We start from the raw sequence: 144,179 nt of genomic DNA on the forward strand, positions 1-144,179 counted from the left end.
CAGATAAAAGGAAAAAAAGATCTGCTACTTGGTGGAAGGGTGCATCTTCTGAACACTATTTTGTTAAAAAGAAAAGCTTCTCCCGGGTGGTGGCACAGGTTCCTCAGGCTGATGTGCCTCTGGTTGCTGCCTCTGTTCCTCAAGAATGTGTGGATGCTTGCACCCCGACTAATCGTTTGAAAAATGTTGGATCTTCTTCTTCAATGGATGACCCTCCCGCGTCCCAGATTGTTGTTGGATCTTCTGTTGTCCCTACCTCTGTTGTTCCTGCCTCTCTGCATGTTGGCTATGTTCCTCCTGATGATGGGAGGTCCTCTATTCTGGATCCATCCTCTTGGCAAAAGGCTACTGCTAGGGTTGAGGAGGGATGGATTACTGTTAAAAGTAAAAAATTGAAATTGTCCCAGTCCTCTTTTGATATGACCCTTCGATCCCACAAGGGTAGGACAAATTCTTGATCCTTCTTGGTTGGGTTAGGGCTGCTGGTTTTTTGCAACCTGTTGATGTTTGGTGGGGGTATTTGTTGTTCCCCTTCTTTTGATTGGTTGTGTCAAGTCTCTATTGTGTTCTGTTTCTTTGAGTGGACTTTCAAGTTTATCTTTCGGTTCGGGTTACAGGTCCTTCTAAAACCTGTCTTGTAAAGGGTTTCTGGTCCCTTAAAAACTTGTTTTTCCTTAATCAAAAACATTCACCAAACTATCAATTAGACCATGACTATTAGTAACCACTTGAAAAGTTATTAACTACTCAAAGCTAACAAGGATCTAAAAAATAAGTCAATTGCACAAGTACAAACAAAACACAAGTTTGAATTATGCTAACTACACTATGAATCATGTTGATGGTTCTTTTATAATCTAAAACAAAATAGCCCCAACATCAATAGGTCATTGTAGTAATTGGATGATGACAAACTCCCATGTAGTTAACATTATCCTAATATTTCCACATATTTTGTCAATGTTTTCATCTTCATACACCAAACATTTGCCATTACAAGTTAGTCTTGCAAATGGGGGAGAGGACCTAGTAGTTGAGCATCTTAACTTCACACTTTTCAAAATCCTATGTGGAAATTTCAAATCATTCCCAATTTTTTACAACAACTTACTTGGAAAGTCCCCTACTTATAATTAAGGTTTTAAGGTCACATCCTCAAATATGATACCACATCAACATGTTGTTTGCCAAGGTGTCCAAAAAGGCCCCAAAAAAGTGAGACCGACACTTGTGCATTAAATTGTGTTTATTGGTGTGTTGATGTGGTATCACATGATTTGTTGCTTTTTAGATCTTAGGAATACATTTCATTCAATTATGGGCATTCATCATCAACACTAACAACTTTAAAATCACAAATATTGGTACAATATTGTCAAAAAATATTGGGCATAAAATCAACAAGTGCTATAACAACTATTGGAATATGCTCAGTTGTTAGGTCCTTTCCCCTATGTCATCTAAGAACAGGACGCTCAAATAATAGCACATAAACTAATAAAAAAACCAATAAAAAATCTAGCTCTCTTATACAATAGGGTAACGAACAAATTACAAATAGATTAAAAGTTGTTGAAAATCATCTCTATTTTCTAGTCAAAAAGAAAATTTTACAAACATTATTAATTGTCAAATACATTTACATCAATTAACATTAATCATAGCATTACTTTCCAAATGATATATTTACACCTTGCCTAGCTATGAGGTTAATAAGTGGAAGCATCATGTTACCCATAATCATGTGAATGGCTACAGATCCATAATAAACTAACATTTATAACAAAAAAAAAGGTTTACTTGAATTGGCCTCATGTTCAAGTTAGTCTAAGCACAAAAGCCACGCTTTGGAAATCAACTCTAGGCTTCTTGTAATTGTGTTTAGCTTGTTACATTGACCCATAACTAAAGCCATTCTTAAGCTCTACACAATTCTCTTATAGAAAGTCGTGTCATTATGGGACTCTAATTATTTCCTACCTTATAAGAGATCCAAATATTGGAGTCTATGATCTAACCTCTCCAAAAACATGTGTAAAATAATCCTTAAGGGGCAAACCTAATCCAAGATGTGTGTTGTCCATGGAGAGCATGCCATGTTTAGAAGCCACTCATGTCTTTTAAACTTACTTTGTTTTTTATTAAGGAAAAACAAGTTTTTAAGGGACCAGAAACCCTTTACAAGACAGGTTTTAGAAGGACCTGTAACCCGAACCGAAAGATAAACTTGAAAGTCCACTCAAAGAAACAGAACACAATAGAGAATCGACACAGCCAATCAAAAGAAGGGGAACAAGAAATACCCCAACCAAACACCAACAGGCTGCAAAAAACCAGCAGCCCTAACCCAACCAGGAAGGATCAAGAATTTGTCCTACCCTTGTGGGATCGAAGGGTCATATCAAAAGAGGACTGGGACAATTTCAATTTTTTACTTTTAACTGTAATCCATCCCTCCTCAACCCTAGCAGCAGCCTTTTGCCAAGAGGATGGATCCAAAATAGAGGACCTCCCATCATCAGGAGGAACAGAGGCAGCATCCAGAGAGGCAGGAACAGCAGAGGTAGGGACAGCAAAAGATCCAGCAGCAATCTGAGACAATTTCGATTTTTTACTTTGTTAGTCATCATCATTCTTGCTTTTAAATGTTCTTTTTAAATATGGTATCTAGTTGTTACTAAGAGATGGGATTAGAAAGTGAATTTTGGCTTTGATTCTACTAGTGATGTTTCTTTGTCCCAATATTCACGTTTCATTTTCTCATCCTCTTATTTTAAGAGACACGATACAAGGAAGAATACATAGGTTCACATCCTATAGATATAAAGTATATTTTCTGAACTTAATGCTTGCATGTTAGTAGTAATTAGAAACATGGAAATACATGTTGTTAACATCTTTTGTCAAAACTTGTCTAACACGTTTTTCAAGGGAAACCCTATTTAAAGATTGTATCACTCAATTTAACAAGATATATGCAATATTTGACATTATGTTTACCAACCACATTGAACTAATTATCAATGAATGGCATAAGAAAGAATATTTTGCAAAATTAAAAAGTGCAGGCATTCTAAGACTTAATAATGGCATAGATAGAAGAGTTTGATTATTAGTTTGGCAATTTCAATGGATATTCCCAAATATAATGTGATAAAATCTAATGAGAAATTTGAACCTAAGATATTATCAAAGCCATATTTAAAATAACAAATTTAACAATTGTTCACTCAGGAGACTTTAATTGATCCCAAAAGCTAAATAGGTGGAATAGACAAACCACCAATACATTTTGAAAAGTGGTCCCTTTAAAATAAAAGGATGCCTTTTAGATTGCAATTTCAAGGTTAAGTTCCTTGGTGGAAGTTGTGTAACAAGAAATCTTATTAAGATTATGAGAAATAATTCATCAAGAGAAGCGAGTCTCACTTTTGTTGTTGGTCTCTGGTTGATCAAGTAGTAGAATATGAGTGACCTTGAAACATGGTCCCAAAAGCATAGAAGAGAAGTGAGTCTCACTTTTGTTGTTGGTCCCTGGTTGATGAAGTAGTAGAATATGAGTGACCTTGAAACATGGTCCCAAAAGCATTGTCAAACTATTTGGAATTCAAAATCTTCTTTTAAGCACAAAAGCTTTGGGTGCCAAATGCTTCACCAAGGTTTGGTAGTGAAGACGATTCCCAAACAAGGTTACCATGTGAGATGCTTTGTGCATTCTATATGTAAGAGCAGAAACAGATGACATCTTCAAGATCCCTTGCAATGATGCTTTCAGTTCAGATTAAAGGCTGAAATCGATGATTTATTCATTGGTCCTCTTGGAAAGATCCTTTTCAAGGCACACCTTAGGATGATCAAGGATAGTTGCAAGTTTTCGTGGAATTTAATTCAATTGTATGCCATTGGTTTCCTTTCAAATACAAGATGTTATAATTTTTATGATATGCAAAGATTGTATGCCATTGATTTGGGTAAGAACTTGAAAGCGAATGTCACTAGTATTTTGCAAATATGTCAATTTTGTCTGTTGGGAAGCCAGCATGAATATTACCTGTTCTATTTTTTATTTTTTTCTGTAAATCAAGACTTTACACGTAATTATATTGTTTGGTCAATGCAATTATCCTGTTCTTTGGTGTTAAGACACGTTTCTCCCTATTTTGAAATCAGATTTTGAGCTACAAGTGTTTGTCTAGATCTAGGCTCACAAAGTGAAGGATTACCAAGGTCAAACACCTTGAGGAGCTCACCTAGCATGCTAGAAATGGCCTCATCTCATACTCCTAAGGCAGAGAAAATAACCATATCCAACCCAATTTGACTGTTGGCAATTCTTTATCAAGTTGAAGCCTACAATCTAGTAATTCATGCAAAGGCTTTTGCACAAGAAAATATGGATCCTCTCAGAATACTGTTTACATCAGCTTTATATATGAAGATTACTTTCAAGTAACCTCAACCTTTGATCTGTTGTCAATCTCGGTCAATACCTGAAAATAGAGATATCTCTGGTTAGTGGTAGTGTTGCATGGATATTTCTAGAGTGGCATAGTCCTTTTATATTCTTGTTTAACCAAAAAAAAAGAATTCACCCGTGACAAAATTTAAAATAAGGCCAATAACCATAGCGTTTTGACTGGTTGCAGCCAATGGAGAGGGGAAGGAGAAGCCTCCCTCCTCTTCTCAATTGCTTTCCTCAAACAATGACAAAAGGGCAAAATTGTCAAAATAAACTCTCCTATTTTAACCTTCATTTTAATTTCCCAACAACTCTGACCCCTAGAAACTAAACCCATCAACTTTATGAGAGCAAATTAGATTTATAGGATAACATAGGTTTGTCTTACATCTAGTAACCAAAAGGATGGTCTACAGGAACACAGCAAGTTGTTTTTTGTTCAGCCATATTGTGTCCTTTCTAGTGCCTATTTGTAAGGGCCTTTTCAAAACTGGACTTAGCCAATACTTCGACACAAAACTAGTTTACCTTGGGAGTGTTAAAAATAGAACCAGAAAGACAATACTCAGAAATCAGAAACTTAAAAAACTCACAAGAACAAGGAAGACAAAAATTTATCCTGAGAACACCCTCCACCTGAGGGTGAAAAACCCAGCCACACAAAAATTAACTTTATTAAAGGCACAAATCTGATACAATGCTCTTGAGCTTAACAGGCAATGAACTGAACAAGATTGTTAACATTTTAACAATCAACAGCATAAGCCGATATCATCTCAGAAGAGTGAAGACTTCTACCATATATCCGGCACATAGACTTTCATACATCAATAATATATGAGGAGGCAGCGATGATACAGAATCACATAAGAAGATAAAAGATTGCTGAAGGAGATACGATCAGATCAGAACCACCACACGGATAAACACATATATAATATATTCTCTTCTCAGAACTTCACGCGAGCGCTAACACTAAAAAATAATCCGCAACATATCTAAATAACATATACAAGCCTCCGAGAATGTCTAAGGGCGATGGAAGTCGAAGAGCCCATGCTGCAAGCGTAGTGGTGGTTACAATACAGGCTGCTTCATAGACGGTTACCAAAAAGAGTCGCACAGCTGAAGACACCACCATACCTCTTGACGGAAGAATTACGATAAAGGCAGGAGATGTAGCCACCAAATACGTGGCTCCCATGGAGCCGTAATTAAACCCAATGGTCAGCAATAGTTAACAAATGATCCGTTACACTTCCAGCTTGGAGGAAACCAAAGAATCGAATGCAAAATACAATATTATCGAACAGAATAAACGAACTGATAAAAAGTAAGACATGATATCAACAAAACGGTTATACAACCATCGCAAAAAATAAAAATCTCCTGCAGCTACAAACATTAACAGGGAGGACCACGTGAAATATGGAAGGATTGTTTCAACTATCTGGTACAATTTTGATTATGAATGTCTTATTTTTTAAGAGAAGGCAAAGGGCAAAGACTTTGTGATTGGCACTCTAAAAATTGACCTTTATAAGAAACTATCCCACATAAATAAATTCCTCAACATTAATAGTTTCCATCTTGTTCTAGTGTAAGGATGAATATAAACTTAAAGTACAGCAAGTACTAACAAACATCATATATAAGACAAAACATTTGATATCTAAAAATTCCTACAAAATAGTCATTAAGGGCATAGTGCAATGGTCAAAACATCATGGTGGTGGTGTTGCCACCAAGGTTCGAGCTCACTGGCCTCGTGCCCCTGCTGGATCACTGTGCTCGCAGATTTGGACAGTTAGTGTTAATGACAGGGAGGAGGTTCCATATTTGTGGCCTCCACAGGCTTAGACCAGACTAAAAATTCACAATAATAAATAATCTAAACAATTAATTTTAAAAAAAAAATTAAAAATCCTACAAAACAGCTTGATATTTTTGTTCGAACAATTTGATATTGAATACACATGCCATATAAATTTTGTACCAAAAACAATAAGCACTATATGTGGAGGCTAGAGAAGTAGAACTTTCCCACTCAATTTCATCCTTCCATCCCCAGTTGTCAATGTTTCTTTCTGACGTCATTTAGCACTGGGAAAAAAAAACTTTCTGGACTGTCTTGTACTTTTCCCTTATTTTGTATGCAAATGCGTTTATATATGGTTTCAAAGAGAAACAAGAAGCCTCTTCATTTCCATTCTATAAAAGAACAGTACAATAACAGGATTCTTGTTAGGAAGTAAAATGTATCTTACAACAATAGTAGCTTCCATTAGTTGAATTTACATTCCTTGCCCGTGGAAACATAAATTGTAACTTCTGTGATACGCATCAAAGCATAATCAGCAGAGTGGGGCAAGCATAGAACCTTATAAACCTATCTCCTTGGGTAAGCTCATCTCTAAGAAGTATAGACTGCCATGCAAAGTACAAACAAATAATGTTATAAGACTATCACTTTTTAGAGAAAGAACTCACATTATGTCTCTTTTTACTGCATACCAAAAGAATTCAATATTTAACAAACCAAATTGGTAGTATAATGAACCAGAAGCAAATACAATGACCAATAAATACCTGGTGCACATCACAGCCATGCCTATGAAAACAGCTTTAACAGCTTGTTTCTGACCTGCATAATCAAATGCTAATGGTAGCATCTCATGCAGTGTGAGGAAAGCCATTACACCTCCAACTGAAAGAGCATCATGAAAGTGTCATGAAAATCATTGTATATTTATAATTTCAAACAAGATTCCAAGCATGTGCCACTATAAGATTTTCTTCATACCAGATCCAAGTAGACCTTCCAAAATTTCAGGGGACAGACTGCTTGGAAATAGATAAGCTGCAACAGATCCATGAACTCGATAAGAATATTGATAGCACTTTGTTGTAGTTTGGACATGCACTAGCTGAAATCTCTCTCTCTCTCTCTCTCTCTCTCTCTCTCTCTCTCTCTCTCTCTCTCTCTCTCTCTCTCTCTCTCTATATATATATATATTACCCCAAGTTTCCGGGACAGGGACGGCAGGGGACGGCGGGACGAGTTTCCGGGACGGCAAATTTTTTTGCCAGTTTTGGGGACGGCAAAGGGGACGGCTATATAAAATATAGGGAAAATTTAAAATATATAGTGAAATTTTAAATGTTCATATGAAAAATAGATAAAGCATGTATATATACATTATATTCACATGAAAACATGGATAAAGCAAGTATATGTACATTATAGAACCTTAACATACCACATTTGTGTTCAGAATTTATTGTCAATACTCAATATGCATTCATGATTGAAAATACATTGTCAATATGCCAACACTTGTTTGCATGTAGTTCATTGTTTATTTCTGGTTGAAGGATATTTTTATAGTCTTCCATTTCTATTATGACCTACAACCGCTTCTTTATGCACTACAAAGTTTTGGATGTTTGTGAAATTCTATACCAAGCTGTTATTCATATTTCTGAGTGCTTTTGGCTATGATTCAGACCTGTTTACCTTTCAAAATTGTGAAAAGTCCAATATTGCAGACCTACAACCACTTTTTTACGCACTACCGTGTTCTAAGTGTTTGTGAAATTTATTACCAAGCTGCTGCTCATTATTTCTAAGTGCTTTTGGAAGTGATTCAGACATGTTTACCCATCATATTAATGAAAATCCAATTTTATAAACCTGTAATAAAATAAACAAGTGTTTTTTTGAGCATTTGAGTCTTTTTTTATTTTTTAAATGTGCTGGGAAAAGGGGGACGGCTGCAGGACGGTTAGGGGATGGGGGGACATCCCCAAACCATATTGGGGACGGGAGGACATCCCCTTTGAGAGTCACTGCCGTCCCCAAGTTTCCGGGACGTTTTCCACAAATTTTGCAATTTTGGGGACGGCGGGGGGACGTCCCCTAGCCGTCCCCAAGTCCCCGAAATGTCCCCGGTATGGGGACGGGGGATTTTAACCCGGGGACACGTCCCCGGGTTACGTAGATATATATATATATAGATACATACATACATACACACGCGCGCGCACGCACACACACACATTTCATGGTCCAGAGAGTTCTTCCACAATCTCTGGCTCTTGTTTAACCAAAATAATCATGCCGAACATTTAAAGGGTCAAAATTATGTAGAAATAATACATTCATGGAGCCTTCTGCCCAAATGCAAGCTAGCAGGAAATAAATTATGACTAACATATATTCTAGAAATCTGTGATTTATTTTTATAAGTTCAAATATGCAAACCTATCTTAAAATCCAAGGGCCCCTTTTAAATTATATTTTAAATAAAGCATTAAAAACACTTTTTAAATATATTTAAGTGACCTTTCAAAAATGAAGTAATTGAACCCACTTATAATATTACTATTTTAATTTTGAAAAAGGGACATGACACAAACACTATAATTCAGATCACAGTTTAGAAAATCAAAACTTACAAGAGTCTAGATACTTGAGGGGAATTCACAATTCTAATGTTTGTTTAAAGTTCAAAGGCTAGATACCCTTTATATTCTGCAAATTACACACAAACTAAAATAAAAGTGGTAGTATCTAAATACAAGATTCTTTCTCAAACCATTGCCTATTCCAGTTAACAGAGAACTTTTGATACATAAGCATTTAAATATATCCTCTTTTAGCCACTGCCATTTTCTTTGTTTACATGTGTATATAATTTCAGTCGCATCAATACAAATAACAGAAATAAATGCATCAATTATAACCAAACAGATGCCATACTTCGAAAATTGCAACATAAGAAAATAATATAACAAAGGAGTCTACTCATCCTGTAAAAGGAGTGTTTCAGCTATTGCAAGCAAATAAAGTATTCCATAGAAAAACATCTGATCTTGAGCCAACAATAAATTTGATAGTGGTTGCGTACCTACAATGATAACGCCCAAGGGCTCTGCCAATCCAGACAAAGAAGCTAATTTAAAAGCCTGCCACTTGCTGTCACAACCCAGATACATATATAATTAAATATATGTATAAGTGTATAACTATGTGTCTCTGTTCTAATTATTCAGATCTCTCTGCATAAATAATGACAATGTTTTATTATCATGTGAATTTTCTAGATACATAATATGCAAGTGCGAGTTTGTTAACTAGCCAGATCTTGCAAATTTGACTAAAATCAATTTCATGTTTCTACTTGACAATTTATAATTTTTACAGTAAGTCAAAACATGCCAATTCTTTTCTCACATGTTAGAATATAAAGCCAGTAGGATGAACATGGAAGAGAAAAGTATCTGCATAATAAAATTATAAATGCAACATAGATCTCTGCATTGTAAAATTCAGGCAAAGTAAAATATTTGAGTTTCAAGCCAGAATGGTAAAAAAAGAATCTGCATCAACTCATGCATTACCTTTGAGTAGCAAAGTAGATAGGTAAGGCTACCGCTACTCCCTGCAGAACAAAGCAATCATTTGAAAAAAAAAAAATAAGTAACCCATTAAACACAGTTATGTACACGCAAATTTCATCACAAATCAGCAAGTGCAAGTGGTTTTGGAATGTTCCCTCTATTTTAATGAATGGCACATATCTAAGGAAGAGAAAACCCTTGTAAGGTGTAGACTCAAGCAGGTTACACTATACCCTTGTAGTTTATCAGGGTGTTAAAAGAATAATTTTCATGCATCTCTTAAAGAATTTATATTCATTTGGTACATGTTGGTGGATCCAAGTTGTTCCTTATGATTCTAAAGGATGCATGCTGAAAGCTCAATACCAGGGATACAAGTTGGGTTAAATCATTTGTGTCTTATAATCAAATCATAAGCACTTTGGACCAATAATCTCCTCTACTCTTTAAACTCTGCAAGTCTTGGGAGGGTTTTCCCTTCAAATCTTTCAAAATAAAAATAATAAAAACGCACAACAAAGACAGATTATGCCTTAATGGCATCATCCTATTATTTGTTACTATTATATTTCAAGGCTAATCTCTGTGTTTTTTCTGCTAAAAGATCTCTAAACAAATTATAACTACAACTTGCAAATGCTTTTGAATAAAGAATTTTCTGAAAAATTCTTGTTTTGATTCTTTATTTCATTTGAAACAATTTGCATTTTTTGACAATATAATTTATAAATATAGATGATATTTTTTGCTTTAAAGTTTGATCAATCATTAATTAGGACTGGTGCATTCTTCCTCAGGCGACAAAATCGAAATTATAAAACTAAAGCAAACAAGATGTAAATCCTTATGCCCGGATGGATTAAATGTAATTCACTGTTTTCTTTAGGAGCCTATAATATCAAAATAAGATAACTTCTAAAAATTTCCTAAAGACCTTTAATGATCTATTACTGATCACAGCATCCTATATGTCGTGTTGAAAAGTTTTAACATCTACTGAGATAGATAGCTAAGTAATCAGGATAACAAATTGACAAATGTGAACTCAGAGATTTGTCAAATCTTCTGAAAATACCATGCCAAAAATAAAGAAGTATATGCAAACAAGTTAACATAAATTAACTTCACAGGGGTCTTACAATCTTTAATTTAAAAATAGACACTTCATAAAAAGACAAGCTATGATTGCTCCCTAGACTTAGTACTGGACTTAACACAACCACAATACCTAAGATTGCAGAAGTTAAAACTAAACAAGGAAGATAACACTTACTTATAGCAAGAGAATGAAACACTCGGATGATTAATGCTTGGCATGCTCACATTACATCTTTAGAATGCAGTTATCTTCTTGTTACAATATTAATTACAACAGTCCCAAAATATTAACAGAAAAGATTAAACATCACCTAAGGAGCAATATTAAAGTGGCCGGAGACTTCTTTAACACTCTTCTCAATACTTTTTAAGTTTTAACCTTCTGCAAAATATTATATAAAGTTGCACCACCTTTATGTAGTTGTACAAAGTTGGCGAAACAAAGTGTGGTTGATTTCACTTAAGCAATCATTATCTCCTATGTTCTTAGATTTAGCTTAGTCTTCCTAAACCCTTTCCCCTTTAATTTCGGTTCATTCTAGTTCAATTCATTCGAAGCATAAGCATTATAGAATTGCTATATCCGATGATGAAGTTCCAGCCGCAGCAAAGAAGTGAAAGAATGATCCAAACGTAAGTCCCCTTGGATTACCAGCAAACATCAAAGTCAAAAGAGTCTATATCCACAGTAAAGTTGCTAGTACGCAGTTGGAACATTGGAGTCAATGTATGATCTTCCTGCAATCTTAGCATACATCTGATTTTGATCAAGAGAAAATAAAGTGACAGTTGGAAAACTTTATTCTATGTTGCGTGTGGTCACAAAACGCACGTAAACAAGGCCCACAATCAATATTTTCTGCAAGTGCTTACCAAAGCACCTTTTGATCATTTATATTCTTGCCACCATCAATGGTCCACAACTACCATGCTTAGGACCCATAGTCATGGTATATCATTCAACTTAAAAAGAAAAACCAACAAAGTAGATAAAACAATATCACCATACTTATGCCACTAAATTCCACCAAAATTTTATTCACTCTCATGGAAATAGACCCCAGGTATCCCACACACTCAACACTTGACCAATTGGGTTGGAACTTGACATGCCAAGTGTCCATCAAAAATCACCTATTAATCAACATTGTTGGCTTAATTGCTCCATGTCATGAAACATTAACTAAAAGTCAATGGCCCAAATGCAATCTCAAATGAAATCAAAAATCCTAGTCCACTTGGAATCCTTTGAAATGGTCAGCTTGTTGGGAAATAGATCAAGTATTTTACTACAATCACCTAACTCTTATCACTTTAATTGAATAAGTTATAACAACAACCCACAATCTTGATTGATCATTCCTAAGATCGACAATAGTGATAAACGGTAAGACATTGAAAATGTGAGCCTATTGTGCTATTGTTCTCCCACTTTGAACAAGATTTGAACATGTAACCAACTATCAACAGTCCACAAGCCTACAAGATATTAACAGAACTCAAGAGTTTTAATGTCATGGGCTTATGACATGTAACATCATCAATCTCAAACAAACAATAACAAGCGACGCGAACATCCATTGACAACTTCCCGAATGCCCTTTTGGAACACAAGCAAGCCATTGATTAAACATGATTGATAGTTGTCACTATGTAAGAATGCTAAACTGGATACATAAAGGTTGGTGACATGGATTCCTCGGTGAAGCTATCAATGAGTGTGACTAGCAATAGTTGGCTCGCCAAAGTGCATATATCAATCACAAATCACTTCTCATAAAGGAATACCACTTAAGTGATAGAGAGCCATTGATAACAAGATGAATTACAAATTTACAATAAAAAGGGGTACAATTCCAAGATAATTCTCTACCTCCCCTAAAATTGCCCATACTAGATACTTGAGTGTGAACTAAAGGAATATTAAGAGCAAAATGTGAGGTGTATATTCTAGATTAATCCTTTGACTTCCCAAAACAAACAGTATCTCTACTCTACGAATCCCAAATGATCATAAAATCTAATGTGAACTCAAAATTTGTAATGTCCCCTAGAGTCAGCAAATCAGGATCAATCTATTAACGAAATCCTCATAGCTTGATAAGGACGAGCAGAGGACATTGGATTGGTGATTTTCTCCTATTTCAGAGGGCACTTTAAAGTAAACATGGGTGGAATCAGTCGACAATATTGTTATCTCCAAGTTGCCAATCTAAAACTGTATTAAACCCTAGAATATCTCCTTCAAAGGCATACATGAGTCTAGAGAGACACTGAGGTGCTTCCTTGCTAGATGTCCTGGGAGAGAGAAAATGGAGTTCACTCATTTTATGGTTATTAACTTATTTGTGATATTTCTATGATAATAAAGTGACTTAAAAAAAGCCATAGTTATTAAGTCATGAAATCGACTTTATAATAAAGTCATTGGAGATATTAAAGGGGTCTTAAAAGGCAAAAATGACTTATTTTAAAAAGGTTTCATTAAGACCAAATGAAGTGATATATTGAGTTACTCAAACTAAAGCCATAAGTGAGCGCCCATGTTGAAGCCCTAATTAGGGCGTAACATTGAGGAAGGATAAAAGAGTCTTGGAGGTGAAGAAAGCATTATGTTATGTGGTTTTTTATCTTGTTCTTGTCTCCTTAGAGGAGCTTGTCTAAACCTTAGGGTTTGAGCTGCTTATTGTAGATGAAAACCTCTATAAGTAAACACACTTGTAGCTGTGGGAGACCAGCCAAGAGTGTGCAAGGAGATTCTACTTCAGGGATCTTAGTTGGGCTACAAAGAAACCAGTTTTAGAAGAGGTATTTGCTGATAGAAATCTGAAAGAGGAGTTTGCTTGTGTAGCCACCCCCTATTTGGCTTGTTGGAAGTGAACAAGAGTCTTCTGATGCATTTTCAGATTGGGGTTTGTATGAAACTCCATTTCCAGCAGTTTGAAGGTAAATGTATCAGTTGCTGGAAGGGGTTCGGAGCAGCTTTAACATAATTTCTGAGTGACCTGCCTTTACGCTAGGCCAACCCCTCTTGGGTTGCTTAGAGTGGAGAGATATCACTATTCTCCTTCCTTGTGTAGTTTTGGTAAGCTAGAAAGCAGCCTTTTATTGATAGATTACAGCAGTTAGCAGAGGAGTTTGGAGTTAGTATTTTGATAGTTTTGTTGCTACTGCTGAGAGAGGTGTCTACCTGTGTGGCTGACCCTCCTTGAGGATGTTTGGAGCCAAGAAAGAACACTAATCTGCATCATAAATGTTGGGTCTGCAAATACATGTCATCACCAGCAGATTGGGACAGTTTTCATATCAGTTTTGAAAATGTTGGAACATTTTAATTCATTTTCTGAGTAACCAGCTTGGCTGCCACAACAAATCAGACTTGCAAATATTTTACAACTCCTTCATTACTACAAAGATAACCTTATCGGGTATGCTTATAAGGGTTAGTAGCATTATTTATCGTACCTTTTTGTCCTAAACTGAAGTAAATCTGAAAATTTACTCTTTCAAGGTTACAAATCCATGTTTTATTATCAGTTTGAGTTATATGAAATATATGCTTGGTTTCACATTGCTTCATCAAACATTACAAAACCCAAACCCAAACAGAATACACACTTCTGCACTTCCGTCTAGCTCTGAAAGAACACCTTAAAAGAAAAACACAGTATTTTTTATCTAAACAAACAAACAGGTTGTTCAATGGCAGTTCCTAGTGTTCTACCTGGGGTGGGACATTACAAAATTCTTACTTGTCCCACTATGTGTGATCTAATAGATAGAAAGGAGATTAGTTGACAATGATGGCACATAAAGGAAATCATTGAAGGATACCTCACCCATGTCAACAGATCCTCTCCCAAAAACACACGTGTTGTTACCCATCAAAAAATTTGGTGTAGAACAAGTCTCATATGAAAAAAATATGCTCTGTGAATTAGCCATACAATGTGAAGCTCCAGAAACAAGGAGCCATCTTGGCTCAAAATCTGCAACAGTAAGAACTCACCCCTTTTGTTTTTCTAAAAAAGTTGGACCCTTTGACGCAGTTGAAAGCACTTTGATTCTATTCTTCTATAGAGGATTCTTCAACTCATCAATTTGTTTTAAATAACTTTAGTGTTCATGTACTAGTTTCTTGCAATATACTTGTTCGGGCTTTTCCTTTTAGTTGATTCCCTTTTTCAAGGAGAGGATTGAGAGCCTGATTGTACACTATCTTTCCTTTCCTTTACCTTCTTTTGTTTCTTTTTAGGATTTGTTGATTCTTTGAGCATAGTTTGAAAGCTCTACGAGTACTCTCTAGAACTCTCCAAACTCTCGAGTTCTGGGCACGGATTCTAAGGTCTGCTTGGGTGCGGCTAAGGAGGTAAAAAAACATTAAAAAGTGACTTTTTCTTCACTGTTTTTTTCTCCAATCCTGTCCAAAACAGGTCTAAACAGCGAAATAGGAAAGGAAGGAGAGGAGAAGAGGAGCATTTGAGATCCAAAAAGACTATGTTGAAGAAACAATTCATCATCATTTTGATACTATAGCACCTTTTAGTTTGAGGCCTAACAAATTGAATTACATTAGGAGGGGAAAGAGGAAGATGTAGATTGTATTTGGTTTTTTTTCTCATTTTGACACATCATTATATGTAAACATTTATAAACTTATGATGCTGTTGTACATTTGAAACAAATATTGAGTGTTTGAAGATCATATGACATATATAATGTTTGAATAATGACAACTTGATAGTCAAATTAGGTTTTTATGTTCTTTTTTTTTTTTGTAAAATTAAGGTTTTTTTCTTTTGACGAGTCCTAGCTGATTTTTTTGCTGAGTCCATGTCTGACTTTTCAAACTTCGATTATTTCTATACTTTAGGCTCACTAGCAACCAATGCTTGTGTCGTAGAGGACTTGACAAGGGTCATCTAGATTTACTTTGCCTCCTCTTGAATTAGAAGATTGGAAAATGTATAATGTAGTGTCAACATAAGCAACTCTCATTGAAATCCAATGAGTGTGTTAGCTTCGTTTTGCTGGCCCCGTTTTCCTTAGTTTTTCTTAGCTTAACTTGGCAAAGAAATCAAAACGTTTTGAAGCCTTTGTTGAAGTCCACCAAGGTTCTCAAAACCCTCTTAAACCCCAACAAAGTCATCTCTTTCTTTAAAGATTAAGTGTCTCCTTTTCTCTGTGTTAGCTTTCGTCATTGGTTCCCAAACTCATGTCAGGATCCAATGAGGTTTTCACAACCCTCGTCAGTCTACAACAAGTTCTTGAAACCTTTCTACACCCCAATAAAATTCTTTGTGTGTTTCTTCATTTTGTGCTAGTCTTTGGGCTCAATTTTAAAACCTGACAAGGTTTTCACAACCATGTCAAAACTTGACAAAGATCTCACAACTATGAAGAAGCCTCAACCATTTGCAAAGAGAAGTTTCAAAGACTCATAAGATTGATCTTTGGCTATGTAAGGAGGTTTCAAAACCACTTTTAGAGCCTGACAAAATTTTCAAAACCCATGAAATCTTTGATCAGCTACATTAAAGCCGTTATTTTCAAATTTGGCAACAAAAAGAGTCATTCAAAGAAAAGCCTGCATACACCTACAATTAGTGCTCATCATTAATACTCATTTGCAACACAAAATCATTGAATGCAAGTGCATATAAGGAATTAAATTACCAAAAGAGGCTCATTTCATGCACTAGACCATGGTCAGGCTTGCATCTAGTAGAGGTTTGTAGTATCCCCAACAATTTTTTCAATTTGTTTCCAGTTACAATCACAATAAGAACCCGTTAAGGTTAGGAAATCAAGATACAATAATGCTGAAGTTGTAACCCTTCCACTTTCTGATCACCAAGTGCCCAAATTGGGAACATGAGAGCATACGGTGTTGAGGGGATCGTTAGCTTCAAATAACTAGAAATAACACAATGCTCGGGTGGCAAGCCAACCCCTTCCACTTTTCAGCGGGATATGGAGAATATTGAAGATCACTTGGTGGTGAACCAGCCAAGGATAATACAAGAAACTGAAGAACAATCACTCTACCACTTATGCAGCGGGAGGACTAGAAATGAAATAGCAATCAACTCCACCGCTTATTCAGCGGGAGGACAGAATTACAATAGATAAGAAGGTGGCAAGCCAGCCTCTTCCACTTATGCAATGGGCCAAAGAACAACAATCCAAGTGTATAGCTGTTAGTACTACTAATCAGCTTTACAATGCAAACATGGATTACAAAATTACTAGAATCATTGTCCAAACTAGGCGGCAAGGCCAGCCTCTTCCACTTATGGAGTGGGACTAAGAGAGTTCAAATAAATTGCTGTTAGTACTACTAACAAGCATTACAATATGATTCATCATGGATAATCAAATGTCAAAACCCAAACTAACAGCTACAACTTATTACCAAGACTCTTCACACCACACCCATAGACTCACACACCTGAAAACCAGCTTCAACCCCAAAAAACTAAATCTGATATGAATGAACAGCAAGCTGGAAATACAGACCAGCAACATTAAAATCCTCACAAACACTTCTAAATCACTCCCCACACAATCAAATTATCTTTAAACACACTCCATAGAACCCACACACTCTAAAGCCAACTCCACACAAGGAAACACTTCAAAACTAACAATTTTTCAGATTTTGATATGCAACCCATGCGCTGGAAACACACAGACCAGCAGCTTAGAAACTCACAAAAATGCTCGTAACTCTATTCACATTCAACGAAATTACCCCCAAACGGATGCAAATGAGAGTTACAAGACAGGCAATGAGATTAGAACCAACAAACTGCACCCAAAACCCCCAAATGAATTTATGCACGCATTCCCAGGCAGCCCAGCATAGTACTGCTAGGAAAGAAGTACGATTTGCATTTAAAAATTAAATACTCAACATTAAGCTCTACAAACTTATAAACTTGATCGCTTGTGGCGTAGGAAGAGAACGAGCCACTACCCAGAATGATCTGACACACGAACTGAGAGTTATGAACTAAAACGTGCTACAAGCACACCAAAAACCAGCAACACTGAAATCCACACCACACTGAAAATCGGCAAATGCACACTAAAATCGAACCACACATTCAGAAGATCCAATCACAGCTAGGAGTGATATCTCACACTCGAAGTCTATCAAGAGCCCTAGGAGGTATTCACCCTCGAAGATTGTTTAGAGTCAATCCGACAACATAACAATGTAAATTGTCTGAGATGCCAAATGAGAAGCCCAACACTCTCATTTATAGATTTTGAGGGCTCCAATTCAAATTCACATTCCCTCCAAATGAACGCCAAATCCAAATGCACATTCACTTCACATTATTTTGAAATTACATTTCATTTCTCCTTTCTCCAAATCGACCTTCTCATAGGAGCAAATATTCTTTATAAAAATGACAATAAAATCATAATGTAGCATCCAAGGTAGATAAGTGAAATATATTATAAAATTAACTTATTTCTCCATAAGGCATCCCTCTTGCCGTATTAATATTTCACTTTATAAAGTATTTTTCCTCAACAATAAATCACCCAATATATAATTAAGGAAATGACTTATATATCAATATAACTCAAGCAACCCCTTTTAAATAAATTGTCCAACCTTTGCCTTAAGTTATAATTTAATTTAAAACACCATTTTCCATCAAATACTGAACCTGCCAAAACAAGCTCCAAGGATATGGGGAAACAAGCTGAGAGAATTGCCCTGCCAGAAATAGTCACCGAACTGAGCTGAGGAACCCTTGCCAAGAATAGCACCAAAAAATGAGGGAAGACCAACTACTCAAATTGACTTGTCGGAAATAGCCATCTGAACAAGCCTGTTGACATCCTGCTAAAAATAGTACTTACTAAAAATAGCATACTGCTAAAAATAGTAAGTGTTTCCAAAGTGATTTTAACCACATTCTGAGCGGTTGTCGCACTTACTAAAAATAGTAAGTCTGGAAAAAGTCACCCGATGCAGATGCATGTCGAACCATCCTGAAGCTCTCTGAAAACCCAGAAGGAATCCAAAATCCAAACTGTCAAACTCCCACATATAGCCCCTGAAAACACCAAAGAATCCTCCTAGAAAATAGGAAACCCTAATTTTTGCCCCCGACTAGCCTATGGGCCTCCGAACTAGGCTAACAGCTAACAGAACTAATCACTGCGGAGAAGGGGACATTACAATGTTCATCATGAGATGATTCAAATTTATGATCATTACACTCAGCTCCTATTGGAAAGAAGTTCCCAGAGCTTTAGAAGAGTGAATGATGCATTCACTATGAGAATAGTGAGATAAATCCAAGGAGAGTATGGATTTGAAAACCTCTCCAAAGGCCATCCAGCTAGTCAACACATATGGCAGCCACTTCATACAATTCCCAAGGATCACTTACATCAGGATTGGACGATTTGATGGATTTCCTTATAAATTGCCCAAATATGCTGAAGATATATTTGTCCTCATTGAAGTGTGCACACAAGTAGCTGAGGTGAATAAAGAAGTCAAGAAAGAAAAAAGGCATGGATTCAATTTCCTATTGGCCTTGGCTATTATTCATATAAGTCTATATCTGATACTTTCAATATTGACTAAGATTTGGTAAAGATTCCTACACAATTTTATGAAAGATTCCCCTTTGACAATAAGGATTTTGTCAAGAGAGCTGTTAGGATTTGCTTGTTTAAACTTCAGACCCTAGAAGGAACTCGGACCTAGGAGACATTTCAGGTATTATGACAGATTCACACTTGGGAACCACTTTGGGACTAATGAAAAACTTGGAGTTTGGAAGCATTTTGGGAATCATTACAAAACTTGGACTTCGGAGAGCTACTACAAACTTGGTTCTTGGAACTGCATTTTGGAAGATGAAGTTAAAAAACTTGGAACCTCTTCCCCAACTCGGACTTTGGAGAGCCTCTTGGAAAACTTCATTAAAACTCGGAGTTGGGAGACATTTTAGGAAGCTTGGAGGTAGGAGACTCTTTGAATATAATCCCAAGTTTGAACTTAGAAAATGTAGTGCACTTTTTGATGAATTTTGGAGGCTGGAAACATTTTGGGAATAACCAAAAACCATTCCCAAGTCCGAACATAGAAAATGTAGGGCCCAAGTCTGAACATAGAAAATGTAGTGCACTTTTTGATAAAAATCTGAGGCTGGAAACATTTTGGGAATAATCCAAAAACCATTCCCAAGTCCGAACTTAAAAAATGCAGTGCACATTTTAATGAAACTCAGAGGTTGGAAACATTTTGGGAATAATCCAAAACCATTCCCAAGTCCGAGTTTTGGAATTTTGCAATGTGTTTGCCATAAATTTTGTTCCTTTTTCAGCTTATCAATCTGTTCTTTTGCATGCTTTAAGTGAGGTTTTCCGATTTTCTGATTTGATGCGAATTAGCTGAGTTCCAAGTTTGTCCTGATTTCTCATTCTATATTTTCCACCTTGTCTCTATCTTCCAAGATCATGTTTAGACCTCACCTTACGCTTCTTTACTTGTTCCTAGTGTGCAATATAAGTAATCTCAAGTCAACACTGCCTCAATTTCAGACTCAATGGAGATTCTCTATGCCCTATGGTTCAATGCCCAAATCCCTCAATGACTGACATGAAGTCCTACTCTTCTATTCTTACTTTTTCATGTTTGAATGATGTATCGTGACTACCCAATTTTCTCTCCTTTCAGACTCTTATAAGATTGAATTTAGATGCAGGGCCTCTCTCTCTTCTTACCCCAACAGGACAAGGTTGTTGCAAAACACTAAAGAAGCAAGCAAATCAGAGGGGGTCCCTATTGGAGATGGGGCGTGTGTGTACAACACAACATGATCTTAATCTCACTTTGATACTATTTTATAGCTTATTTTTCATACACCAGCTAGAAATTGAACATAGGACCTTTCCATGACTGTGCTTGGTATGCTATGGTGCACGACTACTCAAGCTACCAACTCCTTTGTGGTTTGGGGTGTAGCTTGCTTTCTTCCAACATTCTGTAACGTTGACTCAAAAGGCAGGTTATTAAAGTTGACAATGTAGGATCAATCCCTTCATCTAAATCCTACTTTAGGCACAACTTGATCTTTTAGTTTTTGTTATCACAAAAGCTCGCACCCTCAGCAACCTTGTGAAACATGGAAACAAACCCAAAGTGTGGGACCTTGCACAAGGGGGTTGAATCTCCGGAGAAGGTCGGCTTCCTTCTCAATTCAGGTGCAAGTGTTGAACCAACTCAACACTTCAAAACTATGTCCAAGGCCTATCCTAACAAATTGTAGAGGTAAAGGGAAGAGAGAAATGCTTGAAATAAACGGAGGTGATGCACCAAGAAGATATTGTTCCTCTCCCTACTTGAAATGACACAAAGAATCAACTGAAAAACCCAGGAGATACACAAACTTCAGTTGTATGAGTGACCCCAATGCATGTATGGAGGTTAGAATTCGCTGAATGCCAAGAGGGGAGAAGGTTTCCCACAAGCCACACTCAGAAATAAGTTAACACAACATAAATGAGAGAAGAGCCACAAAACATAAACCTATGATGAAGGTAAGAAAACATACACAGCATACATAAGTTGAAAGAAGGCAATAATGGTGATTTCAATTAATTATAAGGCCAATGGCCAACTTACAGTTGCAAAATACAGAATAATACAAGAGAAGTGAGAGAGCATAGAATGGCTCAAGCCAACAGGGAGAGAACCCTTTACAATGAGGCTTAACAGCCTTTATATAGAAAATTGGTTTCAAGAGTGATCATGACCCCTGTATGTCAGTCTAGGAGTGCAAGGAAGTGCATGCACTTGACTTCTGTACATGCAAGCAACCTAGCCATACCCACAAAAGGCAACCCTGAGAAGGGTGGATTGACTAACCTTCCAAAGTCAGAGTACGCAAACATGACATAAGTCACTACAACAAGCATGGCCCCGTACCTCTCTTGATGGAAATCTTGCCAAAAACATTAAATACAACCATTGTGGCTCCACAAAAGAAGGTGCACAAGTCACAAAAGTCGTCAGAGCATTTAAAGCTTTGAGTGTCGATCACGCCATCCGGAAGTGTTGCAAGCTAGAAGGAGCTTGGAAAACTTCGTAGACCTAGGTCACCGAAGTTGGGGAAACTTTGAGGACCTGGGTCACCGAAGTTGGGAAGACTTGGGAACCTGGGAACTTTGGGGTTCCGGAGTTCTAGGGTTGAGGAAGAGAAGACTTAGGAACTTCGGAGACCTGGGTCACTGAAGTTGGGGAAACTTCGAGGACCTGGATCACCGAAGTTGGGGAAACTTCGACGACCTGGGTCACTGAAGTTGGGAAGAATTAGCAACTTGGGAACTTCAGGGTTCCGGAGTTTTGGGGTTGAGGAAGGGAAGACTAAGAAAAGGAACTTCGGAACCTCGGGGTTCCGGAAAGGAAGAATAGAAAGAAGGCCAGGAACTTCGGAACCTGGGGGTTCCGGAGTTTCAGGGTCAGAAGAAAGAAGGGAAGGGAAGGAAGGAACCTCCGACAAGACAACACCTCACACTTCATAATTCCATTGCTTTTCTCCTCGATCAACTGAGGCAGCGCTGGTCCATAGAACAAATCTCTGATCGGTTCTCACTGATGGACCAAGGGTGTCATAAAATGACAACAGTTTTATCACGACTTTTCAAATTATTTTCCTTCTTAACATCTTCTCACTCACAAAAGAGGTCCAAATTTCACAAAAAGAAATGTGTAATTTGATAATTTAGCAGTGTATTGGACTTATATTGGGAGGACAGTATAACTTGTTATCAACAATTAAACCAACAATAATTTTCAAGATAAAAAAGAGATCAACAAGAGCCAAAAAAGTTCTATTAAAGCAGCAACAATTTCACAGATTACTGAATTTATTGGTTAGTAATGCCTTTCAATAACTAAACTAAAATTAAACTTTAAAAACCATTTCGCCATACCTCTGGAATATTATGTAAGGCAATAGCCAATGCCAAGTTCAAACCAACACGGAGACCCTACACACAAGATTAGCAGTTAAAGTTAGAAGTTGAAAGAATCAATTACAGGTTATAAATAAATCAGTACATTGTATCAAGGGATTAAGGTTCTTTGGGCACAGGCATCAAATAAGTATATGGCATGTTTTTCTACAAACCCCAATCACATCATGTAGGGGAATAACGTCATTGTAGCATCAAACATTTTATAAAGGATGAAACAAGTAAGCATGGTTTCCTGTGCACCCATTATTCAGGCATTCAGGCTGCAACACATCTTTTTCATGCTTGTTCTTAACATGCCATAAGAAAGGATGAGTATTTCGACAGAATAAAACTGGCCCATGGGTATGATGAAATCATGCCTGTGTGGAATAAAAACATAGACATAGACTATGTTTGTAGCAATTAAAGTAATGTAAATCACTTGAAAGGCACTCCTTCCTTCCTTATTGCTAAGAATTGACAGATTAATGATCCATATAAGAAAGCAAAATGATAACATGCCTGTGAGGAATAAAAACATAGACATAGACTATGTTTGTAGCAATTACAGTAATGTAAATCACTTGAAAGGCACTTCTTCCTTCCTTATTGCTAGGAATTGACAGATTAATGATCCATATAAGAAAGCAATCCATCCTGTCATGATCTTTTCTAAAGATTACAGCCAGACTAGTAATTTATCATAAGCGTTCCAACAAAAAATAAGGAGCAAGATATATAACACCTTGATTGATCCAAGGAAGACAGCCATTCCCTCTGGGAAATTATGCAAACTGATACCTGGAAGCACAAAAATAACTATATTGTAAACTGAGAAAGGCATACCTTCATCTACAGTATATATTCAAATTTCTGTACCATATCATGAAATATAAAGGCATTCTATTTCAAATGCACTTGCTTTGAGTTTCTAGGAATGTAAATTTCATTCAATTAAACTTTTGTGAACTTTTTCCTGCCATAATTCTCAAAAATTTCATTCGCTATGTATCCATAACATGTGCATGCATGCAGGTGTTAGAACTTAGTAATTGGTTCCATTATTGAAGTTACAAACTCCACTCAAGCAGAAAACAAAAAGGAAAGAATCGAAAGATAAACCAAGACATATACTGAGACCAATGGGCACCTTAAACCTGCAGTTAAAAATTTAAAAAGGATAAAACTCACCATGTACACAAATGAGATACAAACCATCCATTTGTTGATGACAATCATCACCCTTAGGGTGAGTTTATTAACCCTAGAATAGGGCATCCTTGCCAAACCTTAACATCTAAGGTGAGCTAACCAGTCTCAAAGTAGGTCAGCCTTATATCACATAGATCCCAATGATATCATAACACTGTACCTTATTGGATCCTAAAGTAATAATCCCAATGATACCAAAGGTCTGTAACACGTCGTCTCCTCAAGCAATCCTCAAGCAATATCCCAAATGATATCACAAGTAGGTATCTCAAGGGACCAGTAGATGGAGTGAACCTGGAATTTCCAAGCATACAAAATGGAGTAATTTTAAAACTCAATCCTTCCAGCAAATAAAAAGGTGAATCACAGAAGAAAGAAAATTCAAGGAAGAAAGAAAAGTAAAGGAAACCAATTCACAGAATGTAATTAGATGGAAAAAAAAACAATATAACTTAAAAAACAAAAATGCTTTTGAGATCTACAAATTTGAGCAAGAGTGTTCACACTATAATGTAGCCAACCTCTTTAGACAAGAAAATAAGGGACAGTTATCCCTCTGTACAATTTTTTGGATTAGCAAACCAGTTAAATTGCTTCTTAATTGAAATCAGAAATAAGGAATAATCACAGATTACATGCTAGTGATTAAAGATAAAAAGATGCATGGAAAGTAAACCATGGGATGACTTGGAACCAGAAAAGCGCTTTGTTAGGGTTTCTCAATAAAAAGATATTTTTGGTGAAGTATTTACTGATTATGTCCAGATAACATGAATAGCAAAGATGAGGAGAGAATCCAGTTATCCCTTTTTTTTCTTTTAAGATGGGACTGAGCTTAAAGGAGTGAGAAAACAATACGGACATGAAATAACAGCTTCTAAAGTTAAGGAAACTCATTTTACAAGAAGGGAAAAAGAATAAATATCTAAGAAGAAGCCAGGCTTCTCATGAGGATGGTTCCTCTAAGAAGCAGCCAAATGACTTTGTAGATCTTGTTCCTACAGATGCCTAAGCTCAGGTAGATGATTTTGATGACAATGGATTAGTTTGCAAGTTGATCATTTTATTAATGTATGGCCCTTGACTGAATCACTTAAATTATGGGTGGTAAAGTTGGAAACCTCTCATCTTGGGAAACATTGGTATCCTCACAATAGGCAAGGCACTCTTCAAAAACAGTCAACAGTCAAGACACATAGACAGCTTTACAAATAAGATGTTGGGTCACAACATCCTTTATTTAAACACCAAATATCTAAACATATACATGTGAATCCCATTTTGGGTTTGCATGAGATTCGTCTTCACTGGAATGACCAACTTCTAGGAAAGATTAGGAATAAAATTGGCTCCTTTCTGATAATATCTGGATAAACCAAGAAAAGAGATTAAGAAGCATAAACGCAAATCCATGCAAAAGTTCAGCTAGAAGGTTATCTTCCAGATGCCATCAACGACTGAGTCATTGATTGGAAGAAAAGTCAGAAGTTGGACCATGAGCAGATGTTTTACAAAAAGACCAAGTCTTTATTGGTACAACAGAAACATCTTAGTGTACACATGTTTATGAGTTAGATTCATCATTGCTTCTGGTTTTGAATTGGCATGTCAATAGGTTTCTGCTGGTAAGCATATTTTATTATTGTAATGTCCCCTTTAGGAACAATAATTTATATCCACGAAATTGCAATATATTTAACAATGAACAAACAAAAAATGAAAATAAGATCCGAGCAAAAAAAAAATGAAAATAAGATATTAAATAAATAAGAATGGTTACAAATTTCTTGATTATCCGATACGAAATCTGATTTGTATGCACAAGAAGGTGATAGTGATCTTTAAACAACTCCAATTGCTGTTTCTGATTTGTTGTCCATATAACCATGCATTAAATTGAGTATAATTCTTCCTATATAAGATACTGCTGCTCCCTAATTATGACTCTAAAACCATGCATTAACCTTGTATAAGTCTGCCTATAACTTGACTGCTTCACCTGATTGAAAACCCAATAATTATGCAGTTCTGTTATGAAGCCTTGCCTGTTTTATGTACTTGAAATATATGCCTCCATGTTATATACTTCTGCTCTACTAGAGTGATCCAAATCTGGAAATTAATAAATAAAATTCTTCACACCTCCTTTATCTAAACAACCTCCCTTTTATATCTTCTCATCTCCTTAGAGACATCTCCTTTCAAGTAGTCACAACTTTTCAAACAAGTCACATCTCTTCACATTCCTTAGTAACCGTACTTAGTAATCTCTTTACAATTTTGTTTGCATATTAAAAAAGAATTACTACCTTACTTAATCGGCCACCATTTGGTTACTAAATCTGAATTATATCTAATTGCTGCCACTAACACATCGTACCCTTTGAAATATGTTCCATTCTTTTAAGGAAACAACTCGTATCACTTTATCATTATGATGTGTAAATAAGACAAATTTGTCTTATATGCTTTTTGTTTTAATTCACAAGACAGAGATCGCAGCCTTCTATTTTTCCTTAATCGTACCTTTTTACAATTTGTCTTATTTGCAATTTTGTCTCATGTGCAATTTTTGTCTTATGTGCCTTATTTTGTTTTATTCTCTTGGCTTTTTACTTTTGTCTTATTCATGCCTAGCGCTGCCTTTGTAATGGTTTATCTTCTTAATAAACTAGTTGCTGCAGTGACAATAAAAGGTAGTTAACATAAAGATCTTCTTTGATAATGTCTTCATATATCTCTGCATACATCTGTGCATTTGTAATTATATGTCTGATGGCTGTTGCTCCTTATTGTCTGTATGTCTTGTTGATTATTAATAACCATAATCACAACATTTATTAAATCTTTATGTAAACTCTGTCTCTTAAGACTTCATTACTTATCTTAATCACTGTCATTAATTGATGTTCATTATTTTAATTTCCATGCTACCTTTAATGATAGTTAGTTGCCTTCCTTTAACATGGGTCATTTTTATTCTTTTTCATCACTGCTCCTATCAGTCAAGTCTTTAGACAATTTCAACTAGAATGTAAAATACTCAGCCTGCATTTTATTTGTTTGGTTCTAGAGATTAGAAATTTGGATGGGGAGATCATAATTATGTAACTTTCTACGTACTTATTTGGTCAGCATAAAAGCACCTTTCTGTAATGTATTAAAGACAAAAAAAAAGATAACACTAAATATAATCTGTGATGTGTGTTCATATCATCATCAAATAAAAACAATTTGTTCCCTTCCTTGAACGTCTGTGCATACTTTTTTGGATAGGCATATGACATAGTCTGTTTGTACTAGAATACGATGGCTTAAATTCAATACATTGACATATCTAATTGAAGATCCCTTGACAACATTGGTCTTACTACCAGTTGCTGATCTACGAAGGGTCCTTGTAATAAAATCATAATGGAATTAAAGGTTTCACTAAAAACAAAAGAGAACCCTAAAATGCATCAACAAATGATTGGAAAAATGGCATGATAAAATGATTGAAACTATACTCAGAAATCTAAAATTTTGTCAGAACAAGCTTGCGAATCCTTCCTGATCTTACCTGTTTCTTGAATTTGCCTACTGGATGCTTAGATTAGGCTAATAATTCCTAGTAATAGACATGTGTGATGAAATTAGCTTCTGAATTTTTCGCTTGAATAAATCAAGTTACACAGCAAGTTAGCAAACAACAAACAACAATTTTGACTTTGCAATTTGCAAAAAACCTATGTTTCTCCAAGTTTCTAGGATGAGGAGATGAGCTTCAAGGATTGAAAAAAAAATGGATTTTGAGGACAATGAGGAATCAGAAATTGTCTAATTTGCAGTACTCTATGTATTGCTCTCATTTAACTGACCATCCCTTAGCCTGTTTTAGTTTGCATTTAGCCTCAGCTTTTTCACCATCATCAAGATGTCAAGGTGTTTCTTCTATCTGACTTAAGCCTTTCCTAGACTTCAATTTCAGTTTCTTCCTACTTAAGAATTTTGCAATTATAGTAGAGACATGGACTCTATCACAATTGCAGTAGTATCCGCAACATTCAAATATGTTGTAAAAGAGCTAAATCCCATGTTCATTTCTTCCAACATGTAAAATCCAACTTCCAAGGCTTTTCTGAGTTTTTCCAATGGACTATTCTAATTCTTTTATAAAATATCCTCTTAGCCATTCACAAGAGAGATATATTGTCATGCGTATCCCTTTTTAGCTCCTCTTTACAATCTTGAAACCTTTATTCCTTCCTATATATCGCTTTGGCATACTTTGGTGATTTCCATTTCCTTTAAAACTTCTTTAAGGTTTTTACAATGTTTTCTGCAAGTTTATATTTACCTTCCTAGCACATAGTAGACTAGAATAAACACACACTCACAATATTTCCAAATTACAGAGAGTTGAAATATAGTAAGCAGGGATCTGACTGAGGCCAATTCCCAAGCAGACCCAAGCATTTTTCTTCTCCTAGACACAAATTCAGATTAAAATTTCTGCACTCACAATCAGCATTTACAAATCATCACAATCTTGCACCGAAAATCCCAAGTCCATATGGTCTAAGGCTGAGATACCGGTTCTTGGGGAAAAAGGTTGGGTCCGGGTCCTGGTTCTTGCCCGGTCCTAGTCCGAGCCTGGTTCTCCTTGGGTTCCACCCGGGTCCTGCCCAGAGAACCCAGCCACCCGAGCAAGACCCGGGTGGAACCCAAGGAGAACCCAGGCGGACCCAGGAGAACCAAGGCCCGTGGGTTCCCAAAAACAGAGCCCACGGGTCATAGAAGTCAAAAAAACAATCAAAAAACAACTATGTATCATTTATTTGTTATCATTTATGTATCATTGTATGGGAAAGTTACATTGTATGTTTCATATTTTTATGTTTGAACATATATAATTTTGATGTTTGAACATATATATAATATATGACATATGTATATATTATATATATGTGTATGTGTACGGACGTACCCGTAATCGTACCCAAGAAAAAAAAAAATTTGCCGAATCCGCGAATCCGTACCCAAATCTGTATCCGTATCCATACCCGAATCGGTAACTTAGGTCTAAGGATGCAACCGCAACTCCCTAGTCTCTACTACAATCACAATAGCAACCCTAATCCTAATTGCCATCAGATTATGTCTTCTACTACAGTGGTCTACACAAGTTCCTGTTCAGCATCTGAATCATCATCCTTCAAAATCAGGGATGCTTTATCTCACCTTTTTATATCTCTTAAAGCATTTCTTTATATAAATTAGTTTGTTTTATAAAGCACATTTCTTTCTTGCAAAGCAAAGCTTAGTACTTATTGTCTATGGAATGAACATAATTTAATCTAGGAGAAATTACATTTGGATAAGACCAAACTTTCTTGTTTATGCTAATCTAGAAAGGTTGAAACTCTATTTCTGTGAGTTTATTTTAATTTGCAATTAAGTGGCAAAGCCAACAGATATTACCAAAGAGAACTAAGAAAAGCTCAATATCTATGGACTGTGACCAAAGCCCATTTGGATTCTGAAACAACAAAAGTAAAACTGGTTGGAGAAAAATATGATGAAGCAAATGTTACATAAAGATAGATAATGCAAAAAATTCCAATAATTAAGATAGTGGGTTAACTTTTAATAGTAACAATAATGAGCATAAAAGTTACACACAAAGAACCAAGGTTGGGTCTATGGATAGACACCTTCATCCCAAGTTCATTCAAAGGTAAGGAGGAGTTGCCATTGAAGAAACATAAAATTCAATGCAAGATGGTATTGTAGACACCTGAAAAATGACTAATGCATTTTCATCTCATCATTTCATCATTTCTCATCAATTTTTCTATCGATATTAATTTGATCATTTGATTAAACTAGCATTACATCCTTTTTTTTGGCAAAATGCATATACTATATACATATATATCATAGAAACGAGACTTGGACTCAGTGTGGACTCGGTGAGGATGACTCGACTCGAGACTCGGCAAAAAAACTCGGCGCAAACTCAACAAAGACTCAACAAGTGAAAAACCCAAGAAATTTAGAGATTTTTAAGGATTTAAAACTTGTTTCATGCACCCTTTATTAAATAAACCTTAAAGACACAATAAAATCATCAAGTAGAAGTTAATTTGATCACATACACAAGTATACATCAATCACATAATGATAAATGCAAATTATAGTTTAAGGAAATAGCACACTTAGATATATAAATATTCTCAAATGTATACAATACTCATGGAATATGAAATCCATGACATCAAATGTTCCAAACAAATATCAAAACAATAACTAGAAGTCTATGGTTCAAAGGAGTCTACATCCCTCCTACGAAGGCATCTAAGGTAGGTCCCACTAACTAGTGGGGGTTTGGGAGTGCAAATGCTAATTTCCCCATGGGTAAGAAGTGGGGGTTTGGGGGTTGTGCCCCTAGAAAAAAAAATTAGAGAAAAACAGAAAAAAAAAATGTTCGTTTTTGTCATTTTTTGAGATTTAAAAAAATGTATGAGTCTAGCTAAGTCTGAGCATCAAGACTCGTCGAGTCTAGGTTGAGTCCGCGAGTCTCACCAAATCTCACCATGACTCAATGAGCCCAAATCCGGGCCCCTAGGACTTGCCCAAGGTCACCCAACTCAGGACTCACCGAGTCTTAGCGAATCTCGAAACTCTTATATATATATATATATATATATATATAAGAAATACAGACAGTTTGTACATAGTATAACTAGTGAAGATATTGGAAGCAAGACTCAACCAATATGCCATACAAAACCAAGGAGTTGATGTGTTTTTTATGCACATTCGAACACAAAATAAAATACCCAAAAGTATCTTATCCTCTCTTGAACAAAGTTACTCAAATGCTGAAGATTAGCTTAAGGATCAAGGATCACTTGAGACAACTCCAAGGTTCTTATATGTCAGGTTACGACGTGTGGATAAGTTAAGAGGTTTGATGTTATAATGCTGGAATCACAAAGGGACTTACGTTGAATTGATGAATTCTTGGATTGCTGGAACTTGATCATCTGATGTTGCAATCTTGTGATACTTTTATCCTAAACTGGCTTGAGTTGAAAAAAAAAGAACAAAAGGAAAGGGTTTAATAAGTCTATTCTAATCCTAAGAATGCAAGAGAATAAGTGAATGATTCAATGGAATCCTACTGAGCGAGGTCTCACCATTAACTTGAACAATTTGACACAAGCTCAGTGCAATCTTCTAAGGGATAATTTAAAGATGTTCAAACCATTACCATCAAACATTGGTCACCATTCAAGTTAATGCATAAACAATGGACGCATAACAATTTGAAGTTAAGCTCGTATCATTCCAGTTGACCACACAAGGCACACTTACAATCAACAAGAGGCTAGTGGTATGGACTAAACGGATTCCACACAAATGCATTCAACAAATTCCTCCATTCAATCTAATCAACATGAAAGTAAATTGAGAAGTAAAGACCATGCAAGTTGTTGAAGTAACTAATTAAATTCACCATAACTTCAATGAAATCAATTGTTCTTTACAACAAGGTTTTGGCAACAATCTTTGCCTTCTCCTAATCTAACTTCTATTCTAATTGCTATTCACTATTCTATTCCTCTGCTGTATTACTATTCTCTTACTATTATTCTTCTATTATCTCTCTATTAACCTTTACAAATGAAGAGCTTGAGCCTTTTATAATGCTCTCAATACAATTCAATGGCTCAGATCAATTTGAGATCAATGGCCGAGATTTTACAATGAAACCCTAATTAGGGTTTGTTACAACAAACTCTATTCCAGCCAATAAAATGATCGCAATATTTGGACACATGTCTTTTCTGGAATATTTGACCAATGGATAATGAGGGTAGGTGCTTTGAAGTTTGTGCCATCATAGACGAGTCAGGTACATTGCATCTAGACATGTTGATGTGGAACTTCTTTGATTGGTGGAGATAGTGACCGAGATGCCACCTCAACTTGCTCTCGTACTTGGTACATTATCATGAAGGGATGTTGAGAGATATCTCTTGATACTCAACATTAGTCACTTGCTCAAAGTAGTGGTGATGGGGAGAATTGATGTTGTTGAGTCATTCCTCCATCCTCGCCTGCTTGCCTTGGGGTGATTGTATGATTTCTCCTTCGCACTCATTTGATCTCTTCATGTCTCCATGGTGTGGTGAGAGTTGAGATTCCTATTGGGCATTTTGTGTTTGTAAATGAAGTTTTCTCCTTTGCATGGTGGTGTAGATCTTACAATCTCCCTCCTTTTGCTTTGCAACCACCATCCTTGATGTTTTTTTGTATTTGCTAATGATGTTTTCTTCTGGAGGACATCTCCTTGACATTGAAATTTCTTCCTTACGACACTTGTTTTGTTCCTCCTCCAACCTGATCCCCTTGATTTCTTTCTTCATCTCCTACAAAACAAACAAATGAGCATCAAACACACAAGAAATATAACCTCTATAATCTCTTAATTTGATATGATTTCTAATTTTATGTGATTTGCAGGTTTGATAAGTGCATTTAGAGAAAATTCGCTCTCATGAAGGAGCAATTGAAGTGAAATTCGCTCCAAAAGTGGGGGCACTTGAAGTCTCGCTCACTAATGACAATTCAAATGTACTAAATCACACTGAATCAAAGCTTTAGGGGTAGATTCGCTCCAAAGAAGGAGCACTTGAAGTGAAATTCGCTCCAAAAGAGGAGCACTTGAAGTGATCTTCAAACTTGTCATTGAAGTTGCTTTCACTCGATTTCCCTTCATTCTATGGGTTCTAACATTGAGTCTTCCAACCATTTATTGATGAAAACATGACAAACTAACCTTAGGGAAGGCCTCTAGAGGAATTTCGCTTTGAGAGTGGAGCACATGAAGTAAAATTCGTTTCAACTGGGATGCACTTGAAGTTCGTTCCAAAGTGGATGCACTTGAAGTTTGCTCCAAAGTGGATGCACTTGAAGTTCGCTCCAGAGTGGATGCACATGAAGTTCGCTCCAAAGTTCATGCACTTGAAGTGACCCTCAAATTTGCCTTTCATCATCTTAAACTCAAAATTGTTATTTTCTAAGCATATGAAGACATCAAATCGTCTCAAGGCAATGATCTGTAAGCAATTTCTCATATTATCTTGGGCAAATGAGGCAAATTCACTCCGAAGTTCATGCACTTGAAGTTCGCTCCAAAGCTCATGCACTTTGAAGTTCGCTCCAAAGTTCATGCACTTGAAGCGAATTTCAAATCAAAACTAAACTTGCTCTCAATCATTTTACTTTGCTCTATCGACTCAAACCTTAGGTCTTTCAAACATTCATTCATGAAAACCTGTCAAACTCACCTCATGGAAGACCTAAAAGGGAATTTCGCACCTATCAAAGAGCACTTGAAGTAGCCTTCAATTTAAATCTTGCTCATCTTTTATCCATTTTGACAATTCAAATACATCGAATCATATGCTCATTCAAAGGTCTTGAGGTAAATTCGCTCCAAGGGAAGAGCACAGGAAGACATATTTCACTCCTGGGAGGGAGCAAAGGAAGATGTATTCGCTTCGAGATTGAGGTAATGGAAGTGACCTCAAATTCACCCTCTAAGTTGGTTTCATCAATTCTCCTCTTTTCATCAACTTATCTTGTAGTTTTGCTCTCCTAGTGTGTAGATGTGTCAATTATCATTAAGGGAGGCTTTGGAAGCAAATTTGCTCTTATGAGAGAGAGAAAAGGAAGGCGTATGAATGAGCACTCGAGGACGTATGAATGAGCACTCAAAGATGTATGAATGAGCAAAGGAAGACGTATTCATTCCTAAGAGGGAGCAAAGGAAATCCTCATGTACTTAGTCAAATTTTGCCCTTTCAACCTACAACTGACCTTCCTTACCTGCTATACTCAAATTGACATCACTTGACCTCTCCTTTCTAGCCTTTTGCTACTGCAGACCTTGACCAATCGAGCTGACAACCACTTACTCATCTCATAACTCTTCATTTTACACCTCAACCTGCAAATGACCTTCCTTGCCTGCTATGCTCAAATTGACATCACTTGACCTCTCCTTTCTAGCCTTTTGCTACTACAGACCTTGACCAATCGAGCTGACAACCACTTACTCATCTCATAACTCTTCATTTCACACCTGTCTCCCGATTTCTTGACCATCTATACCTCTTCAATGCAAAAGCTAATAGCTAAGGATTCTAACACTACCCTGGAAAGCAAAAAAAAAGTTGGGGTCCCCATTTGCAATGGGGCGATGTGTGAATACCTCACAACAGTCACCCAACTCAAGACTCGCTGAGTCTTGGCGAGTCTCGAAACTCATATATATATATAAGAAATACAGACAATTTGTACATAGTATAACCAGTGAAGATATTGGAAGCAAGGCTCAACCAATATGCCATACAAAACCAAGGAGGGAGCCTTGCTCAACTTGGTAGACAGGCACTTAGATACAATTATAGCAATTTATTATTATTTAATTGTTTCATCAAATTTTCTTCTCCACATTAATTAAATATTTTTTAATTATTTAATTAATTTGTCCTTTAATTCTTCTAATCCACCATAATTATAATTATTTAATTAGCTAATATTTCCTTCACAATTAAATAAAATAATATAATTATTCAATTGTTTTTTTAATTTCCTTTAAAAATAGATAAAATTAACATTTTAATTTATTTTCCAACCATGCAAATGAATTAAATAATTTTATTTATTTAATTCTATTAATTATTCTCAATGCACATCCATCACATCAGTTCACTCAAAGTCACTCCCAATTACACATCAATCAAATCCACTTCACTCAAGCATGCAACCAATTGACTCACCAATTTAGCTCCTCACAAGGGCACATGTCACATGCATAGTACTCTTGTCCTATCAATCATTCTCATCCATCAATTCTTTTGATCAATCTCCACCATTGATCGATATAAAGTCAAAGCTATAAATCAATCATCTTCCAACACATTAATACTCCACGATTTTTTTTAAAACTCATGCAATCATACTATCCATGGCTAATCTTTCACTACCATGGTTAATCTTCACCAAAGGGGATATCGTCCTCCAAAAGGCTGAGATAAACCAAATTTAATCCCACAAAACCATAAGGGGTTTCACAAGAGGAATAAAATAATTTGCATATGGAAATGAGCTCTCTAAATCTCCTTTTATACTTTTTCCGCCGAACTTTCCAAAAGATTGTGAAATAATAAGTATAGTTGATATGCAAGGTCCCTTTTTCAAGTCTCCGTGATTTAAAACTTTTCATTCTCTTTCCAACAAGTTACACTAAGTTGTTTTCTAAATTATTTTATAAAATTAAGCAACCTTGGTGAAATAATTAAATTAAAGCTCAATAATTCACTCGAATTTTGAAAACTATTAGACATCATTGAAATCAAAATCTGACAATACTAGAATGATACTAACGATGAATAATAATAATCATAGTCGACCGAGTGACTTTCTAAAAATAGATGCCCTCCAAGAATCTTAGAGAACACACCAGAAGCCAAATATCACTTTGGAATGTGTCATAGGAGTCCTCAAGACCAATTGAGCTCACTACCAACAACAAACAACCTTGTAGAACATAACCCGCGTGTTCCAAAAACCTAGGAGTTCCCTCATCAAAACATCAAGTTGTTTCGGCCAAAATAGGATCTAGACAAAAGCTTGCAAATCAGAATAGCTAAAAATGGGAACATAACAGGTTCATCATACTGTCTAAGTTCAGGCAACTTCATGAAATTGGACTAGACCAATTTTCTTTGAGCTGATTTGATTGGTTTGCCTAGGGGAGTATATTTTTGTCTTGGATTAGTGTTCTGTCTAGGTGGTCCTTTGGGAATGATCACACTTTGAGTATTTAGCTGCATGTTCAAAGATGGTTGTACTTTTGATGATGGTTGCATGTTTTGGACAATTTTGCATCTACCACACTATCATTGACAATGTTTTTTTTTAGCTCAAATGCAAAGTTTGTCATTGGATTGTGAACCATTGTCTTTGTTTTCCTTGTAAACTTTGACAAGACCCAGAGCAATGAGAACCTTTTCAATAGTTATCCCCTTCTCTAAGATCTCATCAAATGTTATGGCATATTGGACTTGCGAGTGGAACCCCGTCCCTTGATTTAGATTTTGGAGAAATATGTCCACAAGTTGATTTTACAAGATAGGCCACGAGAACTTACTTGCCATGTTCCTCATCATTGTAGGAAGGTAGCAAACGATTCTACATTTCTTTGTTTTGTGTTCATAAGTCAATCATAGAGATCTCGATCTTAATGTTATATGAGAAATGACCAATGAATTAAATGAGACAACCATTCAATGGCTTGACCTCCTAAACTTCATGAAATGAGGTGCATTGAGTATGTGTTGTTGTAGGCAACCTCAAGGCAAGCAATATAAAATTCCCAAATGCGTTCGCCAAGATCACCTTTTCCTTTATACTTGTCGAATTCGGGAATTTCAAAATTGTGAGGAAAAGGTATCATTGGGATAGATCTATCAAGAGGATAAGGGCATACATCTTTAAGCGAATAGTGTTTCTTGGTGTGTCGCATTTCAATATCCACTACTTTCTATTGCAAGCTCTAAATTTGTTGTGCCAAGTCATTTGTAGGTATGAAGGTTGGTATGTTGATGGAGGTTTGAGTGGCAAATTTTGAAGAGATAGATGATTGATTTTGTGGGATGGAGTTGTCGTTTTGGGGTATGTATGAATTTGCAGGTATGGTGGATGTAATCGCAAAATTTGAAGGGATAGATGATTGATTTTGTGGGATGTTGGTTTGGGAAGTGTAGTTTTGGGGTATACATGTGTTTGTAGGTATAGTGAATGTAGTGGTGAAATTTGAAGGGAAAGATAATTGGTTTTGTGAGGTGTTGGCTTGGGAAGTGTAGTTTTGGAGTATATATAGGTTTATAGGTATGGCAGATGTAGTGGATTGAGACATATATAAGATAAATGAAGAGATTGGAGGATTAGTTTGTTAATTTTAGCAATCAGATTGACAGTGATAAACAGAAAACACAAAATGCACACAAGACACAAAGATACCCTGGGAAAACCTCCCTCTTGGAGGTGAAAAACCCAGCAAGAAATCTTAGATCCGATTAGATTAAGTATAACAGTGAACTACAACATTGCCCTTCTAGGGAATACAAATAACTTATCTGATTCACAGTTCAGATCAAACTTGAACAATTGCCCGAATGCAGATTTCAGATCATATACTGAAGTTCGCTTGCCCTAGAATGGATGTCGCTCAGCCTGAAGCAGATTCAGCAGCCTTGGATTAGGTTCAACACCCTTGGAGCGGGCTCAGCAGACCTAGGAGTAGCTTCGGCAAGCCTAGGAATATGTTCGCCCAGCTAGAAGACAATTCACTGACTAATTCGTTGTCATAGATCAACTTGAGGATGATGATTGCAAAAATTCGCACATAGCAGAGATAGGATTCGCTCATTGATTGATTTGATGACTTGTGATTCACTAGTCATCTTACATATATATGAATTCATCCTATACTAAACCTTGGTCGGCCACCTTAGATTTTGGTGCCAAGTTACAATTAAATCAAATGTTTTATTTACAAGGCAAGATGAATAGGTCTTGACCTATTCATAATTACAAGTTATGTATTAACCAATTCACCCTATTTAGGGCCTGCCCTTAATCGGATATCAAGCTGAGATTTCTAAATGTCAAGGTCGACAGGCCACTTTGACATTGTGTACTAGGTCGGCCCCCAAAAGGAAACTGACCTAGCTACAAAAAATCAACACTCCCTCTTAGCTAGGGAGAATTCCTTCTGAATTACCAATTCACATAGTGACTACCACCATGGCTACTCCCAGAGGGTGGGTCCATCGTGGCTACTCCCATGGATGAAAACTTACTGTCATTTCAATATGACGTTCACCATAGCTACTTCCAAAGGGTGAACAAGCACATCATGGAATTTCTTCCATGACATCCACCATGCCTACTCGCAGAGGGTGGAAGAGGGCTTTCACCTCAAACTTCTCCCAGAGAAGAGTGCATTACCACCATACCTACTCACAAAGGGTGGTTCCACCATGCCTACTCACAAAGGGTGGATGATGCAACTTAATGTATCACTGATGCTGAGACTCCCTCTCAGCTAGAGCTTCGTTCTCCACAACTCCAAGCTTGTTTCGAAAGTATTCAAAATTTACTCGAGCAAGAGGCTTGGTGAGATCATCTGTTGTCTGCTCATCAGTGTTGATGTACTTCAGCTGAATAGCATTCCTTTGCACCATATCCCGAATATAGTGATATTGAGTTTCCACATGCTTTGATCTATCATGAAACACAAGGTTGACAGAAAGCTTTACACAGCTCTGGTTATCACCGTGGATAACTGTAGGCTCCCAAGGTTGTCCAAACAATCATGCAAGGAGCTTACGAAGCCACACTGCTTCTCTAGATGCCCCACAAGCTGCAATATATTATGCTTCTACAGTACTCAATGCTACTGAAGACTGTTTCTTGCTGCACCAAGAAATCATGGCAGATCCCAAACTGAAACAAACTCCAAAAGTGTTTTTCCTGTCAGTGACACTTCCTGCCCAATCAAAGTCAGAATAGCCTTCCAAGGTAATGACTGTATTGGCGGAGTATTTCAAGCCATAGCCAACTATGCCACGCAAATATCTCAAGATATGTTTGGCTGCAACAAGATGAACCTGCCTTGGTTCACACATGAACTAGCTGAGAGCACTCACTGCATAGCAAATGTCAGGTCTAGTGTTAACTAGATACATCAAGGATCCAATCAATTGCTTGTAGTCAGTAGGATCTGCAAAATCTGAATCAGCTACAGATGCACTCAATTTCTTCAGGTTAGTCTCCATAGGAGTAAGCATAAGTTTACAATCTAGCATTTCAAATCTCTTCAAAATATCAATAGTATATTTTCCTTGACTTGGAATAATTGCATTAGGTCTTTGCCATACTTCTAACCCTAGAAAGAAATGCATGAGACCTAAATCTTTCATTTCAAATTCTGAAGTCAATTCTTCTTTGCATCTAAGGATGAGATGATCTTCACCAGTTCGAAATAAATCATCCACATATAAAACCAGAATTAGCATTTCACCATCAAATACTTTGAAGTAAAGGTTAGGATCAACATCATTCTTACAGAAACCTAAGCTTACCAAATACTTGTCAATTCTTTCATACCAAGCACGAGGGGCCTGTTTAAGACCATATAGTGCTTTCTTTAATCTGCATACATGAGACTCTTTCTCATGGATCACAAAACCTTCTGGCTGCTAGATATAAACCTCTTCTTCAATGACACCATTTAGAAAAGTTGTCTTTACATCCATCTGATGTAACTTCCACCCTTTAGTTGCACCAAAGGCTATGATGGTTCTAATAGAAGTGTATCGAGCAACAGGGGCAAAGGTTTCTTCATAATCTATGCCTTCTTTCTGAGAAAATCCACGGGCTACAAATCTAGCTTTGTAATTCTCAATACTTCCATCAACGGCATGTTTAATTTTAAACAACTATTTGGAAGATACAACTGACTTACCTTTGGGTCTAGGCACAATATCCCAAACATCATTCTTGATGATAGACTAATATTCTTCATCCATAGCATTCTTCCATGCTTGCTGTTTCATGGCTTCTTAAACGCTGGATGGTTCTGTCTCAATGATATTGCACATTAATGCAACATAGTTGGAGAACTTCTGAGGTCTCCTACTTTCTTTGAAAGTGCCTCTAGGAGCCGCAAACTTTTCTGCCTCCTGAATGGTGTTCCTGACCCAAAGGGGTCTTTTCTTACTCATGATAATGTCTCTAGGCCCATCGGTAGGATCCATAGGCTCAACTGGATCATTATGTTCTATCGGTTCCGTAGACTCCCTCTGAATCTCAGTATCATGATCAATATCCATGTTTTGATTATCATTAACTTCATTATCAATCTCTATAATGGAACCTTTAGATCTTTTGAATGCAATATTTTCTTCAAAAGTAACATCTCTACTAGCCTCTATACTTCTGACCTGGAAAGTAAATTCTGAAAGCTTTAGAAGTTTCGTTGTAGCCCACAAGAATCCCTTTCTTGCCAGAAGGTTCCAACTTAGTTCTCTTCTCTTTAGGAACATGGACATATAATGGACTCCCAAAGATCCTCAAGTGGCTGATATCAGGTTTGATCCCTGAAAATGCTTCTTCTAGAGTCATATCCTTCAATACACGATGAGGACATCTATTTTGAATGTATACAGCAATCCTAGATGCCTCGTCCCATAGGAAAGTCTGCAGATCCTGATCATGAATCATTGCTTCCGCTGCCTCAACTATGGATCTGTTCATTCTTTCTGCAACCCCATTTTGTTGAGGGTTGTAGGGAACACAAAACTCCCTCTTGATCCCTGCCTCAATACAAAAATCATGAAAACTACCTGAGGTGTATTCACCTCCATTGTCAGACCTTAAAACTTTAATTCTTTTCCCAAATAGATTTTCAGCTAAGGCCTTAAATTCTTTGAATCTACCTAAGACTTCATCAGATTCTTTTGACTTTAGAAAGTAAATCCAAGTTTTCCTAGAGTAGTCATCTATAAAGATTACATAATACAAGAATCCACTTGGAGAAGCAACAGTCATAGGTCCACATAAATCAGAATGAACAAGAGCTAATTTCTCCTTAGACCTACTTTCACTTTGATGGAATGGACACTTAGTGTTTTTAACCATAGCACAACCTTTACATGTATCATCATGAACATGACTAACTTTAGGCATACCTTTAACCATCTTCTCAAGTGTAGGAAGGGCTCGGAAATGGAGATGACCGAGCCTTCTATGCCATAGCTCACTTGACTCAAGTGCTTCATGAATGAGAGCTCGAGCTGGACGTGTTGAAAGCTTATATAGACTCTCATACCTATTCCCAATGACACAAGCTGATTTGATGCTGGACTTCTTAGGCCATGCAAGAACTCTTCCCTCAGAAAATGCAATCTAATAACTTTTATCTTCTAGAGCAAATATGGAGATAAGGTTTCTTTTGATTCTTGACACATACAAAATATCACTGAGGTGAAGAGAAATTCCAAAATCTAGATTAAGAGAAGTAGTACCAAAACCTCTAAAAGAATATCATGCATCATCACCAATAACCACATGAAGGTTAGATGACTCCACCAAATCTGAGAGGTGCTCCCGATAGCCAGTGATGTGCCTAGATGCACCACTATCAATCAGCCATGTATCATTGTCTGTAGGAACATTGCTTGACAAGGCAGAAATGAAGAGAAAGTCTTTAGCAATCTTCTAACCTGAAACTTCGTTTATGTTTGCTCCTTGTTGTTTTGGCTAAGATAAGCAATCATTTGCGTAGTGACCAAACTTGTCACATCTAAAGCACCGGATGTGGGAAAGATCCTTCCTCTTCTTCCTTGAATCAGGGGCAGCAGCAAACCTCTGATCTCTATTCATCTTGAAGTTGTTCTTCCAATAGCATCCTTTCTTCTTGATGGACTGGCCAGCAAGAACATGATTGTCTTCATGAGTATTCTTGATAACTCCTCTTGCAGCCAGTCTTGATTCTTCTTGAATGCAGTTAATCTCTCAAACTTAGGAAGATCAACCCTTGCACTAATTCCTTGAATGTAGGATTCCCAAGATGCTAGAAGACCATTGAGGGCTAGCATAGTCAAATCATTGTCATCAACAACCTTTCCAATGGATGAGAGTTGATCTCTCAGATCAGAAATCCTCATGAAGTATGCCATGACTGCTTCACCTTTAGCCATCTTGATGTGATGAAGTTGTTTCAAAGCTAGGGCACGACTTGTGTTGTTGATTTCGTACATCTCTTCCAATGTCTTGAACATTTCGCTGGCAGTCTTCAGCTTGGAGATGATAGGTACAATATGATCCTTTACGGAGTCAACTATCATTCTTTGAGCTTGAAAGTCTTTCTTCCTCCATGCAGGCTTTTCTTCTATCTCGGGCTCAGAGGATTCTTTATCTACGAAATTTGCAAGATCGCTTCCATTCCATGCGAGCATAATTCGGAATCGCCATGATGTGAAATTGGATGCACCATCCAATCTATCTTCAACCCTGAGCACCATCTTGACTGAAATAATAAGAGCAGACTGAATATGAGAGGTTATTGTTAATCTGATTGCACTAATACGAACCAAGCTCTGATACCATGTTAATTTTAGCAATCAGATTGACAGTGATAAACAGAAAACACAAAATGCACACAAGACACAAAGATACCCTAGGAAAACCTCCCTCTTGGAGGTGAAAAACCCAACAAGAAATCTCAAATCCGATTAGATTAAGTATAACAGTGAACTACAACATTGCCCTTCTAGGGCATACAAATAACTTATCTAATTCACAGTTGATCAGACTTGAACAATTGCCCCGAATGCAGATTTCAGATCATATACTGAAGTTCGCTTGCCCTAGAATGGATGTCGCTCATCCTGAAGCAGATTCGGCAATCTTGGATTAGGTTCGACACCCTTGGAGCAAGCTCAACAGACCTAGGAGTAGGTTCGGCAAGCCTAGGAATATGTTCACCCATCTAGAAGATAATTCACTGACTAATTCGCTGTCATAGATCAACTTGAGGATGATGATTGCAAAAGTTCGCACAAAGCAGAGATAGTATTCGCTCATTGATTGATTTGATGACTTGTGATTCGCAAGTCATCTTACATATATATGAATTCATCCTATACTAAACCTTGGTCGGCCACCTTAGATTTTGGCGCCAAGTTACAATTAAATCAAATGTTTTATTTACAAGGCAAGATGAATAGGTCTTGACCTATTCATAATTACAAGTTATGTATTAACCAATTCAACCTATTTAGGGCCTGCCCTTAATCGGATATCAAGCTGAGATTTCTAAATGTCAAGGCCGACAGGCCACTTTGACATTTGTGTATTAGGTTGGCCCCCAGAAGGGATCCGACCTAGCTACAAAAAATCAACATAGTTAGGGAATGGATGTGGTGGCATGGCTAGATGGGATGGAGTACTGGTAAAGTAGGTTCACGTATTGCAAAGCAATCATGGATGGGTGAGTGTGGAAGGGAGGTACAAAAGGTTGGATTGAGATGATTGGGGTGGACATTTGCGATGTGGAAGCGTTAACTAAATGTGGTACAAGAACGGTGCTTATTGTGGTATGAGAATGGTAGTTGATTGTGGTATGGGATTGTTTGTAACAGGTATATTTGTTGAACTTGTTTCCCCTATGGTATTTAATGAAGTGATGGTTATGCGATCTTGTTCCTTAAGAAGAGTGCTATCAAAATCAAAAGGTAACTTGGCACCTTTATGAGCTAGCAAAAAATTAGCAATCAGGATCTAAAGCAAGAAGACAGTCTATGAATTTCATCACTTTAAGGTTTTGTTTATTCTTGTAGTTTCTCTAGTGTTGGATCACTCCCATTCTACTCATCCATCAAATCTACTTCACTCATCCATGCAATCAATTAACTCACCAATTTAGCTCCTTGTATGGACACATGTCACATGCACATTCCTCTTGTCCTCTCAATCATTCTCATCCATTGATTCTTCTGATCAATCTCCATCGTTGATCGATATCAAGTGAAAGCTATATATCAATCATCTTCCAACACAGTAATCTTCCATGATTTTTGGGAAATCATGCTATCATACTATCATTTTGCTATCACAAGGTTATGCTATTTTGAAGAGCAATTCACATTTCAAATTATTGGAGCACACACAAAGACCAAAAAGTAATATGATACTTTGTGAAGGTACAATAATTTATTATTTCATTTAAGACATTGTTCTCGTGCTTTATTGAACTAATTGTTGAAAGTGAGTTTTGGCACTTTCATTGGTATTGTTCCCTGTTTTGCAATTTCACATTTCATCATCCACAAATATCATCGCTTGTTATGTAGAATATAAAAAATCTCCCAAGATAAATTCAAAACGCAATCTCTCACAAATTACATGAATACAAAGCGGGGAAGAAATGGATCAAGAATGGAGCCCAGACCCTAACCAAAACAAAATGAACACCATCAAAAGCTTTGGGTGAGTTAACAATATCTACATTTGATGGATCTAATAAGAGTACTGCTCATGTGTGGGTGAAGAAATCAGATAATTACCTATCATTTAAACCAGTGACCAAGGACAATGCCATAAAATTTGCAACCTTACACTTGGAAGGAACAGCTCATAAATGATGGTACCATGGGTTGGTTACCCAGGGTCACAGATAACACAAACATATGATGAGTTTTGCAAAAGGTCAATTGAGAGATTCAACAAAAAGGATCCGGAAATCCATTTTAGAGAATTGGCACAATTAAAACAACAAAGGATAGCGGAGAGATATGTAGACGAATTCCAAAGATTATTAGTAATGGTGCCCAATGTTTTGGAAAGAAGATTAACTATCCTTTTTATTGAAGGACTAACTAAACCTCTTAGGGGTTTAATTAAGGCATTTGATCCATTAACACTTCAAGAAGCTATTCAGAAAGCTTCAAATTAAAAGACTTTTGAAGCTAAGAATAAGTTCTTTCAAAAAGGTTTTTCTCAACAAAAGGTGTTACCATCAAACAATAATTTTGATGAAGTAACCAAATATGAGTTGTGCCAAAACAAATTATGTTTTTCTTGTAAAAACCCATGAGAACCTAGAGACCATTGTTTGGGAAAAGGCCAGGTGCATCACATAGAAGTAATGTCTGATGAGGAGGAAGAATCAAAATCCAAAGTACTCGAATGTGAAATCTTATCAAAAGAAGAAAGTGAATATTCAAAGGGCACAATTGCAACCTTGTCAAGTGCTCCTAAATATCATCATTTTTTAGTACAAGGGGTCTTCAAAGAGCACAAAGTTATAGCCTAATTAATAGTGAAGTGACACAAAATTTCATTGATGAAGGATTAGTCACTAGAAGAGGGTTACAAACAAAACTTTTCAAAAAATTCAATGTTATAGTGGATAACTTTACTACCCCATGAACTAAGAAAATTCAACAATTGGAGGTTACCTTTGGTAGACACAAGATGCAAGATGACTTCCATGTGGTGGGCATAGGAGAAATTGATGTGGTCTTAGGAGTGCAATGGCTCGTAATGTCCCCTTTTTGGATATTACTAATTTTTACCCTAAAATAACAATTCCAAATTAAGATAAGAAATACAATACATTTATGAATATAAAATTACCCATTTGAAATGCCCTTTAAAAAATAATCATCGTTTGGGTTCGACAAAAAATATTAATCACTAGAAATTGACATTAAAATCATTAAGTATTAATAATCCATGATAACATCTAAATTCAATTGTGAAATTTGAATAGAGATGGACAAAAAATTATAAACAATAATATTATATTACTCCTATATACTTCACATTCATTCAATACATATATGTCTTTTTCATAACCTATATTATAGGAAGGTTGTTCTACCTCCTATAACCACTCCCCTATATATGTTAATTGTTTTAAAAACTCACAAACAAACACTTATTGTAGTTTTATATTAAGTTGTTTCTCAACAACTTAATATTAACGTACATACTTCTATATTATTAACCATATTAACAATGCTATCCATGTGAACATTAATTTCTAACACCCCCCCTTAGTGTAACCATGGGAATAAAGTACATCACATTAACTAGAAACAAAATCATATGCCTACACATACTTTTAGGTCTGCATACTGCTATCTCAATCTTGCTGCACATTGTCACCTACATACGAGAACTTATCTCGCTTTCACTTCCAGTGAACTCATCACCAATCGACCACACTTCCAAGAAGTCCGACAGTTAGAGGATCTTTGAGGTCAGCTACTCTCCTATACAACTGTTTACAGCATCAATGATTTTCCTAATTCTCCAAATGGGGATAGTGGACCAACATTACATGATGTCCACATTTAGTAATGCATCATGTGATGTGAGTAGGGACATACACATCTACTCTTGACAAGTAAATTGTAGAACTAGCCTCACTACACTTTTGTACTTTCATCCAAGGATAGGGACAAACACATCTATTCAACATCAAGGTTATGAAAAGGGACATACACTTCTTCTCACAACAATTATGATTGGGGACACATACATCCAATCATAACCACCAACTCGTGTGACTAAAGACAAACACTTCCAATCACTTCACTACCTCGTGAATGGGGACAAACACATCCATTCACAAACAACCAAGAAATGTGATTGGGGACATACACATCCAACCACAACTTGCATAGCTTGAGAACCAAGTCCTTATCGCGTATGCAAGCACCATTGTAGATCATTGCCACTTTGATCACAAATGATATGAGACAGTTTCTGCTGCTACCTAGAAATTGATCTTGGCTTTAGCCATTTTGGCACAAATAGTTTTGTCACTAATGCAAATTCACAGCCTCCTTGCTAGTGACTGACGATTGGTCGTTGTACGTCCTCCAACCTCCAATAAAATTGCTAGCTACTTAGCAAATTTGTCCTTGAAGCTTAGTTTTAGACTGCCCCCCCTCAAGATGGATATTGCATACAAGCAATAATGCATCCATTTACAATTCATGGGATTTTTATTATTTTTCAACATTTTTAAGTTTTGACAGATAGATTTTTTGATAACATTATATATTTTCTTTTACTTGACTTTTAGATTAGGATGCAATATGACTCTGTAAGAACTAATAAGACATTTTAAGACACTAAACAACTAGAAATTCTTTTAAATAACAACCTACCACTATAAAACTATTGACTTCGATCTAAAAAACTCACATTATCTTTCAACCTTGCAACTTTTCCTTTGCGGGGGTGCAATCTAAATGAGTTATTTGAGGAAACAAGATTACAGAAAACATCGAGCTTCTTGATCAAGATCCAAAATAGAAGAGTCGACAATGAAAAGAATTTGAAAGTTGTTAGCAAGGATGCTCTTGGTCCCATAGACTGATTTTCTTGTGGACGTCATTAAAAATCATTCATTCATTCATTCATTCATTCAAACCCTTGCAACAAAAGCACACGTCAAGTTACCAAACATTGCCCCGAAGTATTCAACCAACTCTATTTGACTTGTTGATGTGACAGGCCCGATTTGGAGGCTCATATTTCTACAAGCATCTAATCGCAATTTGATAGCTTCATTGGATCGAAGCATTATTATGATCCTCATACATTATATTTGCCAACTGAGCATGGAGAGGGTGCGCCGAGCGGTTATTGAACAGAGATCACTAGGAAAATGTATTAGCTGTCGAAGGATATGAGCATTATCAAAACCAAGATACCACCGATGGATACGCTCAAAACTAGAAGGTGAAAACCACTAATGGAATGGATAATGGCCAGGCAACAATCTAAAGGTATGGTCAAAACTCTAAATCGGACACAGCAGAGGATTATGAACAATACCAGAAAGAGCGACTGCACCGAGACAAACCAAGCGGCCATGTGTTCGATGGATTGGCAAAAAAGAATTGTGAATTTGCCCAAATTCTTGATGGTAAAGAAACTTGACCCACAATATTCTTCTGCTCAATGCATTACTTTGGATTTACACTTTAGATTGCTTGGACTCGCATTGTAATGGTCACAGACCTTCCACAAATCCTTTCAAATTATACGCAAGATTCACTCCAAGTTTTGTTGCCTTAAAGTCTATGCCGAGGCTCTTGGATCTTCAGACAGCACTGTAATCAATCACAACGAATTTGCCATATGAATGGACTCTGCACTTAATGTGAAAAAACAAGTGGATCCACTGTGCACGTTGATATACCATAAACCAATAAACACCGATTCAGACTGGAAACACAACTCCCCTTCACATCAACCACATAGCTCACACCAAGCGTGAAAAAATCGCCAAACACAAAACCAAGGCAAATAAAAATCAGGCCAGGCAAAGAGCCATGATTTAAACTGCAACTGCACTGATTAGAATGAAAATGTTGGAGCAGCAAGAGAATTGGAAACGCTTGTTAGTCATTATATCACAGCATTATCTCATGATCACTCCAAACACACGATCTGGCAAAGGATCAAAAACAGCCAATCAGATTTTGCTCAGCAACATATGAGAAACGCTTCAATACAGGGAATGCACCGCCTCTCAAAACGTTGCGAGCCTAGGCCAAACAATTAATCACAAAAGCCACCTTGCTCTGATACCAAATTGTGAAATTTGAATAGAGATAGACAGAAAATTATATACAATAATATATACTTCACATTCATTCAATCCATACATACATATATATGTGTGTGTGTCTGTGTGTGTGTGTGTTTGTGTTTTTCATAACCTATATTATAGGAAGGTTGTTCTACCTCCTATAATTGCTCCCCTATATATGTGAGTTGTTCTAACAACTCACAAACAAACACTTATTATAGTTTAATATAAAGTTGTTCCTCAACAACTTAATATTAACGTACATAATTCTATATTATTAACCATATTAACAATGCTATCCATGTGAACACTAATTTCAAACAAATTCATATAATCATCCTTCCTATTTAAATCAAAATACCTCAATAGCATTAATAATTATTCCAAGGCATATTCCTATAGTAACCATATTAGGACTTCGTTTGAAATGTTTGGAAACCACAATCTCAGGGATGGTTGTCCTTGTAATGCAAGAGCACAGTTGGATCCCCATCCATCCATCTTAGAATGGCATCTTGAGAAGACCCCCAAGTCCAAGAGCACTCATACACCTCCCAACACACGAGCATGCATGTTGAAGTGGCGTACTTGAAAAGTCCCTCAAGCCCAGGAGCACTCATCTACCTCTCAACCCACAAACAAGGCAAGATCTCAGGTCCACTCCATCCCTCAGTCCACTTAGGAGGCACACCATCCTCCTCAATCAAGCCCAAAAGTACTCATTCGCCTCCCAGCACATGAGCACGGCAAGATTTTTGGTCCATCCATCTTGGGGCAGTGTGCTTGATAAGATCCTCAAGCCCAAGGGCATGATTGGATTTCTAGTCCTCAACACCACCTAGCTCACGAGCATGGCAAGATTTCTGGTGCATCCATCTCAGAGTGGCGTGCTTGATATCTCATGAACTTGGAAGGTTGGCCATCCTTCCTATTTGCAAGCCATTTCTAATAAATTCAAAATAAAATTGCTATATGAATTGCTAGTAAATAACTTAAAGAGATGCAATTAAATTACTTACAAATAGCTACTATTACTCGCTTTCTGCAATATATATTTATATATCTAATTATTTATAATCTAAGATTATTCAAACTTAGTTTCTTAGTTTCCTTTGTTTTACCGATTCCAACTTGATTCATGGATGATCTGATTTCTATTTATCACTCAATGAATTTCTACCTTGTTCAGATTTCTCATTTTCCATTTCCACTTCCCCTTCCCCAAAAGATTTCTTCTCCCTTTTATATCTTTAGAGGTGGAGGAAAAGTCAAATCTTTTCATTTGCATCACAACCTTGGCAAGGGATACATCCCTTCATAATCAGCACTGCCCTTAATTGTTAATTTACTTACATGCTGGTTGGCTCCTCATTTTCATTTTGGACAGCTCCTAGAATAAATTGTTGTTATTTTAATTTATTTTGCACCTTGTTCGGCTGTGTTGTGTCTATTCATTGATAATTAAATTATTCTAGCCTAGGTTCGCCTTGCTAATATATTATTTGTTTAAATTCTTTTGCATCTTGGTCAGCCCCATTGTTATTTTATTTATTTCATCACCTAGGATTATTTATAAGGTCGGCCCCCTTTGACTTTCCATTAATTTATCATTTGAATTTCATTCATTGAAATTGTAATCTGTCATACAAGCAGAGGCATGGCAGTCCACCCTTGCCAAGATTGCTTATCCTCAAGCAACTTATAATTGGGATAATCATGGAGAGAGTGTTCAAAATAACTCCCAGCAATAAATGGCTTGGTCTTTGCAACTTCAAACCTTTCTTTTATGAGGATCTATTTCAGAATTCAACTTCCACTGCGCTACTCTGATATTATCTTAAGTTGCAAATTTGAACCAAGATATATTCAAATTTGAGTTATCCCAATATTTCTCAAAAACATAACCCAGAGCTGGGAATTGCAAGGTTTGTAATCCTAAGACAAATTTTGTCTCATCTTCCAAGAGAAGGAACAAGGTCATCTTTGTAATTGCATGGCATCAATTGTATTTGCAACAAACTAATTGGTTGGCCCTATGTTTGCACAATGTAATGGATATTTCTTCGAGCGAGCTTTCCACATATTAAGATGGGGATTAGAAGCATGACACACATCTATGGCCTTTAATACAATGTTCTTTGTTAGAAAGATTTAGAGATGGTTTTTTGGGAGTTGTCTTTTTTTTTTCATAACCTTGCCTTAATTGTAGTAGGGACTGTGTTGAGTGACTAAGTTGGATTGAAAATGGGTACTTTGATAAATGATTTAAATATAGGAATTTAGGAAAGATATTGTATTATGTTAGATTAGATATGTTACCGTGGTATGGTAATCTGAATTGTGATTTGTTTGCTGGTGCACTCATTTTATTAAGTTGAAAATTCCAAAGGGCAACTTGACTGAAACTTCTCAACCAGTTGAAAGCCCAAAAGTTCATCACCTAGTTATATCATTATGAAAGCTACATTTTATTTACACATGGGATAAGTCAAGTTATTGATTTGGCTTTGTATTTTAGACTCACCTTTCCTTCCAAGGGATTCTATGAAGAGGATTTCCCTTCAACTGACAAGGGTGGCTTTAGGAGTGAGATTTCAAGCTGACACATTTGAAAATTTGGTGTTAAGACCAGTCTTATTGATTAGATAGAATATTTCTAGATCTTGAGGACATGAGTGAATCAAACCTGTGAACAGTTTGTCGATGTGTTTTGTAGCATGTAACATTTGGACATGTTAGTTTGTATTTGGGATATTGGATACAAATTTTGGTGACATTCCAAAGTTGCGTTTGGGTATATCCTATTCTATCACTTTGGAGATGGATTTGACTACTTCGTTTTATTTGGCTTATAAGCACATATACTTTATGGATTTTCACAAGATCTAAGCGATTGAGTCCAGAAGTCTACATTTGTCTTCTTGACAGGTCCCAAAAGCTCAGTATTTTCTAGAGTTTGTGGTTGTTGTGAACTTTCATGATTTATGATTCAAAAACATGGTGTTTCCTGCATTGAGTTCAGGGGATTCTTCATGTTGGTAAACTTTCATAATATAGTAATGTTTGACACTCATTGTTAGGTGATTGGAGAGTCTATCTGACTTCTCTGGTGTTTAGCCATGATGGGATCTTTGGATTACATGTCAATATCTAGGACATGACTGGATTACAATCTGACTTCGAGACCGAGATGTCTTGCTAGGAAGAAGAGGTCCAGATTGCATTAGACTCGTGCTACAAGAGTTTGGTAATGTCCAACATCTTCCCTATAGTAGATGCTTATATTCAATGCATGATGCCTTATATAACAGAAAATTCTCTCTGGGCATAAGCTTGCAAAGCTATGCATATGAATGGGCAGTAAGGATTCAATAAGGTGGATTTTTGTGTATTAGCACTATAATTCATGAGTACCTAGTAATCTTGTTTGCGTGACATGTTGCCTCTGATGTGGCACCCTTCCAATGATGCCATGCATTCCAAAGGTTGATTAAAACTGAAGGTCGTATATTAGCTTGGATTTTCTCAAGGATGTAACTATTAAACTTGTTCTTGCATCGATAAGATTTCAACTGCTTTAGCACCAATTACTGAAATCTGATATCACCTCTTTGGCTATGGGTGGCCTGTGGGCAGGTTAGGAAAGTCAATGCAGTTGTGTATGCATATATCAAGATTACTATAATGGCCGGATATTGAAATATAGGTAAGCCTAGTGCAAGACTGATCCCTAAGTGTGAGTTTATTGTTGCAAGGTTGCTGTACACAAATGGAGCATGTTTTTCACTCGTTTTTGTCAAAATTCAATTTTAATGCAGATTGCCCTTGCCATATACTTGAAAATCTGATTTGATTTTGTGCTGCATGATTGAGAGCATTTTTGGTAGGTTTCATCCCTAGAAGCAAATTGTCAAGGCCATTCTTTTGCAGCATTTCTATCTAAAAATGATATTTTAAAAGATTTGTATATAGATATAAAAGTATAAGGTTTAACTTTAATGCAGTGTGAAAGAAGTAAAGTAGGATATATGACTCTTTTCAGTCTTTGACATTAATTAGATATCTGCTGGTAGGGAAGAGGGTTTTGAAATTTTTAAATTTGCATTTGCCCTTAAACAATGCAGCTATTTAAAACAAGTCTGCTTGATATCAAGAAATCAATTTGAAAATTGTTGTGAAAGGTTTTACTGTTGTAATTGATTTTACTTTGGATGATTTGTAATGTTCACTGCATTAGGGTTTATTGAAATATGGCAGTGGGTGGAAGTCATGTTATAATAGTTAAATTAAGAGTCAAAAGTTGAATTTCTTTTCTTCTACACTTGAAATATATGGTATAAGTCGACAGAATTATGATTTTACAGCGTCATATTTGGGAGTTTGTTCATGATTCAGATACATTCTAGGATTTTGTCCAGCTTAATAAAATGCAGTAGATATTGTGATCATATTGATTTTTATGTGAATAATCTGGTGATTAAATTCTTTTGAAAATAAAAATGATTAGGGTTTGAAATATTTACTCTTTGAAATTATAAAGAACTTGGTAGATAAAGTATACTGTTTGGTATTATTAGATGTGATGATAATTTATCCAAGGTTGCACAAAGACGAGGGTACTTAGAGACTCCGGGGACTAGTATCGGTACTAGTACAGCTATTTTTTCAAAATAGGAGATGCCAAATTTTCTTTTAAGATATAATTTAATAATTAATAGAAAATTCAAAAATATAATGACATTGAACTTTCCAAACAAGAATTAACATTAACTTTGAAGTTTTAAGTACACAAATGTGAAATGGGTCAAATCAAAATGCCATAAAATCATTGTGTCAAAGTTTCAAACTGATTATATATTGAAATTAGCTTGATAAGCAGCAAGCTGATATGCAAACAAAAAACCGAAAACAAAAATCAGAATCTTATATCTATCATCTACACTTCTATGCCATGATCATCCATGTCAAGGTCCTCAACTATGATGCTCTCCAAATAGTCATCACTCTCAAATTCAAGTTCCTCTAATGGTAGAATAACAAAGGGTAAATCAGTTAGTCCGTCTACTTCAACCACTTCATCCACAATGGCTGCAACTTCTCCATCGGGTGAAATTTCATCCCATTTTGCTAAAGGACCCTCATTGTATCCAGGATCTACAAGAGAGATAAGATGAAGTGAGCTATGAATGTACACTAATTTCTCTACTTTCTTTGATCCTAATTGGTTCCTCTTTAATGAATGAATTAACCCATAAGTACTCCAATTTCTCTCACAAAATGAAGAGCTGGCTACTTGTGAGAGAAATCGTATTGGAACTGATTGCAATTTAGGGGTTTCATCTCTATGGTTCCACCACCACTCTACAGGATCTTTCTTTACTTTCATATCATATATAGTTTCCAAGAAAGCAAAATCGTCTTACCACATGAAAACTTATTCCATTGACACCTCAAAATTGAAGAATCCTCACATCAGACATAAATTGTTTTAATTGCAGCCCAAAATCCCTTCATTACCTTTCTATCCTGATGTGGAGCCCTCTTATTGATCACTTCTAAATCAAACCATTTAGGATTAAGGGCATAGGCAACACAATGAAGAGGTGAGTTAATCCATCTTCCATGCAGCTTTTCCTTTATCAAAGGATATAGATAAATATCTTTTGCACCTGTTATCCTCTTAACTCTTTCACACATGGAATCTATTGCTTCATAAACCTCTCCCAAACGTGCCTTGTCTAAATCTGCTAATCTGATCACCTCACATATGAGCTTAATAAAATCCACAACAAACTTAACATCAGCCCAAAAATGCTGATCACCTCTCACCTCAACTGCAATATCTGATGTAGATTGTCTCCAAGCTGCCCATGCATCACTAACAACTATGGAACAAAAAGCTCCTTTGACTTCACAAAAACGATCAAGAAGAATAAAGTAAGAAGCAAAACGTGTTTCAGCAAGTTTGAGAAGTTCCTCCTTAGCAAATTTACGATAAATGGCTTGTGTGTGAAGATGGTTACATATGAACATTTGTATTTTTATGCCCTTCTCTATAAGATCTGAAATCCATTGGAACTTGCCAATATCTTTGAATGCATTATTCAACGACTGCACACAACATGGTCTCCAAAATATATGCTTGTACCTCTTTTGCACCAACATGTCTGTTGCTTTACAAACAAGGGCAGCATCGGCAACAACTTGGACTAAGCCCCCACCTCCTCAATGTCGTCACATAGCTGGTTATGAAGAAATTCTGCAATTTTTTCTTGCCCTGAACAATCTATTGCCTTCAAAACATAAGGCCCTTTGTTGCATGTTACCATGATATTAAGTAGTGGACGATTCCAAGCATTTGTCCACCCATCCATCACAATACTACATCCTTCAGTAGCTCACACTCTTTTCAACGATGTAGTTTGTTCCTCTAATAGAGTCTTTTCTTTATCGATTAGAGTAGTGCGAAGCTTTTCATACCCAAGTGGTTTATAGCCTGCTAGTGCATTATTGATAGCTTGGACCATCTCTCCAAAGAAAGATGAGCGAGCAATATTAAATGGTATTGCATTTGCATAAAAGAATCATGCAATCACTGCATCAACTGCTTCTCAACCTTGCACATCAAACAATCTTCCAACGGGGTTTGAGCTGCCGTGTGGTCTTTTGCGAGCATGTTCAATTGTTACATCTCTAGAAATCACATCCACCTCTAACTCTCTATTATGACTTTGAGCTACAGGTGTTGCCCCTATAGTTGAAACATGAGAGCTTTGGATAACAATTTTCCCATCAGCCCTTTCTTGATCCTTCAAAGCATCATATCATTCTAACTCATTAAGCCAAGGATCAACACAGTTTCCAAGTAGGTGAAGGAAATGAGCCTTCACCCTCGTGTAGGTACCTTTCAATGCCATTGGACAAAGTTTACATTTGATAGTGATGGTTCCACTTGATCCTTTCGGCCCTAAAACACATCCAACATACTTCCACAAGAGGTACAACCCTTGTTTTCCTCCACCCGACATTCTACATGGAAACATTAAAAAAAAATAGATTTGACATGAATTTATTTGCTAATATGCCTATGCTCATACACATGAATCTTAAACATCAACTTGAGTCAACAAGTAATATTGATATTAAAATTGCTAATCAAGCTGAATGATCACAGTAACAAAACCTTTGATTATACTTCCACTTGCACCATGAATATTTAATTCTTTGATTATACTTCCACTTGCACCATGAATATTTAATTAAGTGTTGACTATTATAACAGCCAGAAATCCTTTGAACAGCAATTTAGGCAAACAACAATATTTATTTTACCAACAATTTTCACTTGCAAGAGTCAATACAATTGTAAAGAAGGTTACACCATCACATGGCCATACTATGTGTGATCAAATTAAACAGGTGACTTGTTATTGTGTGACTTGTGAACATGTTAAACAAACCAATGAAATTGCACAAAATATTAAACTAATTCTGATTGATTAGCAAGAACCTCCTCGTTGGTAGTCATTATGTAAATGTGTAAAGTTGTAAATGTGTGTTGCCATTGATAGATTTTAATTTTTAAATTTACATTAAAAAAAATTATTGGTAGTAAAACTGTAAATGTGTAGCTTTTCTGAGAAATTTTAATATTAGGGTATCATTGATTGAGGCAAAGCCTAGATGCTGCAAATGTGAACATATATCAAGTGGTCTAGCCATTTGATTGCTTTACTTGTGCACAATGTGTGGATTGATAGATTTTTAATTATCTATAATTTTTCAATTAGAAGCATTTTTAACATATTATTGATAGCGTTTTTGACAACTTTTGAAATTGGGGTATGTTAGAATGTTGTCATTGATGTTTTTGTGATCCGACAACATGAGTCTAGTATACTCCAATATGAATCTGACAAGCTCCGACATACATTTGGCGTATGTTAGAATGTTGTCATTGATGTCATCTATGTTTTTGTGATCCGGCAACATGAGTCCAATATACTTTGGTATGAATCCAACAAGTTGTGGCATAAATTTGAGTCTGGTATATATCCCTTTGGGTCCACATTGTTCCTCCCTGCCAGAAACCTCCGTAAGATTTTGCGAACATGTTTCGTATATGGTATAACATCTATATTCGAGATTTCAAATGTTAATGTTTTGTTGCGGTACAGTTTTGGGTCCAGTAATAGGATACCCTGCTTACCAACATAGTGCAGCGTGAAGGTTTTGATCCGGTCTTTTCTGGAATCATTGGTTGCATGTTAGTTTCATTGTTTTCACCTATTCCATGGATTGTGGAAAAGTTATATTCTGTTTTGGCCTAATTTCTCAGTATGGTAAGAACAATTGAGCAATAGCACATAAAGGATTTTTGGTCTAACCCTTCCTCCGATTGAGCCAACTTGAAGAAGACTCAATTTGGTATATATATAGTTGCTTTGCAAAGGATAGGTATTATGATCTTTTTTATCATATCATGCGATCTATAGTGAATGTGAAAGTGATTAATGTACTTCAATGGAACTGTATCTCATGCATATGATAGATGCAATCTTAACAGTTCAAATTTTCTAATATTGGTTGTAAGCCATCCTCCGGGAGTGAGCCATCATATTTTGGGCAGTGAGCCACCCCTGTACTTTGTAACCGGTTACATAATATTGAGAGTTGATCCTCTCCGTGGTTTTTCCCGTCTTGGGTTTTCCACGTATAAATTTTGGTGTTATGTGGTGTATTGTATTTTTGCTTATTGTTCATTTCAATTTTGCACATTAAGTTATGTTATGTGGATGGTTGTTTAAAAGTTTTAATAGATTCAAGGGAATATTGATTCACCCCTCCCCTCTCAGTATTCTAGATGTTCAACAATTGGTAACAGCACTATTATAGATCAAAAGACCAAGAGTGAAGAAGATGAAAAAACTAAGGAGTATTTAAACAACATTATTAAATGCAAATCAAAAGAATGCAAAAAGCTTGAACAAGAAGTCACAACTCTAAAATCAGATCTAGAGAAATCAAGGAAACAAGAGGACAAACCTAAAATGAGTTCAAATCAGCTTGATAAAATGTTAGCTATGCAAAGGTCTCTAGAAAACAAAATGGCTTAGGATTTGAAACTGGTGAAAGCTCACAATGCAAGAAAGCAAAGAAAGTCCACTTTTGGCAGAAGAAGCAAAATCTGGTAAGTCTACTAAGGATGACAAAGGTAAGTCACAAGTCGAGCAACATGTAAGTAAAAGAAATACTTCTTTCAATGGCTATTGCTTTAATTGTAATAAACTAAGGCACAAAGCATTTGAATGTAGAAATAGAATGAATCAAAATGTTAAATCTTTTTCCTGTAGATGTTATACTTGTAGTAGTTATAATCATAAAGCTAGTCAATGTAAAAATCATGCTATAATAGATTGAAATAAAAATAGTTATTTTGAAGGTCATTGCTATACATGCAAAATGTTTGGACATAAGGCTAACCAGTGTTGGACAGGGCAAAGTCAAGGAAATGACAAATACTACAACTGCAACAAGCCTCGACACATTGCAAGATATTGTATAAGTGGAGAAGCTAAAACAAGTGTTCCGGTAAAGAAAATCAATAAGGAAGATGTGAAGGCTGAGATGAAGAAGATTTGGAGAAAGAAGGAAGTTGAGGTTGCACCTAGCTCTGATGCAGACATTTATTCCAGCAATAAAGATCTAGAGGCTTTAGCCCAAGGGGCGCAAATCAAGAAATATCTTTCCCCTGCCAAAGAGCGCAAGGTTGTAGTTATAGCATGTTAATTCACATGTAATGGTGAAGATTCTGATGGAAAACACTGAACTACAGTAGAATGCAAAAAAATTGGAAGGTCTTTGTGGACTCAGACAGAGCAAGTGGACAGTGTGGTAGTACTTTCTCTCTCTACATTTATTACGAGCAAGTGTGACGGAAAAGGTTAAAAGAAGAATTTGATAAGTTATTTACTCACTCGAAGTGAAAGTAAGCAAAAGGAGCAAAAAGGTGATTCAAGGATAGGGTTTCCCAGCGATCTATGAAAGGTATTTTTCTTGAGAATTTGTTATTTTCAGCATCAACATCAATGCCCACTCCTACTGTTGTTGATATTAGCACTCAATGCCGACCAAGCTTCAAAAGATACTCAAACAAATCGATTGAGAATGATCTGATGGGTGCTCTATCTAGCATACCCTTTGGAGTTTTACCGACAGAAGATATTAGGGCTTACATATATGTGAAATTGGAAGAATACGACCACGACAAGCTACAAAGTTTACGGACAAACGAGCTAACAGGAGATGACTTCGAAATAAAACTTGAATTTCAAACTCTAGTTGAAAAGAAGCTGAATGTGTGGAATGATTTCCCCAAATTCTGTTTGGATGACAAATGGGTCAGAATGACAATGAGCGGATTCCATGATGAGTATGTATGGCTTGAAGAATCATTTCAGATCACCAAGAATGTGATGAAGGTTGTTACCAAATTGAATGACTCGGGAGCACTTCTGACACCTAAGGCTGCAAAGAACAAAGATGTTGAAAAGTTGACCAAGGCAACCTTTGACGAGCGTTCTTTGTCCGTTAGCACAGTTGAGGATGTTGTCATTCAATACGCATCTCTGATGATTGGTAATAAGATCTACTTTACCAACTGAGACAACTCAATTTCAGCCACAGCAGTTAACATGGCTTATGAGATGGTACAGAAAAATGTTGACTATGATCTATGGGAGCTATTGAAATTGCAATTCCTTGAGAATCTGAAACAATGCAAAGAAAAGAAGCATGCATTCAAATATAGAACCCTAGCAATATGCATTTTGTTCTACTTCATGCAAGAGATTCTCAGGCATGGCAAGGTATTTTGGGCATCTGACAGACTAGTTCCGCATCAGATGGTAGAACGATTAAGCAGTTTTCAAGATAATACTGCACGAGATGTTGCATTTACCTCATTTTTCTTTGTTTTCAATATAAAAGGCACAATAGGGAAAGGATCCCTAAGTCAATTGTGGAAAAGTACAAAAATGATATCACATTTCTAATCACGATAGATAAGTGCATCATGGAAGCTATAGTTCCAAGAACCAAGTGGATTCCCACTCTAGGTTATGAAGTTTCTGATGATATTTTGGAAGGACTACAAAAGTTCTATTGGAAATTCCGGTTGATGAGACTCGAAAAAGATTTGGGACTGCTCGGGAAAAGTCTATGGAATTTCACATGGAACAGACCAAGAAGGAAAGAACGAAGAATGTACAAAAAGTTATTATTGAATTCTTGAAGGAAGTTGGTGTTACTGCAGAAGAAGTTGAGAAGGGCAAGAGATCTGGAAGGATCATTGCTTCATCCAAAACCCCTATCAAAGAGAAGGCATCTCTGGAAGAAGTGAAGGAGAAACTAGCAAAAAGGAAGAAGGAGATTCCCTCATCTACTCCATCCAAGAGGGGAAAGCCAAAAGAAGACAAAAGAAAAATTATTGATGTAGGATTAGAGGTAGAGCCAGAGGAATCAGAACCAGAACAATTCAAAATTCATGTCAGAAAAGGTAGAGGCAAAAAGGTAATCAAAGAACCTCTGGATGTGGACACTCTGTTCAATTCCATAGCACTCGAAGGAAACTTAAAAGAGGTAGGTAATATGTATATTGATGTTGATGATGGAGATAAGGAAACAATAGTAAAAGCTTTTGTACAATATTGTGTTAGATTAGAAGTTGTTTTAGAAGATTTCAAAAAGGATATACCACAAGATCTTTGGAAAGTTTTGGATGAACTTAGGCAAAATGCAATCAAAGAAGATCAAGAAATTAATAAGTATGCTTTGGAAACTGTTGGTAATACTCTTTCTAAGGAAAACAAAGCTTCCCTTGAACAAGTTTGCAAAACTAAGCTCCAGACAAAGAAGAGATTAGATATCCTTATGGAAGATATGCAAATTGTAGAAAAACTTTAAATTAGAAACTGTAGAATTGCTCAAGGCTATGGCAAGCAAACTTGGAATGTTGTCAGTTGATGATATCGGTCCATGTACAGATGCACCTGAGGTTGTGTCTATTGAAGTTGTCAAAGATAGTGTTGCCTCAGATAATGTTGCTTCAAATAATGTTGTTATGGATGAAGATCCTCCAATGGATGTACCTAAAATTGTCGATGTCCCTCCGGACAACTCTAAAGTGGTGAAGGATCATATGGAAGAAAAGAAATAAGAGGAAAAGATATCGTCTAAGAAATATGTCATAGCAAATGACACTAAGGTAAAAGAAGATGAAGGTACCAGCTCCGATACCCTTGATGAGCCTTTGAAAAGTTTACTCGCTGCACCCCTTACCTTCTAACCAATTACTTCTTCTCAGTTAATTCTTGATTTTACCAAAGTTGATCCGATTCAAAAGTTTCGAATTGGAGAAGCCATTCAAGCTTCAGCTAAGAAAGATCTCTTTGAGGATCTGTTGTGACCATTTCACACATCGCCCCATCGCAAATGGGGACCCCCTCTTTTTCCGCTTGTTTTCGCTTTCGTTTTTAGGGTTTTGTTAGTCCGTTAGTTGTCTGGATTTAGGGCTAAGCCTTAGGGTTTTAAATTTTGCCTTTTCGAGCCAGAATCCAGTCACTTTTGAGAGCTTTTGAGCTTTCTTTTCTAGAATGCAAATTTTGAATGCAATGATTTCGCCAAAATGGTCTAATTTTTTCAATTGGAATGTTCTTGCAGAGCTTAAACTTGTCTAAGTGTTGACCGTCAATGTGAATTTTTGTCTGATTGAATATTTTGACCAAATTTTGACTTTTTTGAAGTTTGATCCTGGGCATTGGAATTGATTTGTTTTCGCCTCGTGAAGTGTTAAAATGTGAAAAATTTTGTTATTTTGGCCTGTAGGAGCAAAATCGCTCCTGTCCCTCAGTAAAGGACGGGAGCTCATTTTCAAATATCTCATTGTCCTTGCAGAGTCCAGACAAATTTTACGTTTGAAGTGATAGAGAACGACAAGATCTTTCATTTGAATATAAATTGAAGATTTTCATGAGCGCGGAAAGGCCTCCAGGAGGAAAATCGCTCCTGTCCCTCGGTCAAGGACCGGAGCTACGATTCAAATTTCGCCATGTCCATGCAAGATTTTGATAACTCAGCAATTGGAGGACGTCCGAAGGAAGATACTTTGCCAAATGAATATAATTTGAGATGCAAAAAATGAAGGAAAATGACCTATATTGACTAAATCGCTCCTGTCCCTCTCCAAGGGACCAGGGCGAGGTACCTTGTAGCTCTCGTCCCTCTCCCAGGGACCAGAGCGATTTCCTCCATTTTGCAAAATCCAGACAAGGGTCAAGGCAAGTTTACGTTCAAAAACGAAGGAGAACATGAGATGAATGCATTGAATATAAATTGAAGATTTTTTGGACGTCCATACCAGCATTAAATGCCTAGTTCGCTCCTGTCCCTCTCCAAGGGACCAGAGCGATTTTTGATATAATTGCCTTTGTTGCAAAATTACAAACAATGTCAAGGCATGGGCGGATAGAGTGAAGAAGGACGACTCCGTTGAATATAAACTTGGAACCTGGCAAAGTAAGATGAAGGCCACAAAGGAAGGATCGCTCCTGTCCCTCTCCAAGGGACCAGGGCGATACAATGGTGAAGATACGTCCCTCTCAAGTTCAAGGTCGTTCCTCCGAAGTTCAAGGTCGACACAAGTCAAGACAAGGTGGCGAGGGACATTTCAAGGCGTCTTCATCATGCGCAAACACTCAAAGGACGTTAAAATGAAGAAATTGACACCCTATAACATAGATCGCTCCCGTCCCTTGGGAAGGGACCAAGGCGATGTTAGATGCATTGGCCATTTCATGCAAAATTTACGTAAGGACAAGACATTGCAATGTTTTAGAGGGTCCATGGTATGGTAAAAGGATGATAAACAAGAGTTTTGAACGTGAAATGATCATTATTTTGAGCATGGAGACTATATCGCTCCTGTCCCTCTCCAAGGGACCAGGGCGATTTGCTTTGGATTCCTTGTTTTGCTTCAAGATCAAGCTAAGTCAAGACGTCTTAAGATAGCATATGGTCCAAGGCATCGTTTGAAGATAATTTGCAAAAGTGTTGAACGTCCAAACATCGCCAAATAATGTAAAAGCCTCACATCGCTCCTGTCCTTTGGACAAGGACCAGGGCGATCCTATCAAAAACGCTCATATTCCTCCAAAATCGAAGCAAGGCGAGGTTAAGCAAGACAAAGGGCGGCGTTTGGAAAACATCACAATGAAGGATCGAAGGTCAAAAATGCATATTGAACGTGAAAAAATCAAGATCGCTCCTGTCCTTTGGACAAGGACCAAGGCGATATCATCAAAAGCACGCACGTTCCTTCAAAGATCAAAGCGAAGCAAGGTTAGGTAAGGTGAAGGACGACGTTTGAAGGGCATTACAATGAAGATCGAAGTGCAAAGTTGACAAGGTCAAGGAAAGGACATGGATCGCTCCTGTCCCTCTCCAAGGGACAAGGGCGATGATCCCTTTAATACACTCAAAACTTCATGCGAGCAAATGGAATAGGCGCAAAAGACACGAACAAAGGATGCTATTCGCCCACAATAAAAAATCGAAGTTAAAAGATGCAAGATGGACATGAAAACAAGAAGATCGCTCCTGTCCTTTGGACAAGGACCAGGGCGATATGCACTTAAAGGACACCCATATGCGCACACAAGGCGATCAAATTCGAAGGACCATCAAGGTGATCGATTTTTAACGTGGAGATGAAGGAGTTGGACGTAAGAAATGCAAAAGTCAAGACAAAATGGTGAATCGCTCCTGTCCCTCTCCAAGGGACCAGAGCGATGAGGTACGTCCCTTTGTTTTCCAATTTTGGCGCCAAATAAACAAATTTAAATTTCCTTAAATGCTAAATCGATTAAAAAATTGAAAATCCATTTTTATTTAGCATTTAATATGGCGTTATCTTTTATTAATTATTTTTTGCCTTTATTAAAAATCGAAATTCTCATTTAAAAAACGCAAGGCATTAATAATTAATTATTTAATTAATATAAAAATCGATTTGAAGCGCCCAATTAGGCAAGTCGGCCTTGTTATTTTATTGCAAATCATTTAAAAAATGGTTTTATTTGTCAAGTCGGCCTAAGGGGTGAAAGGGTATGAGCGCTATTTATAAGGGGAGTGAAATGTTCATTTTCACATAATCATTTTTACCTCTCTACATGCGAATCAAGGAAGACAAAGGAAAGTGTTAAGTGTGTTTAAAGATAGTGCGAATATTATCCAAGGTGGTGCGAGTTTCATTCATACAAGGGTGGCGCGCTTAGCTATCAAAGGTGGTGCGATTCCAAACCAAAGGTGGTGCGAATTTGAAGATCACGCCTAAGGCGAATTTGCTAAAGAATTGGAGATTTATTTGTGCGAATTTGAAGATCCATTTGAGACCACGTCCAAGGCGATAAGTGAAGATCACATTCTATCCAGAGGTGGCGAAGTCAATCTTGAGGGGATCATATTGAAGATTATTTATACCTCAATTTTGCCTAGGCAAATTTTGTTTTTGCATTCTAGAGTTAGCTCTCTCTATCGAGGTATGGCGATTTTATTGTTATTGTTTTATTCATTCATCGTCATATTTCAAATTTTGATCCTTGAAAATCTCTTAGCTCAATCGTTAGATTTTAGGAAATGATAACTCTAGGGACTTATCATGAGGTTTCCTAAAATCTATCTCTCTTATCTACGTTATTTATTGCAAAATCTATTTTCTTATAATGAAATGTTGTGTAGGTATGGCGACCCCAAAGGCGGGAGCATCCACCAGTCGCTCGGCTCTCATGAAAGAAGATCAGAAGACTGAAGAGGTGGAGACCAAGATCGTGTCCAAGTGGAGCAACATTGGAGATACAAACTTGGGAAACTTTAGCACGAAGAAGTTCCGAGAGGTCCCTTACATCGGCAAGCCATCACCTGTCGCCCGGAGAATAATAGAGAGTGGCATCATTAAGGCGGCCGGTTTTCCTCCAGCTATTCAGTGCCACGAGTTGATGATCGAGTGTGCCCGTCATTACAATCCACAGTCCAGGACAATTGTGTCCAATGAGGGAAACACTTTGGCGTACCTTTCAGAGGAGGCCATAAGTGAAGCCTTCCATCTTCCAGAGCACAAGGACATGATATACAAGAGCATTGAAGGAGCCAGATCAGTGTACGATGATGATCCAGATGCTTGTCTAAGCATAATCAACAAGAACTGGCTACTCAAGAGTCGTCCCCGTCTGAGCAAAGTACCGAACACACCACACCGGATCGATTTCCAAGAGGAGTACAGAGATTTGATCACCATGCTCAACAGAGTTACAGGAGCACCTCATGCCTTCTATTTTGAGAAATGGATGTTTTATTTCATCCAGGTGATTGTTCAAGGGAAGGGTACAATACATTGGGCTAGGATAATTAGCCATTGCTTAGACGTACAGTTGAGAAGACTCAGGGCTACTAAGTCCTTCCACATGAGTTCATACGTCATTTATGCCTTAATCAGGAGCGTTGAGTACGCAGGACTACCTCACAGAGGAGTGATTGGAAGAGGACCCGGCGAGGTCAGAGTTTGTGAATCCTATACCTACTTGCATCATCCACCAGGGAAGAACTACAAGTTAATCAATGATACTTTCACGATGAACATCACAAGGACGTTGCAAGGAGGGATTCACAACAGATTATCTCAAGATGCCCAGGAATTAATCAAGAGGTACGGTGCTTGGTTCATTCAGTTTCCTAAGTTCACTTACATTAGAGTGTATGGATGTCCTTTACCTCCATATATGTTGCCGAGATACCCGACAGACAGGATTGTGTTACTTGAAGTAACAAGGCAGTTGGCAGCATATGTGAAGGCATTCAGACACAGACATCAGAATGGAGTTCAGGTACCTATTATTTTGGGTAATTCAGTTGAGGTATGTCCCAATGTCTCAGCCATGGATGACGCAGAGAGGGAGTTAGCCTTGTATCCTTTTTCATCTTTTGCTTGGAGGAATAGTTTCGATCCACATGGACATTTAGAGGAGACAGTCGGTAGAAGATTTAGACATGAGTACCAAATTGAAGATTTTATGATGAATCTCCTAGATGATCTCGAAGTGAAACGAAAGATACATTCTAGATTGCCTCTGGATTTCATCAGGAAATGTAAGATTTACAGAGTAGCCGACCAAGCTCAGGACAACGGCAGGCACATCCAATCTTCATATGATAGAGAAAGCAAAACAATAAGTTTGAATTGGAATGAGCCCGAGGCCGTGGATTTAGATGAATTGATGGCACCAGTCTTGTCTTGTACTCGCAGATGGGTAGACATTCAACATCAGAAGTTGAGAGAACAAGGCATAGCCATGTCTTTTACTTTGGAAGAAAAGCCAGCCGAAGGTGGAGCCAGTGTTAGTGAAGGCAATCCTAATCCTAGGAATTCAGGTGAAGGTAACCTTCGATGTGCCAGTGAGGGCAATCTCCATTCGAGAGGTTCAAAGAGAAAAGAAAGATCAGAAAAGAAAGAGCCTTCCAAGAAAAAGCAAGGTGCTAACAAAGATCAAACACCAGGTACTTCTTCCAGGCCAGAAGATAGAACAGTTCAAGTGGAAGAATCCATGGAATCGATGGTACAGAATGACAGACAGGAGGAAGAACAGGCACAGCATGTTTCATCCGATGGATCTCTCCAAGACTATGATTTAGATAATGATAATGAAGTAACATCTCCTCCCAGACAAGAAGAAGTAGTACACAAAGAAATTCAAGTTCAAGAGACAAGATCAAATATCCCAGACTGGTTGAAGGAGAGATTGACTAAGGTGATCGTAATTGAGGACGAGGACAGTGCAATCGATCTAGAGAGCCTTGTTGGACGCTCACATATGACAACAGAGAAGAAGAAGGCTACAAAGATGTCCAAGATGATTCGAGATGAGACTGGATCTAGAAAACTGCAGATAGCTACACCGGCAGCAGACAAATATGAGGGTGAGATCCTAGCAGAGGACTATCATATACAGACTATTGAGTTAGGACCATCCACAGCAGAGCAGACTTTAGATGATGCCACCGACACATTTGAGGCATTGAAGGATAAGTTTAGAGAAGAAGTAGAAAAGAATAGAAAGCTTGAGAGAGAAGTCGGTGCATGGAGAACATATTTCAGTCACATCAATGAACCTTTGGGACGTCAGGATCCAGTTAGATCACCATTGCAGGCATTGCCCCTTCAATCAATCAATGAAGCAGAAAGATTCAGGAATATGGTTCAGCGTACATGTAATTGGATGGATAGATCTCACACGGTGGCCATTGAGTTTATTACAAGGATGTCGAAGATCACCCATCAGGCTATCCAAGTTCTTGAGATAATCCACAGATTGATGGCAACAGTAGCTGCATTTGCCCATACCAAGGACGTTGTCATCCCTGTCTTGAGAGTTATAAGACATACATCTAGAAAAAATTTAGCACAAGAGAGGATCTTAGAAGGTGATTCTCACAGTTTGTTTCAGTGGTCAACCTTACTCCATATAAAGAGTGTTCTCTTTGAGGACATCAATATTAGATGTGGTCAAGTTGAGGAGGTGATCAATCCGATCCAGGACAGAGTATTTGAGGTACTTCGTACCATTCTTGGCAGAAGGATCGAGGTCGAGACAGATGTGGATTTACAAGAGTTTGAGGATAGAATCACGATCATCTTTCGCAAGGACGCAGATGTTACAGATGAGCAGTATGATCAGATGTATGCCACCATGCTCCTGATTGATAGAACAAAGGAACTTGAACCTACTTGGGACACAGCTCTTCTAGATGCATTTGATCAGGTTATCCACTTAGAAGAGAGTATCAAGAATCTTCCCGAGATTCCAATCACAGAAATCGGAGAAATTGTGACAAAATTCATTGCATATGCTAAGAAAGAGAATTGGAAGGGGAATAAGATTCTAGATGAAAGGTTGTTACAGATGACATGACATCTTAATTCTCATTGGCTGATACCTCCTAGATTTTTGTGCCAAATTTAATATTTGGCTATGTATTTAATGTTGTTCAGTAAAAAGGAGGTCATTTGTAACAAACCCTAATTAGGGTTTAGGTGTCATGATCTTGTCCGTTGATTTACTTTCAATCTGGACCTTTCATTGTAATTGGGGATGCTATTTATACCCCCATTTTCATTTCATTTGTAATAGTCAGTGAATAGAGAATAGAGTTAAGAGTGAAATAGAGAGATTAGAATTGTAAGCAATTTTTATTTTGTAGCAAGATTGAGTCTTGAAGAGAGAAGTTCAAGCAATTGTTGTATATGATGACTTGGAAATCAATAAAATATTGAAGTTATGGTGTTTTGTTGCAAGTTCCTTGAGTTATCTTCATGGTTGTTGGATGTACTTGAATCACGCTCAATCAAAGTAATTTGTTAATTAGAAAGACTAAGTGTGAGATTTGATATTTGGTAGGATTCGCAATCCAAACCACTAGCTTCTTGCTGATTGTAAGAACGCCTTGCGTGGTCGACTGGAAAACACCTTGAGTCCTTAACCTTCAAGCATTTTCGTGTCTAGGATATGTACCTTCGTAGTAGTGTCCTTGGTCTTTGATGCATTGAACATCATTATTACCTTAGAAGATCGCACTAATTTCAGTTGAGTTGTTGCCTTATGGCGAAATTGAAATTGGTTGAGTCTTGCCAAATCTCATCCATGCTAAGTCGTTCATAGGGTTAGGCTAGATTAGACCTCTTAAGCCCTATCTTTTTCCATTTTTTTTGAAAGTTCCTTTTAGATTAGTGAAACCTTCGAACTATTGAATCCGTAAGAAGCCTTGAAGGAAACAGCAAATCACATCATACCACTAAAAAAGCTTGTCCACACGTGGAGACCCCACTAAAAGAACCTTGGAGTCCACCTAACTGATCCTTTTTGCAGATCTTCAGCAGTTAGAGACTATTTTCTCAAGAGAGGATAAGATGCCTGTCGGTATTTTATTCTGTGTATGATTGTGTACAAAATACACGTCAACAGAATTGGCGCTAGAAGGAGGGCTTTCTTTAGTTTCAAAGTTCGAAGTCCGAAGATTTTGAAAAGAGAAAAATATTGCAAACATGATCATGAAGTACGATGGTGTTGCCAGATGAAGGACGGAATCAAGTGGTGCAACCCAATTTGCAAGTAGGCGATACCCAAGAAGACATCATTTCCCAATTGAATCAAGTAGCTTGGAACGCAAGGAGAAGTCAAGTCGAACATAACAGAGTCAGAATCATCCTAGAGCAAGAGGAAGATAGGGCCGAAGAACATCAAAGGGTCATAGCTAGAGATCTTCGCAATCAAAGGAACCCACAATAATCCTTGCAAGACTTCACGCTGGATCGCATTGGTTCTTTCTCGCCCGAGAAACATCAAAGGTTGTTGAGGTCCACACCAGGCATCAAGGATCTAAGTGAACTTCAGTTTACTTCCAAAGCAAAGCGAGTTAAAAGAGAGGACACTCCCAAAGAGTTCGAACTAAGATTGGAAGAATCTCCTGAGTCATCACAAGTTCTTCAAGAACAAGTCCAAGCGGCAATCCAATCTAGTATCCAGGCAATTTCACAAACAAAGAGCCAAGCTAGTTCATCAAGTTCAGTTTCAAGGAACACAATGGCTCATCGTGCTCCACCTCCACCTCCTCCTCCTCATGTACTTAATGGTGCGACGTGGCTAGTCAACAATCCATCGCCGTTGGAATTTGCAGTTTATCATGATATGCCGAAGAATCCAGAACACTTTTGTTCCAAGTTCAATGTTAGTGATTTCCATCGCACGGCAGAAGATCACATCAAGATGTTCGAGGACCTTCTTCGAAACAGACAAATTGAATATGGAGATGTGGCATGTAGGCTTTTTCCCTACTCATTGGGAGAAGAGGCATACTTTTGGTTTATTCATTTGCCTACAGGATCCATCAGGACTTGGGACGCGATGAAAGACGCATTCATTGCCAAGTTTGGCATCCCAACTACGCCAGCAGAGTTATACAGACAGTTTGTTGAGGTTCGAAGGAGAGAACATGAACCTATTACCTCCTTCAATGACAGATTTCACCGAGCATACACAATGCTACGTCCTCCTTATCTTATTGCAGATCCAAGGGAAATTTACTATGGAGCCTTAGATCATCTCACAGCTATGTTCGTAAGGACACATCCAACTCCGAATGATCTAAATGCGGCCTATACAAGAGCCATTGAAGTGAGTAAGCACATGGGACAAAACATCACTGGACCACTACTACATATGGGATCCGTCGCAGCACCTAACCAGATGCAGGCAGTTGGCACGGCTTTGGCCAACCAAACTCCAGTCATGAATCCAATTCCGCAAGCGACCTATCCAAGCATCCAGCCGGCAAATCAGTTGGTCCTTCACCCAGGAGCTCCAATTTCTCAAGCCCCACCCGCTCAACCTGTGTACCTACAAAATGCTACAAATTCGTCAAGGACACAAGAAGAGAAAGATGAAATGAAAGAGCTAATTGAACAAGTCAAGAAGTTATCAACTGAGGTCACCCATTTGAGGAACCAGAATAATCAACTCCAGAGCATGCAGAGGGCCAACCACGGCCAACACGCGAACAACCAGAATTTCCAAGGGAGTAATAATCAAGGATTCAGAAACAATTATCAAGGAAATAACAATCAAGGCTTCCAAAGAAGACCATGGAATACAGCTCCGAACAATGGAAATGTGGTGACGCCTTTGGACAGTCCACCAAATACGCAAAGTCAAGAGAACCCCGCTTCGGGCAAAGTGTTTTTAGCCGAAGCGGCCTTGTCCAGTTGGTGCAGACTCCACAACACGAACCAACATTCCGAGTTGCAGTGTCCTGAGTTCAAGATTGCGGCCGACATTTTCCAACAAGAGATGCGTACTACCAATCCGCCTGAAAACCCTCCCACCACAGGGTACGAAATTGTTCCAACCACGCAGTATGGTCAAGCCATGATCGTTGAAACCTGCAGATATTCACAAGAAGAAATTAATCAAGTACAAAATGGGAGATTTCCTCCAGAATCGGCCAATGGACCAATGGTGCCACCAGGATCTCAGTTTCCGCCAGCATCTGCAAATGGACCTGTAGAGGATTCAGAATACTATTTCCCACCATTGAACGACAGTGTCCTAGTAGAGGGAATCAAGGAAGTATTCCACCAAGCGTCAGGAGGTGCAAACCAAAGAGTTTATCACAGGAATCAGAGAAATCCTGAACCATTAACAACATCGATTCCTCCAAACAATTTTTCAACTCCGCCAGATCCCCAAGCCAGCAACGTCCCTGAATATCCACAAAACACTCAAGAATACAGACAAAGAAGAAATATTTCACCCCCCGCGGGAAATGAAATGAAAAGATTGGCCGCCTTGGTGTTAGATGAACTCAAGAAAGTCAAGGTAAGTTTACCACTCTACGAGTTGCTCAAAGTGTCTGAAATTAAAGAGGCAGTGATTAATAGTTTGAGTGAACCTATTGCAACGAGGTCAAGTGTTCAAGCCACTATCAATGTGACTCAAGAGGAAGCCGATTCTCAAGAACAACCCGAGCAAAATGAGTGCATGGTTCAAACTATAACCTTCCCAGCTAAAAAGGAAGATATGTTGGAAGGAAAAGTATTACTCAAAAGAGGCGAAGCTAAGAAAGCTCAGCCTACAGTCAAAGAGAACCTCACTACTAACTTGGTTCTTCCCGAAAAGGAAGTCGCAATCAAGAAAGATGTGGTTAAAAAGGGAAAATCCGCAAACCAAGCCAGTCACTCGAAAGAGGAGAGCCCAGCGAAGGAAGATCACTCAAAGATTAATCAAGTTAAACATCAAGAATCAAGTGAAGGAAATTCAGTGCCTTCCCAAGGAAAGGACGAACCGGCCCCGTTCCTGTTATCAGTCAGAATATTTGGAAAGCTATTACACAATTGCCTTTATGATTCCGGAGCCTCAAGCAATGTCATGCCTTTAGCCGTTTGTCAAAGACTTGGAATAACTCCCGCACCTACCAAGAGAAAGGTCACTCAGCTTGACAAGACAGAAGTTCCAGTCATGGGAGAATTGAACAATATTCACATGCAATTGGCCGCAGACCCAAGGGTCCAGAATTTTATAGATATATCAGTAGTGGATATTCCAGATTCATATGGAATGCTCCTGAGTCGAGATTGGTCCCGAAAGTTGAATGGATATGTATCGACCGACTTCGCACACATGTGGCTACCATGGAGAGGAGTCCCGAACCAGATTAAAATTGATAGCACCCCAAGGTTGAGATTGATGATAACTGAATATGGAGAGGACAACGAAGTTCTATTTTTAGAATCCGACCTAGGAACATATAAACCAAAAGTAGAGGAGATCTTAATGATACAAGACATACAAGATGAAGATACCCAACAAGAGGTCATGGAGTCAACTGAGATCGTCATTGAAAGCGATCAAGGATCCGACCAAGAGGACGAAGGGATGTTTGAAAACTTCAGAAGGTTCGTGCAAAGAAACATCCAGCAAAGTGTACAACTTGGCAATATAGCATCCGTCCGAGATCTGCTTCTTCCGAATTGGTGTAGAATTCACAATGCCGTCCACTCAGAATTATCTTGTGCTTTATGCCAGACCGCATTGGAGCAAGTGAACAAAAGAATCCCGCAGACACTAATTGTAGAGGAAATTCAAGATTCAGAGAATGAAAGCTCTACAGACACCGAGAGTTCTGTAGAAGATGAAGTTTCGTCCGATACAACAGATGAAAGTCATGAAAGTCCAGAAACAGACAATCAAGAAAATCAGATATGGACGCTAAGGTTCGACGGATCTAAGTCCAAACAAGGATCCGGAGCTGGATATGAATTAATTAGTCCTAAAGGAGAAACATACCTTGCCGCTCACAGATTGCAGTTCCCTTGCACCAACAACGTAGCAGAGTATGAATCTTTGGTTCATGGATTACTGTTAGCCATCCAAAAGGGGGCAAAGATACTGCAAGTATACGGAGACTCAGAAATCGCAATAAGGCAAATCAGAAAGCAATATGTTTGCCATGACAAAAGGCTAACCAAGTATAGAAATCGAGTCTGGGATCTAATTGAAAGTTTTGATGCTTTCAATATCAATTCAATTTATAGACATCAGAATCAAGTGGCCAATTCACTTGCACAGGCCGCGAGCTCATTGATTCCATTAGCAATGGAAGGATTAAAGAAGTTTACAATCGAGTTAATATCAGTTCCTTCAGTCCCAGATAACATTACCAATTTCCAAGTTTTCAAAGACGACAAGCACATTCTAGACTTCCTAACCAGCACGGACGTTTTCTTAACACAGATCATAGATGAAGATGAAGTGGGTGAAGCTGAGTTCGATGCCGAAGGAGTCCTGAACTTAAAGACAAACACTATTCCGAAAGGAATGGTTGAATTAGAAAGGATTTTTGATCCTGACAAGTTGAAAGAAAAGAAGAATCACAGCATAGAAGGCAATATGTGCGACGTGATCAATCTAGGTGATGAGACACAAGTTAAGAATGTTTTCATTGGAAAGTCTTGCACAGCAATTGAAAAGGATGGAATCCTAAAGAACATGAGGGACTTCCCAGATGTCATTGCATGGAGCTATGAAGATCTCAAGACCTACGACACTGCGATTATCACTCACACAATCCCGTTGAAGCCAGGAAGCAAACCGTTCAGGCAAAGACAGAGACCCGTCAATCCTTTGTTGGAACCATTGATATACCAAGAAGTGAAGAAGTTACTCACTGCTAAAATCATCTTCCCAGTAAGACACTCGACGTGGGTCGCCAACCTGGTACCTGTTAGAAAGAAAAATGGAGAGATCAGATTGTGTGTTGATTTTAGAAATCTCAACAGAGCATCAGAGAAAGATAACTATCCGCTCCCATCATTAGATGAAGTACTGCAGATCGTCAACGGATCACAGATGATGTCCTTCCTAGACGGATATTCAGGATACAATCAAGTCCTAGTCGAACCTGAAGATCGAATAAAGACTGCTTTCACCACCAAATGGGGGACATTTGCTTATAAGAGAATGCCTTTTGGACTCATAAACGCCGGAGCCACATTCCAGAGAGCTATGGATATCGCTTTCAGAGATTTAATTGGTAAAAGCATTATTATATATATGGATGATATCACAGTTTTCTCTAGACAGAGAGAAGATCATGTGGACGATTTGAGAAGAGTCTTCCAAAGATGTAGAAGATACGGTGTCTCCCTTAATCCAAAGAAATGCATATTTGGAGTCACAGAAGGAAAGCTTTTAGGACATGTCATTTCAGAGAAAGGAATATCTATTGATCCTGAAAGGGTGAAGGCCATATCTACTATCAATTTGCCAGCAAGTAAGAAAGAGCTCAAATCATTTTTTGGCAAAATCAACTTCGTCCGAAAATTCATTACCGGATTTGCCGAGATTGTCAGACCATTGAATGAAATGTTAAAGAAAGATGCAAAGGTCGAGTGGACTCCACAAGCCAGAAGAGCATTTGAAGAAATAAAGGCCGCCATCATGGAAGCACCAGTTTTGATTAGTCCTGATTATCTCAAACCATTTTATTTATATTCCTTCGCTTCCGAATACACTTGTGCCGCCATTCTCACCCAAAGAAGTGAAGAGAGGGATGAAAATCCCATTGCTTTCATGAGCACCCCGTTGAAAGATGCAGAATTGAGGTATCCAAATGTTGAAAAGCAAGCATACGCATTAGTAAAGGCAGTTAAAAAATTCAGACATTACCTCCTGAGAGCCAAGATTTATGCAATAGTACCTGATGCGGCAGTCAAGACTCTTCTCATGCAAAATGAATTAGGTGAAAGAAGAGGAAAGTGGGTCGCCATTATCCAAGAATTTGATATCGAGATACAGCCCATGAAACTTGTCCGAGGACAAGCTTTGGCGCAGACATTGGCAATAGATGGGCCAGGATTAGTCCAACAAATTTACGAATTAGAGGATGTCACGCCTGATGAATGGTACAAAGACATTGTGACATATTTGCTTAATCACAGATGTCCTGCTCATATGACACCTACACAAAAGAGAGCATTAAGATTAAAGTGTCAACATTACATGCTTCAAGGATCTGTTTTATACCGCAAGAACTATGAAGGAGTGTACCTGAGATGTGTTGGCGAAGACGAAGCAAAGCAGATAATTGAACATTTCCATTCTAAGTTTGGAACCGGACATGGAGCCAACCTCGCCACAGCTCACCAGATCCTAAGAGCGGGATATTACTGGCCTACGCTTTTTAAAGATACGTTCAATCACATTAAGACTTGCCACACATGTCAAGTCGCAGCTATTAGAGAGAGAAATCCTGCCATGCCACTGAATCCAGTGATTGAAGCCAGACCATTTGCTAAATGGGGAATGGACTTTATTGGTGTTATTAACCCCGCATCCTCAGCACAACATAAGTACATCATTACAGCTACAGATTATTGTACCAGATGGTCAGAGGCACAGGCACTTAAGGTTTGTTCTACTGAAGTCGTAATCAAGTTTCTAGAGGAGAACATAATCACAAGGTTTGGATGCCCCTATGCGTTGGTTTGCGACAATGGATCGGCATTCACATCATTGAGATTCTCAAATTGGGCTTTTGAGTACGGGATAACCCTCAAGTTTTCATCAAATTATTATCCTCAGGGTAATGGATTAGCAGAATCCACCAACAAAAATTTGCTCAGCGTAATCAAGAAATTATTAGAGAGAAGTCCAAGAGAATGGCATACCCAGTTGAGATTTGCTTTATGGGCAGACAGAATCAGAACAAAGAACGCATTAGGCATTTCACCTTATTTTCTAGTTTATGGCCAAGACCCAGTCTTCCCCATGCAACTCAGGATTCCAACCTTGAGATTCATTCAGGAGTACATGGAAGACACTGATGCAGTGCAGGCCAGGTTGACACAGTTGATGAACCTAGAAGAGAAAAGAGATCAAGCACTAGAGACCTTTGCTAAACACCAAGGAGTGGTGAAGAGATGGTTTGATCGACAAGCAAGAGTCAAGGCGTTCCGAATTTCAGATCTCGTCCTGTATTGGGACAAAGCACATGAGAAAAGAGGAGAACATGATAAGTTTGATAGGCTTTGGAAAGGCCCTTATCAAATTTCAGAGATATTGGGAGAAAATGCATTTAGGTTGCAGACTTTAACTGGAGAAGACATCCCGTTGCCCGTCAACGGGAGATATCTCAAACATTATTTTCAATCCTGAAGTGCCAAGGCCTTCCCTTGTACATAGCTAGTTTAGTTTGCTTTCGTCGTTTTCCGTTTGTTTGTTTTTCTCGCGTTGGTTTGCCTTTTGTTTTTCTTAGTTTAGGTGCTTTTGTTTCTAGGTTAGTTGTTTTTGTCCTGAGGGGTATCCATTTGACATTGGGTGATTTTGTTATATAACGCTCTGACTTCCTGCCGGATTGTTGGATGCATTTGGAAAATCATGAGGTCTTTTGGAATTACTGAGGGAGTTTCTTTTAATGAAGCTTTGAGTCAGGACGTATTTGCATTGAAGTAGGTTAGCTTATTGAACTCACGTATTTTTGTCCTCCAGTTATTATATTTCACACACTTATAATCTCCGAGTCATTATGGTTTACAGGCGAAGCTGTGATCAGTGAAAAATCTAAAGTCTAGCTTCAGCGCCACCGCAATCCTCCAACCCTAGTGAGTTTCGTTACTCACAAGCCAAAGGATTGACAGAACTGAAAAGCAGTATCAAAAGAAAAGTTGAAAAATGAGAAAAATCAAAAGAAAAGAAATGAGCTAAAAGGAAATATCAAATTGGCTAAAGGGAATATGCGAGTAACTCCATCGGGGCTATAGACGCCTGACTGGCAATGGAGCAATGTTCGTGAGCTTGCGGCGATAACCTCGTCGGGACTATGGACGTCTGACTGGCAGCGAGGCTCTATCCAGGATGCTTTTGGAGTTTAGACGAACTATGTAGCTTATCACAGGGGAACCTGGAGATCATGATTGTCTTGTTGAGGGGAATTAACGCATTTGCACACACATGGGTAACTGTGGACTTAATACTTTGTCTCAATATGATGGTCTCTTCTTGTAAGTGTTTCTTAACTCCTGGATTTGTTGAGGGAGGTTTTCTGAGTCTTCCTTTAGAAAGATTGATTCCCAAATGTTTTGCAACATTTCTCAGTGGTGTCGCCAGATGTTGTGACCATTTCACACATCGCCCCATCGCAAATGGGGACCCCCTCTTTTTCCGCTTGTTTTCGCTTTCGTTTTTAGGGTTTTGTTAGTCCGTTAGTTGTCTGGATTTAGGGCTAAGCCTTAGGGTTTTAAATTTTGCCTTTTCGAGCCAGAATCCAGTCACTTTTGAGAGCTTTTGAGCTTTCTTTTCTAGAATGCAAATTTTGAATGCAATGATTTCGCCAAAATGGTCTAATTTTTTCAATTGGAATGTTCTTGCAGAGCTTAAACTTGTCTAAGTGTTGACCGTCAATGTGAATTTTTGTCTGATTGAATATTTTGACCAAATTTTGACTTTTTTGAAGTTTGATCCTGGGCATTGGAATTGATTTGTTTTCGCCTCGTGAAGTGTTAAAATGTGAAAAATTTTGTTATTTTGGCCTGTAGGAGCAAAATCGCTCCTGTCCCTCAGTAAAGGACGGGAGCTCATTTTCAAATATCTCATTGTCCTTGCAGAGTCCAGACAAATTTTACGTTTGAAGTGATAGAGAACGACAAGATCTTTCATTTGAATATAAATTGAAGATTTTCATGAGCGCGGAAAGGCCTCCAGGAGGAAAATCGCTCCTGTCCCTCGGTCAAGGACCGGAGCTACGATTCAAATTTCGCCATGTCCATGCAAGATTTTGATAACTCAGCAATTGGAGGACGTCCGAAGGAAGATACTTTGCCAAATGAATATAATTTGAGATGCAAAAAATGAAGGAAAATGACCTATATTGACTAAATCGCTCCTGTCCCTCTCCAAGGGACCAGGGCGAGGTACCTTGTAGCTCTCGTCCCTCTCCCAGGGACCAGAGCGATTTCCTCCATTTTGCAAAATCCAGACAAGGGTCAAGGCAAGTTTACGTTCAAAAACGAAGGAGAACATGAGATGAATGCATTGAATATAAATTGAAGATTTTTTGGACGTCCATACCAGCATTAAATGCCTAGTTCGCTCCTGTCCCTCTCCAAGGGACCAGAGCGATTTTTGATATAATTGCCTTTGTTGCAAAATTACAAACAATGTCAAGGCATGGGCGGATAGAGTGAAGAAGGACGACTCCGTTGAATATAAACTTGGAACCTGGCAAAGTAAGATGAAGGCCACAAAGGAAGGATCGCTCCTGTCCCTCTCCAAGGGACCAGGGCGATACAATGGTGAAGATACGTCCCTCTCAAGTTCAAGGTCGTTCCTCCGAAGTTCAAGGTCGACACAAGTCAAGACAAGGTGGCGAGGGACATTTCAAGGCGTCTTCATCATGCGCAAACACTCAAAGGACGTTAAAATGAAGAAATTGACACCCTATAACATAGATCGCTCCCGTCCCTTGGGAAGGGACCAAGGCGATGTTAGATGCATTGGCCATTTCATGCAAAATTTACGTAAGGACAAGACATTGCAATGTTTTAGAGGGTCCATGGTATGGTAAAAGGATGATAAACAAGAGTTTTGAACGTGAAATGATCATTATTTTGAGCATGGAGACTATATCGCTCCTGTCCCTCTCCAAGGGACCAGGGCGATTTGCTTTGGATTCCTTGTTTTGCTTCAAGATCAAGCTAAGTCAAGACGTCTTAAGATAGCATATGGTCCAAGGCATCGTTTGAAGATAATTTGCAAAAGTGTTGAACGTCCAAACATCGCCAAATAATGTAAAAGCCTCACATCGCTCCTGTCCTTTGGACAAGGACCAGGGCGATCCTATCAAAAACGCTCATATTCCTCCAAAATCGAAGCAAGGCGAGGTTAAGCAAGACAAAGGGCGGCGTTTGGAAAACATCACAATGAAGGATCGAAGGTCAAAAATGCATATTGAACGTGAAAAAATCAAGATCGCTCCTGTCCTTTGGACAAGGACCAAGGCGATATCATCAAAAGCACGCACGTTCCTTCAAAGATCAAAGCGAAGCAAGGTTAGGTAAGGTGAAGGACGACGTTTGAAGGGCATTACAATGAAGATCGAAGTGCAAAGTTGACAAGGTCAAGGAAAGGACATGGATCGCTCCTGTCCCTCTCCAAGGGACAAGGGCGATGATCCCTTTAATACACTCAAAACTTCATGCGAGCAAATGGAATAGGCGCAAAAGACACGAACAAAGGATGCTATTCGCCCACAATAAAAAATCGAAGTTAAAAGATGCAAGATGGACATGAAAACAAGAAGATCGCTCCTGTCCTTTGGACAAGGACCAGGGCGATATGCACTTAAAGGACACCCATATGCGCACACAAGGCGATCAAATTCGAAGGACCATCAAGGTGATCGATTTTTAACGTGGAGATGAAGGAGTTGGACGTAAGAAATGCAAAAGTCAAGACAAAATGGTGAATCGCTCCTGTCCCTCTCCAAGGGACCAGAGCGATGAGGTACGTCCCTTTGTTTTCCAATTTTGGCGCCAAATAAACAAATTTAAATTTCCTTAAATGCTAAATCGATTAAAAAATTGAAAATCCATTTTTATTTAGCATTTAATATGGCGTTATCTTTTATTAATTATTTTTTGCCTTTATTAAAAATCGAAATTCTCATTTAAAAAACGCAAGGCATTAATAATTAATTATTTAATTAATATAAAAATCGATTTGAAGCGCCCAATTAGGCAAGTCGGCCTTGTTATTTTATTGCAAATCATTTAAAAAATGGTTTTATTTGTCAAGTCGGCCTAAGGGGTGAAAGGGTATGAGCGCTATTTATAAGGGGAGTGAAATGTTCATTTTCACATAATCATTTTTACCTCTCTACATGCGAATCAAGGAAGACAAAGGAAAGTGTTAAGTGTGTTTAAAGATAGTGCGAATATTATCCAAGGTGGTGCGAGTTTCATTCATACAAGGGTGGCGCGCTTAGCTATCAAAGGTGGTGCGATTCCAAACCAAAGGTGGTGCGAATTTGAAGATCACGCCTAAGGCGAATTTGCTAAAGAATTGGAGATTTATTTGTGCGAATTTGAAGATCCATTTGAGACCACGTCCAAGGCGATAAGTGAAGATCACATTCTATCCAGAGGTGGCGAAGTCAATCTTGAGGGGATCATATTGAAGATTATTTATACCTCAATTTTGCCTAGGCAAATTTTGTTTTTGCATTCTAGAGTTAGCTCTCTCTATCGAGGTATGGCGATTTTATTGTTATTGTTTTATTCATTCATCGTCATATTTCAAATTTTGATCCTTGAAAATCTCTTAGCTCAATCGTTAGATTTTAGGAAATGATAACTCTAGGGACTTATCATGAGGTTTCCTAAAATCTATCTCTCTTATCTACGTTATTTATTGCAAAATCTATTTTCTTATAATGAAATGTTGTGTAGGTATGGCGACCCCAAAGGCGGGAGCATCCACCAGTCGCTCGGCTCTCATGAAAGAAGATCAGAAGACTGAAGAGGTGGAGACCAAGATCGTGTCCAAGTGGAGCAACATTGGAGATACAAACTTGGGAAACTTTAGCACGAAGAAGTTCCGAGAGGTCCCTTACATCGGCAAGCCATCACCTGTCGCCCGGAGAATAATAGAGAGTGGCATCATTAAGGCGGCCGGTTTTCCTCCAGCTATTCAGTGCCACGAGTTGATGATCGAGTGTGCCCGTCATTACAATCCACAGTCCAGGACAATTGTGTCCAATGAGGGAAACACTTTGGCGTACCTTTCAGAGGAGGCCATAAGTGAAGCCTTCCATCTTCCAGAGCACAAGGACATGATATACAAGAGCATTGAAGGAGCCAGATCAGTGTACGATGATGATCCAGATGCTTGTCTAAGCATAATCAACAAGAACTGGCTACTCAAGAGTCGTCCCCGTCTGAGCAAAGTACCGAACACACCACACCGGATCGATTTCCAAGAGGAGTACAGAGATTTGATCACCATGCTCAACAGAGTTACAGGAGCACCTCATGCCTTCTATTTTGAGAAATGGATGTTTTATTTCATCCAGGTGATTGTTCAAGGGAAGGGTACAATACATTGGGCTAGGATAATTAGCCATTGCTTAGACGTACAGTTGAGAAGACTCAGGGCTACTAAGTCCTTCCACATGAGTTCATACGTCATTTATGCCTTAATCAGGAGCGTTGAGTACGCAGGACTACCTCACAGAGGAGTGATTGGAAGAGGACCCGGCGAGGTCAGAGTTTGTGAATCCTATACCTACTTGCATCATCCACCAGGGAAGAACTACAAGTTAATCAATGATACTTTCACGATGAACATCACAAGGACGTTGCAAGGAGGGATTCACAACAGATTATCTCAAGATGCCCAGGAATTAATCAAGAGGTACGGTGCTTGGTTCATTCAGTTTCCTAAGTTCACTTACATTAGAGTGTATGGATGTCCTTTACCTCCATATATGTTGCCGAGATACCCGACAGACAGGATTGTGTTACTTGAAGTAACAAGGCAGTTGGCAGCATATGTGAAGGCATTCAGACACAGACATCAGAATGGAGTTCAGGTACCTATTATTTTGGGTAATTCAGTTGAGGTATGTCCCAATGTCTCAGCCATGGATGACGCAGAGAGGGAGTTAGCCTTGTATCCTTTTTCATCTTTTGCTTGGAGGAATAGTTTCGATCCACATGGACATTTAGAGGAGACAGTCGGTAGAAGATTTAGACATGAGTACCAAATTGAAGATTTTATGATGAATCTCCTAGATGATCTCGAAGTGAAACGAAAGATACATTCTAGATTGCCTCTGGATTTCATCAGGAAATGTAAGATTTACAGAGTAGCCGACCAAGCTCAGGACAACGGCAGGCACATCCAATCTTCATATGATAGAGAAAGCAAAACAATAAGTTTGAATTGGAATGAGCCCGAGGCCGTGGATTTAGATGAATTGATGGCACCAGTCTTGTCTTGTACTCGCAGATGGGTAGACATTCAACATCAGAAGTTGAGAGAACAAGGCATAGCCATGTCTTTTACTTTGGAAGAAAAGCCAGCCGAAGGTGGAGCCAGTGTTAGTGAAGGCAATCCTAATCCTAGGAATTCAGGTGAAGGTAACCTTCGATGTGCCAGTGAGGGCAATCTCCATTCGAGAGGTTCAAAGAGAAAAGAAAGATCAGAAAAGAAAGAGCCTTCCAAGAAAAAGCAAGGTGCTAACAAAGATCAAACACCAGGTACTTCTTCCAGGCCAGAAGATAGAACAGTTCAAGTGGAAGAATCCATGGAATCGATGGTACAGAATGACAGACAGGAGGAAGAACAGGCACAGCATGTTTCATCCGATGGATCTCTCCAAGACTATGATTTAGATAATGATAATGAAGTAACATCTCCTCCCAGACAAGAAGAAGTAGTACACAAAGAAATTCAAGTTCAAGAGACAAGATCAAATATCCCAGACTGGTTGAAGGAGAGATTGACTAAGGTGATCGTAATTGAGGACGAGGACAGTGCAATCGATCTAGAGAGCCTTGTTGGACGCTCACATATGACAACAGAGAAGAAGAAGGCTACAAAGATGTCCAAGATGATTCGAGATGAGACTGGATCTAGAAAACTGCAGATAGCTACACCGGCAGCAGACAAATATGAGGGTGAGATCCTAGCAGAGGACTATCATATACAGACTATTGAGTTAGGACCATCCACAGCAGAGCAGACTTTAGATGATGCCACCGACACATTTGAGGCATTGAAGGATAAGTTTAGAGAAGAAGTAGAAAAGAATAGAAAGCTTGAGAGAGAAGTCGGTGCATGGAGAACATATTTCAGTCACATCAATGAACCTTTGGGACGTCAGGATCCAGTTAGATCACCATTGCAGGCATTGCCCCTTCAATCAATCAATGAAGCAGAAAGATTCAGGAATATGGTTCAGCGTACATGTAATTGGATGGATAGATCTCACACGGTGGCCATTGAGTTTATTACAAGGATGTCGAAGATCACCCATCAGGCTATCCAAGTTCTTGAGATAATCCACAGATTGATGGCAACAGTAGCTGCATTTGCCCATACCAAGGACGTTGTCATCCCTGTCTTGAGAGTTATAAGACATACATCTAGAAAAAATTTAGCACAAGAGAGGATCTTAGAAGGTGATTCTCACAGTTTGTTTCAGTGGTCAACCTTACTCCATATAAAGAGTGTTCTCTTTGAGGACATCAATATTAGATGTGGTCAAGTTGAGGAGGTGATCAATCCGATCCAGGACAGAGTATTTGAGGTACTTCGTACCATTCTTGGCAGAAGGATCGAGGTCGAGACAGATGTGGATTTACAAGAGTTTGAGGATAGAATCACGATCATCTTTCGCAAGGACGCAGATGTTACAGATGAGCAGTATGATCAGATGTATGCCACCATGCTCCTGATTGATAGAACAAAGGAACTTGAACCTACTTGGGACACAGCTCTTCTAGATGCATTTGATCAGGTTATCCACTTAGAAGAGAGTATCAAGAATCTTCCCGAGATTCCAATCACAGAAATCGGAGAAATTGTGACAAAATTCATTGCATATGCTAAGAAAGAGAATTGGAAGGGGAATAAGATTCTAGATGAAAGGTTGTTACAGATGACATGACATCTTAATTCTCATTGGCTGATACCTCCTAGATTTTTGTGCCAAATTTAATATTTGGCTATGTATTTAATGTTGTTCAGTAAAAAGGAGGTCATTTGTAACAAACCCTAATTAGGGTTTAGGTGTCATGATCTTGTCCGTTGATTTACTTTCAATCTGGACCTTTCATTGTAATTGGGGATGCTATTTATACCCCCATTTTCATTTCATTTGTAATAGTCAGTGAATAGAGAATAGAGTTAAGAGTGAAATAGAGAGATTAGAATTGTAAGCAATTTTTATTTTGTAGCAAGATTGAGTCTTGAAGAGAGAAGTTCAAGCAATTGTTGTATATGATGACTTGGAAATCAATAAAATATTGAAGTTATGGTGTTTTGTTGCAAGTTCCTTGAGTTATCTTCATGGTTGTTGGATGTACTTGAATCACGCTCAATCAAAGTAATTTGTTAATTAGAAAGACTAAGTGTGAGATTTGATATTTGGTAGGATTCGCAATCCAAACCACTAGCTTCTTGCTGATTGTAAGAACGCCTTGCGTGGTCGACTGGAAAACACCTTGAGTCCTTAACCTTCAAGCATTTTCGTGTCTAGGATATGTACCTTCGTAGTAGTGTCCTTGGTCTTTGATGCATTGAACATCATTATTACCTTAGAAGATCGCACTAATTTCAGTTGAGTTGTTGCCTTATGGCGAAATTGAAATTGGTTGAGTCTTGCCAAATCTCATCCATGCTAAGTCGTTCATAGGGTTAGGCTAGATTAGACCTCTTAAGCCCTATCTTTTTCCATTTTTTTTGAAAGTTCCTTTTAGATTAGTGAAACCTTCGAACTATTGAATCCGTAAGAAGCCTTGAAGGAAACAGCAAATCACATCATACCACTAAAAAAGCTTGTCCACACGTGGAGACCCCACTAAAAGAACCTTGGAGTCCACCTAACTGATCCTTTTTGCAGATCTTCAGCAGTTAGAGACTATTTTCTCAAGAGAGGATAAGATGCCTGTCGGTATTTTATTCTGTGTATGATTGTGTACAAAATACACGTCAACAGGATCTGCAAGAAAAGAATAAGTTGATTGAAGAGGCAATAGTTGCACTGCAGAGTGCTATTCCAAACAGTTCAATTGATCCATCTGCCTCCAACCTGGATAAATGTAAAATCTTGTTAAATTCTTTACAGAACTATTCAACCTCCTTGGAAGCAAAATTTGCAAGAGAGAAGGAAGCTGAAAAAGAGAAGCTCCTACAAGACTTAAAAGGTAAGTGTGCAAATGCACACAGACATACTAGCAAAAATGCATTGTGTCTGTATAGTCTGCAATGGCCAGAGACCACCAAGAGCATCAAGGAAGAAATTGACTCCGTCGAGTAAAAAATCAAACAAGTTTATCATAGTTTTTCAGCTATCTAAGGATCTCTCCGACTCAAGAAGATCAGCTATTGAGGAACTGCACAAAAAGTACATTGAACTTCAGCAGCAGAGGGATAACGCTATCCTTCCTCTAGTATAGTTAAGGGATGTGTAGTGACTGCATCTCATTAATGAACCGTGCCCTATCCAAGGCACGACAATTTACTTTCTCTGAGCCAAGCTCAATAGAAGTAGAGCACTCTTGAGTATCACTCCAAGTGCAAACAAAACTTCTCACGGATGCCATTCGGCATTGGGATAACAATATAGGTAGTTGGACTGCACATATTCAAAAAATCAAACAGTCCTCCAGTTAGTTCAATTTTTTTTTCTTAGGGGGAGTTGGTGTATAGCATTTTTGTCTGTACCCTTTGCCATTGATGTCAAAGGGGGAGTAAATAGCTATGTAATAAATATGTATAGACAGTTTTTGTATATTTGAACAGATGTGTATATACGCTATGCGGATAGTTGTTGGTTGTCATGTTGTCATTGACAAAGGGGGAGATCGTTAGAATGTTGTCATTGATGTCATCGATGTTTTTGTGATCCGATAACATGAGTCCAGTATACTCCAGAATGAATCCGACAAGCTCCAGCATACATTTGAGTTTGGCATATATCCTTTTGGGTCCGCATTGCTCCGCGCTACCAAATACCTCTGTAAGATTTTGAGAACATGTTTTGTATATGATATAACCTCTATATCCGAGATTTCAGATGATAATGTTTTGTTGCAGCACAGTTTTGGGTCCGGTAATAGGATACCTTGCTTACCGGCATAGTGTAGTGTGAAGGTTTTGATCCAGTACTCTCTGAAATCATCGGTTGTATGTCCGTTCGGTGTTTTCACCCATTTCGTGGATCGTGGAGAAGTTCTCTTATGTTTTGGCCGACTTCTTGGTATGGTAAGAACAATTGAGCGATAGCGTGTAAAGGGTTGTTGGTCTAACCCTTCCTCTAGTTGAGCTGACTTGAAGAAGACTTAGTTTGGTATATATACAATTGCTTTGCGAAGGATAGGTATTAAGATCTTTTTTATCATATCATGCGATCTATAGTGAATGTTAAAGTTATTATGTACTTCAGTGGAACTGCATCTCATGCATATGGTAGATGCAATCTTAACAGTTCAAATTTTCTAATATTGGTTGTAAGCCATCTTCCGAAAAATGAGCCACCCCTATACTTTGTAACCGGTTACATAATATTGAGAGCTGATCTTCTTCATGGTTTTTCCCGTCATGGGTTTTCCACATATAAATTATGGTGTTACGTGGTGTACTATATTTTTGCTTATTGTTCATTTCAATTTTGCACATTAAGTTATGTTATGTGGATGGTTGTTTAAAAGTTTCAATAGATTCACGGGAATATTGTTTTACCCCTCCCCTCTCAATATTCCGAATGTTCAACAGGGTATGGATCCTCAAGATTTGTGGGTTTGATATATAAAGAATCCGGACCCACATACTGGGCATTGTATTGTATTGCCTTTTCTTGAGTGATTTATCATAAGCTTGGATGCTCCAAATGTGAGCGTGTATGGAAAAAATTTCAAAGAAACATGTAAAGAATGTGAAAATGTGTGTATATAGCAGAGAACCTTTGAATGGTAAACTAACCTACACTCCCAAACGCCTGCAATAATCCCTGCAAAGTGCAAGTCGATTTGAAACCTACAATCCCAGACACCTACAAATCAATTTGAAATTGTGTGAGAAGGTTGTTGACGCGATTTTCTCTCTTACCACACACAATTTTCTATTTGCATCGTGTTTTTTCCATTTTCGTTGCGTTTTTTTGGTTTTACTACCCACATTTTTTACGTTTAGTGTGTTAGGGTTTATTTTTTGTTGCGTTTGGAAACGCTCAGAGACGTCGACGAGGCATCTCTTGCGATGAGGGACGTGCCCGACTACGTCCTGGGTGCAAGAGTCGCATCATAGGGGGTTGGGTACACATCTCCCTACAAGCTTACATTTATCTAAACCATAGTTTTTGTCGTCTTCTGAATCTTTAGTTTATTTGTCTTGAAAGACATAAAGATGTGTTTCAAGGTTAATAGAGCAAACCTAATGACTTCTATAGAGAAGTCACAACTCCATTGTTGCTAATAGTGGCTCTTCGTCATCTAGTCTACGACTGAGGAGATTAAAATTACAAAATGCTACAAAAGACATAATTATCCTGATGTCTAGTATGGAGCTCATGGGTGGCAATTGTCATATTACTGTCATCAACATTGGCCTATTCCAAATTGTCATTTTTCATCACCCTCATGTTTATATCTTTTTCCCTACAGGCTGGCAAGATCAAAGCTCTAATACCAATTGTAATGTCCCTTTTTGGGATATTACTGACTTTTACCCTAAAACAACAATTCCAAATTAAGATAAGAAATACAATACATTTATGCATATAAAATTATCCATTTGAAATACACTTATAATATAACCTTGGTTTAGGTCCTACAAAAAAAAATTAATCACTAGAAACTGACATTAAAATCATTAAGTATTAATAATCAATGATAACATCTAAACTCATCTAATCAGCCTTCCTATTAAAATCAAAATATCTCAATAGCATAAATAATTATTCCAAAGCACATTCCTATAGTAACCATATTAGGAATTCATTGGATATGATTGGAAGCTGCAATCTCATGGATGGTTGTCCTTGTATTGTGAGAGCATGGGTGGATCCCCATCCATCCATCTCGAGGTGGCATATTGAGAGAACCTGTAATGTCCCCTTCTCCACAGTGATTAGTTATGTTGGCCATTAGCCTAGTTCGGAGGCCTGTAGGCTAGTCAGGGGCAGAAATTAGGGTTTCCTATTTTCTAGGAGGATTCTTTGGTGATTTCAGGGGCTATATGTGGGAGTTTGACAGTTTGGATTTTGGATTCCTTCTGGGTTTTCAGAAAGCTTCAGGATGGTTCGACATGCATCTGCATCAAGTGACTTTTTCCAGACTTACTATTTTTAGTAAGTACGACGATTGCTCAGAATGTGGTTAAAATCAATTTGGAAACACTTACTATTTTTAGCAGTATGCTATTTTTAGCAGTTCTATTTTTAGCAGAATGTCAGCAGGCTTGTTCAGATGGCTATTTCCGACAGGTCAGTTTGAGCAGTTGGTCTTCCCTCATTTTTTGGTGCTATTCTTGGCAAGGGTTCCTCAGCTCAGATCAGTGACTATTTCTGGCAGGGCAATTCTCTCTGCTTGTTTCCCCATATCCTTGGAGCTTGTTTTGGCAGGTTCAGTATTTGATGAAAAATAGTGTTTTAAATTTGGATGCCACATTATGATTTTTTTGTCATTTTTATAAAGAATATTTGCTCCTATGAGAAGGTTGATATGGAGAAAGGAGAAATGAAATGTAATGTCAAAATAATGTGAACTGAATGTGCATTTGGATTTGGCGTTCATTTGGAGGGATTGTGAATTTGAATTTGAGCCCTCAAAATCTATAAATGAGAGTGTTGGGCTTCTCATTTGGTATGAAATGAATTTGCATCGTTATGCTGCCGAATTGGCAATTGAAAAATCTAAGCTTCGAAGTGTGGCTTCCTAGCTAAGTCTCAGTTTCGTACTTGCAAGATAGTACCTAGCTGTGTTCATGTATTCCCAGTGTTGTTGGTGAGTGAGTTGCAGATTGTGGAGTGTTTTGATTGAGATTGGAGTGTTTTCTGGTGGTCGCGGGACTGCTGAAAGTGTATTTTGCTCGCACCTCTTGGCCAAGCGATTCCATCATTCTGGGTACCGGCTCATCCTTCCTTCCTACCACTGGCGATGCATATTGTAAGTTTTTAGCATCTTATTTTGAATGTGGATTTTTATATTGAAAATCGAACTTCCCAGGTTAGGCGTGGGGTTTAGTTAATGCATTGGGAAGCGTGCAAAATAAATATGGGTGTTTCGATGGCTTTCCTTGGGTTTGTTCTCATTGTGACGGATATAGCAATTGTTTAGAACAGATTTTGGGTGAATTGGGTGAGTAATGAGAGAGTTATGAGCGTTTTAGTGAATCCACAAGCTGCTGGTTTTGCAATTCCAACCTGCAGATTTTTTATGTCAGCAGAAATTTCATGTTCTTAATTGGATCTTCAGCATTACTCTCTTCTCACATTATCTTGATTATTGTAAGGTTAAGTAGTAGTACTACTAACCAATTCTACCTTGTACATCTCACCCCACTGAAAAGTGGAAGAGGCTGGCTTGCCGCCTATTTTCAAGTAAATTGTAATTCAGTCCTCCCACTGCATAAGTGGTCGAGTGATGCCTGATTGTAATGGTCCTCCCGCTGCATAAGCGGTTGAGTTGAGTTTGTTTTGTAATTTCAGTCCTCCCGCTGAAATATTGCGATCGAGTGATTTGTGCCTTGTGTGTTTCTCTTGGCTGGTTCACTGCCAAGTTTCTTGCATTCCCGTTGGATAAGCGAAAGGGGCTAGCTTGCCGCCCAGTATTGTATTTCATTTCATCTTTCACCAGTTTGAGATCTAACGATCCCCTATTCACTGTATGCTCTCACCTTCCCACATTGGGCACTTGGTGATCAGAAAGTAGAAGGGTTGCAATCTTCAACAAGTTTTTAGTTTATGCTTTCTAACCTTAACGGGTTATTTGTTGTGGATGATTGTTATTGGCCTAAAAACCAAAAAAAAAAATAACTGGGATATTACAGAACCCTGAAGTCCAGGAGCACTCATACGCCTCCCAACCCACGAGCATGTATCTCGGGGTGGCGTACTTGAAAAGTCCCCCAAGCCCAAGAACACTCATTCATCTCCTAGCCCACGAACATGGTAGGATAACAGTTCGACTCCATCCCGCAGTCTACCTTGAAGGCACACCATCCTCCTCGATCAAGCCCAAAAGCACTCATTCGCCTCCCAACCCACGAGCATGGTAGGATTTCTAGTCCATCTATCTTGGGGTGGCATACTTGATAAGATCCTCAAGTCTAGAGGCATGATTGGATTTTTGGTCCTCAACACCCCCTGGCCCATGAGCATGGCAAGATTTCTGGTCCATACATCTCAAGGTGGCGTGCTTGATATCTCATGAACTCAAAAGGCTGGCCATCCTTCCTATTTGAAAGCCATTTCTAATAAATTCAAAAACTAATTTTCTATAAGAATTGCTAATAAATAACTTCAAGAGATGCAATAAAATTACTTACAAATAGCTGCAATTACTCGCATTCTACAACATATATTTATGTATCTAGTTATTTATAATCTAAGATTATTCAAACTTATCTCAAGATAAGATGATTACTGAAAACAATAATGTAGGCCTTATATCTTAGTTTCCTTTGTTTTTCCAATTCCCACTTCATTCATGGATGATTTGATTTCTATTTATTACTCTATGAATTTCTGCCTTGCTCTTCAGATTTCTTGTTTTCCAATTCTACTTCCCCTTTCCCAAATGATTCTTCTCCCTTTTATATCTTCAATGGTGGAGGAAATGTCACATCTTTTCATTAACATCACAACCTTGGCAAGGGATACATCGCTTCATAATCAGCACTTCCCTTAATTGCTAATTTACTTACATATCAGTCAGCTCCCCCTTTAAATAAAATGCTAGTAATTAAAATTCTTTTCATTTTCATCGGCTCCTAGAATAATTTGTTGCTATTTTAATTTCTTTTGCATCTTGGTCAGCCTTGTCGTGTCTTTTCACTGATAATTAAATTATTCTAACCTAGGTCGGCCTTGCTAATATTTCACTTATTTAATTTATTTTGCATCTTGGTTAGCCTCCTTTGAATTTCCATTAATTTACCATCTGAATTTCATTTATTAAAGTTGTCATATGTCATCCAAGGCAAGGGCATGACATGGCTATACTCTCTGGGAGAGTTTACACAATTATCAAAAGATGGAATTAAGGTTCAAATTAGAGGGTAAAGATGTAGTAAAAAGGCATTATTGGGGGAGCTCCCAGAGTTATAACAGCAAAAAGAATGGAAAGATGTTTTAGAAATGGACAAGAAGCATGGGCAACACAATGTTTAGTAGCATTTAAAACCACCACAAGAAATAGAGCTTTAGAAAGTCAAATTGTTCCTTCCTTAAAACTACTCCCATTGGATGATAAAGAAAAATTGATTTAATTCCTATCGCCATTAAAAATATTAAAGAAAGAAAGCTAAGAAATAAAACCATAATAAAATAGTTGATTCGATGGAGAAACCCTCCCAAAGAAGATGCAACATGGGAGAGTACGGAGATCCTTCAGCATCCTAATTTATGATTTCTTGAGGACAAGCAATCTTTGGGAGAGTAAACTGTAATGCCCCCACCTAACATTATAACAATAGATATAATCATAATCACAAGCCGCCAAGGATAACAAAATAAGTACCTAAGGAAAAATAATTAATATTATCAAACTATAATTAAATAAATATTAGACTTAACAATGGTCAATAGGCATGTGAAGGGTTGTGTCTCATGAAAGGAACAAGTATATGAGGAAGATCGATCAAGGAGAAGGGGAGAGCGATATGGAAGGCATTTTTATATTACTATCTGTTGTGACCATTTCACACATCGCCCCATTGCAAATGGGGACCCCCTTTTTTTCGCTCGCTTTTCGCTTCGCTTTTAGGATTTTGTTAGTCAGTCAGTTGTCTGGATTTAGGGTTAACCCTTAGGGTTTTAATTAACGTCTTTTCAAGCCAGAATCCAGTCAATTTTGAGAGTTTTTGAGCTTCTTTCGTAGGATGCAAATTTTGAATGCAATGATTTCGCCAAATTGGTCTATTTTCAATTGGAATTTTGAATGCAGAGCTTAAATTTGTCTAAGTGTTGATGATGAAATGTGAATTTTTGTCCAATTGACTAATTTTGACCAAATTTTGACCTTTTTGATTTTTGATCCCGGGCATTGAGAATGATTTGTTTTCGCCTCGTGAATTGATTAAACTTGTAAAATCATGTTATTTTGGCCTGTAGGAGCAAAATCGCTCCTGTCCCTCAGTGAAGGACCGGAGCTCGTTTTCGAATACCTTACTATTCCTGCAGGGTCAAAATGAGTTACGAATTGGAAGTGATCAAGGAGGGCGTGATCTTTCCGTTGAATATAAATTGAAGATTTTCATGAGCACGGAAATGCCTCCAGGGGTCAAGTTCGCTCCTGTCCCTCAGTGAAGGACCGGAGCTACAAATCAAATTTTGCTTTGTCCTTGCAAGATTTTGACGACTTGACAATTTGAAGAGGTCCAAGGGAAGATGTTTTATCAAATGAATATAACTTGAAGAGCAAACGTGAAGAAAAATGGTCCAGAATGCCAAAATCGCTCCTGTCCCTCAGGAAGGGACCAGGGCGAAATACATTGTAGCTCCCGTCCCTCTCCAAGGGACCAGAGCGATATTCTTCATAGGGCGAGATTCAGGCGAAGATCAAGTCAAGTTTAGGTTTAATGGCAAGAAAGACGGTGAAATGAAGCTATTGAAGACAAATTGAAGATTTTGAAACGTCAGCAAGGGTCCCAAAATGCCTAGTTCGCTCCTGTCCCTCAGGAAGGGACCAGAGCGATTTTTGTTATAGATGATTTTCTTGCCAAGTTTCAATCGATCTCAAGGCATGGATGGATGGAATGGAACATTGCGAATCCGTTGAATATAAACTTTGAAGGTGATAAAGTGAAGTGAAGCCCACAAGAGCAAGATCGCTCCTGTCCCTCTCCAAGGGACCAGGGCGATATAATGGTTATATTATCATCCCTTCAAAATTCAAGACACTTCAAGCACAAGGTTACAAAGGTCGCCACGTTGAGGGAATTTGCACTAAGACTCCCAGTTCGCTCCTGTCCCTCAGGAAGGGACCAGAGCGATGTTGAAGGTATTGACTGATTCATGCAAAAATCACGTTAAGACAAGGCTTCACAAGGTCATACAAGGTTCAAGGCGTCTTTTGAAAGTGATATATCAAAGTTTGGAACGTCCAAATGTTATCAATTAAGCTAAGGAGTCTATATCGCTCCTGTCCTTTGGACAAGGACCAGGGCGATATTTGCCAAAACACTTATAATCCTTTGAAGACCACGTCAAAACAAGGTTGTACAAGGTTTTAAACGTCATTTGGAAGGCGATACAAAGGGAGATGGACGTTAAATATTACCAATTTGTGCCTGAAATGGAGAAAACACATGGATCGCTCCTGTCCCTCTCTAAGGGACCAGGGCGATATCACCACAAAAGGACATTCAATCGCAAGGAAAGGTTAATCAAGCTCGAAGGACCTAACAAAAATGTCGATTTGAACGTGGAGATGAAGACTTTGGACGTCGAAATTGCAAGAATCAAGACCAAATTGATGGATCGCTCCTGTCCCTCAGTCAGGGACTAGGGCGATGAGGTACGTATTATTTCATTTTCAAAAATTTGGCGCTCAAACACATTTCTTTAAATTTATTTTAAATGCTAAGATCGATGGATTGCAAATTTAATTAAAAATGGCATTTAAAATTTGCGCTTGATATTTATTAATTATTTTTGCCTTTATAAAAATCGAAATTTATTAATTTAAATAATAAAGGCATTTAATAATTAATTATTAATTAATAAAAAATCAAATGGGGCGCTTGATTTAAAATTTGTTTCATTTTACAAGGGTCGGCCTTTTAAGTTTATTTTAAATTTGTCTTATTTACCAAAGTCGGCCTAAGATCAATATGAAGGTAAGCGCCTATAAAGGGAAGGTGGTTTATTCATTTCAAATCATCATTTAACATCCTTCATTAGCATGCGATTTGGAGAAGACAAGGAGGTGCGAAATTGTCATTCAAGAGGAGGGCGCAGACATCATCAAAGGAGTGCGAGCTTAGTCTCAAGTTGGGCGAACTTGCCAAAGACCACGTCAAAGATATCCTCAAGGGTGATGAATTGATAAAGGGATTGTTCATTTAAAGAAGATCACGTTGAAGCCATCTAATTTTGATTTTGCCTAGGCAAATTCCTTGTTTTGCATTCTAGAGTTAGCTCTCAACTGAGGTATGGCGATATTTGTTTTATTGATTTTGAATTTTGATCGTCATGGCCTTAAATTTTGAAATTTTGAATTCATAGCTCAATAGTCGTTTTTAGGAAATGATTAATAAAGGACTTATCATTAAGTTTCCTAAAATTTGCTCTCTAATTTATGTTATGTATTGCAAAATCATGTTACTAATTTTGAAATGTTGTGTAGGCATCAAATGGAGATCTCATCAAGGAAAATCAAGCCGGATCAAGGACGGTCTTCGCCAGGACGATCAAGTAAGGACATGGGCAACCTCTTTCAATCCAACGTTCCAAGGCGAGGTACATCATCATCCTGCACATCAAGGACACAAGGAGTTAGGACAAGAGTTAATTAAAGATAGCCTCTCAACGACATCAAATTGAATATCTAGCAAGCTACAAGTGTCAGATGAGGTGGCATCCCAGTCATCACTCCTCCAGTCAGTGTGGTCCACCTCAGCATGTCCAGAGTCAATGTACCTAACTCATGGAAGGTGGCACAAACTCCGATGTACCTACCCCGGTTATCCATTGGTCGATTTTTCTAGAAGGGACATGTGTCCAAGCAATACAATTATTTCATTGGTCAAGCATTAAATGTTATGTAATGGTTGTAACAAACCCTAATTAGGGTTTTCATTGTAAAATCTTGGCCATTGATCTTGAATTGATCTAAGCCATCAAATTGTATTGTGGGTACTATATAAGCCCAGGCATTTCATTTGTAAAGGCTAATTAGCAATAAGTTAGAGATAGCATGTAAATAGTTGGAAGAGTTAGAATATAGTTGATAGAATAGCAATTAGAGTAGAATAGGAGGACAAGGCAAGAAATTGTTGCCATTGATTGTAAACAAACTCCATTTTCATTGAAGTAATGGTGAAGTGTGTCGTTTCTTGCAATTTGCATGGTTTCTTGTTGAGTCTTCAATCCTAGATGGTAGATGATTAGATGAATGGAGGAAATGCGATTGATTAATGGTGGAATTCGTACATCCATACTACTAGCAGTTTGTTGATTGCAGACTTGCCTTGCGTAGTCAACTGGAATCATTCAGCCTAAGCTCAATTTCAATTTGTCACTTCTTCATTGATATGCATCAACTTGATGGTGTCTATGCCTGTGGTGATGATTTGAACATCATAAAGCTTCCCTAGAAGATCGCACTAGCCTTGTGTAGATGTTCCATTGATGTCAAAACAAGATCTAGTTAGAGTTTCATCAAAAATTAAATCATTACTCCTACATTCTTAGTATTAGGATTAGATCTTCTCTTCGCCCTTATCCTTTTTTCCATTTTTCAATTCTAAGTTAGTCAGAGCCTGTGTCCCAGCGAAGCAGATCGGAAGTTCAAACACCAAATGTAAGTCCCCTTGTGATTCCAACAAATCACATCACACCACGGCGAGCTTATCCACATGTAGAGACCCTACTAAAAGGAACCTTGGAGTCTACCTAACTGATCCTTTACGCGAATCTTCAGCAGTTAGAGACTATTTTCTCAAGAGAGGATAAGATACCCTTAGGTATTTTATTCTGTGTATGATGGTGTACAAAATACACGTCAACACTATCCCTTCTAGAATGTGAACCATGGTTCAGCAATATGAGGACGAAAGCCCCTTAATTTCTCCCACTAAGTTAATGAATGAGAAACCCTAATTCAAGTAGACTCTAAGACATTTCAAAGGCATTCAAATCGAGAGAGATCACTACAAATTGGGGGAAGATTTGCAAAAGAGATGAGAGGATAAGTTCTATATTTTCTACATTCTAAGCATTAAATATGAATTATATAACACTATTAAAATACAATGTCTAGGTTAATTTCATACTTTTAATTAATTGTGCAACTATTATTGTAAGTTAGGGTTTATTATATCTAAAGAAAACAAGGACAATCTAAAACGGGGCATTACAAAATCACAACCATAGTTACTATGAAATTGAAAATAAAATTGGTAAAAAAGTGTGGATAGCAACTAGCATAATATTTTTCAAAAAATGAAAGATGGGCACTTGAGACAATAAAAAGTGAGAAAAATATTTAAATAGGAAAAAAAATACTGTAGCATCCTAAATTGCACTCGCCTACAATTTTGTCCTCCCATAGGCCTTACTTTGGTGTTTCGGTTTTCAAGGCCTAATTGTAATGCTGATTCTGCTCACACCACCTATCTACTCTACATCCTCACTATCTTCCCTATCTTCCCCCAATTCTAGAATCCTGATTTTCAGAACCAGGGTGTACCACACCCTAGGCCCCTTAATCAAGCCCAAAATTGTGGCCTCATAATGGTCATCATAAATGAGTGGGAATTTGGATCCCGTGTCAGCCTGTTTCGGAAATTCAATTTGATTTTCGGACAGACAAGTATAAAAGGAGGTCTACCCCTCTCATTTGAAACCTAACCAAAATCAAGATCTCAATTACACATTGGCGAAATTCACTTCAAGTGAGCAAGCTATCAATCATTCATTAAGGACTGGAGCAAAAGTGAAGTCAAGTTCAAGTATTGAAGATGGCATCCATGATCAGTGTTTTATGAAGACATCCTACATGAAACCCTAAAAGCTTTGTGTGAAGAAAAACAAAATTTCATCAAGGTAAACATTGTGGCTTCAAGCATTACATTTCAAATTCAATCTTTCCCTCAAAAGGAAAGTACTTTATTATAGTCTTTCATTCAATTTCATGGTTAATTCCAAAACCGGGGTTTGACTAAGGCAACAAACCCCTATTCCCAACATATTTCTCTTTCTTTCTGTGTGCGGGAAACAGTTGCGGAGCTGTACTCGATAAATCTAGTAGAATCAACAATGACGGACAGGTTCAACTTTCGATAGCGTAAAATTCGGAGGACCAGGGTGAATCTGTACTACCTAGTCCCGAAAAATCAAGCCAAACTTCTAAGAACAAGTTCTAGACATCTCCTTTTGCCCAGATCCAAGTTTGTGGCTCAACAGGATATCGATAGCTTACTGTTTCTGTCAGTTTACTTCAATAATTCATTGTTTTGCCCTAATTTCACAATTACAATACAAACCAGTTGAATCCAATCAAAATCTCAGACCTTTCCCCATTGGGATTGAGCCTAGATCTATTGGATTCAACCCTCTTTCAGTGTAATTTGGTTGGCTATTTAGTGGATTTTCTTAGTGAAACCCTAATTCCCCATTTTCACCACATTACAAATACATATTTACAATGGTTGTGCAACTTCAAATAAATAAAATGGTTCAAAATTATAGAACTAACATTTGAAAGTACATAAATACATGTCAACAAAAGGAAAGATTACAGTTTCTTTTCTCATTCCCTGAAAAGACAGACACATTTATGGAAACTCCATCAACTGGAGATATCGATCTTGGATGAGTTGGCATGTTCATTGTGTAGAGTTAAGGTTTGCATTTATGTTTTCGGGTGATGAAGTGATCTTTATGACGGTAGCTCATTTCTGGTATATTGAACCATAAGTTTTTTGTTATATCTATGAGAGTGTTACTATTCAGAGGGAGAGCTTTCAGCCATAGGGATAATGGAAGCCAATTTCTCATTGCAGGCAACAAAACCCATGGTAGCCTTTTGAGGTCATATCACAGACGAGAGATTGCCAAACATCTTCAAATTTGATGACAGAGACTTCCTAAATGGTGTCAAAATCGTCCTTGGTGACAAATATTTGAAGGCACGATTCAAATACAGAATCAATGCTTATATAGTCTCCACGTTTATAGCCTAGTGTTTTGAACTGGAATCTAAAGAAACGGTGAAATGGGTGGTCAGCGGTTGTATCAAAGAGGAATGGTGTGGGGGCTTAGAGAATTTTATGAGAATGGCGAGAGAAGGTAAAGGATTTGTCTGTCCTAATGGTGCATGGTTACATGTGAGTGAATCCACTCCCCCTCTGCAACCTTACCTCTTATGGATTGCAAATTGTAACAAAGAGGTTCACAGAGCTTTTGCACAAATTGGAATGAATGGTGTGAAGGATTTGGAGGGCAAAGCAGCAGGAACATAGTGTTAGGAAGGAACTGGAGAAGTGGGGGCCTTACGAGGAGCAGTCGGCACCATCTTCAACAGCTTCGTCTTCGAGACGCAAAAGAGGTAGACCGAGGGGTCCGAAGAAGAAGAAATTGGGTCGGACGTTGTGGATTAGATTTCCTTTAAAGTATAGAGATGTTGCAGGCGGTTCTGAGGCTATGGATGGTTGAATGGTGGCGTCGAGTGACAAAGGCAAAGAAATCATGGTAGCAAATTAGACTAGTCTGTTTCTTAATTTTGTAGTGAAACTTTCAATGTAGATATTGGTGTTTTTTTCCATGTCAAAAGATGTTTTTTATTTGTATGGATGATTTAGAAGAATTGGGATAGATATTTTGATGTCTGAAGGTATAGTCTAAGTAGGATGGGGATAGTTGTTGTAGTTTACTATGGCTATAAGGCTTTGTAGAATGGGGACGAGATGTGGATCTTATGAATGTTTTGGGTTTTTTTGAAGATAATGTACTTCTCTGCAAATCTTAATAAAAGAAATATTTATTGATCAAAAAAAAAGGAAAGATTAATTGTATTGATATTTGGTAATGATCATCATCATTACATAAGCAATGTAAGTTTTAATGCAATTAAGTTAGTACTAAATATCACGTACAAAACAATATGGTGTCAAGAGTGCATACTCATGTCATCAATCTCTATAGCCTCTATCAAAATCCTTTCTAGATAATCACCCTCTCAAGCTTCAACTCCTCTGCAAGCACTTGAACTATAGATGAAATATTTAACCAATGTACACCTCTAATCCATCAAAATCTTTATTCCTTTACAACCTGCATTCAAGTCATCGGGGCATCTCCACCACATCCACCAAGCCCCAAATTAGATTTCTATGTTGAGCATTTTTACATCTATCATTTCTTCTCTTAAGAGCATATAATAGGGCAAACTTTATTTTCAAAAGTTTTAATTACTAAGATGTCTAGAGACATGACCATATGTATAAAGATGTGCAACATAGTTGAAAATCTCGAACTCAATAGTAACTCGACAAGCCCAAAAAAATTTAAAACTCAAGACTTGGCAAAAATTCAGAAAAAACTTGGCAATAACTCAACAAATTTATCAAACACTTGAAAATACATAAATTCTTAAAATATTCTTCAAAAACACACATACACATTGAATTTGTAGAACATATTAGTGATTTCCATCATATATAAATCAAATTTTGAGTTTAATACACATCATTGACTGAAAAACAAGTGGTTTATAGATTTGAGTTCAATACATATTATAGACCACAAAACAAATACAACTTCTTAATACAAATTACTTTCAAGTTTTGGTATCAATGAAAATTATAAATCGTAAATTTCTTCTATGACTAAAGCTCAAAAAGGATTATTGCCGCTATGTGGGTGTTGTTGAAGTAACTGGTACAGCTGCAATATTCTCAATAGGTGCCTCATCCATAGTGATACGATCAAGTTGTGTATGTACAGAAACTGCCCCTACTGGTTTACCAACCTCACCTTCTGCCTCCTCATATGCTGCCACTTTCGTTTCCCATTCAACTGTCTCCCTCTCCAAATCAGCTAAATCGTCATCAGTTAACAATGGATCCACATCAAGGTCATCGGACTCAGCAATCCAATCTGAATATAGATCAATATCATCAAGGTCAAGTGCTTCATGTGAAGCCTACCCTTGTACCTTCTTCTCATGTAACTAAAGGTTGTACCGCACATAGACAAGGTCATTCAACGCTTTTGAGTCAACCTATTGCACTTCTTTGTGTGAATGGCCTCAAAAACACTCCACTTGCACTCACAACCAGAAGCACTACAAGGCTAAGATAAAATGTAGATGGCAAGCTTTTCAAGATTAGGCATTGTGGCACCATAATCTTCACACCACAAATCTGCAAGGATAACAATTGCCATTTATAACTCAATAAGGATTTTAATAAATTTAAAATTGAAAAAAATTGTAAAATAGAATTAAACACGTTTTTTAACCTCGCATCAAGGTGTCTCTCCTACAAATGAAATCATTTAAAAAAAAATAATGCTCCTTTAGCCCTCTTATAACTCTGCATCTCATCAAGTATGAGGTCTCAAAGGTTAACATCATCAACCAATCTCTCAATACATGTGTTGAGGACAACAAGAACCTCTACATTTGCTTAAAAGTTGAGCACAAATAAAACTTGGGGTTCAAATAGCAGGCAGCAACATAAATATGTTGGTGTTGTCAGTTCCACCTCAAATCATTTATGCGCAATATGGATTCATAATTGGTCTTGATTTACACATACAATTGTTGAATCACCCATTTGGCCTTATCCATGGCCTCATATAGATACCTCATAGGGTTTTGATCCCCATCCGCTAATCATAGAGCCTTAACCAACAATTATGACACCTACATATCAAAAATTCAACAAAATCAGCAAATTGTAATATTATAAAATTAAAAAATAAATCATAGATCGAAGTTTGCAAATCTATCATCAAAAATGGCCTTCACAACCTTCTCTGATGCAAGCCTCCTACAATAAGAACTCTCCAACCATTTTTCACTCACAAACATGTTCTTAAGGTTGGGCAATGTAGTTAAAATGCCATAAAGGTAAGAAAATTAATAGCAAAGTGTGTGACTCCTGATTGCACAAGATCATTACATCAGTGTGCTCTCTCTTAAGATTCGAGACTAGTGTATGTTGTGATATTTCTTTATTCTTCGACCACAATCTTCACCCAACTTAGTTTCCCTATGTCCTCAAGGAGCAAGTCAAAAACAGCAACAAGGGCTCCAAAATAATGTCAAGTGTCTTGCCTATAGAAGTTTACTGACTACCACAAATGCAATTGCATTGCCGGTCACAATCTAATGACATTTTGCACTCCCGCTTGCGTCACCACCTCATCCTACACGTTGCAAAAGGTCTTTGCATTTTTTACTTCATTGGAGGCATCAACTGATTTTAAAAAATACCAACCCATTGAAGCCACTAAGAAGTTGACGAGTGTCTTATTTTTGCCATCCATCCACCTCACATAAAATGGTGCACCCATTCTTTTCCCAAATTCTCCTTCGCTTTTCCACTAGTCAGTGTGTTTTGGGCCTCATCCTGCAATAATGACCCACTCAACTCATGACAACTTGAGCCTTGAATCCCTTACCTACATGATAAATGCAGTAACCAATCGTTCCCAATTGGACTAGAAGCAATATCGAATACAATATTATTGTAGTACCAAAATCACGCACATGCCAACTTTGCCTCATGTTGCAATTCTTTATTCCATGTTATACTTTGCAATCCAAGTTACACACCAAGAGTGTTATGAGGAACAAAAAAACTAGAAATATGGCTGGCCACACTTCCCAATCCTTGTATCTATGGCCTAGTGGAAAAAGAGGCCCCCATATCTCCCTATGACCCTGTAGAACAAAAATCTGCCATTACCTCTGCTATTCTCTTTTATCTACCTACCTTTGGTTATATGCTACAAGCATTGCTCTCGCCTCCCTCTCAACCTCGTTAGTACATTTTTCACGACTTAACATCTCAGCAAACAATCTATGCAAGGTGATATTTGAGTCAATTTATGCCACCAGTCATAGACTTAGTGCAATGGATACAAATAACCTCTCCTCGTACTGTACCTGGTGTCCCATGTTTCTAGTAAGGATCCCTTTGTCTACGACCAATTCTACTTGTTGCAGCCATTTTCTTTTAGGAAAATACAAATGAAGCCTGGCAAAGGGAGACAACATAAAAAGTTAGTACTACTCTAGTGAGCAGTGCTGCAACCTAAACTTAAATAGTAAAACTAAAAATAAAAAGCATAAGTGACAAGATAATGTGATAAATCTACTTTAGACACTTGAAAAATAATTCCTTTTACCCTAGCATTGAAATTAACTTGCAAATCTGATCTATAGGTAGAATTTCTGGCCAATGCATAACAAAGTTATTAACAATAAATAGCACACATGCGTACAGATAGGGTTGCTATTGCAATTGTAGTAGAGACTATGGAGCTGTGGCTGCATCCTTAGACCATATGGCCTTGGGATTTTTGGTTCAAGAATGTGATGATTTGTAAATGCTGATTATGATTGCAGAAATTGAATTTAATACTTTTACAAGCAGAAATTTTAATCTGAATTTTTATCTAGGACAAGAAAAAAGGTTGGGACTGGTTGAGGTTCTGCCTCAGTCAAATCCCTATTTGATATATTTCAACTCTGTGTAATTTGGAAATGTTGGAAGTGTGTATTTATTCTCGTCTACTTTGTGCTAGGAAGGTGAATAGATACTTGCATAAAATATTGTAACTATTGTGTGTGCAATACTTGTGTGTAGAGGCTTTAAAAAAATGAAAGTTACCAAAGTATGCTAAAAGAATATAGGAAGCTCGTCTCCATGTCCTAGAAACTAGAGAGATGTAGCATTTTTGCAAATTGCAAAGTCAAAAGGGATAATTTAGAAATTAATTCCATCACATATGTCTATTACTAGGAAATATCAGCCTGATCTTAGTGTCCAGTAGGCAAATTCAAGAAACAGGTAATATCATGAAGGATTTGTAAGCTTGTTCTGAAAAAAATTTAGATTTCTGAATATAGTTAAAAATTTTCAAATCATTTTGTCATGGCACTATTCCAATTTTGAATCATTTGTTGATACCTTTTAGGGTTCTCTTTTGTTTCTCAGTGAAACATATAGTTCCATTAGGATATTATCACAAGGACTCTTCGTAGTTCAACAATTGGTAGCAAGACCAATGTTAAGTCAAGGGAATTTCAATTAGATACGTCAATGTATTGAATTTAAGCCATTGGATTCTAGTACAAACAGACTGTCATATGCCCATCAAACAAAGTATGCCAAACATTCAAGGAAGGGAACAAATTGTTTTTACTTGATGGAGATATGAACACACATCAGAGATTATATTTAGTGTTATCTCTTTTTTGTCTTTAATACAGAACAGAAAAAAAATACTCAACTGAATAAAAGCAAAATAATAATGTAATAAATGCATTTGCTTGAAAGTTTCTCCTTTCAAAATCCATTTTGTGCACATCCTGCAATTGTTACAATCACAAAGAGTAAAGTACCTTGGATTAGCAGGTGTGAAATCACGTTTCTTCACCTGATCATCGTTGCACGTAAAAGATACAAATGAAAACCTAAAAAAGAATCATGTTTCACCTTTATTGGGCATCGAGAGATACTGTGGCAAGTCAAAAGGTTTAAATCACGGGATTTTGCAATTTTTAGGGCATATAATCGTGTCGAGTCATGCAAAAAATCAGCCACAACTTTATCAAAAATTAACTATGTACAAGCATGCCTTCATCTAGCAAGTACTCGCCGAGTTCTACAACCTTGATGTGCAATTGTCAATCTACTTTCTTTCATTATTCTGATCAGAAGCTTCTAGACCTGTTTATTTGATTTGATCACTTTCAAGCATAGATTTTTGAAGGAGAGTATAAGAGCTGCCAAGACAATTGCCTCATTTCATCATATCATAGACATTAGAGGCATTAAGCATTCTTTGGATATAACCAATTTACACACAAATGAAGACATGTCAAAAAGATGATGTTCTTTGTGTACTATAGCTACAACAAACAGTGTTCCACAAAGGTTTGGGATGGGGGGATGCGGGGACGGATTTTGGGGACGGGGATCAAGGGGCCTAAGTTTGGGGAATGCAGGGGGTCAGCGGCAAGGGATGGCGGGGGGGTGGTGCTGATATACATAAAGATGATTACAATGAGTAGCATGAAAATATCATAAAGATGACTACAATGAGTAGCATGATCAAAATAAATACAAAATGTCAAAATGTAGTGAAGGGAGGCCTCTAATCATCCCAAACTCCTCATCACTCTAACTACTAGACTCCTCATGGTCAAGATCCCCCAAACTAACATCAACCAGCTCTGCATCTAAAAGCATAGAGGGCATGGATGGTGCTGACATCAAATTAGAGTTTGAACCCTAACCCTGAAAAGTAGAAAAAAAAACATTTAAAAAAAAAAATGCTCTTTATATACGTTTAGGGATGGGAGACTTCTAAACGTCCTTGAGACACTCAACGGACACCTGGTCATCTCCCCATCTCCAAAAGCCCCAGTGACGGTGGCAGGATGGCGAGGGGATGCCCCGTCTCTGAAAGCCTCGATGATGTTGGCACGATAGTGGTGGGACACCCTGTCCTCACGTCCCAGAAACACGAGGCTTAGGAGGGGGAAACGCATCCCCATTTTTCACTAACACCAAATCACATTCATTATAGGAATCATGGATTTGCCAAAACCCGAGTTACAAATGCACTTGCACATTACTCCTTTTTTCCTCTGCCTCTATAGATTCATGAACCTTGTGTGTCAGGAGAGGTTATAGGGAGAGTGCAACAGTCACTGCTAGGATTATTTGGCTTGGCCCCCTTAGTCTTCGGCATTCCCCTATGAGCATTCTCATGTCCTTCAGCGTACCTTTCATGCTGATAGATAATTATCACACTAATTGTTCTCACTTACGCCTTGCTATGGACATAAGACAACACTAGTTTCCAGTCATGAAGATATCAATCTTATATTTAAATGAACAAAGAAAAAAGCCCTGTTCACAAATATTTTTAATGGCATAATAAACCAGCTTCATTAAATGAATCTCAAGTTAAATCACTTGGGTTTCCAAGCTCACAAGATTACAAAAAAAATATATAAATACTGTGGAACTCTGCCATAGCACTTTTCACAACCAAAAAAATGTTATCAACAACTAAGACAATTAATGATTTCAACTCATCAGCAAATAAAAGAATTTCAAGAACACCTATCAGTGTAACCCTTGCACCGATAAGTGCTGTGCTAGTAAATATATATTATTCCTTAAAACTTTTTGTTGCACAAATCCTGCACAGAAATTTTCAAACATGCAAATTGAGTTTTCAGAGTATCAATGTATGTAAAACTACATTAGAACACTTAGAAGATCTACGGGTAAAAAGAAAGAAAGGTTTCAAATCTCAGACACAAGATACATACCAATTGCAGTTATTATGCCACTGAAAAGGACTTGCTTCTGGTGTTTCTTCATCAGATCCTTGCCTCCATTATCATGATTCTTTGTATCCAAGGCAAGGAAAAGCATACAAAGACTTTAGATTGCCTGCTTCAACTGCTCATGTCCTCTCAAAATTATGTTCCTGACAAATACATGCTTGAATAGAAACAAGGATCTCACCTTTCCACTCTTTGGTTTCTGAAATTGAGAAGGAACCAAGTTTGGTTCGGGGATAGAATTTACAATGAAACCAAATACTATAACTCCTCCAAAAAACTGGACTCTTCACCAAATATGACAAGAATAAGCCAACAAGATAAGATGATAATATGTAAACTAATTCCAAAAACAAAAGCCGGCAGCAGGGCAATCTCAAGATTGATCAGACACAATGTTATAAGAATGGCATTTTTGCCAACTTTCTGAATAAGGACAAGAGGAAATGGGCAAAAAAATTGATACTTACCCACAAATTTGCCTTTAAGAAACCAATAGAGTTAATAGCATTATGAGCCAAGTCCATAAACGAGATGCTTAGCATAAGACCTGATGCAAATCCCTGCAGAGTCAAATTACATTGCCTAGTCATTATAGTAGCAGTCTGCTCAATGAGGCAGTTGGATCGCAGTCTGTTTAAGATAATACTTCAGAAAGTGATGTTCTAAAATTACTTGAAGAAGTCCGAGCATTTTCAGGTTGGGAGTAGGGTTGAGCACCACGAAAAGAGCACCTGTGTCCATAGTATCTGCCTAATTAGTGCCACAAAAAGAGCACCACAAAATGACCAAGCAAGAAATTTTACATCTAGACTAAATAGAAACTAATCCATACTGTTGACAGTAAAAGAGAAAATGATTTTAACGATTCCGAGCAGACAGAAAGACAAAGGGGGTTTGATTTCACAATCTTGGAGCTGCATACTTAGCCCCATGCATATCTGTGAAACTGGGATTGATGGGAGGCAGTAGCTTCCACTAAATCAAGATCAAGAATACTGAATTTCAAAGGGTTCGTATCCATCTGAATGAAATTCTGGGTTTGTAATCATGTTGAAGACAATGGATACATTTTCCTATTATCATTTCGTGGACAAGTTCCATGCCTCTTAATGGAACAAAACTGTACATGTTCCTAAGATGGAATGCAATAAACCTGTGTTCATCTGTGAAGGAAATCATAGACAATATACCAATGAAACCCAATCCTGTAGATAATCAATCTGTTGACGAAGTTCAAGTTAATAAATATATTATAAAATTGAGTTATCAAACTTCCTCTGAATCTACTAAAGGGTGAAATGGCTAAATGAGTAGAGAAGGGATTTCGCTTTGCTGCAACCACAGTAAGATCATTTAGACATGGGCTCGTCTAATTTATGACGATAAAAACACATAAAAGTTCATCCTTCTGTTAGAACAACAAAACCAGCAAAGAGCTCTAAAATACCTTATTATTGTGAAATAGCAGGCTACAACCCCATTTACACAATTAGGAGGGGAGGAAGGAAGATAAGAAAAAGGCATACCAAGTGATGTACTTGCTCCTCCAATGAGAGAAAGCATAAGGGCGACGATAACTTGAGAATCCATGCTTAATCTTCACTTCCACTGCCAAAAACCAGTTTAAAATTTACCCATTAAAGCTGTAATAGGGATACCGAAACATCAATCACGAGAGAATTGCATTGTGCCTCGAACAAGTTTTTCAGGTTGAGGATTTCAACGATACGAATGCCCAAACACTCGCATATTTTAAAAGACACATTTTGCAGAAAGCACGCCGACAAGTGGATGGGCTGAATTTCACTAACCTGTTCAACTCTTGGATTCGATGTTTAATACATAAGAATTAGCGAGGCTGCACACACATATCACAATGTGAAAAACTTCAGTGAAATTTATCGGGAAAATATATTTTTGAGTTACAACTGATGTAAACATGAATATAGTGAATACGCTTGAAACCCGATACAATTCGGATTTTCTGTGATTTTAACAGTTTCAAATTTGGTTTAATTAGAAAAGATTGAATAGAAGAAGAAGAAAAAATGCTGATAGTTCTGACTTCTCCATAAAATCTTAGCTGAAAAAATCATACCAAGATCCTGCAGTCTCGAATTTATTATACTTGTTTGAAAGCGTAACACTATAAAATAAAATATTTTTCCATTTCAACTTTTCCCGATGTGAAAAAAAAATGAAACTATCAACCGTCAAAATGAAAGTAGATATGTGAAAGAAAACATTGAGTGTGTCACTGTTTTTCATTCCATACATACTATTCTTTATGCCTGCATACTGCAGAGTTCCTCAATCTACAAAGAATTGATCTTATTTTTTACATTTACCATACATCGAATGACTAGCCCTGATCCTTTCGCAATCAAAGCTCATTTGTCACTTTCTATTTCGCACCTAATACACCTCATTTAAATGTTATATTTCCCACAAGAAGTGACTCCTTCAGAATACAGTTATTGTTCCGTGGACAACGCATTAAAAAGTTGTGTTTAGGTCATAGAATAATAATAATAATCATAAAATAATACAAATGGCAAATTGATTCACAAGGAATCAAAAGCTAGATCAATGCATCAACTTTAACAGGCCAAACTAACCTCGCCCTTTTTTCGCATATCAAGCTGAGTATTCACATTTGTTTGTTTGGCTTTTGTTTATATTTTTTAATTAGGGGCTTCATTGACATTGAGATAATTTAAGGACATTTTAGTGTTAAAGTAAATTTTGTTGTGCTTTTAAGTATTATTTTTTTATAGAAGCAAAACAAAACAAAAATAAAGCGAGTAGATTTGAAAGGATATATCATTGAAGGATCAAATTGTAATATCTAAACTAATTTTTATAATGCAACCTAGTTCAAGACTAGTTCACATGAAGCAATCTGATTTACAACAATAAAATTCTCAATATAGCTCTTTCACATTTATTTACTAACTCATCTATAATTTGATCCTATGTTGTGTTTGAACTAGTCAGTCACAAGGCCAACCATCTATCAAGCAAAAGTATATATGCCTATAGTCTTTACTTAACTACTCTAGTTGCTACTATTTTATATCAAATTTTATTTGTTGATTAGATTGTGGCATTTTATTTAGATCTAGATTAGTGTAGAAAGCGTCTTTATTTTCTCCACATTAAATTTAGTGAAACTGACATTTTTACTCTTATTAAAGCATTATCCAAAGCTATCCTTCATATTGTTTTAGGATTCTAGATTTGGCATTTTGTGTTATCATTGCTAAATCTTGTGATCCCCCATCTTTAAGCCTTGTATTGTGCCCCAAGAAAAAACTTCCAAGACCCTATATCCCCTTAGATAAAATGCAATGCTAAACTCATCCCTTCTAATGGCTTCCTCAAATATGCCCTTCATAAAAAACCTTATTACTTCACTCCATCTCTGTGAAGATGTCATGTATGACTTGTGCTCGATATGATCGATTTAAAATTAATAGGAGAGAAATAGATGTCAACTTATAACTTTAAAGGGCAATGTTGTTTTATGATGATATGTATCATCATCCTTCCTAATTAATGAGATTAACTGACTTCTTAAAAATTAATAGGAGAGAAATAGATATCAACTTATAACTTTAAAGGGCAATGTTGTTTTATGATTATATGTATCATCATCCTTCCTAATTAATGAGATTAACTAACTTATTATGACTAAATTATATCCCATGGACATACCTATCAGTAATAGTCACATTGTTTAGGTTAATAATACTTATTAGAATATAATGCTTATTAATATAAACTAAAGCCCAAATCTAATGTGAATTGTGATCATCGATCTTGTGAGTTTTTTAATGACATGTACGTTAAGCCTAAAGAGAAATGAATTTTGACACATCTTCATAACCCCTTCATTCTATAGGAGCCAATTCAATTACTTTGTCACACATTCAATCAAAGGATGCTTCTCACACTCTATCCACACACTTTAATGCCAATATATATTGTTACTTTCATGGATAACTAGTCATGCGACTAAAGGGTTTAATAATGAATAAATAATCATGTTGTCTATAATAAAAAATATTATAAATTTAAATCAGTCCCTTCCTCCAACATAAGCAATAAGATCATTTGGAAGAAGATCCTCATAATGATACATTGTAGTCTACACTTGAAGTATGTGAGGTTTATATGGGATTCAATAAATATTAGTGTAATTTGTCCTCTACCATTAGGTTCACACATAATAAAATTTCTATTAAGGACTATCATTGGCTTGATCATGAAATAATGATATGTTTTGGCTTGATTATAAATATTTACACTAAGGAATTCCTATATAATTTTGATCTCCGTGAATATGCTTAATCTCATTCTAAGATGGCTCTCAAGTTCTCTAAAGGATAATTGCAACATATATTAGAATGCATTGTCTTAAATTTACAAATTGATACATAAGAAGAAGCCTAAACTTTTTCATATTATACCAACATTTGATATATTTAGCATGGTACTTTGAGTTCTTTTGATAGAACAATGATAAACTACTCCCTCTGCATCACATCATTATATTAATTGTATTTATAAGGTAAACTCGTCACTATTATAAGGAATGGCTATGAAACTCTTTCCAACAATACAAAATGTATAATTTACATATTTATTGAAAACTAAAAAGAGCTATTATTCAATAAAAAAGTCTAAAAGAGCCACCTATGGAAATAATATATTTATTCTTATACTATTAAATTTGAGAAATGATCAAATAAATATTCCTAAAGCTAATGAAAACAAATGCAATAGAGTCATTGTAAAAAAATTAGTATGTGGCTTTGAAATATAATTTATCACAAGCAATCCAATCAACTAATTTTGTAAAGAATGGAGGGAACAGCAAAGGGAACAGCATTTGCAGTGGTAAATTTGAAATCGAGAAATGGAGGGAACAGTGATGTTGGATCCTCTGGTTCTGAATCCACTACAGCTCAAGGACAAGCATCTGATGATGAGGATGGGAGGCAGGATGGGGACCCACGAATACGGGACCCTCCTCCCAATCACGAAAACTTAAAATATTCTCAAGATTCGAGCCCCGAGGCGGTGAAGGTTGACTCAGAAAATATCAAGGAGGGGCGAATATCTAAACCCTGGAATAGTCTCTTTGCAAGAAAAGCACCTGGTAAACCGACTGGTAAATCGTCTTTCCCCTTTGTGAAGGATATATCAGATAATAGAACGGGTAAACTTGCGATTGAGATTCCTGATATTGTTATTGATCATAGCATCTCTTTAATGTCTTTTTCTTTGGTGGGGAAATTTGTTGGACCTCGACCTAATATTGAGGATGTTAGGTCCTTTGTTAAGAGAAAATGGAGAATGAAAGGACAGGTTGATGTCTCTGCCTTGCCTAGAGGCTTTTTTGTTTTTTCTTTCTCCTGCGGGGAAGATATGGAAGTTGCTTTAAGTGGTGGCCCCTGGATGTTTGGCAAATCTTCTCTTTCTGTTAGAAAATGGTCTCCTAACATGGAACTCAATGATTCTTTCTTTGAATCTGCTACGGTGTCGGTTAGGTTGCCTGGGCTGTCGTTGGAATACTGAGTGGAGGATGTTTTCTCAGGAATCGCTAACTCCTTTGGGGAGCTTGTTGCGATAGACCCAATGACAGCAGCTCACATGAGATTGGTGTATGCACGCATCTACGTCAACATATCACAGAATATGGACCTCCCAAGCACTATTGACATAAATTCCAAACTTGGGTTATGGGAACAATCAATAGAATTTGAATCTCTCCCCTCTGTTTGCTTTTCTTACAAAAAAGCAGGTCATTGGGCTAAGGCTTGCCCCAGCAACCCTAAAAACCCTGTGATGACAAATATTCATAAACAGGTATGGAAAGAAAAAAATGATAACAAAGACTGTAACAAGTTAGAAGGAAAAAGTGGAAACTCGGTTAATACATCTGAACACCTGGAAGCAAATAGCACTGACTCTCCTAAGAACCCCCCTTTGAAGGGGAATAAAAAGAATGAAACTAGGGAGTTTGAGATTAAAACAGTCAATACCTTTGAGGCTCTACAGACACAGGCGAAGGAGAATGAAATCAGTGAAGAGACACTTGAAGATGGTGAGATTGAGAATATCATTGATTCTCATCCTGAGGCTTTTCAGGAACCTATATCAAAAAAAGATGAACATTGTTTAGAGGATGATTTTCAAGAATAGGAAATAAAACTGGAAAGGAGTAACAAGTTTGGGTCCCCGCAGGTAAACTTAAATGCCTTATTCCAGAACATAGGAGTCGAAATGACTACATCATCCCAGAAAAGAGAAGACCTATGGAGCAACATGCAAGATGAGTCGAGAGCAGAACAAGAAGAAAACACAACAAGAAATGGAAAGAAAATTAAAACCAAGAAGGTAGGAGGCCTTAATGGAGTAAAAACTAGAACTAGATCCAAGGCTGATTTTGGGGCTTCAAGATCCCCACCGGGACGCAAAACTATGAAATGGCATAGGGACCAGGAGAGTAAGCAAAACATAGCTGATGGAAGGTAGCAAACTATCAAGGAATCTTGCCCTCAGTCTTCCAAATGAAGGTAATATCTTGGAATATCAGAGGCCTAAATGGTCTCAATAAACAGAATATATTAAGGAACCTCATTCGAGATGAAAATCCGGATATTATCCTGGTTCAGGAAACCAAAATGAGTAAAGAGAAAGTGGAGAAATTAAAGTTTTTCAAAAATGGAGGGGCTTGTGGCAGTAGCTCGAATGGAGCCTCTGGAGGGGTTGCTATATTCTGGAATAAAAGCACAACCTCTGGAGATATGATTGATGTTGATGGCAATATTTTATCCCTAAAAGCCAAAAGCATCATTGATGGTAAGGAGTGTGTCATCACTAATATCTATGCCCCTAACTCCAAATCCGCTAGAAGTAAATTCTGGAATAAAATTTAGCATAAAAGAAATTCCTTCCCTCTGAACAGCTGGGTTGTGATGGGAGATTTCAATACTCTGCAAGATATTGAAAAATTTGGAGGCAGTCAAGCTCAACCAGACAGTAGATCTGACCTGATGGACTTTATTAATGACAATGCTCTCATTGATATGGATCTCAACGGGGCTTCCTACACTTGGTCTAACCAAAGGGATGGTGAAGATCTCATCTAGGTAAGACTTGATAGATCCCTTGTTACTAATGATTGGATTTTGTCTCATAGATGCTCCCTTTCTGTTATTAATAGAATTGGGTCAGACCATTATCCCATCTCTTTTGTTGCTGAGAATTTTAAGAATAATCAGAGATTCCTTTTTCGGTTCGAAAAGATGTGGACCTCCCACCCTAATCTTGAAAAATCTATTGCTAACTGGTGGAATCTTGATGTTAATGGAACTGTCATGTATAAAGTTGCTAAAAAACTTAAAAACATCAAAACCAATATTAAGACTTGGAACAAGAAGGTCTTTGGTGATATCTTTGATTCAAAGAAAAAACTAAAGGAGGAACTGGACCAGATACAAAATTCAATACAGAAAGAAGGGTACAAAAAGTATTCCAAAGCCATGGAAGATGATGTTCTAGTCAAACTCCACAACATTATCTCTAGGGAAGAAATCTATTGGAGGCAGAGATCTAGGGCTATATGGTTGAAGGCAGGGGACAGAAACACTAAATTTTTCCATATGACTTCTCTAAAACACAAGGCGGCGAATAGAATCACAAGACTGATTGTTGAAAACATCACTCTACTTAATAAGGATGAAATCAGGGATGAAGCTGTTAGATTCTTCAACCAGCTCCTTACTAGTAACAAGGACATTGATCAGACCCACCAACTCAATTTGGTTAATATTATTCCTAAGGTCATTAACCCTATTCAGAATAAGGCCCTTACTGCTATCCCGTCTGCTGGAGAAATTAAAAAAGTTGTCTTTTTGTTTCAAGGGGATAAAGCTCTAGGTCCTGACGGTTTCCCTATGTTTGGAGGGACATCCACCACTGTAATATCTGTTTTGTACGATGCTTCTGGACAAGCTGCCAATTTGAATTCTACATCCTTCATGATACCAACTACTGGGACCGACCTGTTGTCCATGGCATAACACTTCCCAAAGGTAGTATCAACTTCCAATCCAAGCTCTTTCATCACTCCAACAGGCATAACATTTATGGTTGCTCCTGAGTCGATCATACAATTCTTCACTTTCTTATTGTTTACCACCAAAGTGAGATAAAATGGGTCTACTTGTGTTGGGTTTTTGGTTATGGTGGACCCTAAATATATAACTGGGGCCATTTGTTCATTATTGTCACCCTTTGGAATCTTTTGTTTCTGTTCTTTTACTTTTTCTTTTTGGATACCTGAAATCATCTCCAGAGTCTTCTCTCTGTATTCAGGAAACTTCATTATTTCCATCAATGGAACAGAAACTTTTAATTGTGTTAATGCACTTGAAATATCAAATGAAGTAGAGTGTTGTGCTGAAGGAAATTTTGCTATTTCTTCCTTTTGGTCATCAAGACCCCTTTTATTATTCTTTGGTACAACTTCCTTAGTCTTAGCTACTTTATTTGTTTGCTTGGGTGTCTCATCAGTTTCTTTTATAAAAAGACTAGCAGGTTTACCTTGCTCTGGATTCACCATTCTAATCCTCAAATCGTAAGTCCTTTTTGCTTGTGTAACGGCAGAGGCTGTAATTCTTCTTTTCTCTTCTTCAGTGGGGATTCTGAGCTTAATACCTTCACCTATGTTGGTGATTATGGGTAACACAGAGCATTGATCAATGTTCATGGAATCTGATCCTCCTTCAAAGGATATCATGTTAACAGTCGGGTCGCCCATGTGCTCCTCATAGCCATTCTCTTCCTCCTGCAATCCTCTTGCTACAGCACACAAAGAAGGAGCATGTGGCATATTGTAGGCATAACACCACATGTCATCATCTTGAGCGTAGTTCACTATTCTTTTCAAGGGATCTGGGACTTGTTGGTTATCCTTATGGTTCCTGTCTACTGGTCTTCCATCTTTCCATGTAGTGTTATAGGGCATATCATGCAACCTGGGCCTTTTAGGACGATAATATTGCTGCTTCTCTGTTTTGTTTACCCTAACAGATAGATCTTTTAGAGCATTCAAAACTTTGTCAAGCTTATCCTCATCCTTGTTAGCTTTGGGTGCTTTAGGATTGTACAACCTTGCATCTTCTCTCTTTCCCACTTTACCAGCGGCCTTCTTGTTATTTTCTATAATAATGGCAGCTTTCATAACATCCCGGAGGTCTCTAGGATTTCTAGTTCTCAACTCATAGTTTGTTTTACTATCATAAGCATTGATGTAATATAGAATGCCTACCTCAGGTACTGGCTTCATCCTGTTGGGAATTTTGTTTAGGACCCTGTTAAATCTTTTGTTAAAATCTACCACTGATTCATTTTGCTCCTTCTTGATGCTAATGATTTCATGCAAAGCAAATTCAGGGCTGTTATGGTCTCCATACTGTTCAAGGAATAAGCTTTTGAATTCTGCAAGACTTCTAATGGATGCATCAGGCAATGCTCTAAACCAATCCCTTGCATCTTCTGTTAATGACTGCATAAATAACCTGATCTTAACATCTTCATGTGGTAAACCAAAATCCTCTATTACTGCATCAAAAGCCTTACAATGAGCTTGCCCCGTAATTGCATTACTTCCAGTGAATCTTGGTATTGCAGTCTTGATCTCATTCGGGATAGGATATGGGTACACCATCATTCCTGAGAAATCAAACTGCCTCATCCGTTCCATATTCATTAGCCCATGTCCACCATGGGGGTTCCTAAAGTTTTGGTTCATGTTATCATATAAGGGCATTTGATTTTGATAAGGAAAAGGGTATCGATTCTGGTATTGATGTTGAAATTGATCAGGGGGTGGACATTGGTTATAAAATTGACCTTGAGGTGGAAACTGGTTATGAGCAGAAAAGTTATTATGAAAATTTTGCTGGACTGGTGGTGCACTTGCTTGCACATGATCATTCCTTTTGTTACTGAACAAGGGGTTCTCATAAGCTTTAAAATCATCACTCTTTGTTTTACTCACTCCTGATTTGTCTGAGTATATTTTCTTTTGTAATTGTTTACATCTTGATTAAACTCATCCTCACCAACATTTATGCCTAATTTAGCACATAACTCCAAACATTCCTGAACCCTTCCAGAATCTCTCATTTCAGCAGCTGCCTCCATCATCTTTTTAGTTAAATCTGCAAATCTATCTGCAGGATCTGCCTTACTTGATCCCGATGAAGTCGATGTGTTCTATCTGGATCGTGCCTCGTGATGTTCAAAACCAGGGGGAATTTGATATTGGCCCTTTTGGGCTCGATATGCTGCAACCAAATCCTCATTCACTGGGCTTGAAGTAGTTGCTTTATCCTTTTCTCTTAAAGGTGAATGTTAGTTGTTTTCATACTTATACTGATTATACCTTTCTCTCATGAATTCATTCATGGATTCTTCTTTGTTTTTGTTCTTTCATTGAGAGAAATCTAACTGGGATAAAGGTTGTCCTTTTGTGACTGATCTCGTTCCGTGCATTGATGCTTCTCTCCCTTACTTTAGAGCCGCCACCTCTCTTCTTGAGAGGAAAGTTTCTTTTTTTATGGGTTCTTCCCCAGCAGAGTTTTAATAATTCTTCCCCAGCAGAGTCGCCAATCTGTTGGGTCTCAAATCAACAGATTGGATAGGTTCTAAGGAAATGCCAACTCCTATGATCAAACCCTCCAATTGACTTGGCCAACTTATAGAGTGAACCTATTTGGTTACTAACTCTCTCACTTTAGGCTCTGCAGGACCTAGGCGGGTTTACCTATTCACTAGTTATTTTCAAAGATTAGTGCTTTTTATAGCAGATTAAGTATCTTGATCTGGCTTCCTCCTATCACAGAATGGCATAAGTTCCTAGAATGGAGATATAGCAGATGAGTTCAAGATTGTTGTTGTGGAAGCTATTTGATCTTTGTGCTTAGAATTTTATATGTATACACTATTGCCAATTTACTCGATGCTTCCTACTCAATTACTCCTATTGTAAAAGTAAAATATGATGAATATGGTGATAAGTTGTAATTTACAAATGGCCAGTGCCTTCTTTGCTGTCTGGGCTACAAAGTCTTTATATTGCCTTAGGACTTATTGTATGAACTTGTGAGACAGTTTTTAAACCCACCCCTTTTATGGATCTGTCAGTTACTATTTCTTATGAGATCAATTGAATGCCTATATTATAAGTTGCTTGAATGAATTTAACCCTACCTTTAAGGGACCATCCAAGTAAGCACTGCAAAGAACAATTATAATTCACAAGCAGAACTTTTATTTCAACCTTATAACATACAACATAAATTTCACTCAAAGAATATGAATAACCTTATCTCCTTTAGATAATATCACAAGCAATTGCCAACAACGAATGAAATAATCCACAGCACATATGCAAAGAAAAGACAACTGATTATATTATGTATCTGTCAAAATTTGTGTAACAGGAAACTTACAAGCTATCATATATCACTGTATTCTTGCTATCATGTTATGTTAATCATTACAAGAAACCTTTCTCATATATATATGAGAGCAAAGGCTATTTATGAAAAGACATGTCTTTTCGAAATACTAACTGTCAATTTGAACATTCTTAACAAACTTAAGTAAAAAGAGATTAAGCATCCCTAAATGATGAATGTAATCATCTTCTCTAAAAGCCTTGATCTTGATGCTCTGTTTCTTTAATTCTTCTCCCTGTGAAAGGTATTTGAATATCATCTGGTTGATGGTAGGGGCCATGTCTTTGCTTCGATCCAATCTTGACAGAGCCTGATCCTTGACACTTAGAAGTTCATTCCGCCATTCATCCATAGACATTAATTCTCCCTCTTTATAAATCGAGGGCATTCCAATAGGGTTCCCATCATCCAATTCTTTAAGATCTCCTTTTAGCACATCTTCGAATTTAACATGATTTTCCATATACGAAGTCCCTTTTGTTTTCTCCTCTAGCGTCATCACATCAACACTGTTTATTACTTCATGCAATCGTGCTTTTAACCTTTCATGCTCTCTTAATGCCTTTATGGTCCCAGTGTACACCCTCCAATAATGTTCAACATGGATGAGCATGGTATTGAATCTGTGTTCAATGATATCATTAACCATTTTATCCATCTTCTGTTGAATATTACTCACCTATTTGGCAGCCTTCTCTGCTTGATATTTCCAATACAGAACATCAAAGACATCATCCAAGCTTTGTCCTATGGGATATGCAGCATATTCATTTAAAGGAGTCCCTGTCTCAAATTGCAATATCCCTGTTTGTAGCCTCTGATTCTCCTCTTTAGTTCTTTCATATAAACCCTTATAGGTAATGTTTTCCCTGACCAAAAACTCTGTCTGTTCCAGATTTAATTTGGCTACATCCAAGTTTAATTTTGCAGTGACCCTAGGGTCAGTCTTTCCTACCTGATGGACCATAAGGTGTCCAAAGGTTTCTTCAACATCTACAATAATTGGTCTTTTTCCTCTCGGATATAATGCCCATTGTAGGAGAGCCTTTTGATCAGGATCATACCCCGAGCCCATGAACAATTTATCTACTTCTTGAGGCAATACCTGTTGATTTGTGTCTTGCTTCTTCAAGAATCCATCAAACAAAAGTGCTGAATTTATATCCCAACCTGAAAATATGATAACTCCAGCTTCCTTTAATAGTTTCCTCCCCTTCTCAGGGGTCATATCTTTCATGAGAACATCTATCTCATCTTGCAGCCTTCTCATCTGCTCTTCTTCTGATCTCCCAGCCATACTTCGTCTCACATGAGCCCCCTTGTACTGGTATAAGAATGAAAGGAATTCTCTTGAGGAAGCGAATCCATCATCCGCAACAAAGTCTTCATGCTCTGTCATCCTTATATCAACTATATCCCTAATATTAAAATCACCAGTTTCCACATCTACCTCTGCTTCAAAACCAGGTGGATAATCTTCTCTAGGGGAGTCAGCCGGGATGCTACTAGCAGTTGATTTTGGTGACATGTGAGCCAATGGCTTACTATCTCTTCCAGTGTTAACAAAATGGAGAAACTGTGGGGGTACTCTATGCATAATCTCTTCCTCATGCTGAAGTAGTTTTTTGGCTATCTCCAAAGGATCTTGGAGGTTTCCAAGTAGGTCTCCATCCACCATCCCCCTTGCTCTTTTCCACTTGAAAGCTTCCCAAGTCATCTCACTTCTTTCTCTCAAAACCTTGGCCTCTTCCCTGTCAAGGTTCCTTATTAAATCGTCTGGCATTTGAGCCACATGTATTCCGGCCTTTAGCTTCTGTGATGCCCTTGTAACTTTTATATATCCCTCGGGATCAAAGTTCTCTCTAGGATCACCTAGAGTCATGCCATAATAATTTAACTTATTTTGAAGTAAATGATAACTTTTAGAACTTTTAACAATGAAATCAGAAAACACCAGTAACCCTGGCACAATAGATTGTTTACCAAAGTCTGTGAGATGTTTGGCACTAACAGCAGACAGTTGTCTTACAATCTCTAGACTAGCCACCCTGTTTGGCACTGTGATTGGAAGCATGTATGGCTTTCCTTCATACCCGAAAACCTTGATTTCTGTATGATTAGAGTGGCAATACCAATCACCCCAGTTGTGATCAATCTGAGACTCTGGAGAGAAGTCTTTTGGCCTGAGGAATCTTTTGATTTCAGGGGACAAAGCATAATTTCTATGTTGTCCGAAGGCTGCACTGAGTGGTTTCACAAAATATTCCTGAAAGTGCCAATACCGGTTGTTTATAAATCTTTGATCCCATGCTGAAACCCACAACTGGACTGGTTTCTTCAAACCATTTTTATCATAAGCTCTGATGCTAAAATCGTCTGACCAGAAATTGACTTCTTGTCCACAATAAAGAATAATATGCATTAATAAGGAATACAATGAGAAATGAACATTTACAAGGTCTCCTTTTAACTTCTCCAACCCATGATTTAGGGCTTCTGCAACATAAGTAGCATAGTCAAATGGCCTAGGGTCTTTTGACTGTAGATCAGCACAGAGAACCATAACCCCAATATCCATGAGAGGATGAGCTTCTAAGCCTAATACTTGGGCTACAACATAGTATGTATACTTGAAATACGGATGGAATTGGTTGACATCAAAAGGCACCTTGTCATCTTTACTGAAAGGAACTAAGGACTTTCCCACTTTTGGCCGGTGAATGGGTAGTCTCCATGTCCTATAGATGTCCTCTAACTTGAAGAACTCTTGTGACAGTTTCTGTATGTCAATTTTCTCTTCTACATCCCAGTCTAGATCAAACACCATATCAATAGTCTGTTTGTTAATTACCACCATAGGATTCCCTCGGTAGTCACATATGGTTTTGGTTTTTGGATCATAACAATCTACTAGGGCTTTCATTAATTCGACATCCACAAATACATTCAGAACTACCAATTTCCCTAAATTTTTCTTCCACAGGTTACTCACGGGTTGAGGAGCATCCCTTCTCTTGTAGCCAAATAAGAACAACTCATGTCCTCTGATTTCAGTCCATATGTCTCCTAAATGTTCAAATCTATCTTCCAATCCTTCCTCTTCACTTTTGATTTTTTTGGACCTCACACTGGATGTTGGGCGCTGGTCTAACAAATCCTGAGCTAAAGCTCTACCCTCCTTTTTCTGTCGTTTGGGTTTCTCTTCAGGGTTCAATTCCTTTCCTTTCCTACTCTTTTTAGAAGAAGAAGATGGTTCCATAATTTCAATCAATGTGAGATATCACACTTACTTGGGGAATTGTTGAGCTCTTCTGACTGTTGTTTACGAACTTCAGCTAACTCCTTGTAACTTTCCGTCTTCTGCACCAAAGTCTGGTTCTTATGAAAATTCGATCAATTCAGCTATAACTGTGCGGGCAACTTGTGCAACAGTTAATGTCTCTATGTTTATAACGGCTACTCAAATGTTTAAACTTAATTGTAGATGTGACATCCTCAACTTGAGCTTTTAATTCCTTCGCGGGAAGTACTGTTCAGCTGAAAAGATTGTGAATCGAGATTTTGATGAAACCCTTGTCTTCGGTTGAATGCTTTAACCTTTCATCGAAAGTTCATTTTCCTCGATATCAACTCATCGGTGAATGGCCCTTGTCAAAAAACCATCTTCTAGTCTCCTTGAAATCATCCTTTCTTTGATGAAGTCTTTTTCGATGAGTTATTCGTGAGTCTCATCGAAATCATATTTCGATGAGTTTTATACTTCGGTGAAAGTTCACGCGAGCCCTTCGAAATCTTCTTTTCATCGATGTCCTTCTTTTATCGATGAAATCCCTCTGCTTTTATCGACATATTGTTATCGATAAGATTTGCTTTTCGATGAATGCTTTTTAAGCTTCCTCGGCAATTTCATTTCCTCGACTTCACCTTTTTTTGGCGTTTCACTTTTCGATGAAACTGGGATATCGATGAGAGGCTTCCTTCATTTATCGAAAGAAATATTCTGCCGAAGACATCTTAACTTAGTATTTTACACTTTGTGTTTTATTTCGATGGAACTATTCTTTCGATGAAACTCATTCTAAGATGCTCGACATGATATTTTGGCCGATGATCTTTTAGCTTTCGCGCCTTTGGGAAGATTTTTAAATTCAAATATATTGTTCAACACCCTGGAAAGGCTAGTGGTGGAGGAGTTATTAGAAATGCTCAAGGAATTTGCATTGCTGCTTTTGCTTCTCCTTTTGGGGTCCAAAATAACCATGTGGTTGAAGCTCTGGCAATGCTAAAGAGCCTCCAGCTAGCTCAGGAATTCAAATTCAAAAAAAATTGGCTCAAAGGGGACTCTTTAAACATCATACAAGCCCTCAAAGGTACAAGTTATGTTTCCTAGAGTATTACCAATTTAATTAAAAGTGCTAAATATCTTTTAAATAACTATGTTAGCATTAGTATAACTCATACCTTTAGAGAAGGCAATAAGGTTGCGGATATCCTAGCCAATGAAGGGGTCAATTTGGAGAAGGATGTCAAATACATTGGAGAAACTCACATTAAAAGGGAGGTTAAAGAGCAATTATACTTTGATCGCATCAATGGGTCAAGTTAATCTCATGATTACTTTCCGGGGAATGATTTCCAAAGATAGATTTTGGGGGCGGATAAACTGTCAAATTATGAGTGTTTTTTGGCGTCATTTCCAAGATCATATGTGTGCGAAATATTATAGTAATAATCGCTGGGTTTGTGTGGCCATAAGTAGCAATTTCAAAACAACGAAAGAGTCTTTACATGGGAATTCCAAAAATAACAAGTTTTCAGAGTCTTATCTGCGGATTGTGAACTATAACAGTGGGTATCTTTACTTGGAGCTCAGAATGGGTGGTAACTTAAACAGGAACGAGCCTCCAGGATGTGAAAATTGGAAGAGTGAACGAAAGGTCTAGAGAAGGCTCCACAAATACGGCTTCACTTCACGGAAGCAGAAATTCTGTGTCTTATGGTTTTGCTAAAAGCTAGAGTAACAACAGGGTCACCCTATTCGGGGAGATTTGGCAAATCGATGAAAACATGGTTGCAGAGGTCACGGGTCTCTAGACGGAGGGGACTAAATTCTATAGGGATCAGAAGTATGCAGCTGAAGCTTTCAAAAACTTCCCAAAGTCGGAGGATGAGAAGGGCAAGCTTGTGAAGAAGGACAACATCTCCTACTACACTCCCCAGCAGGTAAAGCCTTTATAAAAATTTATAACTATCATTTCGCTATTCTGAACCATTTTCGTCATGGGGCTAAAATATCCCTGCCCTTCTATTTAGCATCCTCTCTAAATGAGAGCCTTGCAGACCATGCTAAAAAGCCTAACTCTTACTCTTTAGCCCACCAGGGGCTCATACTGCTAATATATGAACATCTAAAGGATAAGGCTAGGGCAACCAAGGATGACCCATTGATCATTAGCGCTCATATCTCTGAGAGTTGTAAAGACTCTGACTCGAATGGGGATCAGCCCAACACCCCTACCCACAAAAAAAGGAAAGCTAAAACAAAGCATGAGGAAAAGGAGGTACATTGTGATGAAGAAGAGGAAAAGGACAAGGACACTAATACTAAAATGGAGCAAAATAAGGATGAGAACTATGGTGAAGGGGAGGAAGGGGGTAATTCTGAAAACCCTCCCTCTAACCCTAAGGGCTCGGAAAGTGAGAATGTTGCTCTGAATCCTAAGGAGTATGACAACCCTAACTCTGAGGAGACTGAACAGGGCAAGGACTCTGCGAACACCATCTTGGACAATGCCCGTAACTGCACTCTGGAATCCTTCAATTTCTAGAAATGGGTTGTCAAAAACATCACCAGTATGCAAGGTAAGCAAAGGGAGCTGGAAGATAAGATTAATAAGTTGATTAAGAATTCTGACTCTGGGAAACAAAATGAGGATACGGAAAACAATGAAGCTGAGGAGGAAATGGAGATGAAGGACTGGTTGGAGAAAGATCCGATCAAAGGGGACCTGAAACATTTGGAGGATGTTATTAGAACTCTGAAAGAGCAGGTGGAGGAGGACAAAGACAACATCAACACCCGGATCGCCCGTAATGAGAAGGCTTTGAAAAGCCTCATGAACCACAGCCTCCAGGTCCTTAAAGTTTCTTCCCAGACTATGAACGCTTTGGTGGATCATTTGGAAAAGAAAAATCGGGATAAGAACCTGGTAATTATAAAAGATGCTCCAACCTCCAGCCCCACCCACCAGAACCCTAGACGCAGAACTTGGCAGACCACTATTGGGAAGGATACCAAAATGAAAGAGAGCCAGCTTGGACAGGAAAACAATGACCTGAGGGAAGCGGCCAAGGCGATGATGCTCTTGGTACAGAATGCTGAGGAAACTATGAAGAGTTTTTAATTAACTTGTAATGCTGGGCTTGGGGCCAATTTCTTGCTGGCCTCTTGTTGTCCCTTTCTCTGCTGCTAGTTTTTTTGCTGGTCTTTTGCAGCTGTCTTGTTTTGTTTCCTTCTTGGATATCTTTCGAATGTAATCGGGTTTCAGGTCCCTTAAAAGCTGTTTTTACTTAATCAAAAACTAATTTTGTAAAGAAAGAATTGAAAGTTAACAAGATTTGATGCCCAAGTTATTAACACTGTGTGTTATACACCTTGCAAGTCACATGTCTTGTTGAATTAGATAATATTTATAAATACTATAAATAATGTGCCTAAACGAAAAATGGTGTCCCGTTTGCAAGGAATTCTGATATTTCTTATTTGCACTCTCCCCCATTTGTTATTTGATTTATGAAAACTATAAGAAATTATTGATTAGGGGCTTATATGTGGACCATGACTCACATCTTTGATTGAGTATTTTTAGCCACTTGAAAGAGGTGTGCAAGACCAAATATTGCACCCATGTTAAGTGCTTGGGAGTTACTTGAACCCTTTTTTGTATTCAAGATAAATGGTCAACCAAGGATTTATATTATATTATGGAGTGAATTATTTTTTGAGGAGGGTGCATGGGTCTACCTTTGGTCAATTGGTCCAAGACTTGGATCACTAGTTTAATACAATAGTTTTGGCAAATATTAATAGTTTCAAGTGTCTCCTTGGCCCACACATTTAATGCTTGGAATGGATGTTTTATGAAAGGTTATGCTATTGGAATTCCTCTAGATATAGTGTTGATCTCCATTGAATCACTACAACAAGTCAAAAAGTGTATTGTGATCTATTTAAAGAGCAATACATTTTGGGTGTGCTTTGTAGGCTAGATTTTTACCTTATAATGGTTTTAGCAAAAGATGAAGCATGAGTTAAAGATTTCTTCTTATGATCTTCAATTTATTCTCCACATTAAATATAGTGAAACTAACATTTAACTATAATTAAAGCCTTTTCCAAAGTTATCCTTCATATTGTTTTAGGATTCCAGATTTGGCATTTGTGTTATCATTGATAAATATTATGATCCCCAAGCTTTAAGCCTTGTACTATCCCCCCCACCCCCGCTTCGAAGACTTATGTCCCCTTAGATAAAGTGCATTTCTAAACTCTTTCATTCTAATGACTTCCCCAAATATGTAATTCATCAAAAAACTTACTATTTCACTCCATCTCCATCAAGGTGACATGTATGACTTGTGCTCAATATGATTTATTCAAAATCAATAGGAGAGAAATAGATGTCAACTTGTAACTTTAGAGGGAAATGTTGCTTTATGATGATGTGTATCGTCCCTCCTAATTAATGAGATTAAACAACTTCTTATGACTAAATTGTATGTCATGGACATGCTTGTAAGCAATAATCACATTGTTTATGTTAATACTGCATTATAATGTAATGCTTATTAATATAAATTAAAGCCCAAATCTAATGTGAATTGTGCTCATCAATCTTATGAGGCTTTAAAAGGCATGTAAATCAAGCCTAAAGAGAAATGAATTTTAACAAATTTGCATGACCCCTTCATTTTATAGGAGTCAATCCAATCACTTTGTCGCATATCCAATCATGGGATACTTCTCACGCTATATCCATACACTTCAATGCCAATATATATTATTACTTTTATTGGATAACTAGGCATACAACTAAAGGTTTTAATGATGGGGAAATAATTTGGTTGCCCCCAATAAAAAATTATAAAACTATACCAATCTCTTCCCCCCAACATAAGCAATAAAATCATTTGGAAGAAGAGCCTCATGTAATGCCTCTCACATTTGTATTTTGATGTGTATATTTTGAGACATGATTTGTATAGCTATACTTGTATATTTACTTTAGGATTCTTTGTATCAACATTCTTTTTATATTGGCAATAGTATTGGATGTGCTTTACAAGGAACTGATAATATTATTATAGTATGTTTATTATGTTATCATTTTCTCGGTTGATTATGCATATATATGTGTGTGTGTGTGATTGTTTTCATGATTATGACATTGTACCACATTCAAGGAGATTGCATGTGCTCCAGCTATTATATATGCATAATTACACTTACTAGTAATTTTTCCACCTAGCTTCATAGGTTCGAGTTATTCCCTAATGGTGATTATGAGGGCATATCACATTGGTCGTTTCCATTCTACCTTACCCATCGCACTTGGTTCAAGTACAATTTCCCATTATTATGTTTCATGTTATACCCTGGATACTATGATCGATAATATTCCAAAAACCCTAATCCCTAAGTGGTTGACCAATAATGAGTGTTTGGATGTTTATGTTAATTTATAATTTTCCATAAAATTTAAATGCAAAAATGAGCCTTGTAGTTTGAATTGTAATTTATTGATGGAAATTGAATGGTGGCTAATGAATGTTGTAAATTATGTGTTTCAGGAATGGAGGGTAAATAAAATGTGCTTATGAATTAAAAAGAATTAACTAATTTATTTTATTTTCATAATGTGAAAGTGGGTTTTTGGTAAAATAGGAAAAAGGTTATTTATTTTGGGCATTATTGCATTGTTGGAAGAAATTGGGGAAGGAAAAACCCTCTCTCCTTTGAATTTGGTTTTAGGAATTGGGAGGGATATTGTGAATAGAATTGAATGAAAACGGTTGTATTAGGATAGGTTTGGGAAGGGGATCATACTATTATGAGGAATCGAGCGTTTGTTTGGTATGTATGAAGAACTTTTAAATATTTTTAAATTTTAGCTAAAATCTGAGGTAAGATCTTCATTTCCCTTCTATTTCTTGTATTTATTATTTCTAAATGATTGGAAATTGTTTAAAGGAGTAGGAAATGCATCCCCATTGTTTCTATAATTTAAACCAATAATTGATTTATTTATTTTGAGAATTTTAATAGAATTTTAAAAAATACTTTGTTACACTACCCAATCTTTAGTAGAATGATCAAAACTTTATGTAAAAAGAGGGGTGTTGGGTGCTTACATTCCAAAAGGGTATTCTTCAAAATTTGATTTCATAAATTTTAAATTTTCATGAATTTCAAAGTTATCTTAATGGACTTTTTGGAATTTTGGTGTTTTTTTTGTGAAATGGTGAAAATGTGGAAAAAAGTGAAATTATAGTGTATTGCGATGGATTAATATGTTGATGTGTTGTTATACCTTATACAAAGTGAAATTGGATCCATTTGGATTGTGCTATATGATATAGTCAATAATTAAGAAAAATGCATCATTATGTAAAAACTTGTGAAAAGTAAAATTTGCCTTGTTTGTGTTTTATTCCACGTTCATTGGGGAACATGATGAGCTTAGGAATTTGGTACTAGAGAGAGTTATGAAAGTGGATCCCGAAGTGTCCTCTTTATTTGGGCTTAAAATAAACCTCTTCATAGTAGTAGTAAATCCATTTGGAACCCTATTTCATAGTCAAAATTGCAAAAAAAAAATCGAAGTGCTTTGAACTTTGATGATGAATATTTTTCTTTTGGTTTTCATTAAGTCTGTCAAAGGGGTAAGGCTTTAAACTCCGAACACTAATCATTTAAGGCCTCTTCTTCATCACCAAAATTCTCTAAATAACTTTCACCTTAGCACTTAAGCTATCTTGCAGTAAGTGGAAAGGCTCGTCCTCAATCCTTGACTTCTAAAGTCTAACTTTTGAGCTTGTCTCATTGACAATCATTAGACATCGAGCATCAAGCATTTACATTTTCAATTTTGACTCATTGGCAGAATGGGTAAGTCAAAACCCCCATTCCTAAGGTGTAACTATCAAGCTTTCCCCATTGATAAGTATCGGGCATTGGGCTTTCCTATTTTCAATTTCAACCCGTTGGCAAAAAGGGTAAGTCAAAACATTGCTTTCAAACTTTAGACTCCACAGTTTCTAGGTTTGGTGGACATCAAACTTCACTCTTTCTCCTTATTTTCCTCTACACTTGATAACATTTAGGTGAGAACCCTGAACCTCAAACCCAAAAAACTTGATCTATTTCCTCAAACATTTGAACTTTGGATTGCTCATTTCTAATTTATTGTACTTTACAAATAAGGTAAAGCAAGATAATTGATCTTACTAAATTTAGTGCTTATATTTATCCTATCTTTGGAAGGTCATAACTCCTAGCCTAGTGTTGAAGGGAGATCAAAGATATCTATACTCACTCCCTGTGAACCTTTCCTACAATAATGGTTATAAAGGACCGATGGAAGTTTAGATATCAAATTACACCCAAGAGATCTCAAAGAATGTAGCATTCTAAGACATGAAATACCTAAAAAATCAAACATTTGATAATTTCCATCTCCCTATTGAAAAACCTTTCATAGGACGATCTCAAATGTTTGAAGGTGTCCTCAATCATTTCTTGTTGTGCTTGTGCTATAGTGTTTAGTATTTTGTTGGTACCACCATGCTTATGCATTTGTAAGGAATCTTCTCTCCTAACTTAATATTAATGCTATTGTATTGTATGTGACACTATTATGCATATTGTAGTGCAAGTGAATCTTGTGACCTTTTTATCTTCTATGAGGTGATGCATGTTAATGTTAGTATATCAAAAAAAAATTGTTCATTAGGTTTTGTCTTGGTCCTTTAAATGAGGCATTACACTACATAAAAGGCATCTCAGATATCATATTAATCATAACAATTATCAATGATCATGATGTAGTTTTAGGATGTGACATTGTAAATGTGGATGCAAGATTGGTTGGATCTATGTATGAAGAGGATTGCTTAGGTTTAAGTTTCAAGGTACCATTACTAACGAGGCAATGATTATTTAATGGTAGCAACATTTTAATATTTTACAATATTGAAAGGGTTGGGGATCAACAAATAATCTTTCTTCCTCTCTTAAGTGTGAAAATTATATGTGTTTTTGCAAGGTACAAGGTTTTGGTGACTTTGTTGGGGAAATCAAATAACAAAGAAGAATGGTCCTTTCCCTTTAATCTATATTCCAGTGTCTCCCTTGAAAAGGAGGTTGGCGACTATTCATTTGAAGACCTTAGAAATTTGTGCAGTATTAGGCAAACCAAAGAAGTCAGCCCAAAAGACGGACTACATTCACAATTAAAGAAATTATAGCTGAATATGACAAAATACTCCATTCCGTCTAGAATTTCCTTAAAGAAAGTGTTTCTAAAGTAGAGAAGAAGGGGTTTCACCCATAAAAAGATTATAAATCTGCTCTGTTGGCGAAAGGGTTACATCGCAGATATTATTTACTCTATGATCTCAAACAAAAAAATCCAACGATTGCAGACTTCAGTAAAAAGATTGAGGTCACTTAGAGAAGGGAAAGAAGGTGAAGTTCAAATCTCTTACAACCTCTCTTTTTTTAATGAACAATGGTTTGTCAAAGCCTTAGAATTATGATTAGTGACAACAAAAGATCTCAAATCAATTTCAAGAACTAGAAGCTCCCGTGACATGCATGTAGAAAGACCAAGATAAGTCCTTTGAGGAAGAGGCAATACCAGATGGACACACTATTGTTTTCATCCCGAACTGGTGCTTGAAGGGAGCATATGATGATTTCCTGTGTGGAGTTGTAGATGAAGATGGTCATACTTCCAAAACTGAAATTGTTCATGATTCAAGAAACATGGAAAAATGTATGGATGGTGTTGCATCTATATTTTCTCTTCCCCCTGAATATGAGTCCTTTACCTTTGATATTTGTGAAGAAGACCTAAAGGCAGAAGATACCTTTGAAAGTGCTAAAGGAGAATTTATAGACCATGATTCATACATGAAAGTTTTTGCTTTTGGTGAAAATGATGAAATAGATGTAAAAGGAATAAAAAGGTCGAATTCTTGCACTTTGTCCTCGCAAGAGGAAGCAATATGTTCTTATATTACAAAAAAATCCATGTTCTAGGGAATATATTGCACAAAGGGGAATGGCTTTTTTATCATAAGTGCCCCTTCAGAAAAATCTCATAGTCTACTAGTCAGAGAATTGATGTTATGATAGTTATAAGGTGGTGATCATCCTCAACCACTCTACAGGATCATAATTTGTGAGCAATTACCCAATGCAATCGTGTTTTCTTTCATAAGGGATCATACTTCTCCCAACCCGTTTGTCATTTTATTTGAGTGCTTTGCACTAATTTGGCTAGGGTCTCCCTACCATGTATAGTAAGAAAATTTTGGTGTGCTATAGGTGTTAGTTTTGTTTTTGGCTTGTCCATTTTTGGTGTGTTCCTATGTGCTTGTTGGCCTTGTCCCCTCTGCTCTCCCACCACCTTTCCAACTATGTAGCCCAATGGATAAGGCACTAGTCCCGATCAAAGATTTTGGAGTTATGTACGTCTCTTTTGGTCCTTGTTCCCAATCAGAGCCTATTGTTACCCCTATCTTTAAAATTTGAATCTCTCCCTCTCTCGGTCAATTTCCAATTGGTCCAAAATATCATTCGTGGACTTCTTTAACTTTCCCATCAGTTGTAGTCCTTAATCAGTAAATCACATAATTTATGAACTTGCATCCTGGCATCCTCGATTCCTATAGTCCTTGTCCCTTCCATAGTCGGTTGATCATATATTTTCAAAACTCAAGAACTCACCGGCCAATATGGTTCAAAGGTTCCAAAATCACCCAATGGTCTGCCTTAAGGATCTCTCCATCTCTTGAGGCACACTCTTTTCAAGATGTCTATGTGCAAGGTGCATTAATGAATGATTAGATGGCGAATATGTATGAATTATTGGCACAATTTTTGAGATGAGATGAAAGTATTTTCACTGCCAAAAATTAAATGAAATTAATGTTGCCTCGAAAAGAATATTAGTTAAAATGTGTGTACAGTACACTGACACAATGTCCAAAAAATAATGGTATTTTTGCATTGATGTGAAAAATCAATATCATTCATCAATGAGCAAAAGGTGGTAACATTCCTAGTTTCTTCCCTTTTTAGAAATTAAGCAAGAAAATAGTTACTTGACAAGTTGGTGACCCTGCATAGGTGATTCTCATATTTTGGAAAGGGATAAGCAGAGAATCACAATCTTCTTCCACAAAAAGAAAATTGTCGTATTCAAGAATTCCATTGCCAAAATAGATCGACTCATAACATACTAAGATTCGTCCTACAATGAGTCTTTAGCATAATGATACTTCTAGGGGAGGGTCTTGTTCCAGTTATATAGTCGAGAGATAATATGATGGAAAGTTCACAGGAAGATATTCTTTTCAAGTTTACCGTTCTGGAAAAGGAATGTCACTGCAGTGACAAAATTCGCGATGGTGACTATAGTGTTAGATGAAGAAGAAGAGAAAGCTAAAATAATTGACGTCCATATTCAATGGATGATCAAGGAATACAAAAAATCTACACTCCAAGATAATTGAAATATGGCACCTTATTGGTGCTACAGGTTATGCTTTTATAAGGTCTAAAATAAAGTAACTTGTCATTTTCCTTTTCAGAAGATGGTTGTTTTCCAAGACCATTATTTCCAAGAATAGTTACAAACTTTTATTTATATATAGAAATAGGTAGGAGAAGAAGAAAGAGGATTGATCCCCCTTGCACTTTGATGCATGAGTGAGAATCGATTAGTTATCATTTTTATGTGTTTTTAATATAAGTTATGGAATGTGACTATATGTTTTCTTTTTAGAAACACAATTGTGTATGCAGAAAATTAAGACTTTGTACTTTTGAAAGTGATTCTAAGAATGGGGGACTGTTTGAGCCTTTGTATTCATGCATGTTATTTTGGTCAGCATTTACTTTAAGATTTGCGATTAGCTCTTTGAATCCATCTACCTATTATATTATGGACGTATATGTTTACAAAACTTTGAGTCTTGATGCATTTACATCATCTGAGAAGAATATATGTTAGTTTTTGTGGTCATTTATCATGTGTAACGAATGGGTGGAATTTGAGTCACCTATTTGTGTTATTATCAACCTTCTTCTTTCCTTTTGTTCTACTTTCATGTTTTCCTTTCCCACTTCCTGATTAAAATCATACCCCGTAAAAACCCCAATTATATCATAAGAGAGAGTTGTACCTCTAAAATTCAGAGGAAAGTTGCTAATTTAATTATCAATTTCTCCAACTGTTTGTTGCATATTTGTCTTTATCAATAGGGCACAAAGGGTTTTGTTTTATCTTCTAAAGGGGACAAATCTACTAACTAACACAAGGTATAACTTGCATTGCATGGGTTGAAGGATGATTTTCCCTAGCTTAATATTGACATGATAGTTAACCTCATTGTAGGATATGAGATGTTTTTACTCATGGATAGATTTTTCCTCTATAATCAGATTGAAATTACACTTGAAGATCAATGCACAAATTAACTTTTATCACTTTTTGGTGTGCATTCTATTATCAAGTCATGCCTAATGTTTTTGTTAGAATGTAACACACAAATTAAGAATTCATAAAGAAGAAACTAAATGAATTCGATTCCAAATTCAATGCTCACCTCAAAATTAAACATAAAATGAAATACGAGAAAAGTATATGCAAATACAAAAAGTTACTTAATATGACCTTGATTGTTGCAAGTGAATTTTCTCAATGATTTGGATGTGATTGCTCAACTAGTTGCTTTGAAATATCTACAACATGCACCTATTGAAGATGTCACAACCATTTTTGGGAACTTGCACCTCCATTTATAATTTTATTGGAGGGGGAATGAGTGGTGAGGATTTGTTCAGAAGATCAACCGTGGTGAATAAATGGGAAGATTTTTTGTAGATCGAGGATGAGATGAAGGGTACCGATTTAGTTTGTTTAGGATGAAGAGATGAAATTGAATCAATCAAAAATAAGAATAGTCATAAATAATTATTTGGAACCAAAAATGAAAAGAAAAATCAATTAGTTGATTATTTATTTCTAAAAATGATAGAAGAAATATAGATTAATTAAATAACATGAAATAAAAATTGAAATAATTAAACTGTGAGGTGGAAATAAAATTATTGAATTGATTAATAATGAATTAGATTAGACTAATTAAATAATATTTATTTAATTAACTAATAATGAACTATATTATTCAAATTAAATTTTAACATATAATTATTCAATCAATCAATAATAAAGAAAACTATTAATATGGAATAGATATATGTAAAATGACATTAACATAAGCCAATACCAAAAAGTGCATGAATCCAATGACAAATACAAATGATAGATGCAATATCTTGAGCAATAATTAATGAGTTTAATATTCTCTAAGACATCATTCTATGAATCAATGCCAATGTTATATTCTTCATCGTAGCACTTTGGATTTGATTCCATTAATCATGCATACATTCTAGATTCACCTCTATAGAATCATAAGAATTAACAAGTGTTACAGGCAAATACTTTGGCTTTTCACTTTTGTAATTGATTGTGATTGTAATTGTTATTCTAAAATTAACCTACATGCTTGTATTTTATAAATTAGATTCATGTAGAAGACGCCGAGAGATATCAATTTGTTTTAAAAAATAGCATTCATAAATATAAACGAATGACAAGATTTACTATTTCAAACAATTAAAACAGATATAAGGACCATATTGCATTGATCAATTGATGAGACATTGAAGCCTTATTTACAACATTGATATACATGCAAGAAATTCAATGCAATAAAACCTACAACTTAGCAATAGACTCTAATAAAACATTGCTTTCAAATGAATAATTAATCAATCTTAATCCATTAATCACTATGATCTATGCTATTTCCTTATCACTATTCTAATTGTATTATATATTTGATTATCATAACAATTCAATCTTAATTCATGACTCAATCATATAAAATACAAAACTAAATATTCTATCATTTTATTTATAACATGGTATTATTTTTTATTTATTATTACTTAATTAACTCTAACAATGACTCTAAAAATTCATTTAACACAACAGTAGATTTTGGAAAGTCAAAAGCTCTAAATATTATAGTAGATAAACTTGATGATGGTGGCTTTAAGATTTAGCGTTATAGTTAAATTTAATGTTCAATTAGGTTTAACTTTAGTGTTTAATTTGCATTAAGGTTTTATAAGTGTGAGAGTGCAATTTAGGTTTTGGTCTAGAGTTAGGCTTCAATTTGGCTTAGTATCAAGGTTCATTTTTTTGTGATAGGGTTAAGGTTTAATTTGATTTCAGATTTATGATGGATTAGATTATACCAGTTTAAAAATATGTAATGATGACATTGATTAGAAAGGAGATCACTTGATAAGACACCGATTAGGGTTGTAGGCTCAATTTGAGGTTTATGGTTAAGGTTCAATTTGGTTGAGTTTTAAGGTTAGGGTTTAATGCGGTTTAATATGTAATTTGGTTTAGGGTTAAGGTTAGGGTTCAATTTGGTCCAATGTTTAATTTGGTTTTCAAGGCAATTGTTTTATATATCTTCAATAGGATTCTCCATGACCTAAAGATTTAGGTTTAATTTGGTTTAGGGTTTGGGCTCAATTTGGTATAGGTTAAGTTTGAATTTGATTTTGTACTGAATTTGGCTTAGGGTTCCATTTGGTTTAGTTCTAGGGTTCAATTTGGTTTAGTGTTAGGGTTAAGATTCAATTTGGTATGATTAAAGTTCAAAGTGGTTTTGTGTTAGGGTTCTAATAAGGATAAGGGTTAGGGTTGGGGTTAAATTTGATTTATTATTTAGTTAGGTTTAGGGTAAGGGTTCAATTTGGTTAGTGTTAGGTTTAAGGTAGATTTTGGTTCATAGTTAGGGTTAAAGTTTAATTTTGTTTAATATTTAATCAAGATTAGGATTATAGTTCAATTGACGGTTAGGGTTGCAATTAAATTTGATTTAGGGTTAGGGTTCGATTTGGTTTAGTGTTAAAGTATCAATTTAGTTTAGGATTTGGGTTCAATTTGGTTTAGAGTAATATTTCAAGGGACCTCTTGGTCTTTTTTTTATGTATATTATAATGTGTTTCGAAACATTAATTCAAAAAATTATCACCTAATTAAATTAGAAAGAATTTTATAACAATTACATGATAGTTTATGAATGAATATTTCTAGATTTTTCATGATCTATTTTTAAAATGATAGACTATATTATGTATGTGCAAAGATCAAGAAATTTCACCATCCTTCATCACATGCCAAGCCTTAGTATTGAATTATTTTTATTGTTCATGGAAAGATATAGATATGTTTGCCCACTTTCTTTGCTAATCATATTGGTTCACTTTAGAGAACTCATAATAGATTATATAATAGGAAGAAAGAAATATTTTATAGATTTTTTCAAAATATTAATTTCTTTACTATATTTATAGATATGAAAAAATAATCCTAATATTAGCTTAATTTATTTTTGGTAATTAAATTATAGGAACATTATGGAATTGAGAATTGAATGTAAATGCAAGCAATAGATATTTAAAAATAACAATTTTGGTACTAAATTGATATTTATAAATATGAAATAAATACTTTTGACATAATCTTAATTTATTTAAGTACATAAATTTTAGAAATATAATAGAATTGAAATTATAGAAACATCTTTATTCTTATTAATTACTTTTTTATATATTCATAGAGTTCAATTTAATTTATGGTTAACGTTTTTTTTATTTTAGTGTTAAAAGTAGAGGTCAATTTCGTTTAGGTTTAAGATTTAATTTGATTTATACTCTTATTTTATTTTAAGTAATTAAATTATAGAAATATCTATGAAATTGAAAATTGAATGTAAAGGCAGCAAATAATATTAAAAAAACCAATTTTGTTACTATATTGATATTTGTTGGTATAAATTATGTCTCATAATTAAACTTTACTTAAGTTGACTTAGGGTAATATATTTCATCATAGTTTGGATATGAGACACTTAGGGAAGTGTGCACATAGGAATGATGTATGTAGGAGAAATTTCACCTTTTGTGGTCTTATCTTGTTGTTACCTTTTACCTTCAGTGGGTGATCCACCTCTTGTGGAATATTTTATTATTTCTCCTACCTACCTCTACCTACCCTTGTATCTCATTGAGCCACATGTCATGATTGTGTGCTCACATATCCATATGGCCTTGCCTTTATAATCATGCTCATCTACATTGTAGGTAATGATCTAGTTGATAATATTTGCATCTTGATATGAATACAGTTTATTCTTATCAAATCTTTTGTCTCTCTATTGTGCTATTCATTGTTCCCTAGATCTTGGCTATATTTGGAAAATTCTTACATGGTATCAGAGCCATTGGGGCTTCACTGAGTAGTTTATTTGGAGACATTTTGGAGCTCTCATTTTTCGGATCTGGGGAGCTGCAAATTTTGGGGGCATCCTATGGCGATTTTGACCTCACCATTGCGACCAGGAGGCCCTTTCTATGAATTTTGAGTATAAATTCACCTATATTTATAAAATTTTGGGGCATTGGAGAAAATATTTTCTGCGAATTTTACAAAATTCCTTTTTTTTTGCAGTTTTTATAAATCATTGTAAAATTTTTGGAAAGATTTATTTATAAAAAATTAAAATATTCTGTTGTATTTTTTATTTTATTTATTTATCTATTTATTTTTTTTTTTTTTATTTTTTTTTTTTTGGGGGGGGGGGTGTTGGCCATGACCCCCCACCCCCGGATGTCTCCATTTTACTATAGAGATCATACCCTCTACGCATTTTTTTTGGGCCCCACCACCCATTCTTTGTTGGCAGCCCTAGTCTTCCTGACAACTGTTGACCGCCAAGTAGTCGTGAATCACCTACCATCGACAGCTTCTTCCAGTGTCATCCCTGCTCCAGTCACCGCTTAGCACAATTCCACGTCAGTGGCTTCTTTATTCCATGAAGCTGCTTAGCCCATGCCATCACACAACCACTGCACTGACGACTCTTGTCCGATCCCACCACAGACCACTTGGCATCTTCATATTCATCGGGAGATGCACCTTAGACACCACACAATGATAGTTGGTTAGTCCACGCGGACCTTCTCACACTTGAAACTGCTGCCGCACGACAACACTTAACTGCTCCACACAGGTCGCCATGTCTACTCAGTTAGAGCCAACTCACTGCGCACAGTCACAGACCACATCACCTTCCACACAACACTGCTATACTACCACATCAACACCATACTGACGTGTGGCATGGTAAAGTTTGTCTACATAGTCGAGTCATCTGCTCGGTCATTCGTATAGACGCATGGTCAATAAGACACATTATCAACATGCCATTTGTTCGTACTGTACGAACAATTACACAGGAAAGGGAGGTGAAATTTTGGTGACGGTCAGACGACCATCAAATTTAACACATTGAGATGATGATGTCAGTAGTATTTTGAAAATTTTCAACCCCTCCCAAATGAGCTTTTTGGTTTTGCAGTCCAACTTTGGAGGCCCATAACTTGCTCATTTTAGCTCCTTTTTTAGTGCAATTTTTTTTTATTTGGGCTAATTTTTCATGCTCTTCACAGTGATAGTGGACTTTTATGATTTTGGTGGATATATTTTTCACAATTTTTAGTTTTTCACAACTGTACCTGTCCAATCCTCAATTTTGCAACTTCAGAGGCTTCGTTCGGACTCATGCGACCTTTTCAGGTGCCTTTTTTTTTAAGTGCATAATTTTTTGTCTACTTTCACGTGGTGCTATCAGATTTTCACCATTTTGAGTAGAAATTGTACTTTCAATATTTGGTCATTTTTGGCCTATTTGGTATTTATATTTTTCTTGGATATCAGCTTAGATCTCTTACAGTATTTGTTGGAGTCTCTTATAGCCTATTTGAGGCAGTTGTAAAGTTGAAATCAGAAGTCCACTTTGCCATTTTTTGCAAGTGGCCCATTGTACATGCACTAAGTATAAAGTGTCAAATCATCATTTTTTTTTGTGGGGGGGGGGGATTTCTTTGATTGAGTGAATTGGGGGGTGTCTTGTGTGATTGTGCCTCTTTCTATCTTGTATTTTTCATTTTGGTGCTATGGGTTCTCTTAAATTTCCACTTTTAACTCCACATAATTATGCATCATGAAAAATTAAAGCATGGAGTAAGTTAATGGAAAAAGGACTCATTCATTATGTAAATGGAACAATATCAACACCACTTGATCCTAAGGCCGATCCTAATGCTCAAGTAGAATGACTCACTAAACAATTCTATGGCACTTGGAACTTTGAGAAAGTATGTATCAGATGACCTCATTTTTCACATTAAGAAATGTACTACAGTTAACGAGGCTTGGGATATTTATGAGAAATTTTATGGCCAATTTGATGAGATTAGGGGCTACAAGCTTGATGGTGAACTCACAACATTGGATCCCAAGGATTTTGATACAATCCAAGATTATGTCACGAAAGAAAATAAGCTAAGAGCAAAGCTTAAGGATTGTGGCATTGGCAAGAAGGACGCTCAATTGGTTTACAACTTGTAGGACAAGCTTCCATCAGAGTATGCAGCCTGTGTTTCTAGCTCTCACACCCATCGGTTGGCTCAAGGTGCTTCATACACTCCACCATCATTTTATTCCTTCACAGAGATGTTGATAATTGAGTAATCTAAGTTGACTGATATGGGGATTCTCCAATTTTCAAAGTCACAAGCTTTGGTGGATAATAAAGGGAATCAAAGCAATCAAGTAAAATACAAGAACCAAAAGCAGTCTAAGCCAAAGCCACAACAAGATGGAGCACAATCATCCTCTCCACAACAAGGTGGTTTTGCACCCTCACCTAAGAGGAAATCATATAAGGACAATCGTTTTTGTGCATATTGCAAGAAGTCAAAACGTGATGAACACCAATTTTACAAGAAGGACATTGATGAATTGAAACATCTTCTTGAGAAAAATAGAATCAGTTTAGCTTCTAGAATGTCTACTTCAACTTCTTCTTCAAAAGAAAAGGATAAAGGGAATGATCACTCTTTTGGGACAAGTAAAGGACAAGCTCTTTGTGCTACTACAAGTCATGATTCAAGGAGATGGTTTCTAGATTCAGGAGCTTCTCATCATATGGCATCTTCACAATCTATATTCTCTTCATTTGAGCCTTGCCACATGCCACTGATTTTGATGGGCAATCATACATACATGAATGTGATTGGGAAAGGATCTATTACCATTGGGGATAACTCCTTCAATGATGTGTTTTGTGTACCCCATTTGACAAGCAATATTCTTTCCATCTATCAAATCACTCATGGGGCAACAAGGAAAATTATGTTCACACCTGATTCAGTTATCACTAGAGACTTGGAGACTAGAGCTATCATTTCAACTGGGGTGGTGGATCATGCATCTCGGTTGTACTCCTTTTCATATTTTGGTCCTATTGATGAGGTTGATTATTCACACATGATGATCACACTTATTATGTTGATTAAGATATCAAGGAGAACTTTGGGTACTTGAACTTGGGTGTTCTCACAGGTGACCCCATTCTTGAGCATTGCATTTCATCTCCTCTTATTCATATCACATCACCTCTTGCACCTGATGATGCAGATATTTCAATACTTTTGCCTTCTTGTGATTCAGTGTAGCATGGTATTCCTTGTCTTCTAGCTTCAGTTTATTGGGATGACTACTTGACAGCCATTGCAAGTTTGTTTGTGGAGTCCTACATTGCAGACGTCATTGATGATATTCATCTTTGATGAAGATGAAGATGATCCTTCTTCAGTTGTTGCGAGGGAACAATCTAACCCTCTTGTTCATTCTCTACATGATCATTCTTATGAGGTTGTCATGATTGTGGATTCTTATGTACAACACTTGGAGGAGGTCTCTTTATCCTTAAAGGATACATATGAGTCTTTGGATCTTGTTATACATTTGAATCTCAACTAGATCTTGGATTGCCCTTTTCAGCAGTGTGGATCAGTAGACCTGATTTGGAGGGGGTAACTTTCAGTATCGACATGGGGACACTTGAGCAAGTTTCAGAGACTCCACACATCATGAGTTTTTTGCCTACATCTTCCCTTCATTATTGGGGAGACTTCATGGATACATCTTTGGTTTTGTTTCTTCCTAAGGGGAGGAATGTTGTTTGATGATCATGGAGCAGTTTCTTCATTCAGTTTCGAGCTTCTAACATTGGTGTAGATTCGACATTGACGGGGGCTACTTGGTCTCTCTTCTTCTCTCTTATGGGGGGGGGGGGAATTTTTCCTCACATGGGGTTTTGTCCTTCTATTTATTTGAGAGTTCTTTTGTATCTAGTTTTTGTCTCTCTCTCTTTTTTTCTTTCTTTCTTTCTTTTTTTTTTTTTTGAGGGGGGGGGTGGGGGGGGGGGTTTCCCATTGGGGTTTTCTCTCTTTCTCCATTCGTGAGAGATTGCATTGGTCTACGTGCATTTGTATTTGTACATGGGTACCTAACATGGTATAGTAGTCGGGTTCCATCTTGCATTGTTAACTTGAGTCTACATTCCCCCAAGTTGCACTTAAGGGGGGGTGTTGGTGTAAATTATGTCTCATAATTACACTTTACTTAAATTGACTTAAGGTAATGCATTTCATTGTAGTTTGGATATGATACACTTAGGGAAGTGTGCACATAGGAATGATGTATGTAGGATAAATTCCACCTTTTGTGGTCTTGTCTTGTTGTTACATTCCACCTTTGGTGGGTGATCCACCTCTTGTGGAATATTTTATTATTTCTCCTACCTACCCCTACCTACCCTTGTATCTCTTTGAGCCACATGTCATGGTTGTGTGCTCACATATCCATATGGCCTTGCCTTTATAAGAAGGTTCATCTACATTGTATGTAATGATCCAGTAATGATCCAATTGATAGTATTTGCATCTTGGTATGAATAAAGTTTATTCTTATCAAATCTTTTGTCTCTCTATTATACTATTCATTGTTCCCTAGATCTTGGAAATATTTGACAAATTCTTACAATATTTATAAATATGAAAAGACACTTTGACATTATTAGTACTTGTAGGCAATACTATTGCATTATCCTAACCAATCAATTACTTTGCACCAATCAAAAGTGAGTATTATTTTTGTTTTCAAAATAAACTTGATTTTTATAAAGTTAAGAATTATTTTTCAAACTTAATATATTATATAAATTATTTATCTACACTATGATATATATATATATATATATATATATATATCATTTGAGTATATATAAAATAATTGAATAATTTTTAATCATAAATTTAAATACTTATCTTATAATATTACTATGCCGAAGGCAGAATATTCCCTATATGAAATTAACCCACTTTTTGAAATAAATGGTTTAGAATTGAGGAGAAGGATGCGATAACATAGAATCAATCTCAATTGTATGCTTACATGCATATTAGTTTTGTTTTTTTAAATTATTATTATTATATATATATATATATATATATATATATAAAATTCATTATTATTATTATTTTTAAAGTGCATAAAAGAAAAAATATTCATTTTATTATTATTTTCTTGTGATAAGAATATCTTTAAATACTATTTCTTTTATTAATATATTTTATCTTGATTTTTTAAGTTTGAAAAAGGAAAAATATAAAAAAATTAAAAGAGAAAGAATTAGCATTATTATAATTCTTTGCCTCTTTTTCTCTTTTAAAATTAATTTTTCATTAAGTTTGAATTTTTCTTTAATTATTTATGTCTTTTTATAAATCACAAATAATAATTAAAAATTGTTACAATTAATTTTAAAATTTTAAATTATTTGTCCTACTAAAATTTTAATTATTATAGATAATAAAATTTGAATTAAAATATTTTATTACTATATTTTCAGTAAGAATATCTATTAATGTTATCCTATATTGTGTTTTGTTTTTAAATTTATTCTATTTTTTTACTTCTTCTTTTAAAGATTAATTTTCATTAAGTTAAAATTTTATTTGAATGACTTATGTCTTCTTATGGAATTGCAAATAATCATTAAAAGATATTAAAATAAAATTAATTTAATTTATAATACTTAAACCTAAATTAAAATCTTAGAGTGAGTGAGAGAGAGAGACTAACTTTTGATTACTCATTTCATGTCAATAATTTAACAATAGCATGTGTCTTTGGGGAGTTATGCTTAGGTATGCATGTCATTTGATTGTTATCTCTGGATCTTTATATCTCTCCCCTATCTATATCTACTTACCTCTCCTTGTATGTCTCTTCCCCCCCTTTATCCTTCCCACTATATCTATTTCTCTGTATCTTCCTCTTTCTCTCCCTGTCTCTCCTTTTCTCACCCTCTCTATCTATTTATATATTTATCCCTCTATATTTATCTCGATATCTCTCTCACTCACACATTCTATGTTTCTCCCTCCCTATCTCTATCTCCATATCTCTATCACTCACACATATCTCCCTTTGTCTCACATCATATCCATCTTTCTATCTTTATTTCTCCGTCTCCCTCTTTCTCTCTCCGTCTATCTCTCACTCTTTCTCACCCCCTTTATATTTTTCAAGTTACATCTCTCTCTCTCTCTCTCTCTCTCTCTCTCTCTCTCTCTCTCTCTCTCTCTCTCTCTCTCTCTCTCTCTCTCTCTCTCTCTCTCTCTCTCTTTTAATATCTATCTACTTATCCTCTCTCTAATGCACACACACACACACACACACACACACACACACACACACACACTATCTCTCTATCTTTCCCCTTCTATATCTCTCCCTCTCTCTAAACCTTCTTCTCTACTACTTGTCACTATTGCCTTCTTTATCTCTCACTCTTACCCCCTCTATCTTTATCTCGATATATCTTTCTCATCATCTCTAGCTATATATCATTATCTCCACCTCTTTCTCACTTATTCACTCCATTTACCTTGTATGATATCTCTATCTCTATCGTGATCCTTCTCTTTATTTATTTATATACACATCTCTCTCTCTCTCTCTCTCTCTCTCTCTCTCTCTCTCTCTCTCTCTCTCTCTCTCTCTCTCCCCTCCTCTCTTTTTCTCCCCATATCTCCATCCCTCATTCCCTCCCTACCTCCCATCTCTCTCTCTCAATATATATATGTATCCCCTATTTCTCTCACCCTCTCTCCATATTTATTTGTTTATCTCTAGTTCTCTTTTTTTGTCTATCTCTTTACCTCTTTCCCTCTCCCCCTCTCTATATCACCTAAGTATTTCTCTATCACTATATCTTGCTATCTATTTCTCTCTATCTCTCCCTCTTCCTTATAGATCTCTCCATCTCTTCCTTTTTATCTCCTGCTCTCTATCTCCCTATATTTCTTTATTTATCTCTCCCTCTCCCTCTCCCTCTCCCTCTCTTAATCTCTCTATCTATTTTTCCCCTCCTCCTCTCTCACTCTATCTTCATCTCTACTTCTATATTCATCTCCCCCCCTCTATTTATAGACACATCTCTCTCTCTCTCTCTCTCTCTCTCTCTCTCTCTCTCTCTCTCTCTCTCTCTCTCTCTCTCTCTCTCTCTCTCTCTCTCTCCCTCTTTTTAGACCTTTATATCTACTTCTGTATTCATCTCTCTCTCTCTCTCTCTCTCTCTCTCTCTCTCTCTCTCTCTCTCTCTCTCTCTCTCTCTCTCTCTCTCTCTCTCTCTCTCTCTCTAGACCTTTATATCTATATCTATTTTCCTCTTTATATCTATCCCTCCATATTTCTTCTTTCATCTTTATTTTTCTATCCTCTCTTTTCATCTATCCACATATTTCTCCATCTCCATCTCTATCTTTTTACCCTTCTCTCTCTCTGGCTCGTCTCCCCTCTATATCGCCCTCTTTATTTCCCTATTTCTACATCTTTCTCCTTCTCACCCTATTGGAAATATAACACAAACTTGTTGGTAATGGAACTTAAAAAATTTATTGATTCTGTAGACACCTAAAATTGTCATGTCTAATTAAATAAATATCTTTATTTATTTAATTATTTTATCCTAATTCTTCTATTACTTAAATAAATCTTTATTTATTTAATTAATTCATTTATCCTCTTCTATCCTTATTTCTCATTTAAATAAATACATTTATTTATTTAAATTGTCCTTTTTCCTAGATTGAATAAATATCTTATTTATTTAATTGATCCCACTTCTTCCATTAATTAAATAAATCTTTATTTATTTAATTAATTCATTAGCCTTTTCCACCTATGACACATGTCATTCATCTCTTAATTCCTACACTACCTACCCTCTCATTATTTTCTTATTTTCTTTACCTACCCTCTAATCATAGCCAACCATTTATCTTTTACACCTCTCAATCTTATCCCTCCATTTCATATAGTGTCTTCTATATAAGAGGATACTTCCTTCATTATCAACCCTAATCAATCAATCTACACACATCCTATGCATTCTATTGAAGCAACCTAGCATTCGATCTTTCATATGCAATCCTACTTGCAACCACGTTTCCGTTCTTTGTTGAGCTCTTGTGCACACATAAAATCTGAGAGCAAATATATCAAGCAAGATCAATGAAGATAGGAAGAATGGAGATCCAAACCCTATTGGACATGTGATGGTATAATCTTTGTGATTTCATTTGATTTGCATTGTCTTAGGTAATCTTCATATGTTATGGTGGATCTTTGTTGTTGTTAGGCTAGGGTTTTGTGGTTGAATTCATTTAGTCTTTCAATATTATTGTTGTTATCCATTTTCACCATAAACAGATTCAAAGGTTTTATTTTAATTATGATTGGATCCTTGTAACTATATGCATGGTTTATTTGAAGCTATCACTTCTCCATTGAGACCTTTGTTGCATAAACAACATCATTTTCTAAATGACCTACTAATGGATCTCATGTAATACACAAATTTATACAAAGAATAGACAAAATTTTTCCCTAATTTACCTTCCACACCTCTTCGACATACCCATTGCACACTAAGGTGCAATTGCTAGTAATTATTTATATTATTTTATTAAAGTAGGAGTTATAGTAAATATTACACAAATATAAGTAAAATAATATAACTTTAAAATAAGAAGAGTGTTTCAATCCCGTAGAATGGAGCATAATAGAGAAAGATTAGGGTTTTGGAAGGGTTGCAATGGTCATGAACGCGAGATGAATACCTGGCCAAGGATAAAGTGCTACCAACCTAGCACCTAGCATCCTCCATGATGGACTTGGGAGTACCAGAATTCGGGGAATACATCTCAAAGTTTTGAGGGATTTTCTTCATTTGATGTTTATCGACATGAATGACCCATTGTCTAGCAGGAGAGGAAGGGCTTTGGCTACTCCAGCTTGTGGGATCACCACAAAGGGGATTGGAAGAAGGTGGAGAAGAAGATGTGGCTTCCCAAAGATAAGGTGGTCAAGGAAAGCACCTCTAAGGTATGTCTATCAACCGTCCACAAACAACCCTATTTTTGTTATTGATCATTCAAGGTGGAATGACATTATCAACTGGTTAAAGGAGAAAGGGTTCTTTCTTAAATGGGTCAGGGAGTGGCCA

The 144,179-nt window shown here is 37.0% G+C and overlaps 1 protein-coding gene across 6 annotated transcripts; it reads right to left on the bottom strand.

Moving 5' to 3' along the window:
* Positions 1–6,418: 6,418 nt before the first annotated feature.
* Positions 6,419–107,341, bottom strand: LOC131047072 (zinc transporter ZTP29). Of its 6 annotated transcripts, none has more exons than XM_057980914.2 (14): positions 107,124–107,341; positions 106,587–106,633; positions 106,302–106,383; positions 105,448–105,506; positions 105,243–105,335; positions 104,957–105,052; positions 104,758–104,836; positions 23,703–23,758; positions 22,934–22,990; positions 9,863–9,903; positions 9,370–9,437; positions 7,263–7,319; positions 7,049–7,166; positions 6,419–6,886 (listed from the first exon to the last, which is right to left on the bottom strand). In XM_057980914.2, exons 3-14 carry the CDS (start codon positions 106,363–106,365, stop codon positions 6,841–6,843), a joined length of 834 nt encoding a protein of 277 aa, XP_057836897.1. In that variant the 5' UTR covers positions 106,366–106,383; positions 106,587–106,633; positions 107,124–107,341; the 3' UTR covers positions 6,419–6,840. The 6 variants fall into 6 exon arrangements, with proteins under 6 accessions (XP_057836897.1, XP_057836911.1, XP_057836884.1 ...); XM_057980928.2 differs by having other exon boundaries at positions 107,129–107,234; XM_057980901.2 differs by having other exon boundaries at positions 107,055–107,225.
* Between the last annotated feature and the right edge of the window lie 36,838 nt (positions 107,342–144,179).

Source organism: Cryptomeria japonica, chromosome 4, assembly GCF_030272615.1.
Source record: "Cryptomeria japonica chromosome 4, Sugi_1.0, whole genome shotgun sequence".
Lineage (NCBI taxonomy): Eukaryota > Viridiplantae > Streptophyta > Pinopsida > Cupressales > Cupressaceae > Cryptomeria > Cryptomeria japonica.

What these genes read in the sequence shown, in the direction of transcription:
- LOC131047072 (XM_057980914.2), bottom strand. Translation starts at nt 106,365, where the DNA reads ATGGATTCTCAAGTTATCGTCGCCCTTATGCTTTCTCTCATTGGAGGA. An exon ending in AGGAGCAAGTACATCACTTG is followed by an intron (nt 105,507 to 106,301) that starts GTATGCCTTTTT and finishes CTATGGACACAG; the next exon opens with GTGCTCTTTTCGTGGTGCTC. An exon ending in AAATGCTCGGACTTCTTCAA is followed by an intron (nt 105,336 to 105,447) that starts GTAATTTTAGAA and finishes TTGACTCTGCAG; the next exon opens with GGATTTGCATCAGGTCTTAT.